This window comes from Eptesicus fuscus, chromosome 7 (genome assembly GCF_027574615.1).
Source record: "Eptesicus fuscus isolate TK198812 chromosome 7, DD_ASM_mEF_20220401, whole genome shotgun sequence".
NCBI classification, from domain to species: domain Eukaryota; kingdom Metazoa; phylum Chordata; class Mammalia; order Chiroptera; family Vespertilionidae; genus Eptesicus; species Eptesicus fuscus.
In genome coordinates, this window is record NC_072479.1 from 3,978,348 (window position 1) to 4,122,190 (window position 143,843).

At 46.2% G+C, this 143,843-nt stretch overlaps 1 protein-coding gene and 1 non-coding gene across 5 annotated transcripts; both read left to right on the forward strand.

Moving 5' to 3' along the window:
* The first annotated feature begins 658 nt into the window (after positions 1 to 658).
* Positions 659 to 88,679, forward strand: LATS2 (large tumor suppressor kinase 2). 4 transcript variants are annotated; one of them, XM_054718688.1, is made up of 9 exons: positions 659 to 863; positions 23,039 to 23,569; positions 73,802 to 73,934; positions 75,347 to 76,635; positions 78,904 to 79,486; positions 80,621 to 80,803; positions 83,271 to 83,377; positions 86,391 to 86,875; positions 87,881 to 88,679. In XM_054718688.1, exons 2-9 carry the CDS (start codon positions 23,234 to 23,236, stop codon positions 87,906 to 87,908), a joined length of 3,144 nt encoding a protein of 1,047 aa, XP_054574663.1. In that variant the 5' UTR covers positions 659 to 863; positions 23,039 to 23,233; the 3' UTR covers positions 87,909 to 88,679. The 4 variants fall into 4 exon arrangements, with proteins under 4 accessions (XP_054574663.1, XP_054574665.1, XP_054574664.1 ...); XM_054718690.1 differs by lacking the exon at positions 86,391 to 86,875; XM_054718689.1 differs by having other exon boundaries at positions 86,391 to 87,969.
* Positions 25,077 to 25,183, forward strand: LOC114228537 (U6 spliceosomal RNA). Its single transcript, XR_003614691.2, has one exon. It is a non-coding gene; the product is annotated as a U6 spliceosomal RNA (small nuclear RNA).
* Positions 88,680 to 143,843: the final 55,164 nt, after the last annotated feature.

Genomic DNA, 143,843 nt, shown 5'->3' on the forward strand with positions numbered 1-143,843 from the left:
GAGGGGTCCGGGGTAACAAGGAAGTTACAAGTTACCCAGACATCTCACAGATATGTTATCTTAGAGGCAAAAAGGCAAATGGCTCAGGAAAGATCTAAGTTGATCTTTGTCAGGGAAATATCGGCCTAGGACATGACTGCCCACCATAACCTGTTTGTAGTTAAATATTTAATTTTCAGACCGTCCTTTGTGGTTACTCCAGGTCTCTGAGTTTGCAGGACTGCCACGCAGGCCTCCCCTGAGCTGTCAGGTCAGCATGTGGCCCCTTTCGTCCACAGGAGCGACTCCATGTTCCCAGCGGACAGCCCAGCGGCTGGGATGTCTCCGCCGCGGACATCGCCCCCCTCCGTGCACCGCACACACCACGTCCACACGAAGTGCGAAGGCGCCGGACCGGACTGCCGCCGACTGCGCCGGGCGTCGAGCTCGGTCCTCTGTGGCTTGGCAGCCTGGCCTGAAGGCTGGGTCCGCGCTCACCTTCCCCGGTGGACACCGACCTGGCGGCTCCCGGCCGGCTCGCTTCAGTCCGCACGGCGGGCGAGGCCGCCCCTCCGCTCCCCAGCCCGCCGGGCGGACAGCGGCTGCAGGTGGCGGCCGGACCAGGAAGCGCGGGCGGGGCCGGCGAGCGTGACGCCGGTCACGTGACGCCCGTGGAATGCCAACAATGTAGCGAATGTCCCACTTGGGTCTGCGCGTCGGAGCGGAGGCGCGAGCGCCCGGGAAGATGGAGCCGCCGCCGCCCGCGCCGCCGCCCGGGTCTCCGCGGGGCTGCCTGCCGCCGCCGCCACCGGCGCCCGGTCACTCGGCGCGCGAGGCCCCGGAGCCGCAGACGACGGCGCCCCCGCGGCGGTAGAGGCGCCGAGGTGAGGCGGGCGAGCGGGGGCCGGGAAGCTCTTCGCCGGGGCCCCGCCCGGAACCGCCGCCGCGCTCCGGTCGCCGTCGCGAGCCCGAGTCGGCGGCCGGGAAGTCCGGGCGGGCGGCGCCGCTTCGTTGGGCCGGCCGGTCGGCGAGGGACTGTGTCCGCGCGGGGCCCACCTCCCCCGGAGCCCGGGCCGCGTCCCTTCCGCGGGCCGCGCCGTCGCAGGTCCCCTCCCCCTCGTCCTGGGGCCGCGCCGTCTCGCGTCCCCACCCCCTTCCTCAGGCCGCGCCGGCGCCCGACGTCCCGTCCTCACCGCCGCCCGACTCCGGGGCTCCGGGCTGGCCGCCGGGAGCGGCCTCTCCCGGCTCCGCCGGGGCTGCGGAGGGCGGGCGCCGTGCCGCTCACACCCCGCGCTCCCCCTCGAGCCTCGCCGGGAGCTGCGTTCCCGTCCGGGACCCGCTCGCTCGCGCAGACCCGGCTGCCGTGCCGGCCCCCGGCCCCCGGCCCCGGTCGCGGCCTGGGGCGGCGGGCCCGGACCCTGAGCACTAGCCCGCGCGGGGCAGGGTCCCGGGTCTGCGGCCCCGCCTGGCGCCCAGCCCTCCGGTGACAAGTCCTCTCGCCGGCACAGCCGTGGAAGCACACGGTGCTCGTGGATCTCCCTGAGTGGCCGTTTTAAATAAGACTGGCATTTTCACCCTCATGTGGACACACAGTGAGAGTGTGAGTGTCAGAGGAATCGGACCTAAAATGACTTAACCTTCCCTTGTGAACCGCAGGTAACACCCCAGGACCTGGTGGTGCTGTCCTCCTGAGCCTTTCCGTAATGGAGAAACTAAGTGGTGGCTGATCATCAGGAAGTTTGTACTAAATAGATCAGACTTCATATTTTTAGTGAAATCTCCGCTTCAATCCCTGCGTGATGGGTCGTTTCTGAGTGCCAAATCAAAGCTGCTTTATCTTTATGTTTTTTCTTTAGCTGTTGTAATAAGGTAGTAACAGAAAAATCTTCCAAAATAAGAATGCAGATACTATTTAACAAAGACTGTTTTAAATTATAATTAACAAGACACTATTTCTTCAAACAATTTGATCTCATTATACAGGTATATAGAGTGCTGTTTAATGAGTAAATCAGCATTCCTTTGAAATAAAGTTGCTGAATATTAATAAACCTACAAATGCCGAGCAATATAACGTGGAATCTGAGCAGAAGACATCATGCAAAATTATTTTTTTAATATATTTTATTGATTTTTTACAGAGAGGAAGGGAGAGGGATAGAGAGCTAGAAACATCCATGAGAGAGAAACATCGATCAGCTGCCTCCTGCACACCCCCCACTGGGGATGTGCCCGCAACCAAGGTACATGCCCTTAACCGGAATCGAACCTGGGACCCCTCAGTCCACAGACCAACGCTCTATCCACTGAGCCAAACCGGTTTCGGCATCATGCAAAATTACTAGTAAATTACTAGAATCATGGCACTTTAGAACTGGAAAGGGACTCTTCTAGCCTCTCTATCCACTTTGAAATAGTTTGACTCAAGTGTAAATTGGAGCTGTACACATTTCTTTCTTTTTCTTAGCAAATCACAAAGGTTGGTGGTAAGGATTTTCCTTTGATGGGAGGGGAATGCTTTTACAATAAGATGCCTTGCTATTTTATTTTATTTACTTGTTATATATTTTGTTACTGATTTCAGAGAGAGGAAAGGAGAGGGAGAGATAGAAACATCAATGATGAGAATCATCAATTGGTTGCCTTCTGCACGTCCCACTACTGGGGATCAAGCTCCCAACCGCAACCCGGGTATGTGCCCTGACCAGGAATCAAACCTCTTGATTCATAGGTCCAGCTCAACCACTGAATCACACGGCCCAGGTATTCCAAATGCTGTGTTGTAAATAGCCAGCCCTGGGCTCCCAAATCCCACTGTGTGTGTGGAGATGAGGGAAGTGTTGACGCTGATAAATTCGCTGTAAACACACAGGAAGAATTTTGGGAAGCGTTAAATCTGGACCAGCACAGTTTTTGAAAAAGCTGCTTTTATATTTTATTTCATATTATGATTATAATAATGTGAAACTTTTAAACAGTATTTTGTACTGATTGATTTTAAACTATGGGCATGAAATACAGAAGATAATTCTGTGCATTTGCTTTGTCGTGACTGTAAATCTGCTGTAACAAGGAGCAAAGTATCCTAATCAACAGAATGAAGGGTTGGTCTTGATAATCCCTACAGTGATGGATTGATTCATAGGTTGACGCTCAACCACTGAGCCGCACTGGCCGGGCTCCGTTGATTTTTTTAGACAGAGTGGAATGGAGGGGGAGAGAGAGAAAAACATCGATGTAAAAGACTGAGCCTGCAACCAAAGTACATGCCCTTGCCCGGAATCGAACCTGGGACCCTTCAGTCCCTGGGTGATGCTCTATTCACTGAGCCAAACCTGCTAGGGTGTGACGGGTGATTAAAGTTAATTGTATACTTTTTGTTCATGTGCCAGTATTTGACATTCATTGGAATTTTTCTGGAGGCCAAATGAAAAGACTCATATTTAGTAGCAGTGGTTTGTATTTAGTATTAACTAATGGGTACAATATTGTGATATAGGCATATGCTATAGTCTCTAAAATAGGCATATGCTATAGCCTCTAAATTAGCCTCATATTGTTCTGCGCCACCTGTATAGGCACTGAGCCAGGCCGGCTGGGCCTAAGGATCTTAAGAATGTAAGCTGGGCCGTGGCTTGTGTGGCTCAGTTGGTTGAGCATCGTCCCATGCACCGAAAGGTCACAGTTTTGATCTTTGGTCTGGGCACACACCCAGGTTTCGGGTTCAATCCCCGATTAGGTGCATGAGGGAGGCAGTCATCGATGTTTCTCTTTCTAACTCCTCCCTCTAAAATCAATAAAAACATTTTAAGAAAAAAAAAAGAATGTAAGTTGGCTTTTGAGTGGTGTGGGCCTCCTTTTGGAGTTAGGCCCCTCCTCCAGCAGTTCTCTTGAGCGTGGAAAGCTAAGGACCAGCATGTTCCATTACTAATTAACTTCATCATACCTCAGGGGTCTCACACTCGAGTGTTTTCATTAAGGGGACTCAGTACCTGCCTCTTCTCCAACATCTGCCTGTTCATCTTTCTCTTCTATTTGAGCCCTTTTACCAGAAGTTCCAGATTCCCAGAATAGCTTCACACTTCCTCTGTCAAATCACATCCCTTTAGCCTTTCCAATTTTGGTGGACACTCCTTTCTCTAGGTTTTTCTCCAACTAGGCACGTGCACTGGGATTCTTTGGGAAGTCACGGTATTTTACCTCTGTGTTCCGACTTCCTATCTGGGGTATACCCGAAATTTGGAGGGAAGGAGGTGCACAGGAGGAGACCTTTCTGGGTTATGGCGTGGAATATAAGGAGACCCATCCTGTACCCTATATCATATGGATATCGCGTACAAATGTAATGGAGAATGGGATGGTTTGCTTTTCCCCTAGATTGTAAGCTTCATTTAGAGGTGAGACCTGTTCTACCTGGATGAGACCTCATAATGTCCAGCAGAGTATTTGACACACATATGGCACTTACAAACCCAATGTGATGACCTGCTCATTGGAGCGTTTTCCTGGGTTCCCAGAGGAATGCAATCACTGATTTCCCCAGCGATCCTCATTATGAGGGTTTCCGGACCTGGACAGCTCTGGGAGGTACATCAGCCTAGTGGCTTATGACTCTGACAGGCCAGCGTCTGGCTGGAGGCCTGGTCTGTCATCCTAATTTAGTTTTATCTTTGCTAGGTAATTATCGTAAGGATACAATTTAAAGAATATATGGAATTTTAGGGCCAAGAAATTATGTTTTTAGAAATACCAACGGTGTCATTAATACAGGTCCTGTAATAGGTTTGGTTTGTTCCTTGGTTGGTGCTTGATTTTGTGTTCAGCAGCTGGTGTGGGTTCGTGAAGTATTAGGAGAAATTAGAATAAAGATTCTTGAACGTTTGATAGCGTTTTCTGGGATTGGAGTGGGTAGGGCCAAATTAAGGGATGCTTAACATATTGCTCTCACATTGTTTTACATGAGCCACCTATATACTGAGTGTAGGATTTAGTACTTGTCTCAGCTCCAGATTTGAAAGTGAGGTGGTTTTGTTCTGTGAGTTCTGTTACCGTTTTAAAATTCCAGTGTCATGAAGTTTCTTTTAAAGTATACTTGCCCTAGCCCAGTGGTCGGCAAACTCATTAGTCAACAGAGCCAAATATCAACAGTACAACGATTGGAATTTCTTTTGAGAGCCGAAAACCGATTTCTGGGCATGGGCCACGAAGTTTCAATCGCACTGTACGTGCGCGCCCGCATGTGGAAGAGCCACATTCAAGGGGCCAAAGAGCCGCATGTGGCTCGCGAGTCGCGGTTTGCCGACCACTGCCCTAGCCGGTTCATCAGCCTGTGGACAAGGGTCCTGGGTTCGATTCCGGTCAGGGGCACATACCTCGGTTGCAGGCTCCAGGGAGTGCAGGAGGCAACCAATTGATGTTTCTCTCACATCGATATTTCTCTCTGTCTTTCCCTCTCTCTTCCACTCTTTCTAAAATTCAGTGGAAAAATACCCTCGGGTGAGGATTTAAAAAAAAATGATGTTGAAAAACAGATAAATAATAAAATAAATTTTAAAGTATACTTAAATTAGTTGATGCCAAAGAAATGTCCAAAGTTTAGTTTGCTTGATACCCCTGTATTTTTAAAGTTCACATCAAAGAGGACTTATGGTCATATTTATAAAATTTGTGATGAAAGTAAATGTCATGTGTTAACTCTTATTAAAATGATTTAGTAGTGTGTCAGAGTAGCTCATTTCTAGCTCCAATCTTAATTTGACTGATGAGTATTCTCATGAAAAACCTTTCAGAAGTTTAATTTGGCCATGAAAGCCACTGTCTTAAAACTAAAGTCTAAAATACAAGATCTCAAGCTGAGAAAATACTTTCGTTCTTTATGAGACGAGGAAAGTTTCATCCTTTCCAAATGATTTGGGCAAGAGCACAGTTTGCCCATAGGTGCTATTTTACATATTTAAAAGGGCAGGAACAGTACCTCTGGTATTCCTAGGACCAGTGCATCCTGTAAGACTGGAGGAAGATGGAAAGAAAATGAGAACAGGCATGGTATACTATTCTTCCCTATTCACAAGGAGTCCTCCCAGTGGTGGGTTTATGGAGTGTCACTGAATAATTCTTGCAGCTTTTCTGTATGTTTGAAAAAATATTTTTTTCTATTTTAAATTTTTTGTTATAAAGTGTTGAGGGGGAAAAAAGACACCAGGATATCTGACCTAGATTCTGTTTAGGGAACATGCACTTGGTATTTCTCAGTTCAGGCATAAACATGGACATCAGCACAGAATGCGGGGTCACCTGTGCTGGCTGGCTTTATAACGGGATTTTTGTGGGACGTGGGCTGTAAGAGTGGGACTCTGCGGAAGCCGCTCCCCTCTGTGTGTCCGAGCCCTCACAAGGAGATGACTGCGTTGGGGAGGATGTGTGAGTACACGGCAGTTTCGGCTTCACTCTGCCAGGGAACTTTGTACCCGTCCAGAGGTGTCCAGTCTTTTAATCACTTAGCTATGTTTGTGAAGGAAACTATTGTTCTAACACTAGTTAGCTAGATGTGAATAGCTAGGCAACTTATTTTCCTTTTTTTAAACCAAGGTAAAATACACATATGGTAAAATATACATATTTATTATTTTAACAATTCATGTGCAGTTCACTGGCATGAAATACATTCACATTGTTGCTGCAATCATCACCATGCTCTGTACTGTTTTTATCCTCCCAAACAGAATCTCTGTACTCATTAAACAGTAACTCCCATTACCCCAGCCCCTGGTGGTCTCCATTTCACTATGTCTCTATGAGTTTGACTGCTCTGGTTGCCTCATGCAAGTGGAATCATACAGTCTGTGTCTTTTTGTATCTGGCTTATTTTACAGTCCTCAAGGTTTATCCATGTTGTAGCATTGTAGTTATGAGACTATAATAGTTATATGTAAACTTCACTTAGGAGCATGTCATTTGGACCTGCATCTTTTTTTTTTTTGTAATCTATATTGTTGAGAGTATTACAGATGTCCCCCCTCTTCCCCCTTTTTCTCCCCTCCACCAGGTTCCCACCCTGCCCCTTTATCACCCTATTGTCTGTGACTGTAAGTAAGATCTTTGTTTAACCACCCCTAGCCCCCACCCTTCCCCCCAAACAGGGCTTGGGCTGGGGAGGAGCCTGCAACCAAGGTATGTGCCCTTGACCAGAAACAAACCTGGGACCCTTTGGTCTGCAGGCCAACACTATCCACTGAGCCAAACTGGCTGGGGTGTGTCATTATTTCTTAAATAGGTTTTCAATATCTTTTTTTTCCTTTAAAATTCTTTATTTTTTTAATAAATCTTTATTGTTCAGATTATTACAGTTGTTCCTCTCCCCCCCCCCCCATAGCTCCCCTCCACCTGGTTCCCACCCCACCCTCTGCCCTTACCCCACCCCCCACTGTCCTCGTCCATAGGTGTACGATTTTTGTCCAGTCTCTTCCCGCACCCCCCACAGCCCTTTCCCCCCCCCAAGGATTATCAGTCCACTCCCTTTCTATGCCCCTGATTCTATTATATTCACCAGTTTATTCTGTTCATCAGATTTTTTATTCACTTGATTTTTAGATTGACTTGTTGATAGATATATATTTGTTGTTCATAATTTTTATCTTTACCTTTTTCTTCTTCTTCCTCTTCTTAAAGAATACCTTTCAGCATTTCATATAATACTGGTTTGGTGGTGACCAACTCCTTTAGCTTTTTCTTATCTGTGAAGCTCTTTATCTGCCCTTCAATTCTGAATGATAGCTTTGCTGGGTAGAGTAATCTTGGTTGTAGGTTCTTGCTATTCATCACTTTGAATATTTCTTGCCATTCCCATCTGGCCTGCATAGTTTCTGTTGAGAAATCAGCTGACAATCGTATGGGTGCTCCCTTGTAGGTAACTAACTGTTTTTCTCTTGTTGCTTTTAAGATTCTCTCCTTGTCTTTTGCTCTTGGAATTTTAATTATGATGTGTCTTGGTGTGGTCCTCTTTGGATTCCTTTTGTTAGTTGCAGGGACTTCTCTTCCCAGTTCTGGAACCCTGGGCTGGGGGGCTGGTGTGGTGCTGGGACCCCTTGCTCCTCATGGGTGACCTCTGCAAAGACGATCTCCCTCCTAAGTAAAGAAAACAGTACATGTGGGTATCGGACCAGACCATTTCGCACCTCTGCCCCTCCTACCAGTCTCAGTGTACTTTCTTCTTGACTTCTCTAGTTGTAGGACTTCCATTCAGCCAGCTTTCAGGCAGTTCTGAATGATGATTGTTCTGTATTTTAGTTGTAATTTTGATGTGGTGGTGGGAGGCGGCGAGTACAGGTGGTTACCTACGCCGTCATCTTGTTTCTCTGGACCTGCATCTTAACTTCAGAAAGAGCATGGCTACTTCCTGAGTGCCTTGCCCATATACTATCATGTAGTACTCAGTGCTCTCTGGCATCACCTTTTTTTAAATTATTATTATTGATTTTAAGAGAGAAAGAAAGAGAAACATCAATGTGAGAAACATTGATTGGTTGTATCCCATACACACCCCAACGGGGGATGGAACCTGCAACCTAGACATGTGCTCTACCTTTTGGTATATAGGATGGTCCACTCAGCCAGGCAGCATCACCTTCTTTGTACTACCTTGGTGGCAGGGTTTCTCACTGGTTCAGTATTGAGGGGACAGGCTAATAGGGGTAGGTGACTTCATGTATTCATTTAGCACATGCTTCCTGGGCCTGTGGGCCTGTGTGACAGGCATTGAGTAGGTGCTTCTGGCCTCACAGAGCTTGCAGTTCCGGTGATGGGAGGGGAAACAGGCACATCAGTCATGTCACACTGTAATAGTGCTGTTGTGTGTGTGTGGTGGGGGGGGGTGAGTGAGCAGGGCCATTGAGATGGGGGGGCGCAGGAGGGCCCTTTTGATGAAGGAGCTTATAAGCTGAGAATTCTAGGAGTATAAGTGAGTCCAGCAGGGAGGGGAATTTGTTCTGAGTGGAGAGAACAGTCTTGTCAAGTTCCAGAGGTAAGGGAGAATTTGGTGCCTTTAACTTATCCAGGGTCACCCAGATTGAACCTGGTTCTGGTTGTTTGAGACAGTGGTTGCCAACCTTTTGGACCTCACGGACCACTAGTGGTCCGCAGACCACCAGTTGGCGACCGCTAGTTTGGGAGGCAGGCAGTTCCTTGAAGTTCAAATGCTGCTCAGGACAGAGCACCTCGGACCTAGTTGCAGGCAACTTTCAAACAGTAAGTCTAATGACTTCAACTTTTCCTCTCTGCTTTTCTTTCAAGTAAAGAAAAAGATACTTTACCTTTTCTCAAAAAAATTTTAGAGGAAGTTTATTAAAGCTGGGGACAGTGAAACAAGAAAGGGCTGGGGAGCCCTGGCCAGTGTTCTCAGTGGTTAGAGCGTTGGCCCTTGCACTGAAGGGTCTCGGGTTTGATTCCTGGTCAAGGGTAAGTACCTGGGTTGTGGGTTCACTCCCCGCTCCGGGTCAAGGGGTGTGTGGGAGGCAACCAATCTAATATGTCTATCATATCGATGTTTCTCTCTCTCTTCATGTCTCTCCCCCCCTTCCACTCTCTCTTTGAAAAGCAATGGAAAAATATCCTTCAGTGAGGATTAACCAAAAAAATCCTATCTAATAAAGAGGGAACATACTAATTGACCCTCACGCCATTGCAAAGATGGCGGCGCCCAGAGCCAATAAAGAGGGAATATGCTAATTGACTGCCACACCCTCAAAGATGGCGGTGCCCACAGCCATAAGATGGCGGCACCCAGTCCCCTCAGCCCTGCCTCTAGAGTTCCCCAGTTCTCTCAGCTCCCCAGCTGCCCAGTGCCAGCCCAAGGCGCAGGCAAGCCTCGGATGGCGGCTGCCCAGCCGATGCCCGAGGTGCAGGCAAGCCTCGGATGGCGGCTGCCCAGCTGCCCAGGGCCGGCTGAGGCTTGTGCTGCCAGCAGTGGCAGCAGCAGAGGTGTGATGGGGAGTCGCCTTCCCCTGATTGCCGGGTTGCCTCCCGCCCCTGAAGGCTCCTGTACTGTGAGAGGGGGCAGGCTGGTCTGAGGGACCCCTCTTCCAGTGCATGAATTTTCATGCACTGGGCCTCTAGTCTCTCATAAAGAAGGAATATGCTAATTGACCATCACACCCTCACAAAGATGGTGGTGCCCAAGCCAATAAGGAGGGAATATGCTAATTGAATGCCACGCCCTCAAAGATGGAAGCACCCACAGCCACAAGATGGCGGCGCGCAGTCCCCTCAGCCCCCCTGCCTCCCAGGGCCGGCCCAAGCTGCAGGCAAGCCTTGGATGGCAGCTGCCCAGCCGCCCAGGGCCAGCCTGAGGGACGACCAAACGACTGAACAAGCAGGCTGTTTGGAGCAACCTGGCCGGTGAGGGGGGGGGCATGAGGGGCGACCAGGCTGGCAGGGGTGGCAGTTGAGGGCGACCAGGCCAGCAGGGGCGGCAGTAAGAGGCAACCAGGCTGGCAGGGGCGCAGTTGGGGGCGACCAGGCCGGCAGGGAGGGGGCAGTTGGGGGCGACCTGGGCGGCAGGGAAGGGACAGTTGGGGGCGACCAGGCTGATGGGGGGGCAGTCAGGGGCCACTAGGTAGTCAGGCAGGTGAGCGATTAGGAGCCAGTGGTCCAGGATTATGAGAGGGATGTCCCGGACATCTCCCAAGGGGTCCCGGATTGGAGAGGGCTGGGTTGAGGGGACCCCCCTCCCGTGCACGAATTTCATGCACCAGGCCTCTAGTAAATAAATAAAAGGCTGGGGAAATGAGCCCAGGCTGGTCTGCTTTGGCTTATTAAGAAGTCAGAGAAAAGGGGGCCTTGGGGACAGGTTCAGGGGGTATGCCTAGGATGAGCTGCTTCTGCTGATGCTTTAACTTTTTTTTTTTAAGTATATTTTTATTGATTTCAGAGAGGAAGGGAGAGGGAGAGAGAGAGAAATATCAATGAGACTCACTGATCAGCTGCCTCCTGCATGCCTCTTACTGGGGATTGAGCCTGCAATCCAGGCATGTGCCCTGACCAGGAATCAAAACTGTGCCTCCTAGTTCATAGGTCAACACTCAACCACTGAGCTACATCAGCCAGGCTACTTTGATACCTTTTTAACTAAGCCCATCTGCATTTTCCCCTGTTCTTGTCTCCTGACTTTATTAAAGCCTTTTTTTTATTCTGAATCCTGAACTTATTAGTAATTCTAATCATTGTCCAGTGTGTTGTGCATTACAGATGAGCGTGATCTCACACACACCTGTGATCCTCGGAGCAGCCTTGTCAAATAGACAAAGCAAGGCTTGTCAGCCAGCTGGAAACTGAATCTCCAGAGAGGTGCAGTGCCAGCCCATATCACACAGAGCTAGTGCCAGAGCCTGGCAGAAGTCAGGTTCCCAACCTCCAGCTGGTTTCTTTGCTCTGAAACAGCCATCTTCTGAATCAGCCTCCCCCAGCCTTGTCCTCACCTCCCAACAGCTGTCCTCCTCCATCCACACTGTGGTTGCTCTCTTGAAGGTCCCCACTGGCTCAGAGAAGGCACTACCATCGGCTCTGGCTCATAAGCCAGAAACTTGGGCTTCCTCTTTCAAGCCCATTGCCAGTGTACACCACCAGCTTCTGTGGGTTCCACCTCTTAAGTACTACTGAATTGCCTACTTCTCTCTATCCTCCAGCTACTACTCTTACTTCAGACCTCATAATGCTTTGGGCAAAATTGTATTGTCACTTGTATTATACTATATTTAAATAATGTATTTATGTGTCTGTCTTCCCCATCTTAAACTGTGAGCTTCTTAAAGTCAGAGGCTGGCCATTTTCTGCATCCCTAAGACTAGTAACAGGTCACCTGTGAGGTTGTTCAGGTATGCACTGCTCGAGGACCCTGCGTGTGAAAGGGCATGCTTTCACATCATACAGACACTTGTGTGAGGGCATGTTCAGCCCACTTGGAGACTGAGCCGCTCACAAAAGACTGAGCAGCAGCAGAGAGTCAGTGGCACACATGTCATGTGACAAACATGCCATGTGACATGCTCTGGAGAGCACATGTGATCACACTTCTCCTGTGTGACCGTACTGTGGCCATTCGTTACTTTTTCTCCTGTGCCTCAAAGGTCTACTTCCTCCTTTCCATTTGATTCAGACTTTACTTGCTCCCTCTCACCTGGTGTGTGTGTGAAGGAGTGTGACATGTGGTGTCAGGGTATGTCTACGAGTGGGCCAGGCTACTGCCCACAGGGCTCTGGGAGGCTCCCCAGGGCAAGAGCTGCTCATGTTGTACAATAATATGGTAGCAAAACAATTTACTTGAGGAAGGAGTACCTTTTTATAATCCCACAAAGGTACCACATGAATTACCAGGGGCTCTGCCAATAACTACAAAGGGAGTATTTGATAGGGTGATGAAGCAAGATCTTGGAGCTGACCACTTACTCAACTTCTCATAGCTCTGGAGCTGGAGCTATGTGGGCATAAGCAGCCTTAAGGCATCATCAGTTTGCAGTAGCCCAAGACCAGAAACAACTCAAATGTCCTACCGTGGCAGAATGGATAAATAAGTATGGTGTAGTTATGCCATGTAATATTACTCAGTAATGAAAAGTGGCAAACTGTTGCCACACACCACATCCTATATAATAAAGAGGTAGTATGCAAATTGACCCTCACGCCCTCACAAGATGGCTGCCTATGACCAGGCTAGCAGGGGTGTTAGTGAGGGACGACCAAACGACTGAACAGCAGGCTGTGTGGGGCGATCAGGCCGGCGGGGGAGGGGGGGCAGTTAGGGGTGACCAGGCCAGTAGAGAGGGGCAGTTGGGGGCGACCAGGCCAGCAGAGGGGGGCAGTTGGGGGCAACCAGGCTGGCTGGGGGGCAATAAGAGGTAACCAGGCCAGCAGGGGGGGGGGTCAGTTCAGAGTCACCAGGCCAGTGGGGGGGGATACAGTTGGGGGTGACCAGGCTGGCAGGGGGGGCAGTTGGGGGTGATTAGGCTGGCAGGGGGGGCAGTGAGGGGTGATTAGGCCAGCGCAGGGGGCAGTAAAGGGTGACCAGGCCGGCAGGGAGGGCAGTTAGGAGCGACCAGGCCGGCAGGGAGGGGGCTGTTGGGGGCGATCAGGCTGCCCCAGGGGGGTAGGGGGAACAGTTGGGAAACCAGGCAGGCAGGCAGGTGAGCGATTAGGAGCCAGTGGTCCAGGATTGTGAGAGGGATGTCCAACTGCCGGTTTAGGGCCTAAACTGGCAGTCGACATCCCCCGAGGGGTCCTGGATTGGAGAGGGTGCAGGCTGGGCTGAGGGGACACCCCCCCCCCCCCATGCACGAATTTCATGCACCGGGCCTCTAGTGTATAAATAACTGGGCCTCTAGTGTATAAATAACCAGACATGGTATTGAATAAAATCAATGGGACACAACCCAGCTGGTGTGGCTTATGAACCAGGAGATCACAGTTTGATTCCTGGTCAGGACACGTGCCAGGCTTACGGGTTCAGTCACCAGTAGGGGGCATGCAGGAGGCAGCTGATCAATGATTCTCATCCTTGATGTTTCTATCCCTTTCTCCCTCTCCTTTCCTCTCTCTGAAATCAATAAAAACATATTTTAAAAAATCAGTGCAGTCCTAGCTGGTTTCGCTCACTGAAGGGATCCTGGGTTTGATTCTGGTCAAAGGTATGTACCTTGGTTGCAGTCTCCATCCCTGGCCCTGGTTGGGGTGTGTGTGGGAGGCAACCAATCAATGTGTCTCTCCTTCCCACTCTCTCTAAAAATCAATGGAAAAAATATCCTCAGGTGAGGATTAACAAAACAAAACAAAACAAACAAACAAACAAACAAACAAATATATATAAAATATATATATATCAAGGGGACACAGAGTACAGACCTTATAGGTCCATGGATATAAAGTTAAAAAACTGGTCAAACTAGCCGTTGGTGTTAGAAGTTGTGAGGGTGGTTCATTGAAGTGTTGGTCTGTTGTGGGTGGGGGCTTTGGGGTTGTACTGATAGACTCCTTGATCCAGATGCTGTTTGTGAGAGTGTGCTCTTAGTGAACATTTGTTGATTTGTGTTTTGTACATTTAAATTAAAGTATGGTTCTGGCCTGGTATCTCAGTTGATTAGAGTGTTGTCCCTATACACCAAGGTTGAAGGTTCAATACCCAGTCGGGGTGAAACTGGACAATAAATGGGTCGAAGCTGCCTGTCACTACTTGAGCCAATTAAGTAGGGATGGGGTTGAATCATATATGATTGTTTTTCTTTTCCAGTATTACTGGCAGCATGGGAGAGCAGGAGGTCATCCACAAAAATCTGGTCTGCCCGCCACCCCCATAAGCCAGCTGCTTATATTGGGTAGAAGGACAAAGATTACTTGGGGAAGTAGGCAACAAGAACAAGAATAAGAATAGATAGAATAGTTACAGATGACAGACAATGCAGGCTGGGGGTTGCAAATCTTTCCAGGCAGTTCTCAGATAAGGAGAATGGACCGCATTTCCAGGTTAACTTCCAGGTCCTGGGGTATACAACTCCCAGCCAGGTCAGAATGTGCTTTCTTTAATCAAAACAAAACAATCCCAGTTAACAGCATGATTAATATTTCTCATAACTCTAGGTAGTCCCCACTATTCTATTTCTCCCTCCCACCGCTAACAATGGCACACACAGGAATCAACCAATGAATGCATAAATAAGTGGAACAACAAATTGATATTTCTCTGTCTTCCTCTCCCTCCTCCTCTCTCTAAAATCAACCAGAAACAAAAAAAAAAGTATGTTAAACTAAAATACATTACTCCTACCTTCCCCCAAAAGCCTCACAGCTGTTCCAGCTTTCAGTAGCTTCTTTTCAGACTGAATTCTAGGGAGCACTATCAAGCTTCTTTTGCTGTCCCTAACTCCCGTAGTGTCTGCCAGTGAGGATGTCCCATGTCCTGGCTCTGACTTGCTCATAGCTTTTTTTCTTCAATGTGGGCCGTCTTTGTGGCCCTTGCCCTTTCTTAGCTCCTTCTCTTTAGTCTGCTGGTGTCACTCAATGGTCATTGACTGCTGTTCTGAGATGTCAGTTGGGAGGGACAGGAACTCTCCCTCCCTCACCTAACTGCTCCATGTCATGGCTCTGTAACTAGGTCACTAGCTGGGTAAATGCCCCATGTGCTGATGGCTCCTCATTTATGTCTTTAAGCCCAGACCCCAGGTCAAGGTGTAACTAGTTCCTGAGTACAACCCCCCTTGCTCCCAAGGGCTGCTCCTCATCCAGGTTTCATCATCTACCCAAAGTCTATGGTTGTCCCTTCTGGGCCACCTTCCCCCTAGCTTCCAGACTCAGCTCCCTAAAGGGTACTTTTGGGCAGATTACTCCTTAGCCTAACTGCAAACAGTGGTTCCCCACCTTCTGCACTGAGTCCAGAAAGGCTTGGAGAGCCTTTCAAATCCAGCCCCTTTGCACCTCCTGTTCTCATCCCTCCTCTACTCTTCAGGAAGAGCCTCCACCCCACAAATCTGAACCTGGTGGGTGGGTGGTGCCTACAGCCTTCACATTCTTCTGCTGTTTTGTATATGCTGTTCCCTCTGGCTGGAAATTCATTCTTCCTACCCTCATATTTGGTTATCTCTGCTTCAAAGTTTTCTGACTTTTTCCTTTATTCTCTCATCTGTTAAATGTTTTGTGTGGGGTTTTTTCTCCTTTCCCGCATCTCTTTTTCTTTCTTTTTTTAAATATATTTTTTATTGATTTCAGAGAGGAAGGGATAGGGAGAGAGAGAGAAACATCAATGATGAGAGAGAAACATTGATTGGCTGCCTCCTGCACGCCCCTCACCGGGGGTCGAGCCCACAACCTGGGCATGTGCGATTAAATGACCGGAATCGAACCTGGGACCCTTCAGTCCTAAGGCTGATGCTCTATCCACTGAGCCAAACCAGCTAGGTCCCTGCATCTCTTTTTCTTTGAAGCTGTTTGTTTGCCCACCACACCTTCACTTCTCTCTTGACTGTGAAGTTGCTAAAGGCAGGGTTTTATTCTTCTTTATCTCTGCAGTGCCTGAGATTTAGGCATTTGGTATGCAGATAGCATGTGGGTGGGGTAAATGAGTGGATTGGGGGAGGGGGAGTTGGGATGAATGTATTTGCTTACTGTCAGGCCACTGCTTTGCTTTGATTGTTTATTGTGAAGATTTATCTCTTCTCTGTTTTAGGAAACAAGTTATGTTTGTAAATTCCCCTAGGAGAAGCCATACCTTGTGCCTCAGTTCTCAGACACCATCACTCAGGAATCTCCAAATGTGTTTTGTTGGAATGTGACCTTGGGTTTCAGAAAATGAGGTATTTCACAACAGATGCTTAGACCAGGAAGTCACTGAAAATGAGTGTGGTTGCAGTATGTCCCATTTTACACTAATTAAGCAGAGCTCTAGGGTTCTGGCCCATGGCCAACACAGAGCTAGGGGACTCAGTTCCCGCATCTGCAGTTCACTATCTGCATAGCCTTACAACAGTCCTTTCAGTGACTTTGATATGGTAGATGTCATGAACTAAAATATGGGTTTCATGTTGAAAGTGTATTTAGGCTGGTATTTTCTTTCTAAATGCAGGTAGTCTTCTCTGAGCTACCTTAAGAAAGGTGATGGTTATGACCCTCCATCTTCCCACTGAAATGCGACTGAGTTGAGTGGTTTTTCTCTGAGCAGGATGCAAAGGTGATTTCTTTCCTGGGTTCTTGTCCAGGTGGATTCGAAGAATGAAGCCACAGACAAAAGGTGGGAATTTATTGGAAACAAGCACAGACTCCCATGTAGGGACAGGGTCCTAAAGGGGGTACCCACTAAGCCTTTTTTCCTAAGGTTTATAAAGGCTGCAGTTCTTTGTGTCCTAATATTCCTTTCTGATTGGTTACTACAAGCAGTTTCAAAGCTCAAACCCACATGGGGCCCCTTCTTTGTCTCCCCCTTCAGTGGTAGAATTCTCTAACGCCTGTGAAAATATGTTCTCCTCTTCCATTTGTCAGCATTTCTCTATCCCCTGTGGCTTTTCCCTGTCGCCTGTGAATGGGTGTCTTCCTCTCCTCTTACCCTGTGGCACCTTTTGTTTCTTGTGAATGTATGCCTTTTGGCAGCTCCATGGCCCTCATCTTTGTAGTCCTCCCCCATGGTCCCACTTCATTTCTAAAACTCCCTGAACCTGCCTATTTTAGCCCTAAAACTCCTCTCACCACCTTTAAAACTGTGATTTCAATGTCATCTCTTGGGGTTTTCTGTTGTATATGGTTATGTAATAGATAACTCTTAGAACAAGCCTGACACATAGTAAATACTGGTTAAATATTAGTTATCCTGATTTTTTTTTCCACATGAGAATGTCTGAAGCAGTTTCTTTTCACAGTTCTAAAATTTCTTCCTTTTATTATTATTTTTTTAATCTTTTGTTATTTTTTAAAAATATATTTTTTAAATTGATTTCAGAGAGGAAGTGTCCCAAGTAGATCCCGGGAAAGTATCTGGAATGTTTATCTAAGGCATCCCTTGAGATAAACTTTAACCGTGCAGGTGTGGGACATTCAAGTAGTTGCTAGCAAAGAGGCTACTCTACGCAAACAGGACCAAGGGCAGGCTTAGTGCCAAAAAACCCAGAAGCTTTAATTTAAATTTTAAGCGTACATAAAATAATTCAATTAACTGCTAGAGGAATTATTCCACATGAAACATATGCAGTTGCAAATCACACAGCACTTTATTACTCACACAATTCCTGGTGCTGCGGGTACAGGCTTATTCGGGATCCGGTGGTGCTGTCCTCTGGGGTCCGGCAGCTGGGCTGGGCTGGTCCTGATGCAGGGAGCCGGCATTTCTCACCCGAGAGCTTGGTCGCATCTTGATCAATCGGGAGTTACTAGCCGTTCTTCTGTCATCTGGCAGGGAGAGGAGCGTGGAGCTGCGTCGCTTGCTGAACTGACAAAAGGACGTGCCTTTGTGGCTGTCTTGACAGGCGAGCACGTTGGCTGGTCTGAACCCCCATTTTTAAAGCCTGTACCGCACCTCGCAGCAGGCCAGGTGGCTGTCAACGAATTACGTCAATGCACACATGTTCATCTCCAACAGGGCGAGGGGCTACAGGTGGTTATCTAGGGGGAGGACATCACTCACTCAAGTGGTTATCTTTCTTTCTTTTTTTTTTTAACTTTATTTATTTATTTTTTTTTAATTTCTTTATTGATTAAGGTGTCACATATTTGTCCTCATCCCCCCATTCCCATCCCACACCCCTCCCCACGGATGCCCCAACCCCCTGTTGAACTTAACCGTTGGATAGGCTCATATGCATGCACACAAGTCCTTTGGTTGATCTCTCCCCTCCTCCCCCCAACCTCCCCTATCCTCCCTCTGAGGGCCCGATAGTCCGATCGATGCCTCCTTGTTTCTGGTTCTGTTCTTGTTCATCAGTCTATGTTGTTCATCATTTCCCCTAGATGAGCGAGATCATGTGTCCCTAGAGATATACTTATAAGAACTGAATGTGAGACGAGCAATAATAGTTATGCTGACAGGCAAATGAATCAGTCTGTAGTGTGTTTCTTTCTGGACCAACAGTTCTTTTGAGACCCAATTTCAATGTCCACCAGTTCCTTATGTGTACATGTCAGCACTGACCCCTCAGCTCTGGATGGTGGACAAATGGTGGTAACGTAGGTCCGACTCCCTCTGGTTTGGTCTCGGCCGGACCCAGGGGCACGGCTTCACCCGGACTCAGGGGCACGTGGCCTCACCCAGACCCAGGGGGCGCGTGGCCTCACCCGGGCCTGGGACCCAGCCTCACCCGGATCCAGGGGCACACGGCCTCAACCGGACCCAGGGGCGCGTGGCCTCACCTGGGCCCGGGGCCCAGCCTCACCCGGATCCAGGGGCACACGGCCTCACCCAGACCCGGGATCCAGCTTCACCCGGACCCAGGGGCGCGTGGCCTCCCCCGGACCCAGGGGTGCGTGGCCTCTCCCAGACCCAGGGGCGTGTGGCCTCACCCGGACCCGGGACCCAGCCTCACCCAGATCCAGGGGCACATGGCCTCACCCGGACCCGGGCTCCAGCTTCACCCAGAACCAGGGGCGCGTGGCCTTACCTGGGCCCGGGACCCAGCCTCTCCCGGATCCAGGGGCACACGGCCTCACCCGGACCCGGGATCCGGCTTCACCCGGAGCCAGAGGAGCGTGGCCTCACCTGGACCCAGGGGCGTGTGGCCTCACCCGGACCCAGGGACACATGGCCTCTCCCAGACCCAGGGGCGCGTGGCCTCACCCGGAGCTAGGTGCGCGAGGCCTCACCCGGACCTGGGACCCAGCCTCACCCGGATCCAGGGACACATGGCCTCACCTGGACCCAGGGGCACGTGGCCTCTCCCAGACCCGGGGGCACGTGGCCTCACCCAGACCTGGGTGCGCGAGGCCTCTCCCGGACCCAGGGGCGCGTGGCCTCACCCGGACCCGGGACTCAGCCTCACCCGGATCCAGGGACACATTCAATTGGTTATCTTGACAAGTCACTCTGAGTCAGTAACTGAAGTTCAAATCCTTATCTATGAGGTACACACGCTTCAGGGCAGTGGGGAATGTGTCCTTAATATCATACTTTAAGTTTCAAGGGAAGTTAATTTAAACATTTTAAAATCTTCTTAACATTTTTAGGCATTTTTAAACATTTCTATATATAACTACAACAGGAAGGGAGAGGGAGAGAGATAGAAACATCAATGATGGTCTGCCCCCTATTGGGGATTGAGCCCACAACCTGGGCATGCGCCCTGACCAGGAATCGAACCATTACCTCCTTGTTCATAGGTTGATGCTCAGCTACTGAGCCACACCGGCTGGGCCATTCTCTCTTTAAAGAATGCTCTTTGGGTCAGTTTTTCGTTGAGCCTGGAGGGCATGCAGGCTTTTGCCTTTACAATCTATGGGCCTCAGTGCTCGTGTTGTGGCAGTTAATTTGAATAGGACACAGGCATTGTCTCACTCATTGTTCTTACCAAGTGTTATCATCTGCTCCTTAGAGGGAGGGTGTAGAAGATTAAATGACTTGCCCAAGGTCACCCAGATAAGCAAATTGAGCTAGATACTTTGCTGGCTGCTAAGGGCCCTGTCAGTGGTTGGTCTTGAATTTATTTTCTGAATGCAACAACAACAGTATACAGTGAATTGGGTTGGTATAATCACTGTTGGAAAATGCTGAAGTCGTTGCTGATCTATGCTTACAGCTTTAATTTGTTCTTAGTCTGGTCACAATGCACTCTAAGAAAACACCCACCTAGCCCTAGCCGGTTTGGCCCAGTGGATGGAGCCTCGGCCTGTGGACTGAGGGGTCCCAGGTTCAATTCCAGTCAAGGGCATGTGCTCGGGTTGCGGGCTTGATCCCATTGTGGGGCATGCAGGAGGCAGCCGATCAGTGATTCTCTCTCATCATTGATGTTTCTACTGGTATCTCTCTCTCCCCCTCCCTTCCTCTCTGAAATCAATAAAAACATATTTAAAAAAAAAAGAAAACACCCACCTGTCTTTATAAGTGTCAATTTCTACAAGAAAGATATTTTTACTTTGATATTTAGGAAAAAATGGTGACAAGAAGACGTGTTTATAAACAATCAAGGAAGTAGTTACCTTGAAAGTCTCCTGATACCTTGTGCTGGAACTATTTTCAATTGCAATGTGGGACATCTTCGATGTGATAATTTTCTGATATCTTTCAGGAAATGTGGGAGGGTTTTACAAGGAAAACTTTCCGAAGAGATAGAACAACCACAGCTTTAGGTGGGTGAGAGGTTGGTGAAGCCCCAGGATAAAGGACAGTGGTATGAACCAGACATTGATTGCTTATGTAGGGGTGGGAACATCCAGCCCGTGGCTGTATAAGCCCATGAAATCACTTGGTCTGGCCCCGTCAAGGCATCAGTGTAACCGGACAATCAGTGGATCCGTGCTGCCTGTCACTACTTGAGCCAGTTAAGCAGAGAGAGGGTTGAATCCTTTATTCGAGTTTATTCCAATACTGCTGGAGTGTGGGAGAGCAGCAGGTCATCCACACAAACCTGCTCTGCAGCCCCCAGAAGCCAGCTGCTTATATAGGGTAGGACAGAGATTACCTGGGGAAATATGGATTATAGGTACGGGGAAGTGTGGATTACAGGCATGGGGAAGTAGACTGTACAGGCTGGGTGGGACTCCATTGTTTGGACAACAAGTTTAATCTTTCCATGATAATAGGCAGGTCTTTTTTTTTTTTTTTTTTTTTTTTAAATATATTTTATTGATTTTTCACAGAGAGGAAGAGAGAGGGATAGAGAGTTAGAAACATCGATCAGCTGCCTCCTGCACACCCGCCACTGGGGATGTGCCCGCAACCAAGGTACATGCCCCTGACTGGAATCGAACCCGGGACCCCTGAGTCCGCAGGCCGACGCTCTATCCACTGAGCCAGACCGGCCCTGGCAATAGGCAGGTCTTGAATGAGAATGGACCACATTCCAAGGTTGACTCCCAGGTCCAAAGTTGACTCCCACGTCCCGGGGGCATACTACTTCCAGCCAAGTTAGAATGTCCTTTCTTTAACCAGAATAAAGCAATCATGGTTAATCCAGTTAACTGTCATGATATTTTGAGTTTAATTTTTTTAAAAATATATTTTATTGATTTTTTACAGAGAGGAAGAGAGAGGGATAGAGAGTTAGAAACATCGATGAGAGAGAAACATCGATCAGCTGCCTCCTGCACACCCCCTACTGGGGATGTGCCCGCAACCAAGGTACATGCCCTTGACTGGAATCGAACCCGGGACTTTTGAGTCCGCAGGCCGACGCTCTATCCACTGAGCCAAACCGGTTTCGGCTTGAGTTTAATTTAAAAAGGTCCACCACTTGCGTCTATAGATGCTTATGGTGTACAAATGGTTAATAGAGCGTGATTAATATTTCCCATAACCGTAGCTAGTCCTCAGTATTATATTTTTACCCCTAACATTAGGGTTGAGAATTAAATGTTCGATCAAATATTTAGGCCCTTGAATTATGTTATAAATATCCAGATGGCCTTTGGCAGAAAAAAAGATTCCCCACTCCTGATTTATTAGGAACAAGCCAGAAATTCAAGACCCTGTGTAAGAAAGTTTTGCTCCAATACTTAAGCTGTGGATTTAGAAATAAAATATATAACAATGAGTATTCTTGCCTTGAGTTGAGTATTTATTAGTATCAGTTTGTGGTGATTGGCTTTATTGTAGATTATATAGTCCACAAAACATCTTGGGACAACCCTGGATAACATGTGCTCTAACCAGAATCAAACAGCTTTATAATTTCTGAGAGGTGATGGTGATACGGAATTTTTGGACTGGAACCCGGATTCTTTGTCCGCCGGAGTCGAAGAATGAATCCACAGACAGAAGGTGGTATAGCAAAGGTGGAAATTTATTGAAGAACAAGTACAGACTCCCATGTGGGGAAAGGGAAAGATTCTCACAGCACAGACTCCCATGTGGGGAGGGGAAAGAGTCCCACAGACTTCCTGTTTCCATGGTTTATAAAGGCTGCAGTCCCTGTGTCCTGATATCCCCTCTGATTGGTCAGTATTCCCTTTCCAATTGGTTACTATAGTAACTCCTGAGGCCCTCCTCCCTCATTGTCCTTCCTCTCATTCTTTCTGGGCTTTCTTCCTCTTTTTTATTTTGTAAATAGAGACCTCTTGACTTTTCCAGTTCCCTTATCTTGGGTAGATGTAGCTGTTGCCTTGTGTTATGGAGGTGTACCTGTTGCTGCCTCCTTGTCTTATGGAAATGTAGCTGCACCTGGCTTCCTTGTGTTTTGGAAATGTACCTTCTCCCAGTCTGTAGCCCTGTGTTTTTTTCATGGACCCCAGTTCTAAAAATTCCCTAAGCCTGCCTATATGCCCCTAAAATTCCTGTTTCAGTGGTTTCTTTCTTGATCTTTCCAAGTTGAATATTTTCAAGATAATTGTCCATTTCTGAGAAGTGTTATGTGAAAACCACAAATGAGCATTGTCTTCCCATTTTCTTTTTCAGATAGTGATGATCTTCAAATTGAAGGCTCTGAAAACTTTTGGTTCTCTATAGGAACTGCAAAAAATTGAAGGAAAGAAAATGTTTAAAAGGCAATTGTTTTGAAACTATGTTTACAACTAACTGATACTGTTCAGTTTTTTAAAATAAAACCCTTTCAGAAGATTGTATTTATGGTAAGAAAAAATTAGACTTAAAATGAGGCCAAAGACTTTTCCTGCTACGACTTACTCTGGAAACAGTCGGCAACGACTGCAGGAGATTCGTGAGGGGCTGAAGCAGCCCTCGAAGTCTTCCACTCACGGGCCACCTGTGGGACCAAGCGACACTGCCCTAGACACCAACGTCCTGGGGGGCAAGGATATTGCCCGGCAGCAGCAGCCAAGAACTGCCCCAAAGTTTGGCCCGTACCAGAAGGCCCTGAGGGAGATCCGATACTCCTTGTTGCCCTTCGCCAACGAATCGGGTCCCCCGGCCTCTGCAGAAGTGAACCGACAGATGCTGCAGGAGCTGGTGAACGCTGGCTGTGACCAGGTGGGTGAGCTCCCAGGCCCTGGTGCCATCACAGTAAGGGTTCCCCATAAAGGTGGTTTCAGTGGTTCACTATTCAGAGAAGGGTTTCCAGGTTAGACCCTTTCTCTCCAAAAGGGTCTTTTTTTTTTTTCAAAAGGATCTTTTTAGCTGCTTTTTCTATTCAGGCAAAATCCAGAATTTTCTGAATTGGGCCAACGTGTTTGTCTTGTTTCGTCCTTGAGAAAGGCTCTCACATGGAGCTCTTTCTTTGGGGTTTAGTTGGGCTTATTCTAAACTGTCATAGGGAAGAGGAGAATGGTTTTCTTTATCTTGTTTTTGGTTTGTGCAAAAGGGGAAGCTTGATTAACACAAATTGGCAATCCTTGACTGTTTTCCGCTATTTAAAAAACAGTTGATATGCCATTATAGGAGACGCAACTATATTACATCTAACTTTGCATATTAAGAAACTAGAGGCCCAGTGCACGAATTCGTGCACGGTTGGGGTACAGACGGCCCGGCCCCAATCGGGGTGGATCGGGGCGATGCCTGTCAGGAGGAGGAGATGGTGGGAGGTTGGCAGGCCAGCCCGCCCCATTGGGGTCTGATCAGGGCTGGGCCAGCTGGGGGGAGGGGGCCACAGGTGATTGGCTGATGGGCCCCGCCCCCAAATGGGGTGAGGGTTTCATCGGGGGTCAGCTGCCAGGGTGAGGGGCTGTGGGAGGTTGGCTGGCCAGTCCCACCTCCGATTGGTGTGGGGGTGGCCAATCAGGGTGGAGCTGGCTGGGGGAAGAGGCAGCAGGTCGATCGGGGTGGTGGGGGCCCATCGGGGGTGGGGCTTGGCAGGGGGAAGGGCTGCAGGAGGTTGGCCAGCCTGTCCTACCCCCAGATCAGGCCAGTTTGCTGGCCGCAGTGGGCATCATAGTGACCAGTTGTTCTCGTCGTTATGACATTCTGGTTGCTGGCTTTTTATATATATATAGACTAGAAGCCCGATGCATGAAGGTTCGTGCTAGAATGGGCTATCCTTTCCCTGGCTGCTGGCACCAACTTTCCACTCCGGCCCAGCCCCTTTCTGCTCAGGCCCCGGAGGCGCCTCTTTTCATTCCAGCCCTGCTTTCTCACACTGCCCAGAGGCCCTGAGAGACTGGGGGTGGGGCAGAACACCTGCATTGGCGATGTAGCAAGCGTTCCACCCCCATCACTCAGCACCTGTGTATGCAAATTAACCGACATATTTGTTTGGTTAATTTGCATATCACTCCTGATTGGCTGGTGGCGTAGCGGAGGTACGGTCAATTTACATGTCTGTCTATTATTAGGTAAGATGAGAAAGACTAGAGAAATCTTTGAAATGTTGGCAACACAGGCTGCTTTCTCAGTTGCTTAAGAGTAGAGACACATTAGTGGAGGTGGTACTGATCATGCATAAATAACAATTTATAGCTATACCTTTATGATCCTGTTAGCAGTTCACAAAGCTAAATAAAACCCAGGTTGAAGGGCAGGGCCATATAACATGGAACCAGTGCTTACTTCAGCAGCACGTATACTAAAATTGGAACAAAACAGAGAAGATTAGCATGGCCCCTGCACAAGGATGACATGCAAATTCGTGAAGTGTTCCATTTTTTTCTTTTTCTTTTTCTTTTAAATATATTTTTATTGATTTTAGAGAGGAAGGGGAGAGGGAGAGAGATAAGAACCATCAGTGATGAGAGAGAATCATTGATTGGCTGCCTCCTGCATGCCCCCTTCTGGGGAGAGAGCCTGCAACCCAGGCATGTGCCCCGGCCAGGAATCAAACAGAGACCTGGTTCACAGGTCAACGCTTAAGCACTGAGCCATGCCGGTGGGCAGAAGTGTTCCATATTTTTATTGGTGATTACAAAGTAGTCAAGGGGTTGTAAAGTCTAGCATAGGGAATAGGTACCAGGTGGGTACTAGAAATATTCTTGGGGAGGGATGGACACTTTCTAAAGTATATGATTGTCTAACCCAGGGGTCCTCAAACTTTTTAAACAGGGGCCAGTTCACTGACCCTCAGACCGTTGGAGGGCCAGACTATAGTTTAAAAAAAACTGAACAAATTCCTATGCACACTGCACATATCTTATTTTGAAGTAAAAAGAACAAAGCGGCAAAAATCCCCGCCATGTGGCCCGCGGGCCGTAGTTTGAGGACGCCTGGTCTAACCATTATACTGTGCAACTGAAACTAATACAAAATAATATTGAAAGTAAGCTGTAATTGAAAAATAAAAATAAAACACACACGCAAATAAAATGGAACCAGTGTTGAGCCAAGGTAAAAAATGTAATTAGTAAAATGTAACTAGTAAAAATGTAGTTCCTTTATAAAATGACTACTAAAAGCAAGTCCTTAATTACCATCTGTCATCTGAAAAGTCACAGTTGCACAGAAATGGAAATAACTTTGGTATTTTTGCTGCCTTGGAAAATTATGATTTCATGGTCTAAGCACATCAGGATGGCTTCAGCACTTTTGGTTTCTTAGAAATATTCTAAGTATGCACTCCTGGCATCACAGTCACAGGAAAAGGCTAACAGTGCCCTCTGTTATGTCCCAAAGTAATCTCAATCCTCCTATTGTAGTTTATTACTATAGAATTTACCTAGAGAATTTACATTTCTCTGATGTTATGTTCATGAAATGAACCACGTATTTTGTAGGGCCTTCTTTGACACTTTGGGATATACTGTGACTAACTTGTGTATAGAGAGCATTGTTATGTTGAAAGTTGCTTTTATGAAACACAGGGTCTGTTGCACATGCATACATACAAACACACTTTTCCATTTTATTTGGACTAAGACTTATTAAATATATTTGAGTGTTTATAGATGAGTATTTTTTTTGTTACAATGAAATTTATATAAGAAAATGACTTATTTATGACTCCTAAGAAATAGCTCAGGGACTTTTACCCAGCAAATTACACCTATGTAACTAGCAGGTATGGGTATATTTTTAAATAACAATTTCTGGAGAAGTAGAGGACTTTAAGGATTTTCTGTGTAATGGCATAATGTAGAAGTCAAATGGTACAATGTTCATAAATGTTTTGTACATAAATTACTAAAGTCATGAAATTTTTTTTTTAATATATTTTATTGATTTTTACAAAGAGGAAGGGAGAGGGATAGAGAGCTAGAAACATCGATGAGAGAGAAACATCGATCAGCCGCCTCCTACACACCTCCTACTGGGGATGTGCCCACAACCAAGGTACATGCCCTTGACCGGAATCGAACCTGGGACCCTTCAGTCCGCAGGCTGACGCTCTATCCACTGAGCCAAACCGGCTAGGGCGAAGACATGAAAATTTTTATGGGGAAAAGAAACAAGGCCAATAGACTAATATTCCTTAAGGAAGGAGCTGCTATTTAAATATAGATGTAAGGAAGTGGAAAGATAAGTATTTAGAGTGTCATTGGACACTTTAATTACTGGAATAAATAATAACTTCTATTTAGCTTTTACTTTTTATTTTATTTACTAGGGGCCCAGTGCACGAATTCGTGCACGTTGAAAGGAACTATGGGCCGCGAGGCTTTGGTAGGCACAGGGGCAGGTCTCGGCCCATCCTCCGTGCTCCCTCCTGGCCCCCCTCCCCCGCCGCGGCCCCCGGTCCTCTGTCTGCTGGCAGCCCCGCTCCTGACGCCACCGCCACCGCCCCCACGTGCTGACGGCACTGGCCCCTCTTGCACCCACTGATGGCGATTGGAGTGATTGGGGCCGGCGCCAGCAGCCGGTGCGAGCAGGGCTGCTGCTGGCAGCAGGTGCGAGCGCCAGGCAGGACCGTGGCACGCAGGAGCAAAGAATTTTCAGTAAGCACCAGAGGTTCGCCCTGATGACGGCGACCAGCGCCCCGCCTTGGTCTGGCACCCCCGCTCACCTGCTCCACCATCCCACCATGGCCAATGCCTGACATGTTCCGCACATGCCCCCTGGGGGTCAGCGCACGTCATAGCGACTGGTTATTCAGTTGTTCCGCCATTCAGTTTGCATATTAGCCTTCTATTATATAGGATTTTTATTAATTTTAGAGAGAGGAAGGGAGAGAGGGAAACATACATTTGTTGTTCCACGTTATTTATGTACCAGAGGCCCAGTGCACGAATTTGTGCACAGGTGGGGTCCCTTGGCCTGGCCGGCTATCAAGGCCTATCGGGGGCCAGCCGGCCAGGGGGAGGGACCCCGGGAGGTTGGCCGGCTGTCACCCTTATCGGGGCCTATGGAGGGGGGCAGCTGGCCGGGGGAAGGGACCGTGGGAGGTTGGCTGGCCAACCCCCCGATCGAGGCCATCTGGGGGGTTGGCTGGCCAGGCCAAGAGGCTGTGGGAGCTTGGCTTACGGGGGTGGGGAGGGGCCATGGGAGGTTGGCCAGGTGGCAGGGGGGGAGGGGCTGCGGGAGGTTGGCTGTGGGAGCGCACTGACCACCAGGGGGCAGCTCCTGCATTGAGCATCTGCCCCCTGGTGGTCAGTGCGCGTCATAATGACTGATCGACTGTTCGTTCCTGTCGTTCATTCATAACAGTCGCTTAGGTTTTTATATATATAGATTCATTGGTTTCTTCTTGTATGTGCCCTGACTGGGAATTGAACCCAAAACCTTGGTATATCGGGATGGTGCTCCAGCCCACTGAACTACCTGTCCAGGGCAGCTTTGACTTTTTAAAGCATTTAGTTTCACTTTTTCTGTTCATCTTTATGGTCTCAAATTACCAGGTTTTCCCCCTTTCTTCCTGACAAAGTTTTAAAATCACTTGTTTGATTTTGCAGTGATGTTAAAATATGTAACATTCCTCCTCCTCAGAAGCATGTTACTTATTGCGGGGGCCTGAAGCGGCGGGGGCCAAACATGGCGGGGATCTCCCTTTTCCGCGTCCCGCACGGAAAGAGAGATGAACGAACCGGTTCTAAGTGGAGGCGGCTAGGGATTGAGAAATAATAGAAATAAAGAAAACAAGACACAGAAATAGATTCATGAAGCTGGGGCTGGGTGGGACGCCATCTTTTCTCTCTGATGGAGAGGCTGCATGACGAGGACCCTGAGCCACCCAGCAGGTTTATTTTATATCCCAAAACTCCAGGAAGTAACACCAAAACTTAGGATCACAGGAGCTTATTTGCATTCTTAACTAGGCCCAGCATTACTGGATTTACATATCTAGACCCGCCCCTGCTGACACCTGGGCTGCTATGAAGTCAGAACTGGTTAACATGTCCAGCCTCATTGGGGAAGCATGTTCCCAGGGCGTGACTCGGCCTAAGCCCTGAGTTCGGCTGACAATAATTAAGGAAATGCCCAGGTGCCTCCCAGGCGGCCCTCTACAACTTGTGTTCTCAGTGCATGGTTGGGGGCTAACAGGTATGAGGGTGCTCACTGCACTCGGACTACAGTGTGTGCAGTGAAGGTGGGGCTTGGGAGAGCCAGGAGCTAATTCAGTGGCTCTCAGACCCTTAGAATAACAAAGCAATTTACCCTGTATGTCCCCTGAAGGAAGACAGATGAGAGATTTCCTTCAGTCAGGTGCACTAGGAAATGCTTTAAACAGTTGCTATGTGCTTTTTCTCTTTGGACAACCTGCATCCTGACCTCCCTGAACTTCCCTCAATGATCTGCGTGAAGAGTGCTAAGTCTGGAACTTTTGCAGAGTATTTAGGGCCCTGGCCTGACACGCTACATTTCTTTGGTCTAGAATTTCTCTGTTAGTCTAATTTTCCTAATTCTGATTTAATATTGTATGTGTTTAAGTGATTTAAATCTCTAGTGGAGTGAGGTTAGGAAGAAATGTAAACAAACAAACTGATTTATTATAACATGCAACAGAAGGAAAAAGTCAATGGTCAGGATGTGCATTTAAAGGCAGGTTTCCTGAGAACAATGGTCATAGCACCGAGTAAGTTAGGGTGATCTGGTTAGTAGGAAAAGGGGGTGAATTCTTTGCATTCTCAAGCTAAAAGGTGCTGAAAGTCAAGCTTCTCAATTTTCCTATATAATAAAACCCTAATATGCAAATCGACCGAATGGCAGAATGATCACCAGGGCGCAGCCGCTCAACTCAGAAGCTGCCCCCTGGTGATCAGTGCACTCCCTCAGGGGGAGCGCTGCTCAGCCAGAAGCCGGGCTCACGGCTGGCAAATGCAGCAGCAGTGGCGGGAGCCTCTCCCACCTCCGAGGAAGCGCTAAGGACCCCTCAGGGGATGTCCGACTGCTGGCTTAGGCCCGCTCCCCCGAGGGGTCCTGGACTGCGAGAGGGCACAGGCTGGGCTGAGGGACCCCTCCGCCCCCAGTGCACGAATGTCGTGCGCTGGGCCTCTAGTCCTATATGGTATTCCTCAACCTTTTGCCAAATGAGGGAGACCTGCAGAAGGGTGAGGTCTGCTGGGCCCTCAGATCCCCCACCCCATGCATGGTGTTTGAATAGCCCTCGGGCCAAGTGCTGTTGTGGTTCTGAGTACTGGCCTCACTGAAACCATACAGCAGTGGTTTGACATGGACTCCAGTGGTCCTCTCAGCATTTCAGAGGCAACTATGGCTTGGTTTCAGGGATCACATAGGTAGCTGGAGCTCTGCCCTGCCCCCATTGTTACTGATCTGTGTCCCCAGCAAGTGCTGGTTTCATGTGATTGTTTCACACATGTAATAGGAAGGATAGCAGTGCTCCCTTAGTGTGGCCCATGCATGCTGCTTGTCTCCTCACTGTGGACTACTACGGCCATTGTCAGTGCTTTGTTTGCTGATGTGTGTCCCATCCCTGGTGGGTTATTATCTGGGACTTCTTTATGTCTAGCTCTGGCCCCCTGCAGTCCACCAGGCTGGTCCTTCCTAGGGAGCCCTCTCACTTTTTCCCTGTGCCCTATGGCCTGGCCTGCTCCCAGGCACTCTCCCAAAGGCTTCTTGTGGGGTACTTTTGACATCTTGTTTTTTTGGCTGGTTATGTTGCTTCCCACCTTCCTGTGTCTGGATTTGGCCATCTGTTGTGGTTCAACTCAAATTCTTATTACCACAGGTTCTTCTTGATTCTTCCAGCTGCATATGAGCTGCTCCTTCCACACAGTCATTTATTTCTAACTCCAAAGGGGCCCTTGTTGGCAGAGTACTGTGCCCCTGTGCCCTGCCCACTCTCCTGTTGTGCAGTGCTGGGGGTGGGGGTGGGGGCAAGTGCCTCTGAGATGTGCTCAGTCAGAGGTGAAAAGAGAGCTTTGCAAAGATGCTCCCATGGACCAACCCTCGGAGAATCCTCAGCTCACTCGTCAGATGCTGGCATGGACAGAAACATGACTTTGCATCATTTACTTTGTTTAGCTCTAACAATGTGCACTATCAGGAACGCTCTAGAGATGCCGTGAGAAAGGCTAACACTGAGCCATTCTTCCTTTATCTCAATGACAAGATCCTGCCTCAGGATTACTTCACTGTAATATAAGTATTTTGCTAATGAAAAAGATGAAGTCATTCCTCTTGGACAGGAATGACTTTTCAGTGTTACTGAACACCCATTGCTGCCCTGAATATTAATAAGAGGAGAAGGAAAAAAGAAACACTTCAGCTTAGGAATGTCAGTAATGTCACAGGAAATTGTATTACAATAGATTTTGGGTGTAGCAGTTCCTTGCCTCCCCTCCCCTCCTTTTTTTGACTTTCAACTTAAATTTGGCCCTGCCAAAAAATAAACTGTATACCTTTACTAGTAAAGGTAGGATTTAAAATTACTTTGACAAAACACACACAAGTCATACCTTTCTACCATACTCCCCCACCCGCTTCTCTCTAATTATTAAAGTAACTAGAGGCCTGCTGCACGAAATTCGTGCACTGACGGGGAGAGGTGTCCCTCAGCCCAGCCTGCACCCTCTCCAATCTGGGACCCCATGGGGGATGTCTGACTGCTGGTTTAGGACATTCCTCTCACAATCCAGGACTGCTGGCTCCTAACTGCTCACCTGCCTGCCTGCCTGATTGCCCCTAACCATTTCTGCCTGCCAGCCTGATCACCCCCTAACCGCTCCCCTGCTGGCCTGATTAACACCTAACTGCTCCCCTGCCAGCCCGATCATCCTCAACTGCCTTCCCCTGCCGTCCTGGTCGCCCCCAACTGCCCTCCCCTGCCGGCCTGATCTCGCCCCCAACTGCCCTCCCCTGCCAGCCTGATCTCACCTCCAACTGCCCTCCCCTACCAGCCTGATCTCGCCCCCAACTGCCCTCCCCTGCCGGCCTGATTGCCCCCAATTGCCCTCTGCTGGCCTGATCTTGCTCCCAACTGCCCTCCTCTGCTGGCCAATTTGGTTCTGATTGGTCGGTTTCTATGCCAGTCAGCATCAAAAGCTCCGCCTCCTAGGCAGCCATTGGCTCCTCACAGTTGACCCAAATTTGGTTCTGATTGGTCGGTTTCTATGCCAGTCAGCATCTCTGGGCCTATCATCGGGGCCTGATCAGAAAGGCGGGGCTGATCCGCAGCCCAGGTGGAGGCCTGGAGAGAAATGGAGGTGTGGCTGCTGACCAGGCCCGGAAAGAAAGAGAGAGGCAAGTGCTGATCAACAGCTGCCACAGAGGCTATGGATCAGACCCTGCTTCTCTCTTCAGGCTTCTCTCTGGGCCTGATTCGCAGCCCCCTCAGCAGTCAGTGCTGGGTCACCATGCCTGTAGCCATAGTAGTCAATGCTGGGTCACCACAGCAACCCAGCTCTGACTGCAGAACTGACTTCTGGTTGGTCAAGCCTCCCGGTCATTGCAGATGTGACAGGCCAAGGGTTTTTATATATTAGGGTATGTGTTATTGTATAAATTTGGAAAATACAGAAAAGTATAAAAAGAGAATAAAAATTGCCTATAATTCTGTTAGCTCAGGTATGACCACATTTTGGTGTAAAAGAGGCCAAAATTTTTTCTAATGAAAGGAAATTAAAGAAAGTGAGGAGGAATGTACCAGTGGTGACAGGTGGAAAAGAGTTTATCACAAAACAATATATACAATATGATCCCAATTCTTCTGTTGCAAAATATCCATATGTGTATTTCATTATCTAAGTTACCACCAAACCCCGTCAGTGCGCTTCCAGAGTGTGTCTGGCACCTGTGCACCTCCCTTTGTCCCACCACCACACCTCCACCTTCACTCATCCAGATGGCAGTGTCTCCTGACTGTTCTTCCCGCCCTTGTCCCCATCTGGTCCCTGCACAGAGCCCTCCAAGTGATCATCCTGAAATGGAAAAGATTTTGTCATTTCCCTTCTGGAAACCCTTCCCACTGTACTTGGGATGAATTCTTGGTTGGGCAGGTAGAGTCCTCCTGCAACCTCTGGTCACATCATTTTTCCTGCAGTTGGTGCTCTGACATATCTAGCTTTACTGCCTTTTCACAGACTTTCTACACTGGCCCCTGTCTGTGTAATGCCTATTCTTCCTCAAAGGCTTGTCTTGATGTTGTGGACTCAGAAGGCCTTTCTGATCCCTGAGACTAAAACAGATCCCTCTGTTTTATCCTCCCTCATTACATTGTAAATTTCTCTTTAGAGCATTTATCAGATTTTGTTACTAAGTAGTGATTTTGTTTAATATCTATCTCAATTTTTTTTTTAAATATATTTTATTGATATTTTACAGAGAGGAAGGGAGAGGGAGAGAGATATAAACATCGATCAGCTGCCTCCTGCACACCTCTTACTGGGGATGTGCCCGCAACCAAGATACATGCACTTGAACAGAATCGAACCTGGGACCTTTGAGTCCACAGGCTGACGCTCTATCCACTGAGCCAAATCAGTTAGGGCTCAACTTTTAGATTTCAAGCTCCATGAGGCAGTGGCTTGGTTCTGGTCACCATTCTCTAGGACCTTAAACTTCTCAAAAAGATCTGATAAATAAGGGAATGGATAAACATTTTGTTATAAATATTTTCATTAAAAAATATTTTTATTTATTTATTTTTTAGAGATAGAGGGAAGGGACAGAGGGAAGAAGGGTGAGCGGGGAGAGGAGAGAGAGACACACAGACATCTATTTATTGTTCCACTTATGTATGCATTCATTGGTTCTTGTCTGTGCCCTGACTGGGGATTGAACCTGCAACCTTGATATATGGGGTCTAAGCTCTAATCAACAGAGCTACCCAGCCAGGGCTAAATATATATATATATTTTTAATCTTTATTGTTGAAAATATTACATATGTCCTCCTATCTCCCCCATTGACCCCACTAACCTGCCACTGCCCCCCCCCCCCCCCCAGGCCTTCACCACCCTATTGTCTGTGTCCATGGGTTATGCAAATAGGTATACCAGGTCTTTGGTTGATTACCTCCCACCCACCCACCCTCCCCCTTTTCTCCAAGATTCCACACTCTGTTCTATGCTTCTGTGTCTCTGGATCCACTCCATTCATTATTTGTTAATTAGAGTCCACATATGAGTGAGATCAAGTGATGGACTTATTTCATTTAGCATGATACTCTCCAGGTCCCTCCATGGTATCTCAAAGGGTAAGAGATTCTTTTTTTTTCTTTTCTTTTTAAATATATTTTATTGATTTTTTACAGAGAAGAGAGAGGGATAGAGAGTTAGAAACATTGATGAGAGAGAAACATCAATCAGCTGCCTCCTGCACACCCCCTACTGGGGATGTGCCCACAACCAAGGTACATGCCCTTGACTGGAATCAAACCTGGGACGCTTGAGTCTGCAGGCTGATGCTCTATCCACTGAACCAAACCGGTTAGGGCGAGATTCTTCTTTTTTAATGCTGCATAGTATTCCATGATATAAATGTACCACAGCTTTTTTATCTACACGTCTATTGATAGGCACTTGGGCTGTTTCCAAATCTTAGCTATTGTAAATTGTGGTGCTATGAACATAGAGGTGCATACATTCTTTCTGATTGATGTTTCGGGTTTCTTAGTATATATTCCTAGAAGTAGGATCACTGGGTCACATGGCAGTTCCATATTTAATTATTTGAGGAAACTCCATACTGTTTTCCATAATGGCTGCACCAGTCTGCATTCCCACCAGCAGTGCAAGAGGGTTCCCTTTTCCCCACATCCTCACCAGCACTTGTCATTGGTTGATTTGTTGATGTTAGCCATTCTGACTGGTGTGAGGTGACACCTCTTTGTCGTTTTAATTTGCATCTCTCTAATGATCAGTGACTTTGAGAATTTTTTTCATATGTCTCTTGCCCATCTATATGTTCACTTTGGAGAAGTGTCTATTTAGGTCCTTTAATCATTTTTAATTGGATTGTTTGTCTTCCTTTTGTTAAGTTGTATGAGTTCCTTATATATTTTGGCTATTAACCCTTTATCAGATGTATCATTGTCAAATATGTTTTCCCATACATTGGGCTCCATTTTGGTTTTGTTGATGCTTTCTTTTGTGGCTTTTTCTTTTTTTGTAGTTCCATTTGTTTATTTTCTCCTTAGTTTCCTTTGCCTAGTACAGTGGTTCTCAACCTTTCTAATGCCGTGACCCTTTAATACAGTTCCTCATGTTGTGGTGACCCCCAAACATAAAATGATTTTCATTGCTACTTCATAACTATAATTTTGCTACTGTTAATGAATTGTAATGTAAATATCTGTGTTTTCCAATGGTCTTAGGCGACCCTGCTAGCTGTTCTCAACCTGTCGTGACCCACAGGTTGAGAACCGCTGCTGTAGAGCCTAAGACCGTCGGAAAACACAGATATTTACATTACGATTCATTAACAGTAGCAAAATTACAGTTATGAAGTAGCAATGAAAATCATTTTATGTTTGGGGGTCACCACAACATGAGGAACTGTATTAAAGGGTTGTGGCATTAGAAAGGTTGAGAACCACTGCCCTAGTAGATGTATCCTTAAACATATTGGTATGAGAGATGTCTGAGATTTTGCTACCTAGGCTTTCTTCTAGGATTTTTATGCTTTCCCGACTTACATTTAAATTTAAGTCGTTTTTACATTTTGAGTTTATTCTTGTGAATGGTGTAAGTTGGTCTAGTTTCATTTTTTTGCATGTATCTATTCAATTTTCCCAACACCATTTATTGAAGAGACCATCTTGAATCCATTGTATGCTCTCGCCTCCTTTGTCAAATATTAACCCTTTGCACTCACTTGCTTTTTTCTCGATTCCTTTATTCTACTCGGATTTAATTTTTTAAATACCCCAGATTTTACAAAGCGCGGCAGTAGAATAAAAAACTGGAGTTTCTTTTCATACAAACTTATTTATTTGGATTTTTTTATATTTCAAATTATTGATACATTCAAAGAGTATAAAAAGAGCTGCTACTGATGCTAACCATGTCGAGTCACACTCGACATCCGAGTGTAAAAGGCTAATTGAGCGTAATAGCTTGGGTCAATTTCTGGGTCTCTGTTCTGTTCCGTTGAACTATATGCCTGTTCTTGTGCCAGTGCCAGGCTGTTTTGATTATAGTGGCTTTGTAGTATAACTTGAAATCTGGTATTGTGAGTCCTCCAACTTTGATCTTCTTTCTCAAGAGTGCTGCAGTTATTCAGGGTCTTTTTTGGTTCCATATAAATTTTTGTAGTATTTATTCTAAATCTGTGAAATATGCTGTTGGTATATTTTTTTAAATATATATATATATATATATATATATATATATATATATTTTTTTTTTTTTTTTAAATATATTTTATTGATTTTATACAGAGAGGAAGGGAGAGAGAGAGTTAGAAACATAGATCAGCTGCCTCCTGCATGCCCCCTACTGGGGATGTGCCCGCAACCAACGTACGTGCCCTTGACCCGAATTGAACCTGGGACCCTTCATCCACAGGCCGATGCTCTATCCACTGAGCCAAACCGGTTTCGGCTGGTATTTTAAAAGAGATTGCATTGAATTTGTAGATTGCCTTGGGTAGTACGGGCATTTTAATGATGTTGATTCTACCAATCCATGAACACGGTATATTCTTCCAATTGTTTATGTATTCCACTGTCTCTTTTTTTCAGTGTCCTGTAGTTTTCCCGCATACAAGTCTTTTACTTCCTTTTTAAGCTTATTCCTAAGTATCTTAACCCTTTGCACTCGCTTGCTTTTTTTCTCGGTTCCTTTATTCTAATGCTAACCGTGTTGAGTCACACTCGACATCCTAGTGCAAAAGGTTAATTTTTTTTTGGTGTAATGGAAAATGGGATTGTTTGTTTGGTTTCTCTTTCTGAGAAATCATTATCCTATATAATAAAGAGCTAATATGCTAATTAGACTGGACAGCGGAATGACTTTCTGGAATGACCTTCTGGAACAACCAGCAGGTGGGGGGCAGGGTTGCGAGGCGGCCTCAGCTGCCACCACTCTCTGCAGGGCAATCGATGCGGGGAGGGGGCTTAGCAATCAGGGCTGCTAGGGCCTATGCTTGCACAAATTTTGTGCATCGGGCCTCTAGTTGCTGTATAAAAAAGCCATCCATTTTTGGGTGTTAATTTTGTATCCTGCTACATTGCCAGATTCCTTTATTAAATCTAGTCGTTTTTTGATGGAGTCTTTAGCATTTTCTGTGTATAATATCATGTCATCTATGAACAATGAGAGTTTTACTTCTTCCTTTCCCATTTGGATGCCTTTTATTTCTCCTTGTCTGATTGTTGTGGCTAGGACATCTCTTACTGTCCTATATAATAAAAGGCTAATATGCACGGCAGAACAACCGGTCGCTATGATGTGCACTGACCACCAGGGGGCGTGCATGGAACATGGTGGGAGTTGGCCGCAGCGGGATGGTGGAACAGGTGAATGGGGGCGCCAGACCAAGGCGGAGTGCCAGTCGCTGTCATCGGGGCAAGCCTCTGGTGGTTACTGAAAATTCTTTGCTCCCGTGCACCGCGGTCCTGCCTACCGCTTGCACCTGCTTCCAGCGATGGTACTGCTCGCACCCGCTGCTGTCACCGGAGCTGCCACTCATACCCACCACTGGCGCCAGCCCTGCTTGCACCCACAGAGGGCACCCGCCACTGGTCCCAATCACTCGGCACCGTCAGTAGGTGTGAGCAGTGGCTGCCGGCCCCGATTACTCCTGAGGGCTTCTCCACCTCCCCCTGCTCCTGAGGGCCGATAGGGGCAGCAGCCGCCGCTCACACCCACTGACAGTGTCGGCCCCGCTCGCACCTGCTGCTGGTGCCAGTCTCAATCGCTCTGCACCATCAGCAGGTGAGAGCGGGGCCGGTGCTGTCAGCACGTTGGAGTGGCAGCTGCGGGAGCGGGGCTGAAGGCAGACAGGGCACCGGGGCTGCAGCGGGAGGGGCTGGGCAGGGGCATGGAGGATGGGCTGAGACCCACCCCTGTACCCACCGCAGCCTCACGGCCCATAGTTCCTTTCGAGGTGCACAAATTTGTGCACTGGGCCCCTAGTGTTGAATAAGAGTGGTGAAAGCAGGCATCCCTGTCTTGTTCCTGTTCTCAGGGGAAATGGTTTTAGTTTTTGCCCATTGAGTATGATGTTGGCTGTAGGCTTGTCATATATGGCCTTAATCATGTTGATGTATATTCCCTCCATTCCCACTTTGGTGAGAGTTTTTATCAAAACTGGGTGTTGGATTTTGTCAAATGCTTTTTCTGCATCGTTTGATATGATCATGTGATTTTTGTCTTTCAGTTTGTTTATGTGATGTATCACATTTATTGATTTGTGAATATTGTACCAGCCTTGCATCCCTGGAATAAATACCATTTGGTCATGGTTTATGATCTTTTTAATATACTAGAGACCCGATGCATGAAATTCGTGCAAGGGGCTCGACCCTCACAGACCCGGCTGGCTCTCACAGCCCCGGCTTCGTGCAGAGGTTTGTCTGGACGGTCATTCGAATGACTGTCTGGACAGTCGTTCTGTTCGGTCTAATTAGCATATTAGCTCTTTATTATATAGGATTGTTGGATCCGATTTGCTAATATTTTGTTGAAGATTTTAATGTCTATGTTCTTTGGAGTGTCTTTATCTGGTTTTAGAATTAGGATAATGCTAGCCTCATAAAAAGAGCTTAGAAGTGTTCCTTTCTCTTGGATTTTTTTGGAATAGTTTGAGGAGTATAGGTGTTAATTCTTTGAATGTTTTGTAAAATCCCCTTGTGAAGCCATCTGGACCAGGGTTTTTGTTTGCTGGGAGTTTGTTTTTTTTAATTACTGCTTCTATTTCATCAGTTGTTAGTGGCCTATTCAGGTTTTCTGTTTCTTCCTGATTCAGTTTTGGGAGATTGTATTTTTCTAGGAATTTGTCCATTTCATCGACACTGTCCAGATTGTTCGCATATAGTTGTTTATAGCATTTTCTTACAATCCTTTGTATTTCTGTGGTGTCAGTGGTTACTTCACCTTTGTTTCTGATTTTATTTATTTGGGTCTTTATTTCTTGATGACGGTGGTTAATGGTTCGTCAATCTTGTTTACCTTTCAAGAAACCAGTTCTTGGTTTCACTGATCTTTTGCATTTTTTTAGTCTCTATGTCCTTTATTTCAGCTCTAATCTTTATTATTGCCTTCTTTCCACTTACTCTGGGCTTTTCTTGTTCTATTTCTAGTTCTTTAAGTTGTAGGGTTAAATAATTTATTATTAATTTTATTATTTTTTGAAGTAGTTCTGTAGTGCTATGAACTTTCCTCTCAGGACTGCTTTTGCTGTGTCCTAGTGATTTGGGGTTGTTGTGTGTTCATTTTCATTTGTCCAGTAATTTAAAAATTTTTTTCTTGATCTCATTGGTAACCCCTTCATTTTTTAATAACATGCTATTTAGCCTCCATGTATTTGAATGTTTTGGGGCATTTTTATTGTAGTTGATTTCTAATTTCATTCCACTGTGATCTGAGAAGATGCTTGATATGATTTCAGTCTTGTACTTGTAGAGGCTTGTTTTGTGACCTAACATGTAGTCTATCTTTGTGAATGACCCATGAGCACTTGAGAAGAATGTATATTCTAAGGCTTTGGGGTGAAATATTCTATAAATGTCAGTTAAGTCCATCTGATCCAGTGTGTCCTTTAGAATCACTGTTTCCTTGTTAATTTTTTATCTGGAAGATCTATGCAGTGAGGTCAGGGGTGTTAAAGTCCCCTACCATGACCATATTGCTGTTGACCTTTCCCTAAAAGTCCTCTAGAAGTTTTTTTATATATTCCGGTGCTCCTATATTGGGTGCATATGTGTTTACCTGCATTATATCCTCTTGTTGGATCGATCCCTTTAGTATTACGTAATGACCTTGGTTGTCTCTTGTGATGGCCTTCATTTTGAAGTCTATTTTGTCAGGTATGAGTATTGCTACCCCACCACATTTCTTCGTTTCCATTTGCATGGTAAATTTTTTCCCATCCCTTTCACTCTCATCCTGTGCCAGTCTTTTGTTCTGTGGTGGTGTCTTGTAGCTAGCATATAGTTGGGTCATGTTTTTGTATCCATTCATCTACCTTATGTCTTTTGATTGGAGCATTTAATCCATTTGCATTTAAGTTTATTGATAGGTGCTTATTTATTGTCATTTTAATTCTGTATGCCTAGGTTTCTCTCTCTAGTTCTTCTCATTACAGCATCTCTTGTAATGCTGGCTTGATGGTGATGAACTCCTTTAGCCTTATTTTTGTCTGGAAAGCCTTTTATTTCACCGTCTATTTTGAATGATAGCCTTGCTGGATATAGTAATCTTGGTTTCAAACCCTTGCTCTCCATTATTTTGAGTACTTCATGCCATTCCCTTTTTGCTGGTAGAGTTTCTGATGAGAGATCAAATGACAGCCTTATAGGAGCTTCTTTTGAAGTAACAGTTTTCTTTTCACTTGCTGCCTTTCAGATTATCTCTTTGTCTTTAATTTTTGGCATTTTAATTATGATGTGTCTGGGCATTGGCCTGTTTGTGTTCCTCTTTCTTGGGACTCTCTGTGCTTCCTGAACTTGTCTGATTTTTTCCTTCACCAGGTTGGGGAAGTTTTCTGCCATTATTTCCTCAAACACATTTTCTATTCCTTGCTCCCTTAGCCAGTTCACTGCCATGTGTCTAAAATGGAAACCATCCCCACATGCCATGATATTTTGAATTTAATTTAAAAAATCAATTTGCGCCCAAACCGGTTTGGCTCAGTGGATAGAGCATCAGCCTGCGGACTGAAATGTCCCAGGTTCGATTCCGGTCAAGGGCATGTACCTTGGTTGTGGGCACATCCCCAGTAGGGGGTGTGCAAGAGGCAGCTAATCGATGTTTCTCTCTCATCGATGTTTCTAACTATCCCTTTCCCTTCCTCTCTGTAAAATATCAATAAAATATATATTTTTAAAAATCAATTTGCAATGAATATTATAAAAATAAATATATTACTCACAATTCTGGTGTTCTTGAATATTTTCAGCTGAAAATTCTCACGAAAAATGATTTTAAAGTTAGTTAGGGCTGCCACTTGGGGAAAGCATTTCTTTTTTTTAGATGTCGTTTAGATGGCATGTAAGGAAGGTCCGCCGCTTGCGTTTGCAGACGCTTATGGCATACAGAGGGTTAAGCTGTCCTCTTTTTTAGTTCTTTTTAGTTTTGTTTTGTTTTTTTGTTCTCTGATTGAGTAATATTTTTTCTACCCTGTCTTCTAATTCACTGATCTGATCCTCAGCTTTGCATAATCTGTTGTGTGATCCTTCTGATGTGTTCTTTATTTGTACTATGTCGTTCTGTTATTTTCGTTTTCATATTTACTATATCTTTTCTCATGCTGCTGAGCATCTTTACCATCATTATTCTGAACTCTAGGTCAGATAAATTTTTATTTTATTTTATTTTTTCCAATTTTTTTTATTAAGGTATTATATGTGTACATATCTTACCATTGCCACCCCCCACCCCACTCCCATATATGCCCTCACCCCCCAGAGTTTTGCATCCATTGGTTATGCTTATATGCATGCATACAAGTCCTTTGATTGATCTCTTATCTCCCCCACCTCTCCCTAACTTTCCCCCTGTAATTTGACAGTCTGTTTGATGCTTTACTGTCTCTGTATCTGTCTTTTTGTTCATCAGTTTATAATGTTCTTTATTATCCATAAATGAGTGAGATCATGTGGTATTTTTCTTTCACTGACTGGCTTATTTCACTTAACATAATGTTCTCCAATTCCATCCAGGTTGCTGCAAATGATGAGAATTCCTTCTTTTTTATGGCAGCATAGTATTCCATTGTGTAGATGTACCACAGTTTTCTGAGATAAATTTTTTATCTCCATTTCAATTTATCTTTTCTGGAGAATTCTCTTGTTCTTTCATTTGTTTTTTTTTTTTATCTTCTCATTTTGGATGCCTGATTGGGTTTGTGACTATGTATTAGGTAGATCTGCTGCACCTCTCAATCTCTACTGCAAAACAGTGTCAAACTTGTTTCGGACTAATTAGATCAGAAAAGACTCAAGGCCACCCAAGACCCCCTCTGCCTGCAGATTGATTGGATTCAGTATTGAGTAGCCCTCAGGCAATCATCCAAAGGTGTGACAAGAGTTTTGCCAACAAGGGTGGGGCAATTGCTTCTGCCTAGAAGCTAACTCTTATTCTTAGTCTCTTAATGGGCCTCGAAAATTCCACACTGTGGGGCAAGGTGGTTTTCCAATAGGGTGGGTCTAGCGTCTTTCCCCCTGCAAAGCCACCTAGACAGCAAATGTCTGTGTGAGAAAGATGACCTCCACAATGTGAGGGAATGACTCAGGCCAGGAAACTGGGGTGTCTTCCTTCTACACTCTAACCACAGAGCCCCCTACCCTGGCTTCTGCTTACACAGATCCAATCCACTCTGCCCTTCCACCTGCCAGAACAAAAGGTGAATGGCTGCACATGGAATTTTGTATGTTGACCCTTTAAGAGTATGCAGTCTCCCTGGCAGACAGCAACCCTGCTGTTTTCCACAGCCAGATGTTATTTTGTTATTTGGATGCCTCTCTCAGTTCTGGTGCTCTCTGCTGCGGAGGAGAGGGGGCAGCTTGAGGATTAGACCCAGACCTCCCCAGCTGAGATACCTCTCTGGAACTTCAGCTGCTGTCTGTGGGAGCCTGTCCAGCCCTGGCTCCTCCTACCAGTCTCCGTGTGGTCTCCACTTTCTGTTTTTTTTATTTTTTTATTTTTTTAAATTTCTTTATTGATTAAGGTGTCACATATTTGTCCTCATCCCCCCATTCCCATCCCACCCCTCTCCCCACGCATGCCCCAATCCCCTGTTGAACTTAACCGTTGGATAGGCTTATATGCATGCATACAGGTCCTTTGGTTGAACTCTGCCCCTCCCCCCACCCCCCCCCTACCCTCCCCTATCCTCCCTCTGAGGCCCGATAGTCCAATCGATGCCTCCTTGCTTCTGGTTCTGTTCTTGTTCCTCAGTCTATGTTGTTCATCATTTCCTCTAGATGAACGAGATCATATGTCACTAGATATATACTAATAAGAACTGAATGTGAGACGAGCAATAATATTTATGCTGACAGGCAAATGAATCAATCTGTAGCGAGCTTCCCCCTGGACCAACAGTTCTTTTGAGACCCAATTTCGATGTCCAGTAGTTCCTTATGTGTACATGTCAGCACTGACCCCTCAGCTCTGGATGGTGGACAAATGGTGGTAACGGAGGTCCGACTCCCTCTGGTTTGGTCTCGGCCGAACCCAGGGGCACGGCGTCACCTAGACTAAGGGGCACGTGGCCTCACCCATACCCAAGGGGCGCGTGGTCTCACCCGGGCCTGGGACCCAGCCTCACCCGGATGGATCCAGGGGCGCACGGCCTCACCCAGACCCAGGATCTGGCTTCACCCGTACCCAGGGACGCTTGGCCTACCCAGACCCAGGGGCACGTGGCCTCACCCGGGCTTAGTTGCACAAGGCCTCACCTGGATCCAGGGACACATGGTCTCTCCCGGACCCAGGGACGCTTGGCCTCTCCCAGACCCAGGGCCACTTGGGCTCACCCGGGCCTAGGTGCACGAGGCCTCATCTGGATCCAGGGAGGCATGGTCTCACCCGGACTCAGGGACGCTTGGCCTCTCCCAGACCCAGGGGCACGTGGCCTCACCCGGGCCTAGGTTCACGAGGCCTCACCCGGATCCAGGGACACATGGTCTCACCCAGACCCAGGTACGTTTGGCCACTCCCAGACCCAGGGCCACTTGGGCTCACCCGGGCCTAGGTGCACGAGGCCTCACCCAGATCCAGGGACACATGGTCTCACCCGGACCCAGGGACGCTTAGCCTCTCCCAGACCCAGGGGCACGTAGCCTCACCCGGGCCTAGGTGCACGAGGCCTCATCCGGATCCAGGGACACATGGTCTCACCCGGACCCAAGGACGCTTGGCCTCTCCCAGACCCAGGGCCACTTGGGCTCACCCGGGCCTAGGTGCACGAGGCCTCATCCGGATCCAGGGACGCATGGTCTCACCCGGACCCAGGGACGCTTGGCCTCTCCCCGACACAGGGCCACTTGGGCTCACCCGGGCCTAGGTGCACGAGGCCTCACCCGGATCCAGGGACACATGGTCTCACCCAGACCCAGGAACGTTTGGCCACTCCCAGACCCAGGGCCACTTGGGCTCACCCGGGCCTAGGTGCACGAGGCCTCACCCGGATCCAGGGACACATGGTCTCACCCGGACCCAGGGACGCTTGGCCTCTCCCATACCCAGGGCCACTTGGGCTCACCCGGGCCTAGGTGCACGAGGCCTCACCCAGATCCAGGGACATATGGTCTCACCCGGACCCAGGGACGCTTGGCCTCTCCCCGACCCAGGGCCACTTGGGCTCACCCGGGCCTAGGTGCACGAGGCCTCACCCGGATCCAGGGACACATGGTCTCACCCGGACCCAGGGACGCTTGGCCTCTCCCATACCCAGGGCCACTTGGGCTCACCCGGGCCTAGGTGCACGAGGCCTCACCCAGATCCAGGGACATATGGTCTCACCCGGACCCAGGGACGCTTGGCCTCTCCCCGACCCAGGGCCACTTGGGCTCACCCGGGCCTAGGTGCACGAGGCCTCACCCGGATCCAGGGACACATGGTCTCACCCGGACCCAGGGATGCTTGGCCTCTCCCAGACTCAGGGCCACTTGGGCTCACCCGGACCTAGGTGCACAAGGCCTCACCCGGATCCTGGGACACATGGTCTCACCCGGACCCAGGGACGCTTGGCCTCTCCCAGACCCAGGGCCACTTGGGCTCACCCGGGCCTAGGTGCACGAGGCCTCACCCGGATCCAGGGACACATGGTCTCACCCGGACCTAGGGACGCTTGGCCTCTCCCCGACCCAGGACAACTTGGGCTCACCCGGGCCTAGGTGCACGAGGCCTCACCCGGATCCAGGGACACATGGTCTCACCCGGACCCAGGGACGCTTGGGCTCTCCCCGACCCAGGGCAACTTGGGCTCACCCGGGCCTAGGTGCACGAGGCCTCACCCGGATCCAGGGACACATGGTCTCACCCGGACCCAGGGACGCTTTGCCTCTCCCAGACCCAGGGCCACTTGGGCTCACCCGGGCGTAGGTGCACAAGGCCTCACCCGGATCCAGGGACGCATGGTCTCGCCTGGACCCAGGGGTGTGTGGGCTCTCCCAGACCCAGGGGCGCTTGGCCTCGCCCGGGCACGGGATCCAGCGTCATCCGGGTCCAGGGGCACTTGGCCTCACCCGGACCCGGAGTCCGGCCTCACCTGGACCCAGGGGCATGTGGCCTCACCTAGACCCAGGGACTTGAGACCTCACTTATACCCAGAGGCTTGTGACCACACCCGAGCCCATAGGCGCGCAACCCCGCCCGCACCTCAGCGGGGCCCCGTCTTCCCGATCCCAATTCCTGCCGGTCAATCCCCCCTCAGCAATTCCCCTGGCCATCCTTCCAGAGCTCCAGTATGGCTGCTGCAGAACTCGTCGGGCGGCGGCTCGGCGAAGCTCCGGTGCACCCGGTGCATGGCGGTGGGCCAGTCTGGCGTCGCTGCGTCGGCCCTTGGGTCTGCATCGGTGGCCGGTCGCCGAGCATGCGCACCTGGCCGCTTCCGGGGCGTTGAGATTCTTGACAGACTCGGAGGTCAGCAAGCGCGGAGTCTCCCACCCCATGTCTCATAGGGGCTCGTCTGTCCTTGCTTGGCTGCCAGTGGAGCCGTCCCCTCAGCCGGAGACCGCCGGGGGAACTGCGCCGAGCACGTTCCAGGCCGCTGTTGTATCGCCTGAGCCATAGTTCTTTTGTGTCACCTGAGCCGTAGTTCTTAAAGTGTGGTCTTTGGGTCACCGGCATCAGCATCATCCCACATACCCCTCTTTTATTCTAGTTGTAGAGCATCTACTCAGCCAGCCCTATGGTGGTCTTGGATGGTGTCTGCTCTGCTCTCTTGCCGTAGTCTCAAAGTTGTTGTTTTAGGAAACAATCAGGCTTCCGCCCTATGCCTCCATCTTGGTCCTCCTTTGTATAGTTAAGTCTTGATTGTTGTTGGTGTCACTGGGGGGCTCTCTTTGTCTATAAAGGAAGAGTTGCTGTGCAGGAGACACGTTTATGGGCCGGGTCTTGGTGCAGCAAAGCTTTGGCGCTCACTGAATATTCCCGTTGAATGTGTCCCTTATGCACGTGGTTGAAATCTTGTGTCATCTCCCACAGACCACTAGATGCCCTCGTTTCTGGGTCTCCAATGGGGTGTAGATCAGCTACTGCCTTAGGCACTCAGCAAGGATTACAGCAAAAACTGTAGTTTCTTCCTCCTGTCTGAGTGGCCCTGGAGCAGTCCGACTAGAACAGCAGATCATCTGGTCCGCTGCCAGAGGGCAGGCCACCTACATGCATAAGCCGTTGCTTGGGGCGCAGGTGTGCCTGCAAGACTTGCGGGGCGGGTCTTCAAAATGTGCGGGGTGGGTCCCAGGGCGGGGCGGGGTCTCAGGGCGCCAACAGGCCATGGTGCGGCGAGCCGCGATGGCTGTGAGTCTGGTCCTTCTGTCTTCCACGTATCTAAGTCCCCTCGTTCCGCACTCCAGCGCAGCAAACACTGATTGCTGGGCGCACCTCCGCAAAAGTCCCGCCTCTCCCCGCAGGCATCTGGGTCTCCCGGGGTTCGCCAGAAGATGGGTTTCAGGGTGATGGAGAGCTAATCTCCCTTAGGTTTGGAACAAAAGCCCCTTTCCCCCGCCACCAGCCAGACCCACGCACCTCCACACCTCATCCCCTCCGATTTCGCTGGGTGCGAGGCAACAGAACAGCCTTTAACCTCCGCCGCCATCTTTTTCAAACTTCTCAATTTGTGCTTCTTAATCCCTTCATTTCAGTCAACTCTACTGAAGTCTAGCGCCGCCGGGAGGTGCACGGAAAGGGCGCCCGGGCCTCCGTCCGGTGCGCGGTGCGCGCGTCCCGCGGAACCAGGCGCGCGAGGGCCGCGCGGCTGGGACGGGCGCTGGGCGGCCGCCGAGCTCCAGGCACCGCCATCGCCGTGTTCCGGACGTCGCCGCCGCGGCGTCCCCCCAATTTATACTTCTTAATCCCTTGAATTCAGTCAACTCTACTGAAGTCTAGCGCCGCCGGGAGGTGCACGGAGAGGGCGCCCGGGCCTCCGTCCAGTGTGCGGGGCGCGTGGCCCGCGGCACCAGGCGCGCGGGGGGTGCGCGGCGGGGACGGGTGCTGGGAGGCCGCCGGGCTCCGGGCGCCGCCGCTGCGGCGGCGTCCCCAGCGTCCCGGGCCGGGCGGCCTGCGGGGGCGGCGGAGTTGCGAAAGTTAGTGAGTTTCCCAGGGTTTCGCCGGGAATGGGGTTCAGTGCAATCGGAGCCGGCGCTCAGCGCACTCCGGAGCCTTTATCTCCTTCCTGCCAGTGAACTCCGGCCAGGTCATCAGCCGCCCCCTCCTCTCCGGTTCCATCCTCCCCGCAGGCGCGTGTGCTCGTGTCTCCGCCCGTTTCTCCATACCTCAGGCTTTTACGGCTTCCCCGACTGTCCCCGTGGCCTTCTCCTTCCCCCCAGCTGTGGGCATTTCAGTCCACCAACTTTCCTGTGGTTCTGGACGATGTCCGTTCTGACCTCTAGTTGTATTTTTGAAATTGTTGTGCCCGGCTGCAGGTTAGGTGTTTAACCTATGCCGCCATCTTGGTTTCCCCTTGGTCTCCACTTTCTGTCCTGGGTGATCAGGGTTCTCTCCAGCTAGTCTTCAGTTGATTAGTCAGGATGTTGTTTTGTATTTTAGTTGTAATTCCAGTTTGGTTCTAAGAGCATGTGTGTGTACCATCCACTTACTCCACTACCATTTTTAATCTTCTCTATTTTCATTTTTAACATCTGCATTTTATTTCATATTCAAATAGATGTTCTATGCTTTATTGCAAATAACTGATGTTAAAAGGCAAACTGAGGCATATTGAGAATTTTAAGATTTTGAGCCAAAATTGATTTGAATTGGGCAGCACCTAACTGGAAGTGGTACTAGAAGGAGTGTTTCACCCACTGGAGCTAGGGAGAGACAGAAGTAGTGGGAGATAGAATCGTCAGTGATGAGAGAGAATAATCAATTGGCTGGGCTGCCTCCTGCATGCTCCTTACTGGGGATCGAGCACACAACCCAGGCATGTGCCATAACGGTGAATCATACTGTGACCTTCTGGTTCATAGGTTGATATTAAACCTTGGAACCACAGGCCTGGCTGGGGAGAGACTTTTTTTTGATTGATTGTCCTTAGGTTTTGGTGTCTTAACTTTGCAGCACTTACAGGCTTAGGTTTGAGTTTGCCTACATGAGCTGCTGAGGCATTAGAACTACCTCAGTCTGATGACCTCATCATTTAATTAATTTAACACTGGTAATGAACAACCTTCTGCATAACTCTTTATGGATATTACTAACTTCCTACAATGTATTTATTCTAAAATTTAGGATAAATTTTAGACGTGGAATTCCTAGGACAAGTAATGAGAACATTTTTACAGTTTTTATTTGTATCACCAAGTTTCTTTTTAAAATTATTAAATTGCACTTGTATTTCCAAGTCAGCCAACAGTGCATACCATTACTACTACAAAGCAAACAAGTTTTTGTCAGTTTAATAGTTCTGTATTTTTTTTTAATTAAGGTATATTGACATACAATATTAATGTCGTGTGTAAAACAGTGATTCGATATTTGTGTATATTGTGAAATGATCACTATGGTAAGTTTGGTTAACATCTATTACCACACAGTTACACATTTTTTACTTGTGATAAGAACTTTTAAGATCTTTCTTAGCAACTTTTAAATATACAATGCAGTATTATTAATTACAGTCACCTCACTGTACATTATATCCCCATTACTTACTTTCATTTATAACTGCAAGTTTGTACCTTTTGTCCCTTCACTCATTTCTCCTACCCTCTCCCCCCTGCCTCTAGCAATCAATAATCTGTTCTATGTATCTGTGAGTTTAGGTTTAAAAAAAATTTTTTTTAAGATTTTTTGTTTGTTTTTTGTTAATCCGCACGCAAGGATATTTTCCCCATTTATTTATTTATTTATTTATTTATTTATTTATTTATTTATTTATTTATTTTTAGAGACTGGAAGGGATCAGAGGAGAGAGAGAAAGAAACACCAATGTAAATAGACACATTAATTGGTTGCCTCCCGCATGCACCCCAACCAAGACTGGGGATTGGACCTCTGCACCCTTCCATGGGAGGGCAGATGCTCTAATCATTGAGCAACACTGGGCAGGGCAATATTTTTGTTGTTTTAAGATCATATGATATTTGTCTTTTTCTGTCTGACTTATTTCCCTTAGCATAATGCCCACAGGGTCCATCCATGTTTGTTGCAAGTGGCAAGATTTCATTCTCTTTTATGTCTGAACTAGAGGCCTGGTCCACAAAATTCGTGCATGGGGGGGTGAGGGAAGGGGTGTCCCTCAGCCTGGCCTGCACCCTCTCACAATCTGGGACTGCTGGCTCCTAACCTCGCCTGCCTGCCTGCCTACCTGATGCCCCTAACTGCTCCCCTGCTGGCCTGATTGCCCCTAACCTCTCTGCTTGCCTGATTGCCCCTAACTGCTCTCCCCTGCCGGCCTGATCCCCCTAACCGCTCTCCCCTGCCAGCATGATTGCCCCTAACTGCCTCTGCCTTGGCCCCGCCACTGTGGCTAAGGATGTCCAGAAGGTCACCCGGAAGATGTCCAGTCTAATTAGCATATTGCCCTTTTATTGGTATAGATAATATTCCTGTGTGTGTAAAACTTAGATTGCTTTTATATCTTGGCTGTTGTAAATAATGCTGCAATGAACATGGGGATACAGGTATCTTTTTCAAGTTAGTATTTTCATTTTCTTCAGATAAATACGCACAAGTGGAATTGTTGGGTCATAAGATAATCCTTTTTTTTTAATAATATATTTTTTACTGATTTCAGAGAGGAAGAGAGAGAGAAATAGAAATATGAATGATGAGAGAGAATCATTGCTTGGCTGCCTCCTGCACGTCCCACACCAGGGATTGAGCCTGCAACCCGGGCATGTGCTCTGTCTAGGAATTGAACCGTGACTTCCTGGTTCACAGGTCAACCACTGAGCCATGCAGGCCAGCAAAGTAATTCTTTTTTTAATTTTTAGAGGACCCTCCACACTGTTTTCCACAGTGGCAGCACTGATTTACATTCCCACCAGCAGTGCACGAGGGTTCCCTTTCTCCACAGCCTTGTGCATATTTATCTGAAGAAAATGAAAATACTAACTTGAAAAAGATACCTGTATCCCCATGTTCATTGTAGCATTATTTACAACAGCCAAGATATAAAAGCAATCTAAGTTTTACACACACAGGAATATTATCTATACCAATAAAAGGGCAATATGCTAATTAGACTTGTTTCTTGTCTTTTTTATAATGTGCATTCTAAGAGGTGTGAGGTGGTATCTCATTGTGGTTTGGATTTGTATTTCCCTAATGATTAGTGATATTGAACATTTTCTTATGTGCATGTTGGCCATCTATAGGTCTTCTTTGGAAAAATGCCTATTCGGGTCCTTTGCCCATTTTTTAATTGGAGTTTTTTAGGCTGAGTTATATTAATATGTTATATATTTGGGATATATAACTTATCAGATATATGACTTGCAAATATTTTCTCCTATTCAGTAGGCTGCCTTATCATTTTGATGGCTTGTTCTGTATTTTTAATTGTGACAATAGCTACATACTAACAAAAAGAGGGAGAGGAAGAGAGAGAAGGAGAGAGAGAGACAGAGAGAGAGAGAGAGAGAGAGAGAGAGAGAGAGAGAGAGACACTGATGTGAGATAGAAACATGGATCATTCGCATTGAGGACTGGAGATCAAACCCAAAACCTGGGTATATGCCCTGATTGGGAATGGAATCTGCTCCAACCACTGAGTCACACTGGCCAGGGCTGCCCTTGTGGTTTTGACATATATTTGGCCAGTTATGACATTAGAAGAATTATTAATCATATGGCACAAATAAAGGTTGTTTTGTACAAAAGTAAATGATTAACAGTGACAAAATTTCCCCAGCCAACAAATAAACATGCAGATGTAAATTGAACCACACTTCATGCGGTTTATAAAAGCTGTTATTCAGCAGAGTGTCATTGTAAGGCTAGTGGCATTTGGCATCTAGTAGGCCCAAGAATGTGGCCAAACATACTGGAGCAGATCAGCCTCTGTGCCAGCCATTAACCTCCAGTGACTTAGAGGGGCTTCAGGCTAATGCCTGTCGCCTCTCCTTCCTACTCCTTGCTAAAGGCTTCATTTGACTTCAAATGAATGCTGTTTTGCATTCCCACTGTCTTGCTGGTGTTTTGGGCTGGAAATATTAACACAAGAGGTCCCAACCTGTAGCTGGGAATCTGTTAGGAAATCTTGATATGCTTGTTTACAATCTGCCTTATTTTCGTCCATTCCTTTTGGGCTAAAGTTTCTGAGATCCCTCAGAGAAGGGGTTTCAAGGTGGCAAAGGCTTTGGCCTTTTTTTAGAATTTTACTGGTAGGTTCAGAAATCTCTCCTGTGGCATGAAGGGTGTGTGCTCCCTTGTCTTCCCATTTACTCTCTTTCTTCACATCCCTCTCTCTTCATGAATAGCTAAGAGTAGTTCCTAAAAAAAAGGTTGAGACCTCTTAGACTTGTCTTTCACTTCCGTCTCTACTTTAGTCAGTATGTTGAGTGCTTTCCCCAAAAACTGCTATTTTTTTCCTCCTAAGTAGCTTTCAAATCTGTCTTTTCAATTCTAATAACCTGTATACCTGGATTCTTCTAGTAGTCTCCCTGACCCAGTGTTTCTTCCAGTGAACTTTTCTTAAAACGAGACCATTAGTCACTGTCTTGGTAACACTGCTCTTTGCCTTCTATCATCTGATCTCCACTTACTTATCAGACTTCATTTTTTCTCTCAAGACTAGTCTGCCCACCAGCTCCAGCTGTGTCTATCCCTGTACACAACTGCCATCCAACTGTGTAGCTAGCTTTCTCCCACACTGGTTTCACTCATGCTGTTACCTCACCTGGAATTTACTCCCCCTAGCCCAGCCACATTCCACCCACTCAAGGCCTGCTTCTTCCATGACTCATCCTTTGACCTTCTCCAGCTACTCACTCCAGACCAAGCTGAATTCTCCCTTTTCTCAATTCCTGTTTTTATCGGCACCATCCAAGCAACTGTTGTAGGCCTACACAGAACCTTAGTGATTACCTAGCCCACCCAGCCCTTTTCATAGGTGAATTACTGAGACCCAGAAAGGTGATGTGGGGTGGGGTGCAGAGCTGAAGCTAGAAGCAGCTCAGTCTGGCCCATGAGGATTGAAAGAAAGGAAGAGAGAGAAACCCCCCTGTCCTCCATTTATAAAACTAAGATAGTTTCTTACAGTAAAACTAGAGGCCCGATACACAAAATTCGTGCAAGGGACTTGGTCCTTGCAGCCCGGGCTGCCTCGGCAGGCCCTTGCAGTCCCAACTGGCCCTCGCAGCTTCTGCCAGCCCTCGCAGCCACTCGCAGCCTCGGCCAACCCTCGCGGCCCTGGCTTCGTCCGGAAGGTTGTTCAGAAGGTCGTCTGGACAGTTGTTCTGTTGTTCAGTCTAATTAGCATATTAGCTCTTTATTATATAGGATTATCCGTCAACCCACTATTTAGAGGTAATCACTGTTGGCCGTGTGTGTGTGTGTGTGTGTGTGTGTGTGTGTGTGTGTTTGTGTGTTTCTTTTCTGTTTTGGTTAGCTTTTAGTTTGGAAAAATTTTTGTAAGAAAAGCAGCATAGTGAAAGGCCCATATATCCATCAATTAACTTCAACAGTGGTCGCTATTCTTCATTTCTTTTTTCATCTGTCTCCAGAGTCATTTTTAATAAACATTTAATTCAAGTATAATGTCCAGGATATTTTATTGAATATATTTTTATTGATTTCAGAGAGGAAGGGAGAGGGAGATAGAAACATCAATGATGAGAGAGAAAAATCATTGATCAGCTGCCTCCTGCACGCCCCCTACTGGGGATGGAGGTTGCAACCCAGGCATGTGCCCTTGACCGGAATCGAACCTGGGACCCTTCAGTCCACAGGCCGATGCTCTATCCATTGAGCCAAACTGGCTAGGGCTCCAGGATATTTTAAAAAACAAATACTAGGCATCATACTTAAACAGCTCTCTAAAAGACAAAACAAAAAAGATTAAAACACAAAAGACAAAGTAAAAACATAATCCTCATACTGTTACCATAAATATAAAATTAACACATTTAATTTTAACATAATTTTTATGACTACTTAACATTTTACAACTATTTACTGTATAAGTGACATTAATATTTTTTGAGCAATTATTATATGGATATCACAAGCCCATGAAAAAGGTTCTACCATTGTCAATATTTTACAGGTGAACAAAGCGGATCATATGTTAAATTGCACAAGGTGAATAGTGTAGGTACTAAGTAGTGGAACTAGATATCAAATCCAGATCTGGCTGTTTCTTATTTTGTAACTTGAATTCTTTCCCCTCAAATTAACATACAGAGCATTTCTTCATACCAATAAAAGCATTATTCTAAAATGTTTCGTATGTCATATGGTAGTTTACTATCTGCCATAATTTAACAAGTCTCTTTCTTTTTTAGACTATGAGATTATTTCAAATTTTTACTATCCGAGAATTTTGTTCTGCCATTGTTTCATGCAAGTCAGTTTTGCCTCGAGGTTGAGTAGTAAATGACTGGTGAACTAAAAGTAAACCCAGGTCATGTCTGCAGTCATCTTTCAGCACGTGTTTACTGAACACCTATTAGGTGCCATTCACTGTGTTAAGCATCGAGGACTCAGAGATAATCTGAGCCTAAGACCCTTCCTTTTAATGCCTGATTGATTCTGGACTCTTTCTCATTCACCAGTTAAACTCTGTGGTAGGTGTTTCCACTATTGGTAGAGGAGTTAGAGGGTGGTGGGAACCCTCATTCTATAACCATTATAAAAACTAGATTTTAAAAATTAATTCCTTAAAGACACTTGAAAGTGTCCATAAATAGACACCACAGGAGATGTTTAATCACCAAAAATTAATGGGAAATGATAAAAATTAGGAACTTGTGGCTTTCTAACTCAAGGATTTTAGATGTCTACCTCCCATAGCTGCAGAAAATGGGACTGGGAGAGGGAGAAAAACCTCACCTTACTGACCAGAGTTCAGGCAGCTGGGACTGGAAACGGGAAATCTAGGCGGTGAAAAAATTACAGAAGGCATGAAGCTCAAATTCTCAGTGCAAACTCCCCCAAATCCGTGGCAACAGTTGAACTGAATATGTGTGGGGAGAGGCAGGATGCTCAGTCAGAAAGCAGGCATGGGCCAGAAAGAAATATATCCTTGATAGAAGAACAATGTGGGGCCAGACTTGTGAGCTCTCACTGAGGTTTTAAACCATGTGCAGTGTTGATGGTATATAGTAAAGCCCTTATGGGCTGAAAGTTTCAGAGGACGGAGCATCTGGAAATTAGGGTGAAAGGGGAAGGAATCCCTAGGAGCAAGAAAATTACAGAAAAACTAAGTCTCAGCTCTCCCTAGAGCCTCTGCTTATGACTCATTACATAGGTATGAGAGAGACCACCACAAGGGTGCCAGGCTTAAAAAATGGGAAGCCATAAGAAAGAGCAGAGATATCAGTTCCTATGTGCTGTGATTTGGAACCAGTCAGGTTACTGCCTGTGATAACAAAATCGTCAACCTCAGAACCCACGCAGAATGAAATGTTGCTGTGATGTATTATCCACAGTGTTCAGTTTTATGTGTTTTGTGTTTTTTAAATCCTCATCTAAAGATATGTTTTTTTTGACTTAAGAGAGGGGGGAGGGAGAAAAGAAACATCTATGTGACAAACATCAATTGGTTGCCTCCCATACTCGCCCCGACCTTGGGTTCGATCCCACAACCCAGGTATGTGCCCTGAATGGGAATTGAACCCGCAACTGAGCTACTCAGCCAGGGTTACAGTGTCCGGTTTTTAACACGCAAAGTAAAGTGAGAAGTGAAGCCCGACTCAGGAAATAAGACAGTCAATAGAAACTAACTTCTGATGGCACCAGATGTTGACTTTAGCATAAAGATTTAAAATACCGGTTTTTAAATGATTAAGGTGGTAAATTTTATGTGCTTTTTAAAAAGGAAACCACAATTTAAAAAACTTAAAAATATAGCCACAAGCATGGCCAGTGTGGCTCAGTGGTTGAGCATCCAACTAGGAACCAGGTCACAATTTGATTCCTAGTCAGGGCATATGCCTGGGTTATGGGCTCGATCCCCAGTGTAGGGCATGCAGGAGGCAGCAGATCAATAATTCTCTCTCATTGATGTTTCTATGTCTCTCTCCCTCTTCCTTCCTCTCTGAAACTAATAAAAAAATATTTTTAAAAGATATATAATCCAAAAAATGAAATGAAAATGTGTCAGAAGAATTCAGAGAAAGTATAGTAGTAATGAGTACACTAAAAGAAGTACTAAGGCTATATAAGCAGGGATGAAGAGCACTAGGAATGGTAGATACCAATAAACATAAAAGACTAATTTATTCTTTACTTTCTATTAATTTTTTAAAATGGTATATCAGTATTTAAAGCAAAAATAACACTACTAATGGGCTTGTCATATACAGATATAAGGTAGAACAATATGGATAGGGATTAAGTGGAATTATATTGTTGCAAGTTCCCTTTTTTCTCCTGACAATATAAATAAATGTTCAAATGGATTGTGATAAGTTAAAGATGTATGTCACAGTCTTTAGAGCAATCACTAAGATATAATTTGAAGACAAAGAACTAGTCAACTGAGGAATTAAAATGGAATATTTAAAAATTGATTAACATGAAAGGAAACAGGGAAGGAGGGACAAAGGAACAAAAACCAGATGAGATAAATAGAAATGGCAGACCTAAATAAAATCATATTAATAATTATACTCACTGTAGAGGGATTAAGCACTCCAATACAAAGGAGAGATTGTCATCCTGAATCAAAAAGCAAGATCCAACTATACTGAGTGGCCAGATTATTATGATCTCTGAACACATAATAAAAGGCTTATTTGCAGTTGTCCCCTCGACCAGGAGTTCAACCAGCAGGCAGGCCGGCCAACTGCCCATGTCCCCTCCCCATGGCCAGGCTGGCCGGACCCCACCTATGCACGAATTCATGCACCACACACACACACACACACACACACACACACACACACACACTGAGTAGCCAGATTATTATGCGTTCAGAGATCATAATAATCTGGCTACTCAGTGTATATATTGCCTACAAGACACACTTTAAAAAATTCTTTTAGCCCTGGCTGGTGATTGATTTCAGAGAGGAAGGGAGAGGGGGGAGAGAGAGAGAAACATCAGTGATGAGAGAGAATCATTGATTGGCTGCCTCTTGCACGCCCCTCACTAGGAATCGAGCCCACAACCCAGGCATGTGTCCTGACTGGGAATCAAACCGTGACCTCCTGGTTCATGGGTTGACACTCAACCACTGAGCCACACCAGCTAGGCACTTGTCTTCTTATTACAGAAGTTTAGGAGTAAGTTTTGTTTGGGTTTTAGGTGAGTTAATGTATGGATTACTATACAGACTGTTAGTTATGTTAGATGGTCATAAGGATGTGTGGGTATTAACTTTCAACGTATCTCAGAAATTGTGCATAAGCAGGTGAGATATCTGACCCCTGCCAGAGTCCTGTCCTCACTGACTCTGAAACATGTGGCCTCTTCTAGGACAGGATCCTGGCAGGAACAACAAACCCCACCCAACATAAGAAGCAGCTTCTGCCGGCCTCAGTCAGTCTTTGAGCTGCCTATGCCTTTATCTCTTCAGCCAGCCTGGACTTACTGCCAGCAGCTGGTATCCAAACTCCTCAGAGTGAGGAATTTCATGCTGGAAGGAGAGTAAAGAATGTGTTAATAAACCATTTTTGCCAAAGTGCAGGACAGCTAACCCTTGAAACAACAAGGTGTAAACTGCATGGTCCACTTATACATGAGTTTTCTTCAATAAATACTGAGAGTGTATTTTTTCTTCCTTACAATTTTCTTAGTAACACTTTGTTTTCTCTAGCTTACCTTATTGTAAGAATACAGTCTCTTATACATATAACTTAAACATATGTTGTTAATCAGTGTTTCAGTAAGGCTTCTGGTCAACCATAGTTTATTAGTAGTTTACATTTTGGGGGAGTCAAAGTTGTATGTGTATTTTGACTGCATGGGGGAGTCAGCACCTCTAATTGCCACGTGTTCAAGGGTCAACTGTAAGCTCTCAGTCATCATCTAAATATTATTGGACCAAGGGAGTTGTACAGTTTTACTTGTCATTGATCCAGCACATACAGTGTGCCTGCTGTGTGTTAGGCTCGGACGTACAATAATGAACATAAGAGACCTGACAGACCCTCATGGAATTTACAACCAGCCAACAAATGCATTTTCAACATCTTTTTTCAAAACTAACGTAATCATCATAAAATAGGCTTCTTGGAATAATTTAGATTATTCCAGAAAAAAAAAGAATGTTCTGTGTCATTAGTGAATTTCTGAGAAAGGAGTTTTATTTGGTTGAATCTGTAAAATTAAACCATTCAACAAATATTTTTTTAAAGTATCATGACCCTTCTTTCCTTGGCCCTGTGATGTTTATTTGTGTTGCTCATATTGAACTTTAAGGCTGATAGCAGCAGCGCTGGCTGCAAAAACAGATTTTTTTCAGTTGAATAAAATCAGCAAAACTCTGAATTCACTGGCTGACAGCCTTCTGGACTTGGACTGCCATTTCCACACACCTTCCCAGCATCTCCACCACCTGGATGAGTTTCGCCAGGTGTGATTTTCAGGTAAACATCAAGCACATCCTTTCCATTCAGACATACTCCCTTCACCCCACTTCCTTAGGGACGGTCATGCTTATCAAAATTCCAGTATCCTATTAAGCCAGAACAATGTGCATGAGGGGCTTTCAGGTTTGTTCAACCTGATTGTGTTATTGTTTTTTCTGGCTGGTTTGTCTCAGTGTTGGAATCTGTTTCCATCAGATCACTCAGCCTGAGAGCATAGCTAATTGTCCTCTGATCCCTCATCTGTGAGGGAACAAATAAGAAGGAAGGCTGCTGGATCCACATGCAGGGAGTGGTGATCAGTGTCACAAACCTCACATTGTCCTGTTCTTGTTTGTGAATCATTTTCTTTTGCCCTCTTTTTCTAAATTACTTAGCACTTTAATTCCACTTACTTCAATTTAATGACCTACACAAGTTTAATGGGAGGACAAGAAAAAGGACTATTCAGGAAGTAAATAAAAAGAACATTCCAACATGAATGTAAAAGGGACTCAAGTAAATCAGAACTCTGTCTGGGCCTTGAAACAAAAGTCTGGACTTCTATCACTTCAGCCTTATTAGTGAGCCTTTCAGACAAGCCTGCCTTTGCCTTTTCTATCTGCTTTAGGTATCATCTGTAGAATCCTGGACTCATCTCATGGATTTTGGAATTCACAAACACTAATCTTTGCTCTTTTTTTTTGTTGTTGTTAACCCTCACCCGAGGATTTTTTTTTTCATTGATTTATTTTTGTTGTTTTTTAGAGAGAGAGTTGAAGGGGGGGAGGAGAGAGAGAAACATACATTAATGTGAGAGACACACATCAATTGATTGCCTCCCTCATGGATCAAATCTGAAACCCAGGTAACATGCCCTTGACCAGGAATTGAACCCCTGACCCTTTGGTCTGTGGGCCGATGCTCTAACCACTAAGACAAATCAATCAGGGCTCCATTTCTAAAAGGCAATGAACTCCCTTCTCACCGTGATATCACATAAGAGCTATGATGACACATTAAGCAGAGTAATGAGATAGTAATTTGGTATGGCTAGTGCACACATATGAGCTGAATACTATGCAGTACTTGTTTTTGTGACCCACTCTTGTATGTTTGTTTTTATAGTATACTAGTGGCCCGGTGCATGAAATTCATGCACCGGCAGGGGAGGGGGGCAGTTCCCTCAGCCCAGCCTGCACCCTCTCCAATCATGGACCCCTTGACCCCCACCACCATGGCTTTGTCTGAAAGGAAGTTGGACATCCAGAAGATGGCCGGTCGATCCTGTCTAATTAGTATATTACCCTTTTGTTAGTATAGATTATTAGTATAGATAGATTATATAGGATAAGATTGCTTAAATGCGGGGGAAGCCTTTTTCATCAGGAGGAGATGCTTTGGCAGACAAAAATACATAATCCCTATATTTGGACTGATAGCCAGCCATATGCACTATATTGCTAAACTGGTCATTAAAAAATTGAACCACTTTCTTACACCTTACACCAAACAGCTGTATCCTTTAAAACCCCTCCTCAGCCCCCACCTTAGGTTCTGCCTTCGGAGTTCACCCAGATTATGTTGATTGGTCAGTTTCTATGCCAGTCAGCGTCTAAAGCTCCACCTCCTAGGCAGCCATTGGCTCCTTGCATTCACCCAGATTTGGTTCTGATTGGTTGATTTCCATATCGGTCAGCATCTCCAGGCCTGATCACAGAGGCAGGGCTGATCAGCAGCCGCCCCAGGCTGCTGGCGAGCGGGCTGAACTGCTGACCTCTTGGAGAGAGAGAGAGGCTCAGCTGAGGCCCGCCTCTTTCTCCGGGCCCCACAGGCAGCCTGGGGTGGCTGCTGATCAGCCCCTCCTCTCTCTCTAAGAGGTCAGCAGTGCTGCATGTGCAGCCTGGCATTAGGTCGTCCCTTCAGTCATTTTGAACATTACAGACCCTGGCTCTATATATATAGATTATAAACATTTCCCCATGTCATTAAATTTTATTTTCTAGCACATTGTTTTGTTTTGTTAACCTTTTGCACTCTGATGTCGAGTGTGACTCGACACGGTTAGCATCGGTAGCAGCTCGAGAAAAAAAGCAAGCTAGTGCAAAGGGTTAAAATATACTTTTATTGCTTTAAGAGGGGAAGGAAGAGGGAGAGAGAGAGAGAAACATCAATGATGAGAGAGAATCATTGATTGGCTGCCTTCTGCACTCCTCCCACCAAGGATTGAGCCGGAAACCTGGGCATGTGCTCTGACTGGGAATTGAACTGGGACCTCCTGGTTCATAGATCTATTTCTATCACATTGTTTTTAAACAGTGTTGTATTCCACTGAGTGGCTGATAAGCCTTAGTTTGGGGGCGGGGGGCGGGGGGACACTTAGGTTGTTTACAGTTTTTTACCCAAAACCACACTCACATAGATATACATTTAATTGTTTAATAGCTGGACATGACTTCAGGGCCAAAGAGAGTAAGTACTGTTTGAGTCTAGTTGTCCAGCAGAGGATTTGAACCAATTGCAAGAGGGATTTCTGGATAGTTGCCGGAGAGGGGAGGTGGGGAGACAGGAACGGGTGCAAAGGAAAAAGGTCTCCAGGAGGCTGAATTAGACATGAAACATGCTGTTCCTGCTTTCTGAGAGCTTCAGGGTGCTGGGGAGACTGAGTTATGAGGGGCTGTGCTTTCAGATAGGTGCTCACTCATTAGTTCATTGCCTGGAGCCTGATCTGGCAGCTCCGATTTGCCTGGCACATTGGGCAAAGACATAAATATGACTCATTTCTGTCCCAGAGAACCTACAGGACAGGATCAGGATTGTGAAGAAAGAGTATGGTCCATGGGACCAACAGAACTCGAGCCTTGGTTTTACTATTAAATATGTTTGGTGCTCATTGATGATAATGTTGTTTCAACATTTATAAAAGTAGAGAGAAAAATGGAGTGTGTTTTCCCCCCCCCACATTTGTTTTAGAGACTTTCAAAAGAAATATTGTGTTACACACAGAGCTGAGCTCATTCAGTCTCCCTCCCTCCCCAGAGACAGCTACTAGCCTAAGTTAATTTTCTCATCCCCATTTATATTTTACTAGTGGCCCGGTGCTCGAATTCATACACATTGAAAGGAAATTAATTAGAATAAATATTTTAATATTGCTATTCGCCCTTTCTCTATAATAGAAGTGTCAACCAAATTCACAATCGACAATGACAGATGGAAACACACGTGTGGGATTGGCGCCAATGAGAGCTTTATATGTATCACGCATGCGCCTGTCAACTTAGCCTTTTATAGATATAGAATAAACTTAATTAGACCTGCTGTCTGATGTAGCTAAACTTTTTCCAGCCCAGTGAAGCACCCCAACTTCTCTTTCAGGTAATTGTCAGCAGCACAGCAGTAAATATCAACATGAAGCAGATTATTATTGTAGATCATGCAGGGAGAACAAAGGGTAAAATATTTAGCTGCAGCAGTCTTTGTCTATATTCTGTGCAGTGAGAAAACCTGAAGTCATTTTCAAGGTCCACCATTTCTTTTCAGTTGGGTCAAGTTTCTAAACTTTCTAAATCTCCGTTTTCTGGCTAATGAAAAGGAAATAGGATTCCATCAAGTCTCCTATCCACTTACTCCAGGACTTCTGTGAGGATCAAATGAGATGAGGCATGGGAAAATGCTTCACAGAAATTTGGTTAAAGTGTGAAATGTTTGTGCCTGGCTATAAAGCAAATCTTGTTCCTGGCTGAAGAAACTGCAGGGAGGTTAGTCGTCGCTGGGGAGAGGAAGCCGGGCGTTGCTATGTGATGTCATTACCCGGCACCCACAATGACTGTTTTGGGCTGGGCTGGGCTGGGCTGGGCTGTGGGCCACATTTTGCACCATGGGGTCTCAGCATCGTCTGCTGTGATTTGGTGGGGTGTCGCTCCAGGTTGGTGGTGGGGCCTGTGTCCCACTTGGGGGAAGCCAAGTGTTGCTTTGTGGGTGCCACGTCCACGGTGCCGGTGCCGTTTCTCTGTGTGCGTCACGACAGCTCCTGTGTTTAGCGTCTGCCCCCTGGTGGTCAGTGCATGTCACAGTGACCAGTCGGACGGTTGGACACTTAGCCTATTAGCCTTTTATATATAGAGACACTTTTACTACAGAAGCATAGTACAACCAAGCTACAGTATTGTTTTACAAGTCTTTATTTGTAAATGTACTTTTGTTGATTTCAGAGAGGGAGAGAGAGATAGAAACATCAATGATGAGAGAGAATCATTGATTGGCTGCCTCCTACATGCCCTGTTCTGGGGATTGATCCCACAACCTGGGCATGTGCACTAACTAGGAATCGAACCATAAGCTCCTGGTTCATAGGTGGACACTCAACCACTGAGCCAAAGTGGCCAGTCATTCAGTGCGGCACACATGATGGGTTAAAGCTGGGGGGGCCACAGAGGCCATAAAGGACAACACTGTGTAGGTGGGCCCCAGAAAAGGGGGTTCCAACAAATTTCAGAAAGGCCAGGATGAGAGAAGTTGCCCCTGAATTGAAGCATTAGCAGAGTAGGGACTTTATGTGTATGTTTGATGCACTTTTGCTAAGATTTTTATTTTCTGAATATAGACATAATACACACTAATTATAGATTTGGAAAATGTAAGAAAAGTGTGACGAATATAAAATTCACATCTGATCCTACCTACTATAGAGATGATGGCAGTGTTAACATCTCAGGTTGTTTCCTTTACTGCATATTTAATTATATGTCCTCGTCAATAATGATAATTTTTCTCAAATTATGAAGTTTTGTGAGGTGGTTTAGTTGGAAGCACTGGGGGCACTGAGAGTTGCTGGTGACAGTTACTGGCATGGAGGAATGCTGGTGATGGAGCCACAGGGTATTGATTCTCTTTGCGTTGAGTAGATATTGGTGCCCTTATTTCTAAACCCACAATCAGTCTCTGTTCTCCCCATCTCTCTCAGGCACCCACCTATACCCACATATAGACTCTGTCCCCTGGCCCACACCCCCTCCCCTGCACAGGAAAGCTTCCTGGCCCTGCTGAGCATTGTAGAGGGTCTTCACATGCCTGTGCTCACTCCTAAGAAATGACATAGAAACTTTCTCCTTCCTAGGAAAAAATGGGGCCAGAGAGAGGATGTTTGTCATCTGAACTTGGTAAAAGATATTCTTGACCTATTGGGCAGAGCAAGAACTTAAATGTAGCATTCTACTTAATATTAAATATATTAAAATGAGCACACGGGTTTTTTTACGTAAGAAAATTTATATTACTACTAGAGGCCCGGTGCATGAAATTCGTGCATGGTGGGGGGGTGTCCCTCAGCCCAGCCTGCACCCTCTCCAATCTGGGACCCCTCAGGGAATGTCCGACTGCCGGTTTAGGGCCGTCAGGGACATTCTCTCACAATCCGGGACTGCTGGCTCCTAACCACTCACCTGCCTGCCTGCCTGATTGCCCCTAACCACCCTGCTAGCCTGGTCGCCCCTCACGGCTCCCCCCACCAGCCTGGTTGCCCCATGCAGCCTGCTGTTCAGTCGTTTGGTCATCCCTCACCCCCCTGCTGGCCTGGTTGCCCCACGCAGCCTACTTGTTCAGTAATTTGGTTGTCCTCACTAACCGCCCTGCCAGCCTGGTCGTAAGCAGCCATCTTGTGAGGGTGTGAGGGTTAATTTGCATATTACCTCTTTATTATATAAGATTGGCAATGCATGGCCTGAGATTTCACTCTCAGAAACATAGAATTTAAAAGAAAATTTTACCAGTGTGACTTGGTTGGGTGACATCTCATGCACTGAAAGGTTGCCAATACAATTCCCAGTTAGGGCACATGCCTGGGTTTTGGGCTTGATCCCTGGTAGAGGTCTGCAGGAGGCAGCCAATCGATGTTTTGCTCTCACATCGATTTTTTTCTCTTCCTCTCCCTTTTTCTCTCTCTCTAAAAAAAGAAAAAAGAACATTTCAACTGGTCTTTACAACCAAGTCTTAAACTGAATGATTGGATGTTAAGGTAGTGTTGAAAAATGCAAACTGTTACAGAGATTCTGACTGAGCCTTTGGTGATGAGAATTAAAAATTAACCCCCAGTAAGTGTCAGTTCAAAGTTTTACTGTTACTTTTTCTGAAAAAAACCACCATACAATGTAACTAATAGCCAGGGAATTTCAATTTTCACTTCCATCTTTCATAACTAAAATATTTATACATTTTAATAAATTACATTGCTCAATAAAGTATATTATGTCTTTCAAGGGTACAGAGTAAAAGTAGCAGATTCCTGTCATCCTTTTAGATGAGCCTCTGGCTTTCTACATCTTCCCATTCACTTGATACCATCTATATATATAAAGCCCTAATATGCAAATAGACCGAACAGTGGAACAACCAAACAACCAGTCACCATGACATGCTCTGACTACCACGGCACGTACATGAAACTTGTCGGGCATCAGCACCAGGCAGAAGAGTGAGGAACGTGGCGGGCATTGCCACGGCAGGATGGTGGAGCAGGTGAGCTGGGGTGCCAGACCAAGGTGGGGCGCCAGTCGCTGTCATCAGGGTGAGCCTCTGGTGCTTACTGAAAATTCTTTGCTCCTGCGTGCCACAGTCCTGCCTGGCACTTGCACCTGCTGCCAGCGCTGGCCCCACTTGCACCCATTGCCGGCGCTCGGTGCCAGCCCTGATTGCCCCTCAAGGCTTCTCCACCTCCCCCTGCTCCTGAGGGGTGATTGGAGCTAGCAGCCACCTCACACCCGCTGCTGGCGATGGCCCTGCTTGGACCTGCTGCCGGCGCCAGAACCACCGCTCGCACCCACTACCAGCACCGGTCCCACTCACACCCGCAGTCGGCACTGGAGCCACTGCTCACACCCACTGCCGGTGCCTGGCGCCGGTCCTTATCGCTCGGCACTGTCAGTGAGTGCGAGCGGCGGCTGCCAGCCCCGATTGCCCCTGAGGGCTTCTCCACCTCCCCCTGTTCCTGAGGGGCAATCGGGGCAGCAGCCGCAGCAGCTCGCACCTGCTGCTGGCGCCGGCCCCAATCACTCTGCGCCATCAGCAGGTGTGAGCTGGGCCAGCCGTGTCAGCGCATGGGAGCGGGGCTGCAGTGGGAGGGGCTAGGCGGGGGGCACGGAGGATGGGCCGAGACCCACCCCTTTGCCCACTGCAGCCTCGTGGCTCACAGTTCCTTTCACGGTGCACAAATTCGTGCGTTGGGCCCCTAGTTTTTAAATAAGCACATGAGAGAGCTCTGTGTGATGTGCACCCAACATCCTCTCCCTTTGATGTGCTAGCCCCACCGTCCCCAACAGAGTGAGACAGGCAATAGGGAGGGCTACAGGAAACAGGAAAATAAAACAGCTCCTTAGTTAAAAAGCTAAGGAGAAAGCTTGGGGTCTGGGACAGTTTGTCAGGGTAGGGTGGGCCCGGGTGATTTCAGGTGAGGGGTCTTCATGGCAGACCTTATAGTCAGCATTATCTGCAAGAGATGGCAGCCAGTCTTCCTACATTCAGGTGACTCAGTCTCAGGAGCCAGGTTGTTCCAGAGTCCCATTCAAGCTCCCTGTGTGTTTCAATATTGATGACTCTGGTTTGCCATCGGGCCACCAGCCATGGCACAGGTGGTCCCTCCAAAATTCCACCTCTTTGCGGCTCATGATTGAGGTGCAGACAGTCTTCACAGAGCTGACCCACGCTCGCTTGCCCTTTTTGAGGATGTACTGGTACACAGCAGGCATCAGGAACCAGGGTTGGGCACTGCTGCCTTCGATGTTCACGTGTATACCTGATCTTCTGCTCACCAATGACAGATTTCCCTGCCTTGATTACAGGCCATTGGCCTGACACCTTTCTTGCTATGACTTTTCTTCCTCAAGCATCACAGGCTGAGGAAGAAACTGAATTCTTTCCTTTATGAAGACCTTTTTCCTCTGAATGTACAGTTCCCAGCAGGAGTGTGAATTAAAGTCCCAAATCCATTCCCTTCTTCATTCCACCCGTGACCACTAAGCAACACTCCTCCAGGCACCAGAGACAAGGGCAGGGGGCCTTCTGTTTTATCTTTAGTATCTGACCTCCATCCCTGACAGAGACAGCATTGGAAGTTCAGAACCGAGTTTGCAGACAGCCGCTCCTTCTGGACACTTTCCCTGACTCTCAACCTTCTTCGAAAGGGTGAGAAAGCCACACTTAAGTCTGGAATCAGTCCAGTCCAGATGAGTCTGAGCCTTGCCCAAGCTGGCTTTGGGCTTCTTAGTATCTGTCCAATTTAGACCACACTCTGTCAAGGTCATCTGTGTTCTTTCTACTGTTTTTTCATGTTTACCAGAAACTTCGATGAGCTACCTTCTGAATTATGTCCACCCCTAGACCCACCTTCTACCCGGAGTCCTTTAGCTCATTCTTTGAAAACGCATGTCTCTCTAAATGTAGTATTAGGTTTTCTTTTGTGTTGGGAAAACATGGACCTCTACCTGCTTGTGATATCAAATCCTCAGAAGTGCAGCGGGGCTGAAATTCCAAGGTTTGCCGGGTCCCTCTTTCCAGCCACTTAGGGATCCCGGAGTGAAAATGGAAGCAGCCAGGCCTCTTGAAGACGGGCACAGTATCACTTCTGCTCACATCCTATTGGAGCAAGTCTCAGGCCTCCAAGATTCAGGGAAGGAGAGACACATGCCACATCCCAGTGGGAGCTGTAGCCCGTGCAGTCAGAGATGGAGTCATCATTCATTGTTGGACACAGGGACACAGGAATAGAAATACAGGATCCAGAACCCCTGAAACTGTGTGTGTGTGTGTGTGTGTGTGTGTGTGTGTGTGTGTGTGTGTGTGTGTGTGTGTAAACTAATAGGAATTTCATGTATTAAGTTTTATACAGATCTGTCGTGCCTCTGTTCACCTATCTTGATAGTGGCAAAAGTAAAATCTCTAAAATTTTGGCAATCCTCGAAATCATGGAATTTTAGAGTACACAAAAACTTTAGGATTACCTTGTGAAATCATGCCCTGCATTGACCCAACTGATGGGGAGAATTTTTATTGTCTGCTGACAATTATGTAACAGGATAGTATAACCAGTTTTATTAATTTGGGAATTTGACATGCGTCAGTATTCTAATTGTCTTATTACCTTTTTAACAAAAAGAAATTATTGCATATTTCAACATAAAATTAAGTCAATTTTTTATTTCTCATGTTTTAATCAAACCTTGTTGATATAATTAATTTGTACATAGTTACGATGCTAAGAGACATAGCATTTTATACATAAACATTTTTTGTGTTTACACTATTGAAAGTCAGATATTTTGTTCATGTGTCGAGAGCACTAGTAGATGCTCAGGAAATGTTTGTCAGTAAAACAACTGTGGCCATAAAAGTAATTTTATGGATGCACTGAGTGTAATCTAGGGAATACATTTATTATAATTATCATAATTATTCTGTCATTGAATATTGAAGCTCTTCCCAACACCTGATCGCCCCTTCTATTTGAGGTGCTGATTTATTATACCAAATTCTGAAGACATCTTGATACAAATTGTCTTTCAAATACAATTATCTTAAATTAGCCTGAAAATAAATTTCAAGAAGTGAAATTATTTGTTTGTTTATGTTAATCCCCACCCGAGGATATTTCTCTGTTGACTTTCAGAGAGAGTGGAGATGGAGAGACAGAGAGAGAGAAACATCGATGGGAGAGAGACACACTAATTGGTTGCCTTCCACAGGAGGATCCAGCCTGCAACCAAGAGGCACTGCCCTTGACTGGAATCGAATCTGGGACCCTTCAGTCCAAGGGCCCACACTCTACCCACTGAGCCAAACCAGCAAGGGCAAGAAGTGAAATTATTAAATCAGGGTACAGATTTAATAACTTTTGATACTTATTAACATACTAGAGGCCCAGTGCACAGGATTGTTATAATAAATCCTGTGGGGATCGGCCACTGAGGGAACGCCACTTATCCCAGTCAGCCAAGTGGCACTCCCACTGTGGGAGTGCACTGACCACCAGGGGGCAGCTCCTGCGTTGAGCATCTGCCCCCTGGTGGCCAGTGTGTATCATAGCGACTGGTCAACCAGTCGTTCTGGTTGTTCTGCTGTTCAGTTGCTGGGCTTTTATTATATAGGATTCACCACAAAGGAGTTTTAGGTTTATATTGGCACCAAAAATATATGACTGAAGTTTCACCAGCCCATTACCTTTTTGTTTATTAATATATTTTTATTGATTTCAGAGAGGAAGAGAGAGGGAGAGAAAGATAGAAATATCAATGATGAGAGAATCATCGATCAGCTATCTCCAGCATACCACCTACTAGGGATTGAGCCTGCAACCCAGGCTGCCCCGACCGGGAATCGAACTGTGGTCTTCTGGTTTATAGGTCAATGCTCAACCACTGAGCCACGCCAGCCAGGCCAGCCCATTTATCTTTAAATTATTTTATTTTGATGCTAACAATAGTGATAAAATGCTGTTTTATTAGTGTTTCTTTGATCATTGGCAAGGTTGAAAGTTTTTCATGTTTGAGGCCAAATTTCTTCTTAATTCCCTCTGTATAAGTTATGCTTAAAAAATATTTCCCCACACCAGTGCTAAGTGGTTACCCTAGCCCAGGCCACTTGCTGTGTAATACTTGCGGGTGGGGTGCTGTGGCTTCATCCAGAGGCCTTGGCGAAGCCACCACCAGGGGTGGAAGTCACTGTAGTGCACTTTGGTGAAGTGGTGATTAATTCTCTTTTCATGTATACACATTTACAGTTCAAAGGTAACTTCTTTTTTCTTTCACTATATTTTTCCACGATTTTTTGAGCACATACGAAACAAAGAAGCCTTAAGAACTGGCATTCCCTTTGGGAAATACATAAAATGCAGAGAGTGGTGGGAGCTGGGCCCACCCACCCAGTTGGCCAGTGGTTCCCACACATCCACCCAAGGCCCCTGTTTCTGATGAGGGCTTGACCGTCGGGGCAGTGCCGCACAGTTTCTGAAAGGACGGGGAGCATTCCATCCAGGGAATGAAACGCAGCAGCAAACCCCATGAAAGCAAGTGGGCTTTGCTTTATTCACCCAGGCACCGTTCCTCTTGGAATTGTAACTTGCATGTAAGCCCCTTCAGAAATCCCGTGCTTTCTAGTTCTTTGGGCTTCATCTCTGTTCTCAAGAAATTTAGTTTTGAATGAGATTTCTTTTGTTGTTGTTTTAAATTGATTTCATAGTGGAGAACCATTGTTTGGCTGCCTCTTGTGCACCCCCTACTGGGGGGATTGAGCCTGCCACCCGGGCATGTGCCCTGACCGGGGGTCAAACCCTTGAACTTCTGGTTCATAGGCGGACTCTTAGCTACTGAGCCACTGCGGCGGGGCTTGGATGAGATTTCTTTTTAAGGTGAAGAAGAGGAATACCACCCAATGAAAAGTTGGTTGTGCTGTCTTCTTTTTCCTTGGCAAGCTGAGGATGTACCTGTTTATTTTAGGGCACAGTGTCTGAGGCCTCAGAAGCTGCTGAAACTATTACCCCAGGAAAGCAGCAGCGCTCAGATGTCTGTCAGGTCTCAGCCTCTTCAGTGAGCCATGGCTGGAGACATTTCCTCCCCAGGAAGTTGAACGTGAATTGCTGGTGTGTGTGAGAAAAACCGTGAGGCAGGCAGGCAGACACAGGAGGCCTACATAGACCCAACAAGGCCAGAGTTGTTCATTTGTACTTTTTGGCCAAAATTTATAATTGAATTACAACGTGGGGATGTAACTTTGCTAACATTTGGAAAATGCTTTCCTACCAGGAAGGGGTGGGAGAGGATCTCCAGAGGAAATTCTTTTCTTCGTATATCATAATTTTTCACTGAGAAACAATTTAAATTGCTCTCAGTCCTGTGTTCATGCCAGAAAGCAGTTGAGCTATATGGAATATTTGAACCCAACTTCTGTCTTCCTATGAGTTATGAGTCATAAATTGTAGGGTCATGATGGAGTGTGCCTCAGCTCCACTGAGGGTGACCGGTCAGTGGAGCTGGGGTCCCTCCGCATCCTCACCTCTCCCTTCTGGTCTTACTTCCAGGAGTGCTCTCCCACCCTTGTGCCCTCAGACACCCTCTCATCTCCTGTCATCGCCCCCCTCTTCCAAATTTTCAGTTTCCTTCTCCCTGTTTGCCCACCCCTTGACCTTCCCTTGAGTGAAGGCAGGTGAGCTCACACCTGGTCAGACCACAGCCTTTCCACGAGGCCAGGGCAGAGTCTGTGGGACAGGCCACGCTGAGTCTGGGTGCTTCCGGAGCCAAAGAACAGCATCGCTGACCACCTGTCCTCTTGTGTTGCCTGGCAGGTTCCTGCTCTGCAGGCTGCAGGTTGGTGGGGCAGGTCTTTGGGGCCTGTGACAGCTGGAGAGCTGGTCACTGGTCACGGTCACCATGAGATAGTCTCACTGAAGTACAGAATTGGGGCACTCTAGGGTGCCCTAGAAATGATATGTGTGATGGAGCCGCCACTATACTCCCAGACCTGTGCCAGGAGGGGCAGCTGGCCTTGGAGAGGCCTTCTCCCACCAGGAGGCATGCTGGCACCTGGGAATACCTGAGGTGCTGGCTGCACCCCCTGACTCTGCGCCTCTCCTCCAAGAGGGTTTGAAGTCACTCAGCTACCCACAGGAAGCAGGCCGTGTTGTTGAATGGGTGCGGGCCTTAGTAACATCTTGCTGGGGCCATGACAGTCACTGCAGACTGGGAGCTGGGCTGCATATTCCTGGTGGATTTGAGTGTGGATTTGCATTTCCTTTGGCTTTGACAGCACAGCTGTGTGTATGATATAGTATCGTCTCCAGACAGTCCTTACAGAATCTATATTAGTTAGGAGCCTAACCAGTGATCACGGACAACAGGGGGAGGGGGCCATGCGTGGGGGGAGGGGTTGGGAAGGGAATGGGGGGGGATTGATGACAAATATGTGATACCTTAATCAATAAAGTAATTTAAAAAAAGAATCTATATTAGTTCAGTAAGGGGCAGTGTGAGACAGATATGGGCGACTCTGGTTACAGTGTTAACTGGTAAATGAGCTGGCTCATTCAGGGGGTAAGGTTTTATGACTTGAAACGTTCCTGTGAATATAAGTCATTCTTTGAGGTCTCGGTGTTGGTTTTCCTTGGTTAGGTTCCTAGGTTTGTAGCACAGTAAACATACAAGTCTTGTCACTGGAGTGCCCAGTAAATAGGGAGAGATTGGGATACATGCACACTTAACTTCGCCAATCCCTTAACATGTGGCAGGTTCTGGAGCAATGAACAAGCCTGGCAGTTTACCTTGAAGGAGACAGGAGCTGGTGGCCACGTTGCAAACATAGCAGGTTGAACAGTTCTGCTGATTGAAGGGCTATGGTCAAGGTCCTTTCCTAGTGGCAAACTTTAAAAAAAAATTTTTTTTTATTGATTTCAGAGAGGAAGGGAAAGGGAGAGAGAAACATCAATGAAGAGAGAAAATCATTGATCGGCTGCCTCCTGCACGCCCCACACCGGGGATCAAGGCTGCAACCCAGGCATGTGCCCTGACCGGGAATCATACTGTGACCTCCTGGTTCACAGGTCGATGCTCTGAGCCACGCTGGCCGTGCCTAATGGCACACTTTTTTTTTTTTTTTAATCTCTTTTATTGATTTTTTACAGGGAGGAAGAGAGAGGGATAGAGAGCCAGAAACATCGATCAGTTGCCTCTTGCACACCCCCCACTAGGGATGTGCCCGCAACCAAGGTACATGCCCTTGACCGGAATCGAACCTGGGACCCTTGAGTCCGCAGACCAACGCTCTATCCACTGAGCCAAACCGGTTTCGGCTAATGGCACACTTTTAAACGAGCACAGGAAGCTCCAGGGTGACCCTGATAAGCAGCAGTCTCACATCACATCCTTCTCCAAGCTGTGGAGACTCCTTTGCAGACAGGACCTCATTGCATAACAGAGCTGTGAGATAGGGAACCTGGGTCTCATCTCCCACCTCCAGGTGAGGAGGCACCGAAGTGTCCACTTTCTGAACTCTGCTCCCTCGGAGCAGCTCTTCCAGATTTCAAACATGTGCCCTTTCTGTTGATCCAAAAGCACTTTTAAAATATAGCTCTGTTCTTATGCCGTCTCCCAGGCTGTCTTGTAAGCTGTCACTTCACATTCCCCCTCCCTGACCCCTCTCTGCCCACCCCACCCCCATCATCTTGCAGTGTTGCACACTTGTGCCACTAAGAACAGAGGCACAAGTCATAGCCAAGTATGGCCTATGTGTGTTGTCCTGCTCAGTTGGAAAGTTGCCAGAAAGAGCAAATTTGATTTTAATATGATATAATGAAATGGATATTAAATACTTAAGTTGTTCAAGTCACAGTGGTAGGTCGGTGAATATAACCATGAATGACGGAGTTTCAGGCCAACTTCTCCCGGTGCTTGAGGAGGAGACAGTCTGACAAAGGTTACAGGCATGTAATGCTAATGCCTGTTCTAGGGCAGCAGGAACGCCAGGGCCTGGTCGGAATGAGTTCGCCTCCTCCGTTAGGAAGGAGGGATGTCTGGGACAGTGGCTCTGTCTGCCCAGTGGCCTTTTGGAAACACAGCCACTCTTCCTGCAGCAAAACAGCCTGAGCCTCCATCTCATTGTGCTGGGGTCCCTCCGCATCCTCACCTCTCCCTTCTCCTGGTCTTACTTCCAGGAGTGCTCTCCCACCCTTGTGCCCTCGGACACCCTCTCATCTCCTGCCATCGCCCCCCTCTTCCAAATTTTCAGTTTCCTTCTCCCTGTTTGCCCACCCCTTGACCTTCAAAACAGCAAATCCCTTTATGCTGCCTCTGCCTGCTCCACTCCTGCCTCCAGTAGGCCAGGTTCATCCTCCTCTCTCCCCATCTTTCCTCTTGGTCCACAGCTCTGCAGAGTGAACTCCAGGTTCCCTGGGCCACAGCCCTCACTGCCCTGTCCCCTTTTGTCTCCTATCTGCTCCTTCCTGCTTGATCTCCCCCATCTGACAGAGCTTCTCTGCCCCAGATTGATCTTCTCATTGACCTATGTTCCTCTTGGAAAGCTTCTGCAACTGCCCTCCAATAGGGGCAAAACTCGGGGGTCAGCTGCCCAGACAGTGGTCCCTCTTTGCTGCCTTCTCAAAGCCCATCTTCCCATTAGGCCCCCTCCCTCACTGTACCATCTGCCCAAAATACTGGGCTCCCCGTCTGCCCAAGTCTGTCCTTGAAGAGCCATCTCTTCCATGAGCAGTCTCTGGTACCCACTCCCTTGGTGGGAAGAGTCTGATTCCTCTGACCCTTGTCCACTCTACCTGCATCTCCCCGTGGTGGCTACTAGAGTCTGTCTTGTAGTTATCCCACAGCAGTTCTGTTCTCTGCTGCCCATGGGTCCGTGGGCTCCTTAGCCTGTCCTGTCCTTCTCACACTGGACCAGATCCCTAAGCGCAAGTCCGTGATGCTGTAGACAGCACGGGGCATTGTAAACAATAGGCATTCAGGAAGTTTTTAATAAATGGTTTTTTGGCAGCCCCCCCATTCTCTCAGGGCAGATCACCTGATTCCAACCTCAGCATTGCAGATGCCCCTCTCCCATAATCAGCCTCGGGGTGAGCTAGGTCACAGCAAGCTTCTCTGACTTCCACCATTCTTCACTGTTTTAGGTTTAGGCTTATCTCCAATCTCAAAGTTTTCTGAGAAACAGAATTTAAGATTCTTTCAGGTCCACCATCAAAATTCTTGTATGTCTTGACACGTGCTAAACAGTCTATGATTTAGTACAGGTTAGACTCTTATCATCAGGCACTGAAGGACATGTAACCAGCTGTGACCATTCTGAGGTTTGTCTGCGGCACCCCCACCGTCAAAGGGAGGTGAATGTCACACAGCTGGGTGGGAATGGAAGTCGCTGGTGGCTTTGAGATGACCATGAGCTTCCTGCAGGAGATGGCGGGCAGAGCGCTAAAGCAGACGGGCAGCAGAAGCATTGAAGCTGCCCTGGACTACATCAGCAAGATGGGCTACCTGGACCCAAGGAAGGAGCAGATTGTGCGAGTCATCAAGCAGACCTCCCCAGGTGAGCTGAGACCTGTGACCTGTGAGTGAAGATGGTTTGTGATTTGAAAACACAAAAGGCGGGGAGGGGTGCGCAGGAAGTGGTTAACGGAAGAACATACATACATCTATGCATAGCTTATGGACACAGACAATAGTGTGGTGAAGGCCTGGGGAGGGGGTCAACAGGGTTAAAAGGGGGACGTGTAATATTTTCAACAATACAGATAAATTTAAAAATAAAAACACAAAAGGGAGGTCCAGTGTGGCCTTGATCAGCAGATTGCCTCTGGGCACATTGCAGTGTCTGTAATGGGTGAGCCAAGCCTGTCCTGCTCTGACGTTTGGGCCCTGAAAGGAGAGGGGAGGGGGGCATGGAGAGCAGCAGTAGATCATGGGACCTGCCTGGGTGCCTCCATCTGAAATAACCTGTGGTACTTCCTATGCGGGGGCGGGGGTACTTGTTTTGTTTTATAAAAGATTAAAAAACTAAAATTAGGCAGAGTGAGAATAAAAATGTTCTTTTTACTTTCTCTTAGGCCTGTGGAGGGGTCTTTCAAAAGGGAGGCTTATTTCACTGATTCTGAAACACACTGTTCCTCAGGGTGGTGGTGCTGGGGAGGCCGAGAGTTCCAGCAGCAAACACTGGAGCAAACCGCTTCCCTGGCTGTCAGGGATGGTCCTCTTCCAGGGTGGAGCGGCTGAGACAGTTTGCTGGGGCCTGAGACCCCTGAGTGTGACAGGAACTCGTGATACTTAGCAAAGGAGTTTCCCCTATTTTGTGGAGAGAATTGTACAGGCTTTGTAAGCTGTATCTTTGCTGTTAAGAGGACACACACAGTTTTCTTCTTCTTTTTTATAATATATGTTATTGATTTTTTACGGAGAGGAAGGGAGAGGGATAGAGAGCCAGAAACATCAATGATAAACATCGATCAGCTGCCTCCTGCACACCCCCTACTGGGGATGTGCCCGCAACCAGGCTACATGCCCTTGACTGGAATCGAACCCGGGACCTTTCAGTTAGGGCTGTTTTCTTCTTGACAGAATGAGTTTCCTTACACAGAGCCCTGCTGGCTGTCCATGTCAAGGTGCTTTATCTCTCTGGTCTTGTCTCAGAGCACAGCTTCCAGGAACCGACCCAGGGCCATGCTCTCTGGGGATTTTCTTCTACATTGGCCTTTGGTATTTGTTCAGTGGTACAGGAAACAGCAATGATTCGCTGTAACTTCTGCCTGGTGTGGTGGCTGTGCCAGGGATTCCTGTGAGGACTCTCTGTGGGCAAGGCAGACCTTTGATTTAGGGGCAGCCTGGGTCTGCCCCAGCAGAGTTCAGCCTTGCCCAAGTGCCTTCATTCCTGGAAGAGCCTGAAAGTGCCAGAAGCCGCTGGACAGACCTCTGTAATGCCACTCCTCTTCTTCCTTTCCTCTGCAGGAAAAGGCTTGGCGTCCACCTCTGTGCCACGGAGGCCAAGCTTTGAAGGAGGAGGAGATCCCTTCCCCCCCTATCACCCGATGAGCGGGGCCTACGAGAGTGGTGGTGTGCTGGAGGAGGTGCCCCGACAGTACATGGACTTCCTCTTTGCCGGTGTCAGTCCCCACAGCACGCCTGGCGGCCTCCAGCACCAGTCCAAGGGCTACTCTGCAAGTTTGGAGACTTCTGGGGTGAACTTCCCCATGGCCGGGCCTGAGGGCCAAGGCGTCCTGCTGCAGGGCCCACACTACAGGCCACATCTGCTGGTGCCCGGGGCTCCCCTGGGCTACGGCATCCAGCGCAGCCCTTCCTTTCAGAACAAGGTGCCACCGGACACTGCAGGGTATGCCAGTCTGGCTGCCAAGGGCCTGGCTGGGCAGCCAGGGGCCGGCCACCCCTTCCCAGTGGCGGGGGCCGCAGCAGGCTTATACACGTCGCATCCACAGCACAAACAGGCCCCGCAGGTGCACGTGATGGCACCGCCGCAGAGCCTGCTGGCCCCCTCCAGGAACAGCCTCAATGTGGACCTGTACGAGGCCAGCAGCACCCCCGTCCAGTCGTGGCCGGCGCCCACGCTGACCCGGCGAGACTCTCTGCAGAAGCAGGCGCTGGGGCTGGAGGGCTCCGTGCCCAGCAGAAGCAGCTCCTTCAGTAGCCACCAGCAGCCTGTGGCCACGGCTTCCCCCAACACCATCACAGCAGTGACAGCGGCCCACATCCTGCACCCAGTGAAGAGCGTCCGTGTGCTCCGGCCGGAGCCGCAGACGGCTGTGGGGCCCTCCCATCCGGCTTGGGTGCCCGCGCCCACTCCAGGGCCCGAGGGCCCCGATTCCACTGACGAGCAGCCTCCACCCTTGGTGGGCGTGGGCCCCTACCCTCGGGATGTGGACGTGAGGTGCCCGCCCCCACCCTACCCTAAGCACCTGCTGCGGGGTGCTGTCGAGCAGGTGGACATGGACTGCCTGTGTGCGGGGGTGGAGCAGCGGCTGTGGGGTGCCCCCTCTGAGCCCCCCAACAGGGGCCACAAAGGTGCCAAGGCAGACCGAGCTGGGAAGGATAAGAAGCTGATCCAGACCTCTCCCGTTCCGGTTCGCAAAAATAGCTGTGATGAGGAGAAAAGAGAGTCTCGAATCAAGAGCTACTCACCCTATGCATTCAAGTTCTTCATGGAACAGCACGTGGAAAATGTCATCAAGACCTACCAGCAGAAGGTCAACCGCAGGCTGCAGCTGGAGCAGGAGATGGCCAGAGTAATTTCTCCTTTCAGTCTTCCTAAGCTCTTAGCAGTAGAATCCCTTTCTGTTTTATGCACCTTTGGTACCAACCAGTCATCCCCTGGCTCTGGTCTGGTTATGAGGGGAGGACTTGGAGAGATTACAGGTGTTCCAGCTGCCCTTCCCCCTTCCCAGGACTGCAGGGATCAGCCATGGCTGTACACCATGTACCAGTGGGAAAGTTATCAAATGGGTTTTTATGTGTTTTTATCATTAGCAAAGTTCATTAAGTTTTATTAACTAGTAACAAAATACTTTGGGAAGAGTAGAAACAAAGTTTGAGGTTTTATGAATTGAAATTGTGCGATTTATAAAGAAAAATATATCTAATAGGGAATCATTTATTCTTCCTTTAAGTCTATAATTAAGTAATATTTTGTTTTTTAAAATATGTTTTTATTGATTTCAGAGAGGAAGGGACAGGGAGAGAGAAATAGAAGCATCAATGATGAGAGAGAATCATTGATAGGCTGCCTCCTGCATGCCCCCTACTGGGGATCGACCCCGTAACCCAGGCATGTGCCCTGACCAGGAATCAAACCGTGATATCCTGGTTCACAGGTCGATGCTTGACCACTTAGCCACACTGGCCAGGCAGCAAGTAATGTTTTAAAGAGACCTTACTTGACACAAAACTGCTAAAGAAGGTAATTAATGAAACTGTTTAAATTAAATGTTATAGTAAATTAAATCAATATAGTAAATAAACCAATAATTTCAGCTTCTAAAACTAAAATTTGTACTCTTACTTTCTGCTCTCCCATTTTCATTGATTTTTTTTTTTAATTTTTGTTTTCTCATTTTCCCTGAGCTTTTATTAAAATACTAGTGGCCCAGTGCACAAAATTCATGCACGGGGGGGCGGGGAGAGGTGCAGGGGGAAGGGTGTCCCTCAGCCTGGCCTGCACCCTCTCTAATCTGGGACCCCTCAGGGGATAACCAGCAGTCAGACATCCCTCTCACAATCCAGAACTGCTGGCTCCTAACTGCTCGCCTGCCTGCCTGATTGCCCCTAACTGCTTCTGCCTGCCAGCCTGATTGTCCCTAACTGCTCCCCTGCTGGCTTGATTGCCCCTAACCACCTCTGCCTTGGCCCTGTATCCAAGACCCATGATTCTCTCCTCCAGCTGACCACAGGCACCTGGGATCCGGGCTTCCCTCCCTCTGGTCAGCCATAGGCACCCAGGCTGGTTGCAGCCGCAGGGGATGATGAGCAGGTGGCTTCGCCTGGGCTGCAGCCGCAAATACTGACGCCCGGGACCACGGGGTGGGCAGCTTCTCTGTCTTCCCTGGGATGCAGTTTGGGCAACTTCTTCGGCTGGTTATGGCCTGGGATCATGGGGCAGGCGGCTTCTTCGTCTCCCAGGCCACACCCAGCCTCAGGCGCTGGCGCCCGGTTTCTCCGTCTCCCCCAGGACGTGGGGCAGGCGCTGGCACCCTGAGGCTTCTGCTGTTGGCTGTGGCCTGGGATCACAGGGGGGGCGGCGGCTTGGTCTCCCTGGCTGCAGCCAGCCTCAGGCGCTGGCACCCGACCTCTCCGACCCCCACAGGCCTGGAGTGACGGGGGTGCGGGCAGGGCTTCCGCCATATTTTCAGGTTAATTTGCATACTCACTCTGATTGGCTGTTGGGTGTAGCGGAGTGATGGTAATTTGCATGTTTCTCTTTTATTAGTGTAGATTAGGTTGCTGCCTAGCCAGAGTTGCTCAGTGGTTGAACATCAATCTAGGAACTAGGAAGGTAGGGTTCAATTTCCAGTCAGGACACATGCCTGGGTTGCAGGCTTGATCCCCAGTAGGAGGTGTGCAGGAAGCAGCCAATCAATGATTCTCTGTCATCATTGATGTTTCTATCTCTCTCCCTCTCCCTTTCTGAAATCAAATATATATATGTATCTATATATATATTTATTTATTTATTTTTAATTAGGTTGCTCTTAGAGTTCCAGGAATTTTGTGGTCCCCTTTCCACAGATTTTTGTTCATAGAGATTTCCTTCAGTTTTTAAGGGCCTAAAGTCACTGAGAGAGAACTATTTTGTCTTCCTTTTGGATTCTGGATTTGTGTCTGTATATGGATATAAAGAACAAAATGGGTTATTCTCTTGCTTGGAGTATATTGGATCCATTCTCGTGTCTTCTCATTCCTGTAGATCAAGTCAGGGTCCTCTCAGTTCTAGGGCATCTCCCGCCAGCCATTTTCTGTCAGGGTTCCTCGGATATGACTCTTATTTTCTTTCTGTGCAGGCCGGACTCTGTGAGGCTGAGCAGGAGCAGATGAGGAAGATCCTCTACCAGAAGGAGTCTAATTACAACAGGCTGAAGAGGGCCAAGATGGACAAGTCAATGTTTGTGAAAATCAAAACCCTGGGGATTGGTGCCTTTGGGGAAGTGTGCCTGGCGTGTAAGGTTGACACTCACGCGCTATACGCCATGAAGACCCTGAGGAAGAAGGACGTCTTAAACCGGAATCAGGTGGCCCACGTGAAGGCTGAGAGGGACATCCTGGCTGAGGCAGACAATGAGTGGGTGGTCAAGCTCTACTACTCCTTCCAAGACAAGGACAGCCTATACTTTGTGATGGACTACATCCCTGGGGGAGATATGATGAGCCTGCTCATTCGGATGGAGATCTTCCCGGAGCACCTGGCCCGCTTCTACATTGCAGAGTTGACTCTGGCCATCGAGAGTGTCCACAAAATGGGCTTTATCCACCGAGACATCAAGCCAGACAACATTTTGATAGATCTTGATGGTCACATCAAACTGACAGATTTTGGTCTCTGCACTGGATTCAGATGGACTCACAACTCAAAGTACTACCAGAAAGGTACTGTCTTAGACATACCATACCTACTTTGCACATCTAGACACAACTGAGCCATTTAAGGCAACTGTTTCCTGCCCTGGTGACTCCTAATCATTATGAAATTATCTGTCACTCCATCCTATATAATAAAAGGCTTAATATGCAAATTTCCCCCTCAGGAGTTCAACTGACTGGGAGTTCAACCGCTCTCTATGACATGCACTGACCACCAGGGGGCGGCACGGAGCAAAGGAAGGCCCTGGCCGGTGGCCAGCTGCCAGGGGAAAGAAGGCCCCGATCGGCGCTGATCACCGGCCATGCCGAGGGACCCCACCTGTGCACGAATTCATGCACCAGGCCTCTAGTTATTTTATAATTTGGTGTGACATCCTTTTCTCTCTAAAGATATGTGTGAGTGGATTTAAGTTTTACTATGATATTTTTAGGCCAACAGGGTATGAGATGTCATGGGGCCTTTGTGAGGAACCATTGCTCTGCCCTGTTAAAATGAGCCCTAAAAAGTAAGTTTTACATACTCCTGAGGAGTCCTTGTACAGCTGGCCTCAGGCGTTCCACACTATCTGAAGTATCTGCTGTATCTGTAGTATCTGTAGGTGTAGGTATGGATATAGGTATGATCATAGTTTAACTCCGGTTCCTGCAGTTCTGCTATTGTAAAAAATCAAAAACAGCTGGCCATTATTTATGGCTTGGTTTCTTAAAGTAGTTATTTTAATACCATAGTTCAGGCTTCAGTTTTTTATTTTAACTTGAAACTAATCCTAAGCCATTTAATTTATTCCCATTTTCTGGCATTTAAGTCATTTTATTTATCACATTTTTAAAATCTTCTTATGCTTTTCCATGCTTATCTTAAAGCACATCCTGTTGAGACTGACCTGAGATGGGTGCAGAGTTCCCTCAGTTATCCAAGCCTCTAGTGCAGCTGCTGTTTCTGCCATGGTGCTGTGTTCATTTCACGTGGGATCTCAGACCCAGGACTTCGGGCCACCCTGCTGAGCAGTTGGACAGGGTTCTTTAGTGTGTCAGGAGCTGAATTGAATTACTCCTCAGTTTGAAGCTATGGGTTTGTTGAATAGTGAATACTTTGTTTTGTATTCTCTTCTTTTGCTTCCCTGATTCCTGGTGCAAAAGGGAGCCACATCAGACAGGACAGCATGGAGCCTGGTGACCTCTGGGACGAGGTGTCTAATTGTCGTTGTGGAGACAGGCTGAAGACCCTGGAGCAGAGAGCCAGAAAGCAGCATCAGAGATGTCTAGCACACTCCCTGGTTGGGACCCCAAATTACATTGCCCCGGAAGTGCTCCTCCGAAAAGGTAGGTGCCTCAGGCCCTCACCTCAGGCATTCCACACTGCTGCCCAGCTAGAGGCCATCTTAGCTCCAGAGCTGTGGAGCCAGAGGACCTCTGAGTCTCTCCAGCCCCCGATTTCTAAGACCCTGAACATTCCCACTGTAACTGTGTCCGCACGGAAGCACGTGTCACTTCCTTCTGGAGCTGCTCTCGCTTTACACTAGTCTGCTCATTCCTCCTCTGACTGGGAAGTGAGAGACGGTGGAGATGTGGACTTCCTACCTGGAACCCAAGAGAATCACTGCAGAACTGGTTTGACAGTCATATGATAGAAATAACTCTGAGGGTCACGGGGACTCTTTTCAGTCTGCCTAAGCCAGACATTTCCAGGCTCTAGCTGTAAATTTAAAAAAAAAATTTTATTTTATTTTTTTCAATTACAGTTTACATTCAGTAATATTTTGTATTAGTTTTAGGTGTATAACATAGTAGTTAGACAATCACATACTTTACAAAGTGGTCCCCCTGACATTTCAAGTACCCACCTGGCACTGGACATAGTTATTACAATATTATGGACGATGTTCCCTATCTGTACTTTATACCCCAGGACTGTTCTGTAACTGCCGATTTGTACTTCTCAACCCTTCACCTTTTTGACTCAGTTCCACAGCCCTCCTCCCCTCAGGTAACCCTCAGTCTATTCTCTGTATCTATGAGTATGTTTCTGTTTTATTTGTTTGTTTATATTGTTTCTTAGATTTCACATATAAGTGAAATAATAAGTTATTTGCCTTTTTCTGACTGACTTATTTCACTTAGCATAATACCCTACAGGTTCACCCATGCTGTTGCAAATGGTAAGATTTCATTTTTTATGGCCAAGTAATATTCCATTGTATATATGTGCCAAAGCTTTTTGCCCAAGTTTCGAGCTGGGTTGTACCATCTCCAGCTGGTCGTTGAGTATGACAGAAGACAAATATTCTTTCCTCCCGTTCTCCCTTCTATTCCAGAAGCACCGTGAAGGTCTGATTGGGGACATTATTGTGCATAAAACTATAAGTGCTTAGCAAAATTGGTCCTGGATGGATGCTCTGTTCCATCAAATATGCAGCTGACTGAACACCAAAGGAATCTTCCATTATTGACCTGAGTTTTTGCAATAAATCCAGGATTGATGGTCTATCTCTTCACATGTGTTATTTCAAGTCTTTGCAGCCACTCAGGTCTATTCAAGTCTGAGTTTTCTTTGTTAGCTGTGGTAATCCAAAGCAAGTTAATTAACCACTCAGAGCCACATCTATAGCAATAACCTTGCTGCCCAGTCACACTCTAAGTAGGAGGAGGGGTTGCCGGGCTGTGGGGACAACATCCTCTCCAGTGTCCAGCATGTACACTCTCCAGGAACCAAGGGTAGGGTCGCTCTGCTGTCCCCAGTGCCAGATGGACAGGAAGGAGAGGGATGGAGAGTACCGAGAAGTCTCAAGGAACTAAACTGGCAGTACTGCCCGCAGGTCTTAGGTTCCAGTTCGTACTTAGCAAGGATTAGGTGACATAAGACTGGGACATAGATTGGACTGGGACATGAGGCTCGGGGGGAAATGGGAAAGAATCAGAAAAAGAATGAACCTGCTCTGGAATTTCGTTGGGGCTGGCTCTGACTGAGCTGCAGGAGGTCCTGCTTCAGCTCTGCTTGGGGAGCACTATGAGGAGGAGCCTGAATGGCGAGCGCCTCACACAGAGATCATATCTTCACTGACAGTTGTTCCCTTTGCCAAAGTGCGCCCTTCTCCATATTCTTCACCTCCTCCAAACCTCCCAGGAAAGCCTTGCCAGAAAGCCCTCAGGACAGGACACCCTTGTTCACAGGCCTTAACACTTCTTGTTTTGTGGTTACTACTAATTTGTATCTGTTTGTAGATTCTTCCAAGAACTTAAACTTCTGGTTAGTATCGCTAGTAACAACAACCGTAATCTTTTTTTTTTTTTAAGTTTTTTAAATTTACTGATTTGAGACAAAGAACCATCGATTTGTTGTTCCACTTAATTCTTGCATTCATTGGTTGATTCCTGAATATACCCCAACTGGGGATCAAACCCCCAATCTTGGCATATCGGGACAATGCTCTAACCAACTGAGCAACCCAGCCAGCGCAACAGTAATCTTTTTAAATTAAGGTATTTTCTTATTACAAAAGCATTCTGTGTTTACCGCACACCAGTGACTGAAAGTAAGAAAAAGGACAAGTGACCATCTTCCTCCCCGCATGGACTGTTACCACCCCAGCACATGCCCTTTCCGGCCTTTATTCTGAGCCACACATGAAGGAGACTCGTGTTGTGGAGGGTGGTTTTCTTGTATGGAATGTGTGCTGCTTGACCATGTTTGCCACCTGGCAGGAAGGTGATACCTGAGGGTGCGCACAGGTCCTCTCCAGGAGGAGCACGTGCCCCTGCTGGAATTGGAAGTGGCCTTGTCTTCTTTCAGGGTATACTCAGCTCTGTGACTGGTGGAGCGTTGGAGTGATTCTTTTCGAGATGCTGGTGGGGCAGCCGCCCTTTCTGGCCCCCACTCCCACGGAAACCCAGCTGAAGGTAAGGAGCAAAATGCATCTGCTTGCTGCAGACACACATGGTTTTTGGACCCTTTATTCTGATGGGTGTAGGAATCTCAGTTGTACATAATGGGGGTTTTTAAAGTAGTGTTTACCTATTTTGAAATTTTTTATTATAATAAGTAAAGCCCCAGAGTTAGACTTGAGTTTTTTTGTTGTTTTTTAATCCTCTCTTGAGGATGTTTATTGATTTTAGAGAAAGAGGGAAGGGGAGAGAGAGAAACATCATTGAGAGAGAGAAACATAGATCCATTGCCTCTCGTACTTGCCCGATCTGGGATTGAACATGCAATGTAAGTATTGAACCCACTGCGTTTTGGTGTACAGGATGATGACACTAAGCAGCTGAGCCACCCGACCAGGGCTAGGCCTGAGTTGTGAAATACAGTATATGTGTGTCTGAAATTTTGCTTGAACCACTTGGTCACCTGCCATCTTAGTATTTCCAGGTGAGAACAAAGAAGCGGTGAGGTGTGGTCAGATCTGGTTTCCACTGCCACTTTGCCCACTGTGCAACAACAGAAAACTTTATAAACTCTCCCTTAAATAAGTCCGTTTATTTGTGTGAGTGCTATATCATTACTTTTTGCAAATTATCAGCTGTGAGGTTAGGCTAGGTATGCATATTCCTACTGTCCACTTGATGTAACTAAATAATTAGTTCTAGAATGATGGCCATTCATTCTCTGACATAAGTTATTTGATTACTTAAGAATGATTGAATTGAGAATCTGATGAAATCTCTGTAATTTCTCAGACAGTGGAGTTACCCATTGACACAAGTTTACTAACAATTCTAGGAAGAATTCATGCCCTGGAGTTCATGGCAGACCCTAATTTAATAGTCTCTTAGTTAGAAGAACCCTAAATTAAGTCTTGGTTTCATACCAGTAACAATAAAATTGGAAGTTGACATTATTTGTATCCTCATTGAATAGCTAAACTTATCATTTTAACTATTTTTAAGTGTGCAATTCAGTGGCAATAAGTACATTCACAATGTTGTGCAACTGTCGCCACTGTCCATTTTCAGATATTTTCATCTTCCCAAACAGAAACTGTACCCATTAAACAATAATTCCCTTTTCCCCCTCTCTCAACCCCTGTAACCTCTCTTCTACTTTCTGTCTCTATGAAATGGACTGCTCTGGGGGCCTCAGATACTGTGTGGAATCACACAATATTTGTCCTTTTCTGAATGGTTTATTTCCCTGAACATAATCCATTCAAAGTCATCCATGTTGTCTCATTTGGAAGAATGTCCTTCCTTTTTAAGGCAGAATAATATTTCATTGTACATATAGACCACATTTTGTTTATACATCACCCAGCAGTGGACACTTACTTGGTTATTATGAATAATGATGCTATGAACATGAGTGTGTATGTAAGAATTTGTTTGAGTCCTGCTTTCAAATTTTTTGACCACATATCCAGAAGTGGTATTGCTGGGTCATATGGTAGTTCTGTTTAACTTTTTCAGTTTTCCATAGTGGCTGCACCATTTTACATTCCCACCAACAGTGCGTGTGGGTTCCATTTTCTCCACACCAACACTTCTTTCCTCCCCATCCCCCTGCTTTTTTTTTATAGTAGCCATCCTAATGGTGGCTTCACTTCATTCTAGTGAAGTGATATCTCACTGTGGTTTTGATTTGTATTTCCCTAATGATTAGTGATACTGAGGCTCTTTTCATGTGCTTACTGAACATTTGTATGTCTTCTTTGGAGAAATGTCTGTTCAAGTCCTTTGCCCTTTTTTAATCAGGTTATTTGTTTTGTTGTTGACTTGTAAAAATTCTTTATATATTTTGGGTATTAACTCCTTATAAGATACATGTTTTGCAAATATAGTCTTCCATTCTGTGGGTTGCCTCTTCATTATGTCAGCAGTGTCCTTGATGAACAAAAGTTTTAAATTTTTATGAAATCCAATTAATATATTTTTCTTTTGTTGCCTGTGTTTTGGTTTCATATCCAAGAAATCATTGCCAAATCCAATGTCATGACGATTTTCCCCTATGTTTTTTTCTAGGAGTTTTATAGTTTTAGCTCTATTAAAACCACTCAGGTTCAAACCAGCCCTCCCACCCACACAGCCACCTGCCTATATACCTCACCTGATGCTCAGTCACCCATGCAGCAGACAGTTATGTTTGCCTTGTTTTATCCTGATTTGAAGTATGAGTAATAAAGTCTCTTAGCTTTTCTCCTCACTATAGACACATCTCTATGACAAATGTATTTACTGAGCATTTAGATGGCTGGTGTGTGTGTTTGAGCATCAGGAATAGGAGACCACGGCCATAGGGTAGGTCTGTTTTATTCTCCGTGAGGTTACTTTTTTTATTTTTTAAATATTTTTATTGATTTCAGAGAGGAAGGGAGAGGGAGAGAGAGATAGAAACATCACTGATGAGAGAGAATCATTAATCAGCGGCCTCCTGCACACCCCATACTGAGGATTGAGCCCACAACCTGGGCATGTACCCTGACAGGGAATTGACCTCCTGGTTCATGGGTCGACGCTCAACCACTGAGCTCCACCGGCTGGGCGAGGTTGCTTTTTAAATTACAAAAACCTAGCAGACCATCTCTTGGCTACAATAAGTATTGAGTGAGAACCATGATGGTTCAACAGAAATCTGTTGCCATAGCTAAAGAATTGACTCAGAAAGGATCAGTCTCTTCATTTTTGTGGAAAGCACAAAATCCTTTTGCTAACCAGTCTTTCTGATAGAAGGAAATTAGTCTCTCTTGGTCTGTATTTGGCTTCCGCATCTCGTGCCTCAGGCTTTGTGCCCCAAACTAGAACACTGACCTTCAATAGCTGCTCAGATCCACAACGGTGCTTTCTGAGTCTATCCTGACTTTTCTTCCATCGTGAAACTAAAATTATTAAAAACCACATCACCACATATTGTCCCGGAACTGCCCACGTGGGCTTTGAGATGTCGGGAGAAACTTAAACGTTGGTTCTGTTGTTTCTTGAGGTGATAAACTGGGAGAACACGCTCCACGTTCCAGCCCAGGTCAAGCTGAGCCCCGAGGCCCGGGACCTCATCGTTAAACTGTGTTGTGCTGCTGACCACCGGCTGGGGAGGAACGGGGCCGACGACCTGAAGGCCCACCCATTCTTCGTCACCATTGATTTCTCTAGAGACATTCGGAAGCAGCCAGCCCCCTACATTCCCAAGATCAGCCACCCCATGGACACCTCGAATTTTGACCCCGTAGATGAAGAAAGCCCTTGGAACGATGCTAGTGAAGACAGCACCAAGGCCTGGGACACGCTCACCTTCCCGAATAACAGGCACCCTGAGCACGCGTTTTATGAATTTACCTTTCGAAGGTTCTTCGATGACAACGGCTACCCCTTCAGGTGCCCAAAGCCTTCAGGAGCGGAGGAGTTAGAGGCTGAGAACTCCACTTTGGAAAGTTCCAATCTGGGGGATCAGACTGAAGGCTGCCAACCAGTGTACGTGTAGGCAGACTTGGCACTGACACCCAGGGGCCCACGGCTGGTGCCTTAAAGACCTGATGGAAAGTTCAGGGCAGCTTTGTCAGTTAACCCATTGATTACTCCACTTGAAATTCTGGTCTTCACTAAAGAACCCAAAACAAAAATGCTTTTTAAAAGGACTTAAGTACAGCATATCTTCACACTAGGTTCTGGCTGATAAGGGGCTGGTGGTTAACATGGCTTTGAATTGGCTTTGGAGGACCTTCACTGCATTGAAACAATTTTTAAAAAATTTAGTACAGTTTAAAAGAGCACTTATTTTGTTTATAGTCATTTTTATTACTAAGTTATAAGGATTAACTCTGACAAATTATGCTGCTGTCATTTTATACATTTGTATTTTATCACAGCACTTACATTTAGGAAAAGAAATAACTGAAGAACATGTGATAAGAAATCTCTGTGCAATAACTTAAAGATAACACTGTTTTGATGTTACTGATACCATTTTATTCACACAATGGTTTTGGTTTTATATTTTTTCCTGCATTTCAAAATTGTGATATGTTAAAAGCTGCTTTATTTTATTATTATTATTATTATTATTTTTATTTTTGCATATTATAGTGTCATAGACAGTGTGAGCAAGTTGATTCCATGGGTGTGATTCCTGATGTCTGGTGTGTAGAGAATGTTGCATGAGCTGGGTCTGTTATTATAAATGACCATGTCTTGCCATTCACAGCGGGTTCTGTGAAGATGTTTTTATACAGTATCTATAAATGAGACATTGTAGACAGTGTGCGATGACATGTTGTGTGGGTGACTTCACTGTGATTGTATCCCTTACTATTTTGTTAAAGAAATGCAGGTGTGTAACTGAGAAGACTCTGTGTGTCTTGGGTATGGCTGCATTCTTTGGAGGCTAAACTTAAGCATTTGTCAAATACTGAACTTGTGATTAATTTAGCTATGCCAAAAAGTTTGACATTAATCATGGAACTCTGTTTGTTTCGCCAGTCAGTCCACTCTCTGGTTCTTAGTGTAGCTGATGTATGGAATCCAACAGCTGCCACCCTACTGCCACCAGATGGGCCCACCGAGAGGTCTGCCTGACGCCATTTCATCCCGCTGTCTGAGACAGCTTCAGTTTTACCATGGTGAAATTTAGTAATCTCGGCATTCTTTCACTTTTTTTTTATTGTGTTGTGAGGTGTCAGTCTTAACTTTGTTTTAAAAATACATTTTCCTCATCTTTGTAAAACAGCAAGGATTATTTAAAGTAACATTGGAATTAAAAAAAATTAAGCCATACAATTTTCTTAGATGTGTAGATGCATATATATATATATATAACTACATAGATAAACGTACAAAATATTTCTTATTTCAGATTAGTATGATTCCTATTTAAAGTGATATATATTTGAGTAAAAAGTTCAGTTCTTTTTTGCTTTTTAAGAATCTGATGCATCATATTTTCATTATATTCCACATATTTTTCCTTGATGTTTTTAGCACAATATACTCATTATTTAGTATATATCTAGGCAGCAACACTTACAGTTTTATCAATGTCTAAAAAGAAGGTTCCTGTGTACTGGTTTACATTTTGAATGAATGGCAACCCGACATCTGCTGTGCTTGTACCGTGACTGTCAGTATTTCCGTGACTACAGTAATACCGTGTTGTTATTTACAGCACTCCGACACACTTTTATGTGGTAGGTTCTTTCTCAGGAACTCAGTTTATTATTTATTGATATATCATTGCCTTTGAAAAGCTTCTACTGGCACAATTTATTATTAAAATTTTGAATATAAACCCCTTGGTGTGTGTCCTGTGTTACTGGAATCTGTAAGTTCTTGCATTTCTCAGTGTGTCATATGAGACTGTTAAAGTTAAAGTTAGCTTTTTGTATATCATTAGAGAAATGAAACTTTATACATACACAGCACAAGAAAATATGCGTATACTTTTTTGCCTCTTTTACACAAATGGGAGAATTATGCATATTTTCCTGCATCTGTTTTCTTGGCAATCTATACCAGCACATAAAGAAATTCTTCACCCTTTATTATTACTGTGTAATAGTCCATCGTGAGGGTCTATTACAATAAGACCAGTCCTATATCAATGAACATTTCACTTTTTCTGGTCTTTTACTATTACAAACCGTGCTGGAATAAATAATCCCTGATAGCCATCATTTTGTGCACATGCAAGTAAATATGTAGGATAGATTCCTAGAGGTGGAATTACTAGGTCAAAAGTTAAGTGTATGTGTGTATTTTTATTGCAAAGTAGTCCTGAGCATTAGTGGGAGGAATCCCTCCAGATTATCTCCTACACACCCTGCCAAGTAGCTAAGAATGGTCTTTTACCTCTCTTTGTGTGGGCCATTCTCATTTCCTGCTCCCCATTTCTCAGACCATTTACCTGTCTTTGTGTGGGCCATTTCTCAGTGAGCAACTTTAGGGCTGAGGTAATGTGTCCTTCCAGGACCAAAAACAAGCTTTCTAACTGCTTGCTATAAAAGGGGTAGCTTGCCAAAACCGGTTTGGCTCAGTGGATAGAGCGTCGGCCTGCGGACTGAAAGGTCCCAGGTTCGATTCCGGTCAGGGGCATGTACCTTGGTTGCGGGCACATCCCCAGTGGGGGGGGTGCAGGGGGCAGCTGATCGATGATTCTCTCTCATCGATGTTTCTAACTCTCTATCCCTCTCTCTTCCTCTCTGTAAAAAATCAATAAAATATATATAAAAAAAAAGGGGGTAGCTTCCTCAAGCTCAGGGAGCCTCAGCAGAATCCATCTGGGCCTCCTATGCCTCCCCGGGGACTTGAGGCCAGGAAGAGCTCGTGCAAGCGTGCTGGTGTTTATGCAGCTTCATGTGCTGTGAATAACAAAGTCCTTTGTCTCTGACCTAGGATCCATGAAAGAGTAAACAGCTCACTTATTAGCTTGTAAGTAGGATAAATCAAATCTTAGACCTGGTATTGTCTAAAAATCTTACAAAAGGTATTGTTCAGTATACATTCCCAATAGAAATATACAGATAGTTCACTTAAAGCCTTGCCAGCCACACAAAACACACACACACACACACACACACACACACACACACACAACAGAACAGCTTGGTGTACTTTTACTTGACATTCTTCTTATTTTGAAAGAAGTTGATATCCATTTGAATATCCTTAAAACTTATGATCCTAATTTTATGCATTAATTGAGTGGTGATGTCTAAGACCTTCCTCAGAGACCCAAAACAATTTCCATTCTCTTCTCACTCTTCATCTCTTCCTGCTCAGCTAATGTGAATCATTTAATGGGGCTAGTGGCCAGACAACAGATTACAGAGAACAGACTTCTCCAGTGTTTGGACAGATTCCCCAGGAGATGAATACTCTAGCATTCATGAATACTCTGCTCAGAGGGTTGCCAGGGCAGCCAGGCTGATTTCACCACGTTTATGGTCATTGTGGATGTGACTGTAGTTTGTTGAGGGAGCAGATAGTTTATTACATTCCTTCCAAGTTTCCTTCTCCACACTTGCATGCTATGTGTCCCTTGGTAAGTCAAAGTGCAAATCACAAAGAGAAACAGCCAACAACCCCAGAACCTCCTGTGATTTGAACCACTATTTAGTTAGAAATTTTAAAAATGGAGTTTACTTATTCCAAATTTGACTTACAGACCAAGTTTAAAGCCCTAGTACTTAACCAATATTTTCTTTTCACTGGCAGAATTCAGCATAATCAAGATCGTTGCCATTATGTGCATATTTATAAGCAATATCATTAAGCATCGTGTTCTTTTCCATCCGTAAAAAATAATTTCCTTAGCAAGAGAATTTTCCATTCCCCAAAGTGGCAGCTTAAACTTAGTGGACAAAGCATGTTTATTCACTGTAGCAAGGACGAAAAATTCAGTGGTTATCAGACACTGATGAAATGCACATTGTCTATGAGAGAAATGCCTGATGGCAACATTGTTCTTTTGGAACTAACATCAAGGTAGTGTTATAGTTTAGTTTCAACCATCAGACATACTTTAGAAATCTCAAGAAGAGAAGGAAAGCCTATTGTATTTACTGATAGTTTTGCTCACTGAGTTCTTCCTGATGTATGAAGGCCTTTTTTCCTTTTATATTTCCCTTTTTTGGAAAACTTCCTTTAGCCATTCTTTTAGGGTGGTCCAACTGGTAACAAACCCTTCGTTTTCCTTCGTTTAGAAGTGTCTTCATTTCTCTCTGTCCTGAAAGATATTTTGGGAACAATCCAGTTTGGGGTATAGGGTTCTGGGTTGGCACTTCTCTCAGCAGTTGAGAAATACTGTACCACTTCCTTCTCACCTGCATGGTCTCTGACGAGAATCTGTTGTCATTTTAATTATTTCCCCTGTAGATAAGATACTGTTTTTCTTTAACTGCTTTAAAGGTTTTTTCTTTGATTATCTTTTAGAAGTTTAATTGTGACATGTCTTGGCTTGAATTTCTCTGGGTTTACCCTGTTTGTAGTTCACTCTTCTGCTGTGAAAGCCTCAAGTCTCATGCATTCTCTTCCCCCAACTCCTACACCAGTGTGATCAAATATATCCATATTTTTTGCTATCTCTAAACATGAAGTGGCATTAATTGATACCTCTGTTCCTTTGTTTTTAAATTCCTGAAGCAGGATTATGTAAGAGAAGGAATCCTGGGCATGGACTCAGTGGCCTTGAGTCTTACCCCAGCTTTGTGTAACTTTGTGTAACTTCTTTCAGACTTATTAGTTATATGACTCAAAAAGAGTCTGAATCAGCTAAGTTTTTAAAAATATATATTTTTATTGATTTCAGAGAGGGAGAGAGAGAAACATCAATGATGAGAGGGAATCATTGATCGGCTGCCTCCTACACGCCCCATACTGGGGATCAAGCCCGAAACCCAGGGCATGTGCCCTGATCAGGAATCGAACTCTGACCTCCTGGTTCGTAAGCCAACACTCAGCCACTGAGCCATGCCAGCAGAGCTGAATCAGTAATTTTTTAAATTCTTCAGAATCAGTGGCTTCTAAGAGGATGTGTCTCAGAGGCTTCTTGCCCTCTGCTTCTATCAGACTCTCTGCTTTTATTCTACATAAGATTTTGGGAAGAAGTATTCTGGTAACAAAAAAAGAAAAGCTTTAAGACTACAGGTTTATTAATTTTTTAAAATTTATTTTTCGGTTACAGTTGGCATACAATAATATGTTAGTTTTAGGTATTCAGCATTGATTTAGACACTTATATGCCTTATAAAGTTATCCCAATAAGATAAGACCATTTGTTTAAGTCCTTGATATTTTCTTTTTTGTTTAAATCTATTACTTATTTTTTTAATGTGTTTTTATTGATTTGTACAGAGAGGGATAGAGTTAGAAACATCCATCAGCTGCCTCCTGCATGACCCTTACTGGGGATCGAGCCCACAACCAAGATACATGCTCTTGGCCAGAATGGAACCTGGGATCCTTAAGTCCGCAGGCCAACACTATATCCACTGAGCCAAACCAGTTAGGGCTAAATCTAATTTTTAATTTTATAAACATGACAAATGTAAATAGTTATTGAAAGGGTTAAAGAGAATAAAACGGGGCAAAGAAAAACTTGTTGTGCTTAGCAGATATCTTGCAGAAAATTTACAGCCTTGAGCACAGCACAGCTCAGATAACCTGAAGACACCTGGCATGGGAGGAACCAAGGACAGACATCAGCAGAGCGGCTCGCAGCCAGCAAAAATGAATAAAAACCTCTCTCTCCCTGCTCTCTTCACTGATGCCTTTCTCAGCCTCAGCCCACCTGCACCCAGGTGGTCGGAATAAAATCTTTTTTGGTACATTATGGCCTCATGTCATAGGTGTGCAACCCCGGCCCACTCTGAACCTTTCAGTTATATTACTATAAAAAGGAGTCCCCATCTACCTCTTGCATTTCCTGCTCCCCAAACACAACCACTCTCATGTTTTCTAAATAATTTATCTGGAATTTTCATTATATTACTAATAGCATTTAATGATATTTCTTTACTTATTTACCTTTTCTATCAACTGCATTTTTTGGTAATTCTCTTATATTCCCTCCCTCCCCCACCCCCCACCTCCAACCTCTGTTTCCCTATATAGTTCTATCAACCCAGCTGGTGTGGCTCAGTGATTGAGCATCAACCTCATGAACCAAGAGGTCTCCAGTTTGATTCCTGGTCAGGGCACATGGCAGGTTTCAGGCTCCATCCCAGCAGGGTGCATGCAGGAGGCAGCCAATCTGATGTTTCTATCCTTCTCCCTTCTCTCTCTAAAAGAAAAAAAAAAAAAAAAAAAGAAGGCGGCAAAGTAAAACAACTAAACTGCCGCTGCGCACAACAATTTCAAAAATACAACTAAAAGACAAAGCGTCTATCACCCAGAACCACAGGAAAGCTGGCTGAATGGTAGATTTACAACTAAGAAGGAAAAAGAAAGAACAAATGTGGAAGGGCTGAGGTACGGAGGCAAGTGAATCGGGCAGGTGGCGGGCGACTGGGACGCGCAGCTTTTTTTTCCAACCCGAAGGGAGATAAGCTCCCGATCACTCTGAAATCCAGTTTCTGGGGACGCGCGGGGGACCCAGACACCCACGGGGAGAAGCTGGACTCTCGGCCATCGTGTCGGAAAGTGAGAGTGACTTTCTTGCAGAGGTGCGCCCAGCAATCAGTGTTTACTGTGCTGGAGCACGGGATGCAGGGACTTGGAAACGGGAAAGGCAGAAAAGGCAGACTAGCAGCCATTGCTGTTCGCCACGCCCTAGCCTAGTGACGCCCTGAGACCCCGCCCCGCCCTGAGATCCGCCCCACCCTGAGACCCGCCCCGCACATCCTAAAAACCCGCCTAGGCTCCAAACAGCAGCTTTTGCATATAAATGGCCTGCCCTGTGGCAGCTTAACCAAATAAACTGCAGTTCCAGTCAGACTGCTCCAAAACCACTCAAGCAGGAGGAGAAAACTGCAGTTTTTGCTGTAACTCCTGCAGAGTGGCCTCAGACAGTAGCTGACCTGCACCCCATTGGAGATCCAGAAACAAGGGCATCTAGTGGTCGGTGTGAGATGACACCAGATTTCAGCCACTCGCATAAGGGACACATTCAAGAGGCAAACTCAGTGAGCACCAAAGCCCTACTGCAACAAGTCCCGGCCCATAAACGTGTCGCCAGCACAGCAATTCTTCCTTTATAGACACAGCGGGTCCTCACAGCCAATTGGCCTGGAGGACAATTCCTCCCAGTGACACCAACAACAATCAAGACTTAACTACAACAAGGCTGTGCACACAGTCTAAAAAGGGGTGCACCAAGAGTGTCCACCTCAGGTAACTGGGAGGCTGACCTGTTGAACCAATAGGACACAAAGCTACCCTACTAACTCAGGGAAGCAGCAAAAATGAAAATGAGGAGGCAAGGAAACAGATCCCAAACAAAAGAAATGGAGGAGAACAAACGACTGGACAAAGAGTTCAAAACCACGGTTATAAGGTTTTTCAAGAATTTCATGGAAAAAGCCGATAAATTTAATGAGACCCTCAAGGATATGAAAAAGGTCCAACTAGAAATGAAACATATACACTGACTGAAATAAAAAATATTATACAGAGACCCAGCAGCAGACTAGAGGAATGCAAGAATCAAGTCAATGATTTGGAATACAAAGAGGCAAAGGACACGCCTCCAGAAAAGCAAGAAGAGAAGAGAATTCAGAAAGTAGAAGGTAGTGTAAGAAGCCTCTGGGACAACTTCAAGCGTGCCAACATCAGAATTATGGGGGTGCCAGAAGAAGAGAGAGAGCAAGACGCTGAAAACCTATTTGAAGAAATAATGACAGAAAACTTCCCCCACCTGGTAAAAGAAATAGACTTACAAGTCCAGGAAGCACACAGAACCCCAAACAAAAGGAATCCAAAGAGGATCACACCAAGACACATCATAATTAAAATGCCAAGGGCAAAAGACAAAGAGAGAATCTTACAAGCAGCAAGAGAAAAACAGTTAGTTACTTACAAGGGAACACCCATACGATTATCAGCTGATTTCCCAACAGAAACTATGCAGGCCAGATGGGAGTGGCAAGAAATATTCAAAGTGATGAATAGCAAGAACCTACAACCAAGACTACTCTACCCAGCAAAGCTATCATTTAGAATTGAAGGGCAGATAAAGAGCTTCACAGATAAGAAAAAGCTAAAGGAATTCATCACCACCAAACCAGTATTACATGAAATGCTGAAAGGTATTATTTAAAAGGAGGAAAAAGAAGAAAAAAGTAAAGATAAAAATTATGGGAGTAGGGGGAGGAGCCAAGATGGCGGCGAAGGTGAAAGGCTGATCTGTTGCCTCGCATGGCAGTTTCGGAAATACAACTAAAAGATGGACTGGTGAGTGCGGCAACTGCTGCTCGAGTCTCCCCAGGCCGGGCGGCTGCTCCTCTCAGTCAGCACCACAGCCGGGGCCATGGGTTCGTGGGCGCCGCGGCAGCTGCTGTGGCGGCGGCCGCGGACTCGGCGCAGCGGCTCTCAGTGAAGGAAGAGACCATCTTTCTGCAGGAGGGGCTCATCCGCGTCACCAACCTGGCCGAGCTGCCCAGTGAGATCCTCGGGGCCCCGGAGGCTGCCAACACCGATTTGGAGGATTCTTAGGATTTCCAATCTTACATTCAAGTCCTTTAGCCATTTTGACAGAGGAGAACCAAGAAGGCGGCAAAGTTAAACAAATGAACTGCGCCACGCACAGCAATTTCAAAAATACAACTGGAGGACAGAGTGTCTGCAACCCAGAACCACAGGAGAGCTGGCTGAATGGTGGATTTACAGCTAAGAGGGAAGAGGAAACCAGCGAAATCAGAGGGGATGAGGTGTGGAGGCACGTGGGTCGGGCTGGTGGCGGGGGAAGGGATGCGCGGCTTTTGTTCCAACCCTAGGGGAGATTAGCTCCCCATCACCCTGAAATCCAGCTTCTGGGGACTCGCGGGAGACCCAGACGCATGCGGGGAGAGGCTGGACTCTTGCGGAGGTGCGCCCAGCAATCAGTGTTTGCTGCGCTGGAGTGCGGAACGAGGGGGCTTAGAAACGTGGAAAGCAGAAAAAGCAGACTTGCAGCCATTGCGGTTCGCCACGCCATGGCCTGGTGGCGCCCTGAGACCCCGCCCCGCCCTGAGACCCGTCCCGCCCTGGGACCCGCCCCGGACGTTTTGAAGACCCGCCCCGCAAGTCTTGCAGGTGCACCTGTGCTCCAAGCAGCGGCTTTTGCATGTGGGTGGCCTGCCCTGTGGCAGCTTGACCAGATGAACTGCGGTTCTAGTCGGACTGCTCCAGGGCCGCTCAGACAGGAGGAGGAAACTACAGTTTTTGCTGTAATCCCTGCTGAGTGGCCTCAGGCAGTAGCTGAACTACACTCCATTGGAGACCCAGAAACGAGGGCATCTAGTGGTCTGTGTGAGATGACACCAGATTTCAACTACGCGCATAAGGGACACATTCAAGAGGCAGACTCAGTGAGCGCCAAAGCCTTGCTGCACCAAGACCCGGCCCATAAACGTGTCTCCTGCACAGCAACTCTTCCTTTATAGATAAAGAGGGCCCTCATGGCCAATTGGCCTGGAGGACAATTCCTCCCAGTGACACCAACAACAATCAAGACTTAACTATACAAAGGAGGACCAAGATGGAGGCATAGGGCGGAAGCCTGATCGTTGCCTACCACAACAATTTTGAGACTACGATGGGAGAGCAGAGCAGACACCATCCAGAACCACCGGAGGGCTGGCTGGGCAGATACTCTACAACTAGAATAAAAGAGAGGGGTACTCAGGATGATGCTGATGCCGGTGACCCAAAGACCACACTTTAAGAACTAGGGCTCAGGCGACACAATGGCGGCCTGGAACGTGCTCGGCGCAGTTCCCCCGGCGGTCTCCGGCTGAGGGGACGGCTCCACTCGCTGCCGAGCACGGACAGATGAGCCCCTGGGAGACATGGGGTGGGAGACTCCGCGCTTGCTGACCTCCGAGTCCTTCAAGAATCTCAATGCCCCAGAAGCGGCCAGGTGCGCACGCTCGGCGACCGGCCACCGCTGCAGACCCAAGGGCCGATGCAGCGACACCGGACCAGCCCGCCGCCGTGCACCGGGCACACCGGAGCTTCGACGAGCCCGCCGCCCAACGAGTTCTGCGGCAGCTGTCCTGGAACTCTGAGAAAATGGCCGAAGGAATTGCTGAGAGGGAATTGACCAACAGGAATTGGGATCAAGAAGACGAAACCCAGCTGGGACCCAGGTGCGGGCGAGGTTGCGCGCCTCTGGGCTCGGGTGTAGTCACACGCCCCTGGGTCTAGGTGAGGCCTCACGCCCCTGGGTCTGGGTGAGGCCACGCGCCCCTGGGTCTGAGTGAAGCCGGATTCCAGGTCCGGGTGAGGCCATGCGCCCCTGGGTCCGGGTGAAGCTGGATCCCAGTTCCGGGTGAGGCCATGTGCCCCTGGATCCGGGTGAGGCTGGGTCCCGGGCCCGGATGAGGCCACGCGCCCCTGGGTCCGGGTGAGGCCACGCGCCCCTGGGTCTGGGTGAAGCTGGATGCCGGGTCCGGGTGAGGCCATGTGCCCCTGGATCCGGGTAAGGCTGGGTCCCGGGTCCGGGTGAGGCCTCGCGCACCTAGGTCCAGGTGAGGCCACGCGCCCCTGGGTCTGGGAGAGGCCACGCGCTCCTGTGTCCGGGGGAGGTCACGTGCCCCTGGGTCTGGGTGAAGCTAGATCCCGGGTCTGGGTGAGGCCGTGTGCCCCTGGATCCAGGTGAGGCTGGGTCCCGGGCCCGGGTGAGGCCATGCGCCCCTGGGTCCAGGTGAGGCTGTGTGCCCCTGGATCCGAGTGAGGCCACGCGCCCCTGGGTCCGGGTGAGGCCACGCGCCCCTGGGTCCGGGTGAGGCCGTGTGCCCCTGGATCCGGGTGAGGCCACGCATCCCTGGGTCCGGGTGAAGCTGGATCCCAGGTCCAGGTGAGGTCGTGTGCCCCTGGACCCGGGTGAGGCCATGCGCCCCTGGGTCCGGGTGAGGCCGTGTGCCCCTGGATCCGGGTGAGGCCACACGCCCCTTGGTCCGGGTGAGGCCACACGCCCCTGGGTCCGGGTGAGGCCACGTGCCCCTGAGTCCGGGTGAAGCCGTGCCCCTGGGTCTGGCCGAGACCAAACCAGAGGGAGTCAGACCTCCATTACCACCATTTGTCCACCATCCAGAGCTGAGGGGTCAGTGCCGACATGTACACATAAGGAACTGGTGGACATTGAAATTGGGTCTCTAAAGAACTGTTGGTCCAGAAAGAAACTCACTACAGACTGATTCATTTGCCTGTCAGCATAACTATTATTGCTCGTCTCACATTCAGTTCTTATAAGTATATCTCTAGTGACACATGATCTCGCTCATCTAGGGGAAATGATGAACAACATAGACTGCTGAACAAGAACAGAACCAGAAACAAGGAGGCATCGATCGGACTATCGATGGGGGGTGGGCGGAGCAGGGAGAGATCAACCAAAGGACTTGTGTGCATGCATATGAGCCTAACCAATGGTTAAGTTCAACAGGGGGTTGGGGCATCCGTGGGGAGGGGTGTGGGATGGGAATGGGGGGATGAGGACAAATATGTGACACCTTAATCAATAAAGAAATTAAAAATAAATAAATAAATAAATAAATAAATAAATAAAAGATAAAAATTATGAACAACAAATACATACCTATCAACAAGTGAATCTAAAAGTCAAGTGAATTAAAAATCTGAAGAACAGAATAGACTGATGAACATAATAGAATCAGGGGCATAGAATGGGAGTGGATTGATAATTCTCAGGGGAAGCGGGTGTCTGTGTGGGGGGTACGGGAAGAGACTGGACAATATCATACACCTATGGATAAGGATAGCGAGGGGGGAGGTAAGGGCAGAGGGAAGGGTGGGAACTGGGAGGAGGGGAGATATGGGGGGGGAGGAGAAACAATTGTAATAATCTGAACAATAAAGATTTATTTAAAAAATAAATAAAATAAAATAAAAAAGTAAGAAAAAAATCAATAACATATTTTTAAAAATTTAGTTAAGTCAGTTGTCAATAGAAATATTATTAAAGGCTATGCTGGTAGTCTTTGAGACAAATAGTATATTGTAATTGTTTCTTATACAAACTTTTTTTACTCCTGGACTTAATAATTACCTAGTTTTTTCATTTGCTTTGTTTTCTTTGAAACTGCAAGTTCCTCCCTCCACCCACTTACCCTTCCTCCTTCCCTCCTTCCTTCCTCTCCATGCCAGCCTATTTTCTAAGAGCACACTAATGCTTTGTCCACCTCTTCCTGTAGTCTGGACTGGCTGTTCTCCAAGTCTGACAAGCTGTCATCTTAGAAATTCCTTTTGTCACTTTCCTGTGTGGAATCCTATTTTTGCCAAGTGTCTGACAATATCCTTTTTCTACTTGATCAAAAAGATGGGTAGCCCTAACCGGTTTGGCTCAGTGGATAGAGTGTCGGCCTGCGGACTGAAGGGTCCCAGGTTCCATTCCGGTCAAGGGCATGTACCTTGGTTGCCAGCACATCCCCGGTAGGAGGTGTACAGGAGGCAGCTGATCGATGTTTCCCTCTCATCAATGTTTCTAACTCTCTATCCCTCTCCCTTCCTCTCTGTAAAAAATCAATAAAATATATTTAAAAAAAAAAAAAAAAAGATGGGTAGACATAAAATTCTAGCATGAAAAGTCATGCAACGCTTTGAAGGCATGAATCCTTTATTTCTCTGCTTCTGATGTGACTGCCATTCTGATTCTCAGTTCTGTATAATTGTCCTATTTCCTCTCTCTAGAAGTATTTAGGATCATCACTGTATGCCCATTGTCCTACAACCTAGAGACTGGTGCCCTTCAATTCTGGGAAATTTTCTTGCATTATTTCTTTGAACTTTATTTTCTCTATTCTCTAACTCCTAAAGGTTGGATCTCCTCAAATGATTCTCTAATTTTCTCATGTTTATATCCTTTGATTCATGTTTATATCCTATGTCTTTTTAATTTCACTTGCTGGAAGATCTCATTGACTCTATCTTACAGATTTCATGTTATATGTTATTGGGGACAGGCATTACAATCTGTTCTTGTTTTATGTCTTTAATTTTTTATGTTTATTCTCTTATTATTTCAAGGTTCTTTTTCTGTTTCTGCTTCTCAAATTTCTCTATGTCCTGTGGGGTTCCTTTTTGTTGTTGTTTGTAGTTGTTTTGCTGCTTGTTTCTTTCTTTGCTTTGTTCTTTATCCTTCATGTTGAGGCTTTCCTTAAAAGACTTTGACCACCTTTTTATTTTTAATAGCTTTATTGAGATATAAATAATATAAATCCACAAAATTCACCCATTTGATTCAATTCAACAGTTTTTAGTATATTTACAGAGTTGCGCAACATCACTACAGTCCATTTTGGAACATTTTTATCACCCTAAAATCAATCCTGTTCCCTTTGGCAATCACTCCCATTTCTTATCCCCACCCCCAACTTTCGACCTTAGGCAGTCAACCTGCTTTCTGTCTTTCTAGGTTCTGTTGCTGCTGTAGACATTCCATGTAAATGGCCTGTGGTGACTGGCTTCCTCTGTTAGCATGTTGTTTTAAAGGCTTATCTGTGTTATAGCGTGTGTCAGTATGTCATTACTTTTTATTGTCAAATAACATTGCATTTTGTAGACTTATCCCAATTTATTTAACCATATAGGCCTATTTGGGTTGTCTTTTTCTTGTGTGTGTGTTGGTAGATTGTGTCTCAGAGTTGTTCATAGTATTCCTCAATTATCCTTTTACTGTCCATGTAGTAGTAATGTTACCTCTTTCATTTCTGATACTATCTTTTTGTGTTATCCCTTTTTTTTTAATCCTCACTGGAGAATATTTTTTCCATTGATTAATTTTATAGACAGAAGAGGGTAAGGAGTAGAGGGGGAGAGGGAGAGAGAGAGAAATATCAACATGAGAAAGGCACATTGATTGGTTACCTCACACATGCACCCAAACCAGGGCTGGGGGTCAAACTTACAATCGAGGCACATGCCCTTAACTGGGAGTCAAACCCATGACCCTTCAGGCTCTGGACCAATGCTCCAACTAGTGAGCAATACTAGCCGGGGCTCCCTCTTTTACTTTTTTTTTTTTCCTAAGAAGTTTGGCTAGATGTATATTGATTATATTGAGCTTTTTAAAGAACCAGCTTTTGCTTTTTGTTTTAATTTTATATTTTATTGGTTTTTTACAGAGAAGAAGAGAGAGGGATAGAGAGTTAGAAACATCGATAAGAGAGAAACATCGATCAGCTGCCTCCTGCACACCCCCTACTGGGGATGTGCCTGCAACCAAGGTACATGCCCTTGACCAGAATCGAACCCGGGAGCCTTCAGTTTGCAGGCCGATGCTCTATCCACTGAGCCAAACCAGCCAGGGTCAGCTTTTGCTTTTATTGGTTTTCTCTTCCAATTTCCTATTTTCAATTTCATTGATTTCTGCTCTACCTAAGATTTATAGTTTATTTTCTTTTGCTAGCTTTGAATTTAATTGCTCTTCTTTTTCTAGTTTCCTATGGTGAAAATGATTGATTTTATATTTTTCTTATTTTTTAATATACATACTCAATATTATAAATTTCTCTTTCAGCACTGCTTTTGCTGCATCCTTCAAATTTGGTAAGTTGTGGAGAACCAAGATGGTGGCTTAGATAAATGCCTATACTAGCTGCCTCCCACAACCACATCAAAATTACAACTAAAATACAGAACAGTCATCATCCAGAACCATCTGAGAGATGGCTGAATGGAAGTTCTACAACTAGAGAAGTAAACAAGAAAGCACACTGAGATTGGTAGGAGGGGCGGAGGCTTGGAATGGGTAGGACTGGCACCCATGTGTACTGCTTTTTTTTTTTTTAATTACTTTATTGATTAAGGTATCACATATTTGTCCTCATCCCCCCCCCCCAATTCCCATCCCAAACCCTTCCCCACGCATGCCCCCACCCCCCTGTTGTCCGTGACTACTGGTTAGGCTCATATGCATGCACACAAGTCCTTTGGTTGATCTCTCTCCCATATCCCCTCCCTCCCCTACCCTCCCTCTGAGGTCTGACAGTCTGATCCATGCCTCCTGTTTCTGGGTCTGTTCTTGTTCATCAGTCTATGTTGTTCATCGTTTCCCCTAGATGAGTGAGATCATGTGATACTAGAAATACACTTATAAGAACTGAAAATGAGACAAGCAATAATGGTTATGCAAATGAATCAGTCTATAGTGAGTTTCTTTCTGGGCCAACAGTTCTTTTGAGTCCCAATTTCTATGTCAAACAGTTCCTTATGTGTACATGTCAGCAATGATATTTCAGTTCTGGATGGTGGACAAATGGTGGTAATGCAGGTCCGACCCTCTCTGGTTTGGTTCTGGACAACATGCAGCGTCTCCTGCCCCCATGGCTGCTTAGCTTCCCACGCCCAGCTCAAATCGGGACCCAGGCAACAGACAGAGACTTGGCCGACAGCAGCTGTCCTCTCACTGCAACAAGACTTGTTTGAGTTGTCTTGTACCCATGATGTGGGGAACTGGGGTTTCTGATATCTAAACCCAGCCTAGCACCAGGAATGCTCAGGGCCTACTCAAGAAGGCAAATAATCCTTTCCACTAATATTTACAGGGTAAAATAAGATGGTTGTTAGAGTATTAAATTTGACAGTAAAATAGTAGTCAAGTTTTCATGCTAACTTAAATTGGTTAATTGAAATAAGCGAATATTCTAGAAAAATCAATTGTACTGGACAAAAAACAGTTCCTAAAGTGTTAACTAAAATTTTTATTGGTAGTTCATCTCATGGTAAAATTGGGTAACATGTAATGAACCTAAAGCAGTCACATTTTAGTGCAAAAAATTAAAATTTAAAAGTTATCAAGATTACATTATGAAATTTCCAAAAGCCTCCTAATATTTAAATCAAAAAAGGGGGGATAGTAGAAGAATATCATGTAAGGAAAAATATCCTGTAAGTAAATTATATCTAGAAAATTTTTACTTTAGAAAATTAACTATCATTTGTAATACTAACAGCAAGACACCCATGTAAAACATACATGGTGTCATAACAAGCCAAAGAAAATCGTTTGGGCAAAAAATGAAAAAGGATCGCAAGTCAAATTTATAGAAAATATTCCTTTATTAACTTTTGGTCGAGAATATGTTTGTATACTTTCAGAAAACAACTCGAAGACCATGTGGATTCCTGCAATAGAGAGGAATTGACAGGACTATTCCAGCCATGAAGACAGAGGAGAAATAGTCCAGAGATGGAAGATGCTGACGATGCCTTGCCATTCTAGCAGTCAGCAGCTGTACTGCTTTTTTAAGCAGGAGGGAGATCATCTCTGCAAAGGCCCCGCACCAGACCCCCAGCCCATGCTCCCAGAGCTGGGAAAAGAAGTCCCTGTAGCTACGGGCTATAAAAACCAGTAAGGGTTGGGGCTCAGTGACAGAGGCTGCTGGAGACCAAGCTGCTCTTCTTAAAGGGCCAGTCCACAAACTGAACTTGGAAGATCCTGCTTCCTCTGAGCTCCAGCACTAAGGCGAGGCTCTGGGGGACACAGACACATACGAGGAGGAACTAGATTGTCTGGCATCAGGGCAGGAACTCAGAAGGCAGCTTTCTCCCAGACAGAGGTGCTCACAAGGGTCATTGTTCCTATGCTGGGACTTCCCTGATTACAGGGCTAACTGGCAGCCATTTCTATTTGCTTCACTCTGGTGATTCCCTGAAACCCCGCTCCACCCAGTTTGCAGCCCCACCCAACCTGTGTGCAGTGGTTTTTGCATACAAATGGCCTGTCCTTGCTCAAACAAGCTGCAGCTGGATCAGTGAGCTCCAAACCTATCAATAAAAGGCCCAAGACCTGCCTCTACCACCAGCCTGCCTTGCTTCACAGCTGGGCCTCACCTGGGCACTTCCAAAACCAATACAAATAGGAGGAATCTTCAGATCTCTCTGTAGCTCCTGTGGGTGGCCCCAGGCATTGGCTGACTTTGTACCTCCCTGGAGACCCACAAGCCAGTGCACCCAATGGTCATCATGAGACCACACCAGATTACAACTCTACACATCCATAAGTGACACCCCAAGGGGCAGACTCAGGGAGCACCAAAGCCCCACTGAAGCAAGTCCTGCTCCACAGGGGTTTTTCTTGCACAGCAGCTCTCCCACTGCAGTTGCAGCTGATCCTCACAGCCAATTGGCCTGGAGGTCAATTCCTCCCAATGACACCAACAGCAATCAAGTCTCAACTATAACAAGACTGTGCACACAGCCCTCAAAGGGGTGCACCTACAGTGCCCAGCTCAGGTGACGGGGGCTTAGCCACTGGGCTCTACAGGACACCTACTACACAAGGCCATTCTACCATCTCAAGGAGACATAGCAGCTCTACCCAATACAAAGAAACAGGGAAGGAGCCAAAATGCGGACGTAAAGTAACATGTTAGAAATGAAAGAAAGCAAACTATTGGATATAGAATTCAAAACCATAGTTATAAGGTTACTTAAGAATCTTCATGGGACCTTCAAGTGACTTAGTGAGAATGCCAAATAATGGAAAATGACCAGTCAGAAATTAAGCATACACTGACTGAAATAAAGAAGAATTTATAGGGATTCAACAGTAGATTAGAGGATCCCGAAAATCAAATCAACAATTTGAAATATGAGGAAGCAAGAAAACCCAAAGAGAAGAGCAAAAAGAAAACAGAATCTAAAAATATGAAGATACTGTAAGGAGCCTCTGGGACAATTTCAAGTATACCCACATTCACATTATGGGAGTGCCAGAAGAAGAAAGAGCAAGATATTGAAAACTTATTAATAACAGAGAGATTCCCAGCATGGCGGCCAGCAGGTCGGCAGTAAGGGGGAGAGTGTGAGTGAGTAAAGGAGTAAGAGGGGAGTGTGTGGATGTGTGTGTGTGTGTGTGTGTGTGTGTGTGTGTGCACGCACACACGTGAGTGAGAGATAGTTAAATCTTGCAGTAGTTTCAGAGGTTGACGGATCAGGCTTTCCTGAACAAAGAGCCTGTGCTACTGCCATAGGCACTTCCAGGCTGGGCGCAGCTCTGGCATGGAAATCACACCATTTTGAAGGGGGAAACAACAGAGGTTAGGAGCACAGCCACACCAACATCCAGACTGGCCTTGGACACCACCCCAAACCCACACAGTGAGCCACTGGCCAGCCATAACTCACAAGACCCTGCCGTGCTCCTGTAGTGAGTGGCGTGCTACCTCGCCATGGGCTCCCAGATGCCTACAGTGAGTGCACTCCAGAGAGACCTCCAGTGCCACCCCACCCACTCCCCAGGACCACCAGCAGTGAGTGTATGCCAGAGGGTTCCCACCTGCCTCCCTGCCTAAGCTCTGGGTATGCTAGAGGCACCTTGTGTGACACCCTGTCCTGGCTCCAGGACCACGCACTTAGTGCACATGCATGGGGGCCCATGCACATCACCCCGCCCAGTCCCTGGACAGTGCACAATTAGTGCATGCCAGAGGGACCTCACATGCCACCCTGCTGTGGGCATCCTGGTGCTGAGTGAATTGCTTGCCAGAGAGCTCTGGGACCTCACAGGTAGTCACACACCAGAGGAACTGTGTGTGCCCCTGCTGACCTCAAGCATCTACAACTGATACCTGAGGGACCAAATCCATGGGTGAAGGGAGTACAACTCAGAACAGAGACAACAAAGGTGTAAGACTCAAGGCAGCAAGCCTCTGGGCTAAGGAGTCCCTGATCACTGGACCACTAGGGACTTCAACCTCTTGGACCTCAATCAGATTGCCCAGGGCCAGAAAGAGACGGCGACTCACATACACACAAAGACAAAGGGACAGCAAAAATGGGAGACACACAATCCCCAAAGGAAACAACAGGAGAAATCACCAGAAAAGGAACTAAATGAAATGGAGGCAAGTAATTTTCCAGATAAAGAATTTGCAGTTATGGTTATAAAGATGCTCAAACATCTGACAGAATTACAAACAACCCAATGAGAAATAAGGAGCTGAATGAGAAATTCCCCAACATGGATAAGAATAAAGAGGAAATAAAGGATGATATAGCTGCAATAAAGAACACCCCGGGCCCTGGCTGGTTTGGCTCAGTGGGTAGAGTGTCAGCCTGCAGACTGAAGGGTGCCGGTTTGATTCTGGTCAGGGCACATGCCTGGGTTGCAGGCTTGATCCCCAGTAGGGGGCGTGCTGGAGGTAGCCAATCGATGATTCTCTTTCATCATTGATATTTCTATATCTCTCCTCCCTTCCTCTCTGAAATCAATAAAAATAAATTTTTTAAAAAGAACACCCTGAAAGGTTTCAAAAGTATACTAGAAGAAACTGAGGACAGAATTTGTAAGTTCGAACACTCACTGGGTAGAAAAAAAAACCACCCAATCTGAAAAGCAATTGGAAAAATATTAAAAAGCAGGTGGAGCATTTAAGGGTGCTTCAGGACAACATGCAATGAAGCAAAAGCCCCATAAAGGGGTACCAGAGGGAGAAGAAACTGAGCGAGAAATAGAAAATGTGTTTGAAGAAATAATGACAGAAAACGTCCCTGACTTGGGGAAGAAAAAAGTCACACAAGTCTAGGAAACACAGATAGCCCCAAAGAAGATAAACCCAAAAAGACCCACACTAAGACACATTATAATTAAAACTAGCATTCCCGTTGCAGGAAAAATCCTGCAATAGGATTTCCTGCTGCACTCTACCCCGCCTCCGTTCCTCCCTTGTCACCCGCCCCACCTTCTCCTCCAGCCCGCCTGCGTTTCCCTTCGCCCCCAGCCCCGCCTCTGCCCCGCCCTTGTAACCCGCCCCGCCTTCTCGGCCAGCCCGCCTGCATTTCCCTTCGCCCCCGGCCCCGCCTCTGCCCCGCCCTTGTCACCCGCCCCGCCTTCTCCTCCAGCCCGCCTGCGTTTCCCTTCGCCCCTGGCCCTGACTTCTCTCCTCCCTTCTCCTCCCCCCCACCCCGGCTTGCTTGCTTCTTCAAAGCTTTACTCCCTTCTGCAGCTCTTGGCTTCTCTCGACGCTGTCTTGATATGCAAATTAGCCGCCATCTTTGTTGGGGTAATTTGCATACTCGTCCTGATTGGTTGATGGGCGTGGCTTGGCTGGTGGGCGTGGCTTATGTGTAGCGAAGGTGCGGTCAATTTGCATATTTGTCTATTATTAGATTAGATGGCAAACAGAAACTTTAACAACAAACAAAGAATATTAAGGGCTGCAAGAGGGAGACAGAATGTTACCTACAAGGGATCTCCCATTAGACTATCAACTGATTTCTCAACAGAAACAGATCAGGCCAGAAGGGAATGGCATGAAGTATACAAAGTGATGCAAAGCAAGGGACTGAATCCAAGAATACTCTTTCCAGCAAGGATAGCACTCAAAATTGAAGGGGAAATGAGAAGCTTCACAGACAAAAAAAGGCTAAGGGAGTTTATTACCACCAAACCAGTAATGTAAGAAATCCTAAAGGGATTGCTGTAAGAAGAAGGAATAGAAAGAGAGGGAGAAACACAGACACAAAGAATAAAAATGGCAAGAAACAAGTACCTATCAATAACCTTAAATGTAAATGGATTAAATGCTCCAATCAAAAGACATAGGGTAGGTGGATGGATAAGAAAATATGACCCATATATATGCTATCTATAGGAGATCCACCTCAGAAAAAGGACTCACACAGACTGATGGTGAAGGGATGGAAAATTTTTTTTTTCATGCAAATGAAATGAAAAAAAAGCGGGGGTAGCAATACTTATATCTAATAAAGTAGACTGCAAAGTGAAGGCAATAACAAGAGATAAGGAAAGCCACTTCATAATACTAAAGAGATCAATACAATAAGAGGCTACAACTCTGGTAAAAATATATGCACCCAATACAGGTACACCCAACTACATAAAAAATTTCTGGAAGATATTAAGGGAAAGATTGACAGCAATCCTATCTAATAAAAGAGCAATATGCAAATTGAGCGTATCGCCACTACACCCACAGGCCACGTCAACCAGCCAATCAGGAGCGAGTATGCAAATTAACCCAACCAAGATGGTTGCGGCCACAGAGAGAGCAGGAGGCTTGGGTTTCCCCGGCAATGGAGGAAGCCAAGCTTTCCTCCTGCCCTGGCCTGCCTTGGCCTCTGCTTAAGGCTACAAAGTTTCAATTATAGAAGATAAATAAATCCCAACAAAAATGGCTGCTGCCACGGAGCAAGCAGGAGGCTTGGCTCTGCTCAAGGCTACAAAATTTCAATTGTAGAAGATAAATAAATCCCAGATACCAGGGCCTCCACTTGGGTCACCGGGGGGCGTGGCCAGCCTGCAAACCACCACAGGCCCCTCGCCCAGGCCACACCACGCCCCAAGGGAACCCCCACCCTGATCTGGGACACCCTTCAGGGCAAACCTGCCGGCCCCCATCCATGCATCAGGCCTCTATCCTATCTAATCCTCCTATCTAATAAAAAATAATATGCAAATTGACCACTCCAACACACAAGATGGCTGCCCCCATGTGGTCAAAGATGACTGACACCATGTGGACACAAGATGGCCAGCAGGGGAGGGCAGTTGGGATGGACCAGGCCTGCAAGGGAGGGCAATTGGGGGCAATCAAGCCTGCAGGGAGGACAGTTAGGGGTGACCAGGCTGGCAGAGGAGGGAAATTGCGGGCGACTGGGCCTGCAGGGAAGGGCAGTTGCAGGGGACCCAGGCCTGCAGGGGAGAGCAGTTGGGGGGGACCAGGCCTGCAGGGGAGGGCAGTTAGGGGTGACCAGGCCTGCAGGGGAGGGCAGTTAGAGGCAAACAGGCTGGCCGGGGAGGACTTAGGCATCAATCAGGCTGGCAGGGGAGTGGTTAGGAGGTGATGAGGCTGGCAGGAAGAAGTGGTTAGGGGCAATCAGGATGGCAGGCAGGTGTGCAGTTGGGAGCCAGCAGTCCTGGATTGTGAGAGGGATATCCGCGGCGGCTGAGGGGGCCTGCTGCGGACACCCGGCTGCGCCTCTCAACGGCAGGGTAGCCAGGTGTCCGTGGCAGCCCCCCTCAGCAGCCCCCCTCACTCCCGCCCCCTGCGCCTCTCAACAGCAGGGTAGCCCCCCTCAGCGGCCGCGGACCATCAAAAGTGGGGGAGCTGGGTGCCTGTCTGCTCCGGCACCAGCAGACAGGCACCCAGCTCCACCGCGAAAAGCGAAAGCGTGTAGGGGACCCTACACGTGCATGATTCAATCATGCACTGGGCCTCTAGTAAATAATAAAGGTCAGAGCAGAAATATATGACAAAGAGACCTCACAAAAAAATACAAAAGATCAATAAACCTAAAAGCTACTTATTTGAGTGGATAAACAAGATTGATGAACCTCTAGCCAGGCTCACCAAGAAACAAAGAGAGAGGACCCAAATAAACAATATCAGAAATGAAAGAGGTGAAGTAACAACTGACTCTACAGAAATACAAAGGATCATAAAAATATATATATACTGTGACCTCTATTCCAACAAATTGGACAAATTCTCAACAAAATTCGCAAATTACATCCAGACGAAATGGACATATTCCTAGAAAAATACAATCTTTTAGAACTTAATCAGGAAGAATCAGAAAACCTGAATAGGCCAATAAGTAGACATGAAATTGAAGTAGTAATAAAAAAATTACAGCAAACAAAGGCTTGGTCTGGATGGCTTCACAGGCAATTTTACCAAACATTCAAAGAAGAACTAACACCTATCCTCCTCAGACTATTCCAAAAATTTCAAGAGGAAGGGACACTTCCAAGCTCTTTCTTTCTTTTTTTTTTTAATGAATCTTTATTGTTCAGATTACAATTGTTTCTCCTTTTTCCCCCCATATCTCCCCACCACCCAGTTCCCACCCCCCTTCTGCCCTTACCTCCCCCCCGCTGTCCTTATCCATAGGTGTATGATTTTTGTCCAGTCTCTTCCCATACTCCCCACACAGACACCCCTTTCCCCCTGAGAATTATCAATCCACTCCCATTCTATGCCTCTGATTCTATTAAGTTCACCAGTTTATTCTGTTCCTCAGATTTTTAATTCACTTGACTTTTAGATTCACTTGTTGATAGATATGTATTTGTTGTTCATATTTTTTATCTTTCTTATTCTTTTTCCTCTTTTTAAAGAATACCTTTCAGCATTTCATATAATACTGGTTTGGTGGTGATGAACTCCTTTAGCTTTTTCTTATCTGTGAAGCTCTTTATCTGCCCTTCAATTCTGAATGATAACTTTGCTGGGTAGAGTAGTCTTGGTTGTAGGTTCCTGCTATTCATCACTTTGAATATTTCTTGCCACTCCCGTCTGGCCTGCATGGTTTCTGTTGAGAAATTAGCTGATAATCGTATGGGAGCTCCCTTGTAGGTAACTAACTGTTTTTCTCTTGCTGCTTGTAAGAGTCTCTCTTTGTCTTTTGCTCTTGGCATTTTAATTATGATGTGTCTTGGTGTGATCCTCTTTGGATTCCTTTTGTTTGGGGTTCTGTGTGCTTCCTGGACTTGTAAATCTATTTCTTTCATCAGGTGGGGGAAGTTTTCGTTCATTATTTCTTCAAATAGGTTTTCAGCATCTTGCTCTCTCTCTTCTTCTGGTATCCCCATAATTCTGATGTTGGTTCGCTTGAAGTTGTCCCAGAGGCTTCTTACACTATCTTCAACTTTCTGAATTCTCTTCTCTTCATGCTTCTCTGGAGGAGTGTCCTTGGCCTCTTTGTATTCCAAATCATTGACTTGATTCTTGCATTCCTCTAGTCTGCTGCTGGGTCTCTGTATAATATTTTTTTTCTCAGTCAGTGTATGTTTAATTTCTAGTTGGTCCTTTTTCATATCCTCGAGGGTCTCATTGAATTTATTGGCCTTTTCCATGAAATTCTTAAAAAACCTTATAACCGTGGTTTTGAACTCTATGTCCAGTCGCTTGTTCTCCTCCATTTCTTTGGTTTGTGATCTGTTTCCTTGCCTCCTCATTTTCTCTGCTTCCCTGAATTGGTAGGGTAGCTTTGTGTACTAGGTGTCCTATTGGTTCAATGGGTCAGCCTCCCAGTTACTTGAGGTGGACACTCTTGGTGTACCCTTGTGTGCTGTGTGTCCCCCAATAGCAGCTACAGCAAGAACTAGTTTTCTCCTCCTTTGCTTGGGCGGTTTAGGAGCAGTCTGACTGGAGCTGCAGTTAATTTGTTTAAGCTGCCACAGAATATGCAAAAGCCACTTATATGCGAAAGCCGCTGTGTGGAGCCTGGGCAGGTTTGTAGAATGTGTGGGGCAGGGTCTCAGGGCTGGGCAGGGTCTCAGGGCGTCACTAGACTGGGGCGTGGCCAACGGCGATGGCTGGCGTCAGCCGTCTCTGCCTTTCCACGTTTCCAAGTCCCTGCGCCCTGCACTCCAGCGCAGTAAAACAATGATTGCTGGGCACACCTCTGCAAAAAAGTCACTCTCACTTTCCCACCCGATGGCCAAGAGTCCAGCTTCTCCCCGTAGGCGTCTGGGTCCCCCGCGTGTCCCCAGAAATTGGATTTCAGAGTGATCGGGAGCTTGTCTCCCTTTGGGTTGAAGAAAAGCTACGCACCCAGTCGCCTGCCGCCAGCCCGATTCACGCGCCTCCGTACCTCAGCTTTTCAGCGTTTGTGCTCCTTTCTCTCCTTAGTTGTAAATCTTCCACTCAGCCAGCTTTCCCGTGGTTCTGGATGGTAGACATTTTGTCTTTTAGTTGTATTTTTGAAATTGTTGTGTGAGGCAGCAGATTAGTTGTTTAACTATGCCGCCATCTTGGTTCCTCTCCCAAGCTCTTTCTACGAAGCCAGCATCACCCTAATACCAAAACCAGAGAAAGACAACACAAAAAAAGAGAACTAGAGGCCAATATCCCTGATTAACATAAATGCTAAAAATTCTCAACAAAATATTAGCAAATCACATCCAGTAATACATTAAAAAGGTCATATACCATGACCAAATGGGAATTATTCTGGGGATGCAAGGGGGATACAATATCCACAAATCAATAAATGTGATACAGCACATTAACAGACTGTAAGACAAAAATCACATGATTACATCAATTGATACAGAAAAAAGCATTTGACAAAATCCAACACCCAGTTTTGATAAAAACTCTCAGCAAAGTAGGAATAGAGGGGTCAGACCTCAACATAATAAAAGCCTTAAATGACAAACTTACAGCCAACATCACTCTCAATGGGCAAAAACGAAAACCATTTCCCCTAAGAACAGGAACAAGACAGGGATGCCCACTCTCACCACTCCTGTTCGACGTAGTACTGGAAGATCTAGTCATAGTGATCAGACAGGAGAAGAAATAAAAGGTATTCAATCTGGAAAAGAAGAAACACTGTCATTATTCACAGATGACATGATATTGCACATAGAAAACCCTAATGACTCTGTCAAAAACTATTAGATTTAATAAATGAATCCAGCCCTAGCTGGTTTGGCTCAGTGGATAGAGCATTGGCCTGCAGACTGAAGGATCCCGGGTTCTATTCTGGTCAGGGGCACATGCCCGGGTTGGGGACTTGAACCCCAGTGGGGGCGTACAGGAGGCAGCTGATCAATGATTCTCATCATTGATGTTTCTATAGAGATTCCTCTCCCTTCCTTTCTGAAATCAATAAAAATATATTTTGAAAAAAATAAATATATGAATCCAGCAACATAGCAAGATATAAAATTAACACCCAGAAATCAATGGCATTTTTAAAAAATATATTTTATTAATTCTCCACAGAGAGGAAGAGAGAGGGATAGAGAGCTAGAAACATTGATGAGAGAGAAACATCGATCAGCTGCCTCTTGCACACCCCCCACTGGGGACGTTCTCGCAACCAAGGTACATGCCCTTGACCGGAACCGAACCTGGGACCCTTGAGTCCGCAGGCCGACTCTCTATCCACTGAGCCAAACCGGTTTCGGCATCAATGGCATTTTTATACATCAATAATGAACTCACAGAAAGAGAAGCTAAAAAAACAACTACATTTACTATTGCAACAGAAATATTAAGATACCTAGGAATAAATTTAACTAAGGAGGTAAAAGACTTATACTCAGAAAACTACAGGATGTTGAATAAAGAGATAGAGGAAGGTCTAAACAGGATGTTGAAAAAAGATAGAGGAAGGAATATACCATGTATATTGGTAGAATATACATCATTAAAATGTCCATACTATCCAAAGCAATCTATAGGTTCAATGCAATCCCTATGAAAATACCAATGGCATATTTGACAGACCTAGAACGAACTCTCTAAAAATTTATATGGAATAAAAAAAGACCCCTAATAGCCACAGCAATCCTGAGTAAGAACAAAGTTAGAGGGATCACCATACTAGATATCAAGTTATATCACAAAACCATTGTTCTCAAAACAGCCTGATACTGGCACAAGAACAGACATATAGACTAGCAGGGGTCCTCAAACGTTTTAAACAGGGGGCCAGTTCACTGTCCCTCAGACCGTTGGAGGGCCGGACTATAGTTTAAAAAAAACTATGAACAAATTCCTATGCACACTGCACATATCTTATTTTGAAGTAAAAAAAACAAAACGGCAAAAACACCCGCATGTGGCCCGTGAGCTGTAGTTTGAGGATGCCTGGACTAAGGGAACAGAACAGAGAACCCAGAAATAGACCCAAGGCATTATGCTCAATTAATATTCCACAAAGGAGGAAAGAGCATGCAATGGAGACAAGACAGTCTCTTCAGTAAATGGTGTTGGGAAAATTGAACAGATACTTGCAAAAAAATGAAACTAGGCCACCAATTTACACCAAATACAAAAATAATCTCAAAATGGATAAAGGACTTAAATGTAAGACAAGAAACCATACAAATCTTAGAAGAATCAATAGGCAGCAAAATATCAGACATATCCTGTAGCAATCTGTTTACCAATACATCTCCTAGGACAGTGGTCGGCAAACTGCGGCTCACAAGCCACATGTGGCTCTTTGACCCCTTAAGTGTGGCTCTTCCACAAAATACCACGTGTGGGCGTGCACATACAGTGCAATTGAAACTTCGTGGCCCATGCGCAGAAGTCAGTTTTCGGCTCTCAAAAGAAATTTCAATTGTTTTACTGTTGATATTTGGCTCTGTTGACTAGTGAGTTTGCTGACCACTATCCTAGGATAATGAAAACTAAGGAGAAAATAAACAAATGGAACTACATCAAAATAAAAAACTTCTGTACAGCAAAAGAAACTATCAACAAAATAACAAGAGGCCCCACTGCATGGGAAAACATAATTGCCAATGTTACATTTGAATAGTGGTTAATCTCCAAAATTTATAGGGAACTCATACAACTTAACAAAAGGAAAATAATCAATTCAATCAAAAAATGGGCGAAGGACACAGTTAGAAACAGACACTTTTGAAAGTGGACATACAGCAGGGCAAGAGGCATATGAAAAAATGCTCAAAGTCACTAATCAAGAGATGCAAATCAAAGTGACAATAAGATACCACCTCATACCTGTCAGAATGGTTATCATCAACAAAACATGTGCTGGTGAGGGTGTGGAGAAAAGGGAAGCCTCGTACACTGCTGGTGGGAATGCAGACTGGTGCAGCCACTGTGGAGAACAGTATGGAGTTTCCTCAAAAAACTGAAAATGGAACTCCCATTTGACCCAGTAATCCCATTTCTAGGAATATATCCCAAGAAACTAGAAACACCAATCAGAAAGGACATATGCACCCCTATGTTCATAGCAGCACAATTTACCATTGCTAAGATTTGGAAACAGCCTAAGTGCCCATCAGTGGATTAGTGAATTAAAATATTATGGTACATCTACACAATGGAATACTACACAGGTGTAAAAGAGGAGCTCTTACCATTTGCAACAGCATGGATGGACCTGGAGACCATTATGCTAAGCAAAATAAGCCAGTCAGTGAAAGATAAGTATCACGTGATCTCACTCATTTGTGAAATATAATGAACAATACAAACTGATGAATGAAAATAGATCCAGAAACAGAAACATTGAACAGACCTCAGAGGGAAGGCACGGGAGTGTGTGTGTGTGGGTGTGGTGGGGGGGGGAGGGCTGGGAGTAGAGATCAACCAAAGAACTTGTATGCATATAAGCATAACCAATGGACACAGACAATAGAGTGGTGAAGATCTGGTTGGGGTGCAAGCAGGCTGGGAGAGGTCAATGGGGGAAAAAGATGACATAAGTAATACTTTCAACAATAAATAATTAAAATTAAAAAAAAATGATTTACTACTAAAAAAAAAAAAGAAGAAAGAAAGGTAGGAAGGAAGAATGACAGAAAACTTCCCCTACCTGGTGAAAGAAATAGACTTACAAGTCCCAGAAACACAGAGAGTCCCAAACAAGAGGAACCCAAAGAGGACCACACCATGACACATCATAATTAAAATGCCAAGCGCTAAAGACAAAGAGAATCTTAAAAGCAGCAAGAGAAAAGCAGTTACTTACCTACAAGGGCATACCCATACAACTGTCAGCTAATTTCTTAAAAGAAACTAGTCAGGACAGAAGGGATTGGCAAAAGATATTCAAAGTGATGAATTTTTTCTATCATTTAAAATTGAAGGTTAGATAAATAACTTCACAAAAGCTAAAGAATGTCCTCACCACCAAACCAGTATTACATGAAATGTTGAAGGGTATTCTCTTCTTTTCTTTTCTTTTTCTTCCTTTTCTTGTCTTTTCTTTTCTTTTACTTTTTATTGTTTAAAGTATTACATATGTCTCCTTTCCCTCCAGAAGGGTATTCTTTAAGAAGAGGAATAAGAAAAAGAAAGATAAAAAATGTGAAAAATAAAAAGGCAATAAATTCATGTCTATCAACAATTGAATCTAAAAAATCAAAATAACTGAATAAGAAACCTAATGAACAGAACAAACTGGTTAATAAAATAGATGCATGGAAATGGAACAGATTGATGATTCTCAGAGGGAAGGGGGATGGGGGAGGTGGGAAGAGATTAGACAAAGATCTTATATGCATCTATGTCAGTGGTCGGCAAACTCATTAGTCAATAGAGCCAAATATCAACAGTACAACGATTGAAATTTCTTTTGAGAGCCAAATTTTTTTAACTTAAACTTCTTCTAACTCCACTTCTTCAAAATAGACTCACCCAGGCCATGGTATTTTGTGGAAGAGCCACACTCAAGGGGCCAAAGAGCCGCATGTGGCTGACGAGCCTCAGTTTGCTGACCACGGATCTATGCATTACCCATGGACACAGACAATGGAATGGTGAAAGCCTGGGGTGGGGCAGGAACCAGGTAGAGCGGGGGCAAAGAGGGGAAAAAGAGGGATATCTGTAATACTCTCAACAATAAAGATTTCTTTTTAAATTTAGTAAATTGTATTTTCATTTTTATGTAGTTCAAAATTTCTTGTGAGATTTCTTTTTTGACTTATGTGTTACTTAGGAATGTGTTACTTAATCTCCAAGTATTTTTGCATTTTCCAGTTATCTTTCTGTTATCTATTCCTAGTTTAATTCCATTGTGGCCTAAGAGTTATGATTTCTAATATTTTTATTGTGTTTTTATTGATTTTAGAGAGAGGGGAAGGGAGAGGGAGAGAGAGATTGATGAGAGGGAAACATTGATAGGCTACTTCCCACATTCCCTGCACTGGAGGTCAAGTCCATAGCCCAGGCATGTACCCTGACCAGGAATCGAATTGGCAACTTCTTGGTGCATGGAATGACACTTAAGCAACTGAGCCACACCAGTCAGGGCAATAATTTCTAATCTTTTAAATGTATAAAAATGTGTTTTATGGCCCATTAATGTTTCATGCTAAAATAAAGAAAATTGGCTTAAAGTCTGTTTTAGAAGTTATCCAGAGCATCTCTCCAACTCTTGCCAGATGAGTGACTGCCCTTATTCCAAACTAGAGGCCCGGTGCATGAAAATTTAGGCACTGGAGGGGGGGGGTCCCTCAGTCCAGCCTGCCCCCTCTGACAGTCCAAGAGCCCCCAGGGGCAGGAGGCAACCTGGCGATCGGGGGAAGGCGACGCCCCATCACACCTCTGCTGCTGCCACTGCCGGCAGCGCAAGCCTTGGCCGGCCCTGGTTACCTGAGCCTCGGGTGGTCCCGGGCAGCTGGGCAGCTGCCATCCGAGGCTTGCCTGCACCTTGGGCCAACCCTGGGCAGCTGGGGGGCTGAGGGGACTGAGGAACTCCGGAGGCAGGGGCACGGAGCTGAGAGGGCTGGGCCCACCATCTTGTGGCTGTGGGCGCTGCCATCTTTGAGGGCGGGGCAGTCAATTAGCATATTCCCTCCTTATTGGCTGTGGGCACCGCCATCTTTGAGATGGCATGAGGGTCAATTAGCATATTCCCTCCTTATTAGATAGGATGGGAAAAGATGAGAATGTTATCCTCTGAGGATGGTAAAAGAGAGGTGTTGAGTTTATGAGGCATGGTTTTGGACAGAACTGTGGACTATCCACAGCAGGATGAAGTGAATGTGTACATACTGAGTCCTTCAGCCCTCTTCCTACTCAGGTCTCAGAATACTGGCAACAAGACTATCATGCTCTGGGCAGGAGTTTGGTGGTCTTCTCTGGGATTTTTGAACACCGTAGGAAGAAAGACTTGAAGATATGGATATCAAGGTTCTCCAACTAGAGAACCCAGCAAATTACCTTATTCTGAAGTTCCCTCAGACAATCAGATCCCATCACATTTTACTGTCCAGCTCTCAGCTATGATCCTCTGAGGAGAGCCTCTGATGTGGAAGATGCAGACAACACTTAGTCAAAAGCAGACTTGCACGACCAGTGTGGCTCAGTGATTGAGCATTGACCTCTGAACCAGGAGATCACAGTTTGATTCCTGGTCAAGGCACATGCCCAGATTGCGGGCTCAATCCCTGGTGGGGGGCATGCAGCTAATCAATGACTAGCTCTCATCATTGATGCTTCTCTCTCTCTCCCTTCTCTGAAATCAATAAAAAATATATATTTTTAAATCAGCCTCAGTGAAAGTAGCTGTGCAAGGAGAGGAATGCACCCACAAACTATCATCAATCATTTCAAGATGATAAAAGATCTTATACCCTTGAAATGAGAACAGAATATTATTAATAAAAAAACAAAAACAAAAAAACACACCCTCAGAATAAAAGTGAGTGCTTTGCCCTAGCTGATTTGACTTAGTGGATGAATAGAGAGTCAGCCCGAGATTCTGCTTAGAAGCCTCGGCTGCAGGCTCTATCCTAGAACGGTTGGGGCATGTGTGGGAGGCTACCAATGGGTGTATTTGTCGCACATCGATTTTCTTCTCTGTATCTCTCCCACTCACTTTCACTCTCTCTAAAAACCAATGGAAAAGTATCCTTGAGTGAGGATTAACAACAAAAAACAAGAGAGTGCTTTGAATTAAAAAATTACAAAGATAGCAAGAATGAAAATCTTAGTAGAAAGTTTGGGCAATAAAGTTAAGGAACTCTCGCAGAAAAAAAAAAAACAAACAAACAGCCAAAAGATGAAGAAATGGAAAATAAGAGCTAGACATAACAAAATTAGAAGATGAGTACATGTCTAACATCTGAATCGTAAGAGTTTCAAGGAAGAGAAAAAATTTTTTACATGTGAGTTGAGGAATTCCTCAATGCAATAATTTAAGGAAATTTCCTAGAGCTAAAGGATATATTTCTAGATTAAAATGTCCTGAAGGGCCCAGAACAGTGGATAAAAATAGATATCTTATGCATATCATAACAAAATTTTATTTATTTTTATTTTTTAATACATTTTATTGATTTTTTACAGAGAGGAAGGGAGAGGGAGAGAGAGTTAGAAACATCGACGAGAGAGAAACATCGATCAGCTGCCTCCTGCACACCTCCTACTGGGGATGTGCCCGCAACCAAGGTATATGCCCTTGACCAGAATCGAACCTGGGACCTTTCAGTCTGCAGACTGACGCTCTAGCCACTGAGCCAAACCGGTTAGGGCCATAACAAAATTTTAGAATATTTGGAACAAAGAGAAAATCCTATAAGCTTCCAAAGAGATAAAACAGTTAATTCACAAAGGGTCAAGAATGAGAATGGTTTTGAATTTAACACCATTTCCAGACATTAGAGTGGGGTATAGGTGGGTGGAGGGGGTCACTGGGGAAAAAAGGGGGACATATGTAATACTTGCAACAAAAAAGATAAACTTTAAAAGATAAAGTTTAAAAACATGTTGATTGTTATGGGACCAAGTATCTCCTGGGTGAGAATCAGTGAAATAATTTAATTTATTAATTTACCCAGAATTTAACTCCAGGATGATATCGTTTTTCTCAAATATGTTTTCTTTCTTCCCTTTCTCCCTTTAGCCTCCCTTTCTCTCTAAAATCAAACTGGTATCATCCAAAAATAGATATTAGATAATAATGGAACGAGCCTGCAAAATTTGTTAAAATAATTGTTTCCAACTTAAAATTCTATACCCTTATCAGTGTGAGAGAAGAATAATGGCATTTCAGACATTCAAGAATTCAGAATATTGGTACTAGCTGGTTTGGCTCAGTGGATACAGCATCAGCCCTCAGACTGAAGGGTCCTGGGTTCGATTCTGATCAAGGGCACATACCTCTGTTGCAGGCCCCAGTCAAGGTGTGTGCAGGAGGCAACCAATTATCTCACATGGATGATTCTCTGTCTTTTCCCTTCTCATTCATTCTCTCTAAAAATAAATGCAAAATATTGTTGGGTGAGGATTAACCAAAAGAAAAAAATTTTTTTCAGAATATTTTCTTTTCATACACTCTTTCCTAGGAAGGTTTCACAAGATGCACTTCAACAAAGAAGGGATTAAACCAAAGCTAGAGGATGGCATGGGGTCACAGAGATGGACCAACAGAGGAGCAGAAGAAAGGGAATCCCTGGGATCATGTCAGGGCATGTAGGATGACAATGGTGCTCCATGGGCAGAGGGCAAGCCTTTCACCTAGGACAGGTCAGAAGGCTCTAGGAGAGACTTCCCAGGGAAGAATTTTTCCCCTGTCTTGAGAGGAGATTGGGGTACTTGGTGAAGAGTTTGGGATTAGATTTGGGACAAGTACAAGGAAAACACAAACCAATGATTAATTCTAGGGAAAACTAAAGATTGTGCAGAAAAGTAAAGTATTATTTACCATGTGGTAAATTTAGAGAAAGTTTGGCATAGTCATAATAATGAAATGCTAAATATTTCATCAAAATTATAACAATACTATATTAGAAAGATGGGGGAATGGGAAGAACATGGATGGGTATCGGGCAGAGGGTTTTTAAAAAGTTAAATTCTCATCCTCCATGATGGGAAATAATTACTCATACTAAAAAGGAAAACTCAAGTCGTTGCATTACAAAGAGGCAATTTGGGTGCAAATTCTTTGTCAGGTGTATGTATTTAGAATTCTTATCCCATTTTCTTAATGGTGTCTTAAAGAGCAGAAGGTTTTAATTTTGGTGAACCCCAACTTATAAATTTTTCTTTTATGTTTGGTGTATCTAGTGTTATATTTTTAAAAATAACTCTTTATTGTTCAGATTATTACAGTTGTTCCTCTTTTTCCCCCAATAGCTCCCCTCCACCCGGTTCCCACCCCATGTCATTAACCCACCTCCCACTGTCCTCATCCATAGGTGTATGATTTTTGTCCAGTCTCTTCACGCACCCCCCACACCCATTTCCTCCCAAGGATTGTCAGTCCACTCCCTTTCTATGCCCCTGATTCTATTATATTCACTAGTTTATACTGTTCATCAGATTTTTTATTCACTTGATTTTTAGATTCACTTGATAGATATGTATTTGTTGTTCATAATTTTTATCTTTACCTTTTTCTTCTTTTTCCTCTTCTTAAAGAATACCCTTCAGCATTTCATATAATACTGGTTTGGTGTTCATGAACTCCTTTAGCTTTTTCTTTTTCTTTTTTTTTTTTTAAATATATATTTTATTGATTCTTTACAGAGAGGAAGGGAGAGGGATAGAGAGTTAGAAACATTGATAAGAGAGAAACATTGATCAGTTGCCTCCTACACACCTCCTACTGGGGATGTGCCCGCAACCAAGGTATATGCCCTTGACCGGAATCGAACCTGGAACCCTTCAGTCCGCAAGCCGACGCTCTATCCACTGAGCCAAACCGGTTAGGACTCCTTTAGCTTTTTCTTATCTGTGAAGCTCTTTATCTGCCCTTCAATTCTAAATGATAGCTTTGCTGGGTAGAGTAGTCTTGGTTGTAGGTTCTTGCTATTCATCACTTTGAATATTTCTTGCCACTCCCTTCTGGCCTGCATAGTTTCTGTTGAGAAATCAGCTGATAGTCGTATGGGTACTCCCTTGTAGGTAACTAACTGTTTTCCTCTTGCTGCTTTTAATATTCTCTCTTTGTCTTTTGCTCTTGGCGTTTTAATTATGATGAGTCTTGGTGTGGTCCTCTTTGGATTCCTTTTGTTTGGGGTTCTCTGCGCTTCCTGGACTTGTAAGTCTATTTCTTTCACCAGGTGGGGGAAGTTTTCTGTCATTATTTCTTCAAATAGGTTTTCAGTATCTTGCTCTCTCTCTTCTTCTGGCACCCCAAAAATTCGGATGTTGGTATGCTTAAAGCCATCCCAGAGGCTCCTTATGCTATCCTCACACTTTTGGATTCTTCTTTCTTTCCGCCTCTCTGGTTGGGTGTTTTTTGCTTCCTCATATTTCAGATCTTTGGTTTGACTCTTCGGGTATGGTGATCTACAGTTGAGTTTCTGTATATTCTTTATTTCAGACAGTGTATGCATAATTTCTGACTGGTCCTTTTCCATTTTTTTGGTATTCTCATTAAGGTCCTTGAAGGTCTCTTCAAGTTTCTCAGCGGTTTAGAAGATTCTTGAGTAACCTTATAAATGTGGTTCTGAACACTGTGTTGTCCATTAGTTTACTTTCCTCTATCTCTTCTATTCGTGACATACTTCGGTGTCTCCGCATTTTGGCTGCCTCCCTGTGTTGATGGAGTGGCTTTGTGTGGTCAGTGACCTATAGGGGCCGGTAGCTCAGCTTCCCCAAACACCCTAGGTGGTTGCTCTTGGTACACCCCTTTGTGGGCTGAGTGGAAAGTCTTGGTGTAGTTAAAAGCCTTGATTGCTGTTGGTACACTGGAAGGAATTGACCTCCAGGCCAATTGGCTGTGAGGACCTGCTGTGTCTATAATGGAAGCACCGCTGCGCTGGAGACACGCTTGTGGTACAGGGCTTGTTTGAGTGGGGCTTTGGTGCTCACTGAGTCCGCCTCCTGAATGTGTCACTTATGGATGTGAGGAGTTGAAATCTGGTGCCTCACACTGACCATTAGGTGCATTGGCTTCTGAATCTCCAATGGGGTGCAGTTCAGCTGCTGTCTGAGGCCACCCTGCAGGAGCTACAGCGAGAACTGCTGTCCTCTCCTCCCTGCTTGGACCTTGGAGGCTTTGGAGCTGTCTGTACCGGGTTGCAAGTTTACTAGTTTAAACTGCAATAGAGAAGGCCATTCATATGCAAAAGCCGCTGCTAGGAGCTTGGGTGTGTTTGTAGATTGTGTGGGGCGGAGTCTCAGGGCTTCACTAGGCTAGGGCATGGCCAACAGCGATGGCTGGCAGTGAGCCACCTCCAACCGCTTCCCACGCCTCCGACCACGTCCTCGCCCTCTTACGCCCTGGCGCAGCCAACAATTCTACCTCCATGCAGCTCTGCTAGTAAGCCACCCTCACTCCGACCCAATAGCAGACAGCCCAGTCTCTCCCCAGAAACTGAATTTCAGAGAGATTGGGGGCTTGTCTCTCTTCGGATTGAAGAAAGCAATGCCCGCCTCCAGCTGGGCTCCGCCGCCAGCTCGTATCACCCGTGCGCTCCCCTGTACCTGTTTTTCAGCGTCTGTGCCCTGATTGCGCCCGTCTCTTTTGGTCTAGTTGTAGAGGTTCCGCTCAGCCAGCTTTCCCATGGTTCTGGGTGATACACGTTCTGTCTTTTAGTTGTAGTTTTGGAAATTGTTGTGGACGGCAGCAGCCCAGATGTTTATTTACGCCGCCATCTTGGATCTTCTCTCTGTATATTATTCTTTATTTCAGTCAGTGTATGCTTAATTTCTAGTTGGTCCTTTTTCATATCCTTGAGGGTCTCACTAAATTTATCGTCAGTTTCTAGAAAATTCTTGAAAAACCTTGTAACCATGGTTTTGAACGCAATATCCTGTAGTTTGCTTTCCTCCATTTCTTTCATTTGTGACCTGTTTCTTTGTCTCCACATTTTGGCTGCTTCCCTTTGTTGATTGAGGGGCTTTGTGTGCTAGGTGTCCAATAGGGCCCAGTGGCTCAGCCTCCCCAGTTACCTGAGGTGGACACTCTTGGTGCACCCCTTTGTGGGCTGTGTGCACAGTCTTGTTGTAGTTAAGCTTTGATTGTTGTTGGTATCACTGGGAGGAATTGACCTCCAGGCCAATTGGCTGTGAGGATCAGCTGTGTCTATGATGGGAGAACTTCTGTGCTGGAGACACCCTTATGAGGCAAGACTTGCTTCAGTGGGGCTTTGGTGCTCATTGAGTCTGCCCCCTGAGTGTGTCCCTTATGGATCTGAGGAGTTGTAATCTGGATGGTCCCACTCTGACCACTGGGTACACTGGCTCTTGGATCTCCAAGGAGGTGCTAATTTAGCCTCTGCCTGAGGCCACCCAGCAGGAGCTATGGAGAGATCTGCAGATTCCTCTTCTTTGTTTGGGTTTTGGAGGTGCCCAGATGAGGCCCAGCTGTGAAGCAATGCAGGTTGCTGTGGGGCCTTGGGCCTTCTTTTGTATGTTGTTGGTCTCCCTGACTCAGCTGCAGTTTGTTAGGTAATTTTAGATTTCAAAGGACCAGGCCATTCATATGCAACAGCCTCTGTGCACAGCTTCGATGGGGCGGAGTCTCAGGGTGGAGCAAACAGCAATGGCTTCCCGTCAGCCCTGCCCTAGGAGGCCCCTTGGTCTCAGTGTCCCTCAGTAATCACTGCAAGCACCTCTGAGAGAAAGCCCCCCTCGTGTTCTGGCCCAATGCCAGACAGTCCAGTTTCTTCCCGTATGAGTCTGGGTCCCCAGAGTCTCGCCCGGAACTGGAATTCAGAGCAGTCGGGAGCTTGTGTCTCCCTCCCACTTGAAAAAGACAACCGCATTCTCAGTTGCCAGCCCTTCCCGCACGCACGCCTCCGTACCTCCGCACTTTAGTTCCGCAGCTCCTCTGAGTTTCAGTGTGCTTTTCTGTTTCCTTCTAGTTGTAGAATTTCAACTCAGCCAGCCTTCCTGTGGTCCTGCATGATGTTAGTTTTGTCTTTTAGTTGTATTTTTGAAGTGGTTGTGCGAGGCAGCAAGTTCAGGTGTTTACCTATGCCGCCATCTTGGTTTCTTTCTAGTGTTGTGTTTTTTTAATCAATATTTGTATTGATTTCAGAGAGGAAAGGAGAGGGAGAAAGAGATAGAAATATCAATGATGAGAGAATAATTGATTGGCTGCCTCCTGCAGGCCCTCTACTGGGGATCGAGCCCACAACCTGGGCATGTGCCCTTGACCGAAATCAAACCCAGGCCTCTTCAGCTCGCAGACCAACACTCTAGCCACTGATCCAAATCAGTTAGGGCTAGTGTTGTATTTAAGAAATCTTTTTCTTCCCCAAATTCATGAAGACATTCTCCTGTTTTCTTGTAGAAGTTTTTTGGCTGAAACTTTTATAGATCTCGTATTCATGTCAAAGTATTTTTTCCCCCAAAGTATTATTTTGATTTTAGAGAGAGAGAGAGGAAGGGAACGGGATAGAAACATCATTAATTGGCTGCCTCTGGCATGCCCCCTACTGGGGATTGAGCCCGCAACATGGGAATGTGCATTGAACCAATGGCCTCTTGCTTCATGGGTCTACGCTCAACCACTGAGCCACACTGGCAGGACTGTCAAAGTATTTTTTATGTTAGTGATTTTTGTTAAAGGTGTCCACTCCCCCATTGATTTCCTGTGTGTAGCACATAACAGGCATTCACAATATTTGTTAAATTCACATATTCATCTATAAGCTCCTTCTGAGCAGGGCCTGTGTGTGACAATCATTTGTTTTCTCCATGATTATATCCTTTACCCAGTGCCCAATACAATGTTATCTATACTAATAAAAGGGTAATATGCTAATTAGACCGGGAGAACTTCCAGACATCCTTCCAGACAAAGCCATGGTGGTGGGGCCAAGGCAGAGGCAGTTAGGGGTGATCAGGCTAGCAGGGGGGACAGTTGGGGCCAAGCAGGCTGGCAGGGGGGGAAGTTGGGGGCGATCAGGCTGGCAAGGGGGGGCAGTTCGGGGAGAGAAGGCTGGTGGGGAGGGGGCGAGAAGGCTGGCAGGCAGAATGGTTAGGGGTGATCAAGCAGGCAGGCAGGTGAGCGGTTAGGAGCGGTCCTGGATTGCGACAGGGATGTCCCAGATTGGAGAGGGTGCAGGCCGGGCTGAGGGACACCACCACCCCCATGCATGTATTTCATGCACCAGGCCATTAGTACATAATAATAACCTGTAATAAATAAGTGCCCAAAGAAGCCAAGAGCAAAGGCCACAGCAGCTTTTTCTTGTGCCTGTGGAGCCTGGGCTGGGTCTGGTGGTGTGTTCCCACAGAAGAAAAGAGACTGGTCCTGGGTATGTATGCAGCACACTGCTAGGGAGCCATGGAACACAGGGGAGGATGGCCCTGTAGTCAGCCTTCTGATCCTATCTTCCTGGGATTTTGCATTCTGCCCAGAAACTTATTTCTGGTCTTGGTTTGCAGGCTCTGAATTTTAAAGACAGCTGAGGCCATGTTTCTTCTCCTTGGGAACCCTTTAATCTTAAACTTTATCGCATAGTAGCATAGAGTTCCTTTTCAAAATAAACACCGCCTGCTTTGGGAGTACACACAAAATCAATATTAGTAGATTGCCAATGTTTAGACACAAACATTTTTACTTTTCTCTACCCAAATAGAAAAAAAAAAAATCAACTACAGTCATGTGACACAGCCAGCTGCTTTTGCTGAGAAAAACCTAGTCTCCATGGGTGCAGTCATAGTTTAGCAAGGAGGGATGCTGGAGGACAGCAGGGGGACACAGTTGAACCACTGATCTCCTGTGACAGTCACAGCCTTGCATTCAGGCAGGGCTTCCAAACCATGACGTGTTCTGTTTGGTTCATCTTTTTTTCTTTTTTTTTTTCTTTTCCTGCAAGAAGGAATGACAACAAGAAACCTAAGAAATAGCAGCTATGGAAGACTGTCATGCCCAGTGTGAGCCTTAGTGTTGCTGGCTCTCTGTGCCCACATCCCACTTCCTTCCCCCAGCCTCTTGGATATGCCCCATCTAGGAATGAAGAGTCCTAGACTAGGTCCATCAGAAAGGGTTGGGCTGTGCATATCATGCTGTTCAATGAGGTCAAAGCCTTTGGTTTGAAAAAGGACCAGGCTGTATGACTGAAGTATTTTTCAAAGTGGTAAAAGGGTTCAAACGAGTCATGCAGAAATCTTGACTTAGGCCAGATCCACAGGGATCGGGCCTAAACCGGCAGTCGGACATCCCTCTCACAATCTGGGACTGCTGGCTCCTAACCACTCGCCTGCTTGACTGCCTGATTGCCCCTTAACCACTCCCCTGCTGGCCTGATTGATGCCTAACTGCTCCCCTGCCAGCCCAATGGCCCCCAACTGCCCTTCCCTGCTGGCCTGTTAGCCCCCAACTGCCCTCCCTTGCTGGCAATCTTGTGATGATGTGGGGGCGGCCATCTTATAACAACATGGGGGCGGCCATCTTGTGATGATGCGAGGGCACAAGGGCCACCTAGGCTTTTTTTTTTTTTTTCACAAGGTGAGTCTTTATTAACTTCCAAAGCTGATTCCATGAAAGAAATCTTTTGTTAAATTTGTAAAAGCCATACTTGCTCATGGTAAAAATACAAACAATGATAAAGCATACAAAGTAAAAAACTTCCTTACAACTGTGCCCCCTCTGAGGCCGCCTCAAGCAGGAACTCTCTGCCAGACAGCCCCTGTTCCCTGCCTTTTGGGGGGCTGCCCCCTGCCCCCTGCCCCCTGCCCCTGCCTGCGTCCTGATGCCCCAAGGCTGGGTATGACTAGGCGAGGCCTGGAGGAGCCGTCCCGGCCGCACACCAGGGCCAGTTCCACCTTGGGTCCTGCCAGGAGCGTGGCCAGCACTGCCGCCGTGCCCTCTGCCGGGGGAGGAAGGCCAGCATTCCTGGGCTGCAAGGTCAGTGTGCAGAGGAGGAGCCCAGACCTGCCGGAGCCCCGAGAGACAGCATGCTCTCGCTCACTCTGCATGCACCATGCCAGGCTCTCAACTCCATGCTCTGCTACAGACTCCCTGGGACCCAGCCCCAGGCACACTCTGTGCTGCAATGCTTTCCTCTGAAGGGTTAACCGCACCGATGGGACTGGAAGAAAAGGGTGGGTCTGCCCTCCAGGAGATTCCAGGGTGGGGCAGATCTGGGGAGGCCCAGCCCTACAGATGGCCAGCCTCCTGGCTCCCCTCCCCCACGGCGAGAGTCAGGGAGCTGAGCTCTGTCTCCCCAGGACCGCAGTGGGAGGATGGGGTGTGGAAGCCTGACGATATTGCTTTGACATATGTCTGAGATTTTGCTGCCTGTGGATTCCTCTAGTATTTTTATGGTTTTCCATCTTATGTTTAAGTCCTTTATCCATTTTGAGTTTATTTTTGTGTATGGTGTAAGTTGGTCTAGTTTCATTTTTTTGCATGTATCTGTCAAATTTTCCCAACACCATTTGTTGAAGTGACTGTCTTGACTCCATTGTACGCTCTTGCCTTTTTTGTCAAATATAATTGAGCATAGTGGTTTGGGTTGATTTCTGGGTTCTCTATTCTATTCCACTGGTCTATATGTCTGTTCTTGTGCCAGAACCAGGAAGTTCTGAGAACAGTGGCTTTATAATTCAGCTTGATATCTGGTATTGAGATCCCACCTACTTTGTTCTTCTTTCTCAGGATTGCTGCCGCTATTGGGGTCTTTTTTTTTCCAGATAAATTTTTGGAAAGTTCATTCTAGGTCTGTGAAATATGCCATTAGCATTTTAATGGGGAGTGCATTGAATCTATACATTGCTTTGGGTAGTATGGATATTTTAATGATGTTGATTCTATCATTCCATGAACACGGTATGTTCTTCCATCTGTCTATGTCTTCCTCTATCTCTTTTTTCAGTGTCCTGTAGTTTTCCAAGTACAGGTCTGTTATCTCCTTAGTTGTTTATTCCTAGGTATCTTAATTTTTTTGGTGTGATGGTAAATGGGATTGTTTTTTAAATCTCTTTTTCTGCAAATTCACTATTTGTGTATAAAAATGCCTAGATTTGCCGAAGCCGGTTTGGCTCAGTGGATAGAGCGTTGGCCTGCGGACTCAAGGGTCCCGGGTTCGATTCCGGTCAAGGGCATATACCTTGGTTGCGGGCACATCACCAGTAGGGGGTGTGCAAGAGGCAGCTGATCGATGTTTCTCTCTCATCGATGTTTCTAACTCTCTATCCCTCTCTCTTCCTCTCTGTAAAAAAATCAATAAAATATATTTTAAAAAAATGCCTAGATTTCTTGGCATTAATTTTGTATCCTGCTACATTGCTGAATTCATTTATTAAGTCTAATATTTTTTACGGAGTCTTTACGGTTTTCTATGTACAGTATCATGTCATCCACGAATAATGAGTTTTATGTCTTCTTTTCCAATTTGGATACCTTTTATTTCTTCTTCTTGTCTAATTGCTATGGCTAGCACTTCCAGTACTATGTTGAACAGGAGTGCTGAATGTGGGCATCCCTGTCTCATTCCTGTTCTTAGGTGAAATGGTTTTAGTTTTTGCCCATTGAGTATGATGTTGGCTGTAGGTTTGTCATATAAGGCTTTTATTATTTTGAGGTATGATCCCTCTATTCCCATTTTGCTGAGGGTTTTTATCAAGAAATGATGTTGGATTTTGTCAAGTGCTTTTTCTGCATCAATTGATATGACTATGTGATTTGAATCACTCAGTTTGTTTATGTGATGTATCATGTTTATTAATTTGCAGGTATTGTACCATCCTTGTGTCCCCGGGATAAATCCTACTTGGTCATGGTGTATAATCTTTCTGATGTACTGCTGGATCTGATTTGCTAGAATTTTGTTAAGAATTTTAGCATCTATGTTCATGAGGGATATTGACCTGTAAATCTCTTTCATTGTGTTGTCTTTATCTGGTTTTGGTATTAGGGTGATGCTGGCTTCATAGAATGAGCTTGGAAGTGTTCCTTCCTCTTGAATTTTTTGGAATAGTCTGAGGAGGATAGGTTTTAGTTCTTCCTTGAATGTTTGGTAAAACTCCCCTGTGAAGCCTTCTGGCCCTGGGCTTTTGTTTGCTGGAAGCTATTTTATGACTGCTTCCATTTCCTCCATAGTTATCAGCTTATTGAGATTTTTAGATTCTTCCTGATTGAGTTTTCGAAGGTTGTATTTTTCTAGGGATATGTCCATTTCCTCCAGGTTGTCCAGTTTGTTGGAATAGAGTTCATAGTATTTCCAAGAGTTTTTTTTTAATTTTATTTTATTGTTTATGAGTATTACAAATAGTAGTACATATGTCTTTTTTTCCCCATTGACCTTCCCCCGGCCTCCTCTACCACCCAGCACATGCCCTCACACCCGCCTCCCCCGCCCCCCTCAGTGCCTTGTGTCCATTGGTTATGCTTATATGCATGCATACAAGTCCTTTGGTTGATCTGTTACCTACCCCCCCAACCCTTCCCAGCCTTCCCACTGTAATTTGACAGTCTGTTCGATGCTTCTCTGCCTGTGTATCTGTCTTTTTGTTCATCAGGTTATAATGTCCTTTATTATCCATAAATGAGTGAGATCATGTGTTATTTTTCTTTCACTGACTGGCTTATTTCACTTAGCATAATGCTCTCCAATTCCATCCATGCTGCTGCAAATGGTAGGAATTCCTTCTTTTTTATAGCAGCATAGTATTCCATTGTGTAGATGTACCATACTTAGCACATGTCATTTGATGATTTGTTAATGATAGCCATTCTGTCAGAATGGCTATCATTAACAAATCATCAAATGACATGTGCTAAGTATGGTACATCTACACAATGGAATACTATGCTCTATAAAAAAGAAGGAATTCCTCATTGTTTTGATTTTCATCTCTAAGATGATTAGTGACTTTGATCATGTTTTAATATGTCTCTTGGCTTTCTGAATGTCTTATTTCGAAGTCTCTGTATAGGTCCTTTGCCCATTTGCTGATTGGATTGTTTATCTTTCTTTTGTTAAGTTGTATGAGTTCCCTATAAATGTTGGAGATTAAACCCTTATCGGTAATATTGGCAAATATGTTCTCCCATGCAGTGGGCTTTCTTGTTGTTTTGTTGATGGTTTCTTTTGCTGTGCAGAAGCTTTTTATTTTGATGTAGTCCCATTTGTTTATTTTCTCCTTAGACTCTCTTGCCCTAGGATCTGTGTCTGTAAAGATATTGCTACAATATATGTCTGCAACTTTGCTGCCTATGGAGTCTTGTAGGATTTTTATGGTTTCCCGTCTTACATTCAAGTCCTTTAGCCATTTTGAGTTTATTTTTGTGTATGGTGTAAGTTGGTGGTCTAGTTTCATTTTTTTGCATGTATCTGACCAAATTTCCTAGCATCACTTATTAAAGAGACTGTTTTGACTCCATTGTATGCTCTTGCCTCCTTTGTCAAATATTGAGTATAATGTCTTGGGTCAATTTCTGGGTTCTATATTCTGTTCCAGTGGTCTATATGTCTGTTCTTGTGCCAGTACCAGGCAGTTTTGAGAACCGTGGCTTTGTAATATCACTTGATGTCTGGCATTGTGATTCTTCTTTCTCAGGATAGCTGTGGCTGTTCGGAGTCTTTTTTACTTCCAGATGAATTTTTGGAGAGTTTGTTCTAGATCTTTGAAATATTCCATTGGTATTTTAATAGGTATTGCATTGAATCCGTAGATTGCTTTAGGTAGTGTGGACATTTTAATGATGTAGATTCTACCAATCCATGAACACGGTATGTTCACGTGGGCCACAACTACTTGTGACTCTGCCTCCAGCTCTGTAACCTGGGTAACCATCTACTCACTATCGGGGCTCCATGACCTGGCTGCAGTGTCTGGCTCGTGTCCGCAGATGAGTCCAGAACGAGGGAGCACATCGCGCTGCTAGCCGGCCCACTGGAGGCTCTCCTGCTCCAATTCAGGAAGTCATTTCTCTGAGAGACACGGAACCGAAGTCTCAGCTGGAGAGGAACGTGTTTTGTCCCAAGCGGGAATGAGCCCATGGCTCTCCAGTGGATCTGCCGCAGACAGGACTGCGGTCAACAGTCTGGGCACCACTCACCTTCATGCCCGGTGGTCCATGCCCATCTGAGGCAGGGGGGCGGCCGGGCTGCTGAGTGCAGTGACTGTGTGCCAACACCAGGGGCAGCATCAGTCCCCAGCACACTCAGGAGCGGGCCCTGCCTGTCACCGCCGGCGGTGTCACACCTTCCCAGAAGCACAGACACATTGCTCCAGCACAGTGACCACTGCTTCGGGACAAGCAGGATCCTGCCAGACGTGTGCCCAATGGTGGGCCTGCATGTTCTAGAAAAATCCACCTTAAAGATGGTTCATTTAATTCAGGAAATAGATTAGGACACAAATAAAATCTTACAGCTGTTGTGCTCAGCCCCGCCAAGTGGTTCCCCATTCTTTCCATTTCCTGGTACTGTTTGGAGGCTGTCAAAGCACAGGGCACATGGGGTGAAACTCGGACACCAATGCATTCTGAAAAAGCCTGGCTCTGCTTGCCCATGGGATCACCTCCCGCCGAGGGCTGAGGGCCTGGGGGAACCATGTGCCGCCAGCTTCCCCACCACGGCCTCCGGATCTTAGGACAGAGGTGGTGTTCAGTCCGAGGATGGCGCACATCACAGGCCGAGTCCCCCAGGCAAGCACTGGGTTAGGGAAAGGCACCAACCGCTCCTGTGCAGCCCTGCCCCCTGATACAGCACTGCCCCCGGTGCAGCCCCGCCCCAGGCGTGTCCTGCACCACCCTGCCCTGTCGCTGTGATGCACATTTAGCCTGCAGACAAGCAGCTGGGAGGCATGGAGCATCATTGCACAGCAGTCAGTTTGGGCGGAAAGCTGGGAGCAACGAGGGAACCAAGTTAGGTGCTTGCCCTCGGCTCTTTCCTGGAAACAACACACTCCTCCAACCAGATGCAGGGCCGCGGCACACTGACCTTCAGGTCCCTGTGCACGATGCCGTTGAGGTGGCAGTGGCTCGTGCTCTCCAGGATCTGCTGGATGCAGTGGCTGGCGTCGGCCTCGCTGTAGTCCTCTCTCGCCACGATGTCTTCAAACAGTTTACCGCCTGTCACAGGCCGAACACCAGGTGGTGGAAGCCCTCCTCCGAGACGCTGTCATGCAGCCACACAATATTGGGGTGCTTGAGAAGACGGCAGATTCTGGCTTCCCTTTCCAGTTTCTGATGATCCCTGGCAGATAGCGTCTTGGTGTTGATGATTTTGGCAGCATATTCTTGACCAGTAGGGATTTTCATACATCTTCTCACCACTGAGAAAGCCCCCTTTCCGAGCTCTTTGAAGAGCTGGTACTCGTCCATGAACCAGGTGCAGGTGGTGGTGGAGGCCATCGTGGGGCCAGGCTGTCCCCGGACCCGCTCGCTGCCGGCATCCGAGAGTGGCCACCGCCGAATCACACGGGGTGGGGGCGACCTCAGCAGGCTCCCGCTCCTCCGCACGGCCCTGCGGACCCTCCAGACGCCGCACCGCCCTCTTCCTGCTGCCCTCCCCACTGCAGGGGCACAGTGTTCAGTAACAGGGACCGGGAAATGGAAAACAGCCAGCTCAGGGCGAGACGCCAGCAGCCAGCAGCTACGACTGATCCTGGCCCTGCGGGTGGGGCGAAGGCGCGCAGCCATGATGCTTTTTCTTTTTCTTTGATCTCTCTGGCAACCCAGTCATTGTTTAATAGCATGCTATTTAGCCTCCAGGTGTTTTTTCTTATTGTTTTTCTTATAGTTTATTTCTAATTTTATGCCATTGTGATCCGAGATGCTTGATATGATTTCTATCTTCTTGAATTTGAAGAGACTTTGCCTGTGACCCAGCATATGGTCTATCTTTAAAAATGACCCACGTGCACTTGAGAAGAATGTATATTCTGTGGCTTTGGGGTGAAATGTTCTGAAGATGTCAATTAATTCCATCTGATCTAATGAGTCATTTAGGATTGATGTTTCTTTGCTGATTTTTTGTTTAGAGGATTTGTCCAGTGGTGTTAGTGGGGTATTAAAGTCCCCTACTATGACTGTATTGCTGTCAGTCTCTCCCTTGATATCCTCCAGGAGTGTATTTATGTATGTGGGTGCCCCTGTATTGGGTGTGTATATGTTTACCAGAGTTATATCTTCTTGTTGAATTGCTCCCTTTAATATTATGAAGTGGCTTTATCTCTTGTTATGTCCTTCACTTTGAGATCTAATTTGTCAGACATAAGTATTGCTACCCCAGCTTTTTTTTTTTTCATTGCCATTTGCCTGAAAAACCTTTTTCCATCCCTTCACCATCAGTCTGAGTGAGTCCATTTTTTCTGAGGTGGGTTTCCTGTAGACAGTAGATATATGGGTCATGTTTTCTTATCCACTCAGTTACCTTTTGATTGGGGCATTTAATCCATTTACATTTAAAGTTATTATTGCCGAAACCAGTTTGGCTCAGTGGATAGAGCGTCGGTCTGCGGACTGAAAGGTCCCAGGTTCGATTCCGGTCAAGGGCATGTACATTGGTTGCGGGCACATCCCCGGTAGGGGGTGTGCAAGAGGCAGCTGGTCGATGTTTCTCTCTCATCGATGTTTCTAGCTCTCTGTCCCTCTCCTTTCCTCTCTGTAAAAAGTCAATAAAATATATTTAAAAAAAAAAGGATGTTGGCTCTTAAAGTTATTATTTATAGGTACTTGTCGCCATTTTTATTCTTTATGCCTGTTTTCCTTCTTCACTTCCTATTTCTTCTTTCTACAGCAGACCCTTTAGCATTTCTTGCATTGCTGGTTAGGTAATAAACTCCCTTAGTCCTTTTTTTGTCTGTGAAGCTCCTGATTTCACCCTCAATTTTGATTGACAGCCTTTCTGGGTACAGTATTCTTGGATTCAGACCCTTCCTTTGTATGACTTTGTATATTTTATTCCATTGCCTTCTGGAATGTGTTTCTGTTGAGATATCAGTTGCTAGTCTGATGGGGGATCCTTTGTAGGTAACTTTATGTCTCTCTGTGGCCACTTTTAAGGTTCTTACTTTGTCGTTGGTGTTTGCCAATTTAATTATAATGTGCCTTGGCATCGGTCTTTTGGGATTCATTTTGTTTGGGACTCTGTGAGCTTCTTGGACTTGTGAGTTTTTTCTTCCTTATATCAGGGAAGTTTTCTGTAATTATTTCTGTAAGTTTTCTGTAATTATTTCTTCAAACAGGTTTTTTATTCCTTGCTCTGTTTTCTCTTCTTCTGGCACCCCTATTATGTGGATGTTGTTTCATTTCGTGTTGTCCCAAAGTTCCTTTAGGCTCTCCTCCTGTTTTTTAAGTTTTTTTTTTTTCTAGATGCTGCTCTGCTTGGGTATTTTTTCCTACCTTGTCTTCTAGCTCACTGATGCATTTCTCCACTTCTTCTAGTCTACTGTTGATGCTTTCTATTGAGTTCTTTATTGCAGTGATGTCATTTTTCATTTCTTCTTGGTTCTTCATTTCCTCTTGGTTCTTACACATATTGTTGAATTTGTCTTCCAACCTTTTCAGCGACCTTATGACCAATTCTCTGAATTATTTCTCTGACATATTGCTTGCCTCCATTTTGTTTACTCCTTTTTCTGGTGATGCCTCCTTTTCTTTCATATGTGGGCTGTTTCTTTGTCTCCACATGATCTCTCTTCTCCGGGTGTCTGATTATGTAGCTCTTTCTCTCCTGCGTTGACTTAAAAACACAACAAGGCACAACGCACAAGGCACTGAACACAAATGTACTCACAATACTAATAAAGGTGACCACCAGAGAAAAGAGAATTAGGGGATAAAGAAAAAGAGTGCAAAAATGATATTGAGAAAAGGAAAAAAGTAAGAGAGAAAAGAAAGAGAATAAAAAAGAAGGGGGGAAAACTATTTATATGGGGAGAAAACTCCAATAGAACAACAACTAATCCCAAAAAATGCAAACAACAAACACCCAGAGATGAATGTAACCTACAAACAACAATAACAAGTGAGGAGAGGAAAAACAGAAGCAAGAAAAAAAAAAAGAGAAAAAAATCACACAAAAAAACAACAACAAAAAAACACAACCTAATCAACAATCAAACAAACAACAACAAGAGGACAGAAAGAAAGAAGGGCAAAACAAAATAAAACAAAAAACATGAAAAGACAACAAAAAGGCGAAGAGAGAAAAAAATTTGGTTAGCGAAGAAAGAGAAGCGAGAAGTATGTATGGACTTGGAGCAGGGCATCGGAAATTAGATATATAAGTATGATGAATTTTTAACAGGGGGTAAAAAGAAGGAATAGGGCAAATCTAAAGCAGGAATAGGGTAAGACAAACAGCACAACGAAAGGGGAAAAGTGAGGAAGAGAGTGCTGGCATAAAGGTAAAGTTGAGATAGAGTAAAATGATGCTAAAGGAAAAATGAAAATAGAATGTAGCACACTAATCCCAAATTAAAATAGAGAAAATAAAATGAAACTTTAAAAAATGTAAAATAGTAGCAATAATACTGATTAAAAATAAAAATATAATTAAAAAGGTAAAATCAAGTAAGAAAAAAATTAGTTTCTTAAGTAAAAGATAAAAAAATGTGCAGTATTGAAGGTTATTCACTTCCTCTCCTATTCTGTTTGGCATACCTGTTTCCTGTCAGGTAGTCAGGACAGTATTGACGTTCCCTGTGTTCCACTGCTCCTCTGTGTTGTAAGCCACAATCCTGTTTTCAAGCAGGCGGTATTTCTTTTGTTTCTCAGCCTGCCTTTAGTTGTATTTACACAAGTGTCAATTTGTGATTTAACCATTGGGTGGCAGTGTTTTGGTATTGGCATCCAGGGCTGTAAGTCCTCTCTACCCAGTATTTAGATTTTGTTTTCCCTGCCGCACTTAATACTGGGTTGGGGGAATGGACTTCCCCAGAGCTGGCTTTCTGGTTGTTTCTCCCCACTCTGATTCCTAGGTTCCACAAAAACAACTTTCCCCTGCAGTCTCTGAGTGTTTTTAATTGGGTGATCCTATGTACCGGGCTTAGTAATCAAAAGCAAGGATATAAAGAAAAAAAGAGCCAGAGTAAGTGTGAGAACTCTTGACTTTTTCCTCCCTGGCACTGTGCGCGACTCTGTGTATGTCTTTTTCCGCTGGCACTGTGCAGCCGGTATATTGGTAGAACTTCCGGCTGCCTTTTTGTGCCCAGCCCAGCTATGGGTTGATTTCTAGAGTTCCCTTTTGCCAGCAGCCCAGTGGACCCCCTTCCACATTCACGGACTATGCTGGCCCCAATGGCTGTGGATTTTGTGGGGCGCAGACTTCCTCTGAACCTCTAGATCCTGCTGCGCGCGTTTTTCCCTCCAGCCTGGATTGCAGACTTCAACTTTCTCTGGGTGAAATCTGACCTTTACGTGAGAAGGTGCAGAGCTGCTTGAGATCCGGTGTTTGTGGGTTCGCAGCTGGTCCCTGGTTGTTGTGGTTATAGGGTCCTGGGAGGTATCCAATTCTTCTCAGTTGAAGGTGAGGCTAGGTTTCCGATCACAGCCACTCTCCCATTCAAGATGGCGTGGTCTCTGCAGCAGAGCTGGTTGCTCTGGGAGAGATTTCAGCAGCAGTCCAAGAGTTTTTAATGACAAAATAAATGATCCCTATATAATATTAAAAGTAGCAGATACAAGCTGTGTGTATAGTATGATCTCAAATATGGAATGTAGTGAGAAAAAGAGAAATTTATCAATTTTTTTCAAGAAAAACAATTTTAAGTATAATAATGTTACATGCAATAAACATTAACCTTTTGCACTCGGATGGCGAGTGTGACTCGACACGGTTAGCATCGGTAGCAGCTCTTTTTATACTCTTTGAATGTATCAATAATTTGAAATATAAAAAAAAAATCTACTGCCGCGCTTTGTAAAATCTGGGGTATTTAAAAAATTAAATCCCAGAGTAGAATAAAGGAATCGAGAAAAAAGCAAGCGATTGCAAAGGGTAAATATTAAAAAAAAAAGTCTCTATACGGTCTCCACTTTTGGTCCTCAGGTATCAGGGTTCTCTCTTTTTTTTTTTTAATTTCTTTATTGATTAAGGTGTCACATATTTGTCCTCATCCCCCCATTCCCATCCCACCCCTCTCCCCACGCATGCCCCAATCCCCTGTTGAACTTAACCGTTGGATAGGCTTATATGCATGCATACAGGTCCTTTGGTTGAACTCTCCCCCTCCCCCCACCCTCCCCCTACCCTCCCGTATCCTCCCTCTGAGGCCCGATAGTCCGATCGATGCCTCCTTGCTTCTGGTTCTGTTCTTGTTCCTCAGTCTATGTTGTTCATCATTTCCTCTAGATGAACGAGATCAAATGTCACTAGATATATACTAATAAGAACTGAATGTGAGATGAGCAATAATATTTATGCTGACAGGCAAATGAATCAATCTGTAGCGAGCTTCCCCCTGGACCAACAGTTCTTTTGAGACCCAATTTCGATGTCCAGTAGTTCCTTATGTGTACATGTCAGCACTGACCCCTCAGCTCTGGATGGTGGACAAATGGTGGTAATGGAGGTCCGACTCCCTCTGGTTTGGTCTCGGCCGATCCCAGGGGCACGGCGTCACCTGGACTAAGGGGCACGTGGCCTCACCCATATCCAAGGGGCGCGTGGTCTCACCCGGGCCTGGGACCCAGCCTCACCCGGATGGATCCAGGGGCACACGGCCTCACCCGGACCCAGGATCTGGCTTCACCCGTACCCAAGGACACTTGGCCTCTCCCAGACCCAGGGGCACGTGGCCTCACCCGGGCTTAGTTGCACAAGGCCTCACCTGGATCCAGGGACACATGGTCTCTCCCGGACCCAGGGACGCTTGGCCTCTCCCAGACCCAGGGCCACTTGGGCTCACCCGGGCCTAGGTGCATGAGGCCTCATCCGGATCCAGGGACGCATGGTCTCACCCGGACCCAGGGACGCTTGGCCTCTCCCAGACCCAGGGGCACGTGGCCTCACCCGAGCCTAGGTTCACGAGGCCTCACTCGGATCCAGGGACACATGGTCACACCCAGACCCAGGAACGTTTGGCCACTCCCAGACCCAGGGCCACTTGGGCTCACCCGGGCCTAGGTGCACGAGGCCTCATCCGGATCCAGGGACACATGGTCTCACCCGGACCCAGGGACGCTTGGCCTCTCCCATACCCAGGGCCTCTTGGGCTCACCCGGGCCTAGGTGCATGAGGCCTCACCCGGATCCAGGGACACATGGTCTCACCCGGACCCAGGGACGCTTGGCCTCTCCCAGACCCAGGGCCACTTGGGCTCACCCGGGCCTAGGTGCACGAGGCCTCACCCGGATCCAGGGACACATGGTCTCACCCGGACCCAGGGACGCTTGGCCTCTCCCAGACCCAGGGCCACTTGGGCTCACCCGGGCCTAGGTGCACGAGGCCTCACCCGGATCCAGGGACACATGGTCTCACCCGGACCCAGGGACGCTTGGCCTCTCCCAGACCCAGGGCCACTTGGCCTCACCCGGGCCTAGGTGCACGAGGCCTCACCCGGATCCTGGGACACATGGTCTCACCCGGACCCAGGGACGCTTGGCCTCTCCCAGACCCAGGGCCACTTGGGCTCACCCGGGCCTAGGTGCATGAGGCCTCACCCGGATCCAGGGACACATGGTCTCACCCGGACCCAGGGACGCTTGGCCTCTCCCAGACCCAGGGCCACTTGGGCTCACCCGGGCCTAGGTGCACGAGGCCTCACCCGGATCCAGGGACACATGGTCTCACCCGGACCCAGGGACGCTTGGCCTCTCCCAGACCCAGGGCCACTTGGGCTCACCCGGGCCTAGGTGCACGAGGCCTCACCCGGATCCAGGGACACATGGTCTCATCCGGACCCAGGGACGCTTGGCCTCTCCCAGACCCAGGGCCACTTGGGCTCACCCGGGCCTAGGTGCACGAGGCCTCACCCGGATCCAGGGACACATGGTCTCACCCGGACCCAGGAACGCTTGGCCTCTCCCAGACCCAGGGCCACTTGGGCTCACCCGGGCCTAGGTGCACGAGGCCTCATCCGGATCCAGGGACACATGGTCTCACCCGGACCCAGGGACGCTTGGCCTCTCCCAGACCCAGGGCCTCTTGGGCTCACCCGGGCCTAGGCGCACGAGGCCTCATCCGGATCCAGGGACGCATGGTCTCACCCGGACCCAGGGACGCTTGGCCTCTCCCAGACCCAGGGCCTCTTGGGCTCACCCGGGCCTAGGTGCACGAGGCCTCATCCGGATCCAGGGACGCATGGGCTCACCCGGACCCAGGGACGCTTGGCCTCTCCCAGACCCAGGGCCACTTGGGCTCACCCGGGCCTAGGTGCACGAGGCCTCACCCGGATCCAGGGACACATGGTCTCACCCGGACCCAGGGACGCTTGGCCTCTCCCAGACCCAGGGCCACTTGGGCTCACCCGGGCCTAGGTGCACGAGGCCTCACCCGGATCCAGGGACACATGGTCTCACCCGGACCCAGGGACGCTTGGCCTCTCCCAGACCCAGGGCCACTTGGGCTCACCCGGGCCTAGGTGCACGAGGCCTCACCCGGATCCAGGGACACATGGTCTCACCCGGACCCAGGGACGCTTGGCCTCTCCCAGACCCAGGGCCACTTGGGCTCACCCGGGCCTAGGTGCACGAGGCCTCACCCGGATCCAGGGACACATGGTCTCACCCGGACCCAGGGACGCTTGGCCTCTCCCAGACCCAGGGCCACTTGGGCTCACCCGGGCCTAGGTGCACGAGGCCTCACCCGGATCCAGGGACACATGGTCTCACCCGGACCCAGGAACGCTTGGCCTCTCCCAGACCCAGGGCCACTTGGGCTCACCCGGGCCTAGGTGCACGAGGCCTCATCCGGATCCAGGGACACATGGTCTCACCCGGACCCAGGGACGCTTGGCCTCTCCCAGACCCAGGGCCTCTTGGGCTCACCCGGGCCTAGGCGCACGAGGCCTCATCCGGATCCAGGGACGCATGGTCTCACCCGGACCCAGGGACGCTTGGCCTCTCCCAGACCCAGGGCCTCTTGGGCTCACCCGGGCCTAGGTGCACGAGGCCTCATCCGGATCCAGGGACGCATGGGCTCACCCCAGGGTTCTCTCTTGCAAGTTTTCCGTTGATTATTCAGGAAGTTTTTCTGTATTTTATTTTTTTTAAAATATATTTTATTAATTTTTCACAGAGAGAAAGGGAGAGGGATATAGAAACATCGATGAGAGAGATACATCGACCAGCTGCCTCCTGCACACCCCCCACCGGAGATGTGCCCGCAACCAATGTACTGCCCTTGACCGGAATCGAACCTGGGATTTCAGTCCGCAGGCCTATCCACTGAGCCAAACCGGTTTCGGCAGTATTTTAGTTGCAATATCAGTCTGTTCCTGGGAGCATGTCTGTGCAGCATCCACCTACTCTGCCTTCAATACTTTTATAAAAATATATTTTATTGATTTTTACAGAGAGTAAGGGAGAGGGATAGAGAGTTAGAAACATCGATGAGAGAGAAACATCAATGAACTGCCTCCTGCACACCCCCTACTGGGGATGTGCCCGCAACCAAGGTACATGTCCTTGACTGGAATTGAACCTGAGACCCTTCAGTCCACAGGCCGACGCTCTATCCACTGAGCCAAACCGGTTAGGGCTGCCTTCAAATTTTTAAATGTCTATAAAGAAATTATGAGACAGTGTTAAAAAAATGGTCGCCTCTTCTGGGTTGTGTGAGTGTGGGTGAATTTTTTCCCTTCATTATAGTTTCTGTTTATTATTTAATTGTTTTCTATAAAAGTATGATCTTTTATATAACAATTATAAGAAGAATAAAATGGATATTAGGCTCTAGAATTTCCAAGGTCACTTTTAGACCTAAATTTCTATATGATTCAAAGTATATTCTTGTCACCAGGGTGTGTTTTTTTACCCTCCACTGGTAATAACAGAATGTTACCTAGGTGCATGGTTGTGACCTTTCATGAAGTTTGTCAGCACTGCCAGAAGACTAGATTGTTGAGATAGTGATGCCAGATGATAAGAACTATTACTTGAAAATGTGACAAGTAGTATGACCAATATAGCACTTAATCATCCATGAGACATTTTAATTTTAATAATTATAAATCTCCTAATAGTTTCTTTAAGACAAAGAGATATGCCCAGTGTATTCAGAATAACCAAACAGGTATAAACTTGTGCATTTGAGTGTGTGGCCTTATGCCTGTAACTCCCAAATTCCTGCCATTTTTTCCCACCTGGAGAAGGTATACAGAAGTGAGGATGAGGTGTTTTACCTCCAGGCCTTTAGCCTGCTCAAGGGAAGGGGTAGGGGGTCTACCCCCTGCTCTGCAGCTGGCTGGGGAATCTCTTTGGGGCACAAGACTATGCTGGGACAGATCCAGTTCCCTGGCAGTCAGCTGAAGAACAGGATGCCCTTCTCTGAGTCACTGTGGGAGGAACTGCTGAGGTGCTGTGCTGCTTTCAGAGTGTCTCTTGCCAAAGTCAGAGCTGGGCATTCAGCCCTCTAATGAGCATCAGGCCCAAAGCCCCTCAGTTCTTGACTATTTCCCTCCCAGTGGTCTCACCCTTTGTATCCACCATCAAAGCAGAGGAGGTCCCTTCTGAGACGAGTGTCTTCAATTAGGTCCCAGGCGTTGAGTGATCCACTTGTTACTTTTGTCTTTCCATCTGCCCCACATCTTTGATTCCCTTTGTCCAAAGCCCCTTTCTTTTCTTTTCTTCTTTTTTTGGTTAATCCTTACCCAAGGATATATTTCCATTAATTTTTAGAGCGAGTGGGAGGGAGGGTGGGAGGAAGATGAGAGAGAGAGAGAGAGAGAGAGAGAGAGAGAGAGAGAGAGAGAAAAACATTAATGTGAGAGAGAAACATTGATTGGTTGCCTCCTGAGTGCACCCCAAACAGACTGGGGATCAAACCTGCAACCCAGGTACCTGCCCTTGATGGGGAATCGAACCAGTGACCCTTTGGTGTGCTGATCAACACTCAAACCACTGAACCACACTAGCTAGAGCCTTAAGACCGTTTTAAAGCTCTTGTTACATACTAGTATTTCCAAATCAATTTTCTAAAAGAGCTGTGCCAATTTATAGTCCCACGAGAGTGTGAATTTCATTACTTCTTGTGAATATTATCGTTATTTTATTCTTTAAACATTTCACTTCTGCACTTCGAATTTACATTATTGTTCATGTAAGCTTTCCTTTCATTCCAGATCATACTGAGGCCCAGCTCCATGGATCACAGATGTTAAGAACTCACATTCTGCCCCGGTTGGTTTGGCTCAGGGGATAGAGCATCGGCCTGCAGGACTAAAGGGTCCCAGGTTTGATTCTGGTCAAGGGCATGTACCTTGGTTGTGGGCACATCCCCAGTAGGGAGTGTGTGGGAGGCAGCTGATTGATGTTTCTCTCATCGATGTTTCTAACTCTCTATCCCTCTCCCTCTCCCTTCCTCTCTGTAAAAAAAAAAAATAAATCAATAAAATACATTTTTTAAAAAAGCTTCAACATACATTCAGGAATGTGAGCAGTCTACTGCTAATTGGTGCACAACTATTAACTGGTTAATTACTCTTCTCTCTCTCTCTCCTCTCCAGCCTTGGGCTGTAATTTAATATAGCACATCTCAATTCTTCTCAACATCATAGGTGTTAAAGGAGTACCTTAAAAATACGAGGGGATATATTCATGAAATGTTCTTGATTTCAGGAACATTTCAACCAGGCAACTACCCTTTCCTAGACCACAGATATTTCTCTCATGCCTCGTGAGAAATTATTGTAATTTGCACAACTTTCTTCCTTCTTCTATTTTAGGATATGAAGCACATGTGGCTGCAATACTACTCCTTACTCCCCCGTCCCCCCCCACCCCCCCAAGACAGTTTTTGTTAAACAGTAAATCAAGAAATAAGAGTCAGGCATTTGGTGGGGAAGTAAGTAGATAAATTTTAGTATTTTCCAACATTGATATTCTACAACTTCAATGTTTGTCCTAACATTCATGGCTCCCAGTTATATGAGACTAGAGGCCCGATGCACGAAGATTTATGCAAGAATGGGCCTTCCTTCCCCTGGCTGCCAGTACTGCTTTCGCTTCTTTTCTGGTGGCTAGATGCAAAGTTCTTATGTAATTGCACAAGCAAATGATTTGGAACAGAAGGCCCAATCTGAAGCATTATAAGCCTCAAACCTTCAATGTCACAAACTATTCATTTGTCTCACTTCTGCCATAATTACTCTTTGTCACAGCTAGAAACATTTAGTCAAATATAGTAATTATCTTTTAAAAAATGTTTTTATTGATTTTAGAGAGAGGAAGGGAGAGGGAGAGAGAGAGAAACATCAATGAGAGAGAAACGTGGATTGGCTGCCTCCTGCACACTCCCTACTAAGGACTGAGCCTGAAACCCAGGCAATGTGCCCTGACCAGGAATTGAACCAGGGAC

Coding starts and splice junctions, on each gene's coding strand:
- LATS2 (XM_054718688.1), top strand. CDS start 23,234: ATGAGGCCAAAGACTTTTCCTGCTACGACTTACTCTGGAAACAGTCGG. Junction 83,378..86,390: donor CCACGGAAACCCAGCTGAAG/GTAAGGAGCAAA, acceptor TTGTTTCTTGAG/GTGATAAACTGGGAGAACAC. Junction 86,876..87,880: donor ACTGAAGGCTGCCAACCAGT/GTACGTGTAGGC, acceptor TTGTTTCGCCAG/TCAGTCCACTCTCTGGTTCT.